The sequence below is a fragment of the Schistocerca nitens genome, chromosome 8 (assembly GCF_023898315.1).
Source record: "Schistocerca nitens isolate TAMUIC-IGC-003100 chromosome 8, iqSchNite1.1, whole genome shotgun sequence".
Lineage (NCBI taxonomy): Eukaryota > Metazoa > Arthropoda > Insecta > Orthoptera > Acrididae > Schistocerca > Schistocerca nitens.
The window spans coordinates 274,554,979-274,699,157 of NC_064621.1; the positions used below are offsets into that span (position 1 = coordinate 274,554,979).

At 39.9% G+C, this 144,179-nt stretch overlaps 2 protein-coding genes across 4 annotated transcripts; both read right to left on the reverse strand.

Annotated features, from left to right (window-relative positions):
• Positions 1-9,686: 9,686 nt before the first annotated feature.
• On the reverse strand, positions 9,687-96,901 carry LOC126198997 (ubiquitin carboxyl-terminal hydrolase 3-like). Of its 3 annotated transcripts, XM_049935671.1 has the most exons (11): positions 96,686-96,900; positions 96,277-96,424; positions 95,970-96,179; positions 83,326-83,493; positions 83,024-83,251; positions 61,652-61,826; positions 57,605-57,743; positions 40,406-40,524; positions 40,108-40,301; positions 20,258-20,298; positions 9,692-10,564 (listed from the first exon to the last, which is right to left on the reverse strand). In XM_049935671.1, the coding sequence occupies exons 1-11, from the start codon at positions 96,774-96,776 to the stop codon at positions 10,440-10,442; spliced, it is 1,638 nt and encodes a 545-aa protein (XP_049791628.1). In that variant the 5' UTR covers positions 96,777-96,900; the 3' UTR covers positions 9,692-10,439. The 3 variants fall into 3 exon arrangements, with proteins under 3 accessions (XP_049791629.1, XP_049791630.1, XP_049791628.1); XM_049935672.1 differs by lacking the exon at positions 83,024-83,251 and having other exon boundaries at positions 9,687-10,564; positions 96,686-96,901; XM_049935673.1 differs by lacking the exons at positions 95,970-96,179; positions 96,277-96,424 and adding an exon at positions 83,597-83,614 and having other exon boundaries at positions 9,690-10,564; positions 83,326-83,509.
• A 4,156-nt stretch (positions 96,902-101,057) lies between these two features.
• LOC126199047 (40S ribosomal protein S17) lies at positions 101,058-112,626 on the reverse strand. Its single transcript, XM_049935756.1, has 4 exons — positions 112,535-112,626; positions 112,202-112,353; positions 102,435-102,606; positions 101,058-101,179 (listed from the first exon to the last, which is right to left on the reverse strand). The coding sequence occupies exons 1-4, from the start codon at positions 112,535-112,537 to the stop codon at positions 101,111-101,113; spliced, it is 396 nt and encodes a 131-aa protein (XP_049791713.1). The 5' UTR covers positions 112,538-112,626; the 3' UTR covers positions 101,058-101,110.
• Positions 112,627-144,179: the final 31,553 nt, after the last annotated feature.

Sequence of the window (144,179 nt, forward strand, 5' to 3'; positions counted from 1 at the left end):
ACCATGATTCAATTTCTTTAAAACAATTTTTTACTCTCTCATTCTTGTTTATATTTCTCTCTCTGTCTCTCTCTCTCACACACACACACACACACACACACACACACACACACATTCTTTTTTTTGTTTTTATTTGTTTGTTGTGCTCGACTATCGGCAAGGCTCGAAAACGTCCGTGAATGAGTTTCTTAGTTTCGAGTACACTTACGAACGAAATATAAAAACTACTATGAGAGTTACTGATTTATGATGCTTAGTTTGCAGTCAGTTCTGAGTATTATTAGTAACTACGCTCCTGTCCATAAACCTAGTTACAGAAATGCGAATCAGACGCATTACGTATTCCAGGCCGTAGCAGCCGCGTCTTTGAGACGCCAGCTATGGTCACTTCCCAGCCTGCTACAGGATTACATCGGTTCGTCTTCCTCCTGCTGGTACTGTAACTGAGATTTGGCAACAAGGAAAGGTATGTTTGGCAATTCTGTGATCTATGAGTTACTTCCTAGTGTGCACTGAAATAAGCCTCAAAGTTTACTTGATTTTTCCTGTCATTTCCATAGAATAATCTGAGTTATTATCGCTTGAGATGTAACAAAAGCTTGTAAATTTACGGTTTTCACCCCAGGAAAGTTTTTGCACATGGAAATCGCAACTAATCTCGTCCTTGAAATAACAGGTTACGAGTTCTTGCCACTACTGGCCTCGTAAGAGGAAGCCAAGCAAAACATCTCTTTGCTATCTCTGTGGTAACGTGCCGACCTGTGAAAAAGCGTCTGTTACGGTTCGCAGTTCCAGACTTGCTGACTGTAAAGTTTTCAACCCTTCTGTGAAAGAGTTATAGGAAGTCAGATCAAACATCGATAAGGAAATCGCAAGAAAATACTTTCGGCTCATAGAGCAATGGTGAAAAACTCACAATACAGCACAACAGATAACGCCTCTTTCCGCTGCTGACAAGCAAATTTTGGGTTTCTAGGAACACATAACTTCATTTATGAAATGCCACATTTGCGTACCTCTTGAGTATGACACAGCATACCAATTAAACACATACCCAATCGAAATCTAACAAGTGAGTAAAATAGTGTAGATAGAGGCACGCTTGTGTACAGATACTCAGTTTTATTTACACAGACTTTCGCCATAAGGTTATCGTGGGTAATTTTTATTTCATTTCTTATAATACAGTGCACAATTTGCGTATGGTTTCTTTTAGAGTTGTTAAAACAATACTAAACATGAGAGAGAAATGAATCACCAACGATACATGCGAATTCTCTGATGTTATCTACAACAGTCTGACAATGCACATGCTGTTTATTGATTACATGCATGTAGAAAACTTGCTCTGATTTAAATCTGTCAAACAAGGTTTGAAGGAGAATAAAATACCACTACCACACAACAGCTAATGTAGAAAATAATTTTCTGGTGTATTTTGGCATGTTGCACTCTCCTCATACATAATACAAAAGTTTCGAGATGCATCTCCTGCCTGGCCGTCTATTAAACCTGAAAAAAAAAACAAAATGTCGCAGAAGTTAGCCCTTTTTCACCTGTGACTATTTTGGGTTGAGAAGTGAAGAGAATTATGTCCAAAGTTCCATTAGATTGATAACTTCAGCAGACAGCAGAATTGCGGTTTAAAAACTGTAGCAGTGAATGTACTCAAACTCGCGGCATCTTATCTATGGTGCACGACGCTTACCGTTACGCTACTAGGTGACACATACCTACAGCAGTTCCACAAGTCAATAACAATTCCTCCAAAACTTCCGCATTCCACAGTGCTGTGAGATAATGCATATGGCCAGATCTAGACTTCTGAGAGACATACAGTTACCGCTTTTCTTTTGCACTGCACGTTTTCAACAAACAGATAGCGCAACAGAGCAGCTCAAGTGGAAAGGAACACTTCCCATTTAAATATCTGCATCCTATACTGTTGGCAGTTCTGTGTAGGTGGTAGTTACGTGATTTTATTTTGGTGATTACAAAATAGTCGAATGTATGCACTGGGTAGCCGAGGCAGCTGGGTCATGGCAATTCGGTCAACCAAGTAAATGAATGTACTCAACATGCTGCAAACCACTACAGGTAGCCTGTGTGTCAGAATTCATATCCAATGTGGCGCAACGGCGTTACCAAATCTGGTGGTCTGTTGGATTGATGATAGGTTCATATACTTATGGTCTGGGTTCGATTCCAACTTCTGCCAATGATTTTTGATAGGGAGAGACAGATTCTATTCTCTTCTGGCTACCCCAAGTGAAGAAGGTATAATAGCCTTGTGGTCTGAAATTCACATAAAACATGTTACTCCTTCTATACCAAGTAGACGTTGTAATTGTATGGATATGGTGTCTGCTCTGACAGACATGTACGAAAGAATAGACACCATATCCATTTAAGTATAGTATATAGTTCTGGCGATACCGGCCATTACAATCTTCTTCTGTGCGGATGCACACATATTCCCTGAACTCTTATGGGACTTGGTAAGAATGATTTCCATGAGTAATGAGTGTGTTGGGGTGGGACACTACAAATGTAGTGTGTGGACATACAGGGTGAGAATGTGTTTCTCTCGGGAAGCGTGCGTAAGATAGTCCCTGCAGTTGCGCTACCTCCTGTGCCCTCAGTGGCTCAGATGGATAGAGTGGCTGCCATGTAAGCAGGAGATCCCGGTTTGAGTTCTGGTCAGGGCACACATTTTCGCCTGTCCCTGTTGGTATATATCGACGCCCTTCAGCAGCTGAAGGTAATAACTTAATTCTCATTTCAAGTAGATGTTAGGTTGAACTACAATAAAGTCAGGAGTGGCGACAAGTAGACACTATCACCAGTACATTTTCTTATACTAGTTATTTATTTCTTATGACGAAAAAAAAACGCTATGTAGGGTTACAGGACACTCATTCCATCTTTTATTTGAGCTTCTCTATGTCGATACAATTGGTTCTGAGCTGGTAATGCAACTCAGATCATCCTTAACGCGGAATTTGATCCCTTCGTGACAATACAGCTCAACTACAATTTGTTGTTTGTTCAAAACTGCAGATTTTTCAACATCTCCACATATTGCATGTCAATGGGTTCGGATCCTGGCCCGACACTAAAGTTTCATTATGTATTATCAAGCTCTAGCATGAGAACACCTATCTGCTGCCGGATAATAATTTTGATTTTTGATGTATTTTCATTTGTTGTCAACACTAACAATATCTGACTTTTCTGACTCACAGTGAGACAGAACTATTTGCTAGATCACTGTAAGTTCAAGGATGTTATTCTGAGCTGCTGGTACAGAAAAAATCTACAGCTGACATCTCATTGCGTGTAGTCATCAATGATGTGTGTGGGGTTCACAGTCAACACTGAACTCTTTGTCATATTATTTCTAGTTCAAACATGCTCACAGGTAGCTGCTGGTGTAACAAACCCATATTTAACGTTCGTTTTCTCTAAAATATAACAGAGATAGCGGCCACGCTGGCGTCCTGGGAAGGGTAAAATTAATGTTCCGTCTCGTCATTTCAGTTAAAACATCTAGCTACTGCTGAGAAAATCCGATATGTCACAGTTGATTGTGCTTCGATATCAATCCAATTAGGTTCTGGTTTCGAATCCCTGTCCAACACAAAGCTTTACCTCAAGGCATTTCAAGTAAGTTGCTTGAGAAGAAGCAATGTTTAACATCTCTCGTAGTTCGTTAACAGGGACAATAGATGCTGGTTAGGAATTCGCGTCCGTTAAAAACGTTTACATTATGTAATTTAAAGTTGATATTTGCTAACTGATACTGTCTAAAATTGAGGTACATCACTCTCTGTATGCCTAGTCAGAAATAACTGTTAGTTTCCATCAGTCACAAAGTCTTTGCTTAGTCTGCATGACCTGGGTTTGAATCCATATGCAGAACGAGACAGTTCGTCGTGTCATTTGAAGTTCATACATATTCTCAACTAGCTGGTTGTGAGTAACTTAAATTTTTACTGTCAATTTGTGTTAAATAATAAGTACGGTATGTCACTTTGATGAGGAAATCATGAATACGACAAACTTAACTACGTTCATTACCTATCTGACGTAAAAAAGAGAGTGGTAACATTTCAGGTATGTCATTTGTTGTAATAAATGTGAGCTTACAATCCTTAAGGACAGTCTTATCTGTGATAAGGTGTTCCGTGATATTTTTAGTATCATGGTATTACTTTACATCTTGAGTTATTGCGGTACAGAGCAGTGTTTTCTAGTGATGACTTGTTAGAACCATTTTCAATAGTCAAACGACTGTACCAATTACAGGACCTGCTAGACAGCTGCGTTATGCGGGTTGCATGCGAATCAGGCGAAATGCGATTCAGGTCATTCGGATACTTTTGAGCGTAACTACAATTGTTGCATATAGTACAACTCATTCTTTGGCACAGCTCAACAGAAATGACTGAAGTTTCCTTGTGTGTTTTGCAGGACTTTACGATTGCACACATGCTATTCCCTTTGAATACTGCACCTCTGTTTATGACTTGGCCAATTAGCCCATTCTGCAGAAGTCAGCGCATGCTGTCCCCCCAGACTCCCACACTGCAGCATGTTGATATCAGAAGCACTCTCAAGTCTGATTAGGCACACTTTGTAAAGACTGCCTTTAAGACTTCTTAAATATCTCAAAGAAATCTCATTTCCCAATCTCAGTTACTGCTGTCCAGTGACAAAATGATTTTATGACCCAACAGTTAAATTAGCAAACTCATGGATACCATTTTCCATGAAACTACCTGGCAGTTTAAAACTGTGCTGGATCGAGACACATACTCGGGTCCTTTACCTTGATATGCAAGTGCTTTACCAAGGAGCCACCCAAGCATAACTTACTACCCAGCCCCTCAGCTTTACTTCTGCCAGTCCCTCTTCTCCTACCTTCCAAACTTCCAGTTGCCTGTGAAGAGAAAGGGCTCGATATCAAGTCTCAGTCTGGTACATAGTTTTAATCTGCGAAGAAGTTTCATATGAGCGCACGATCCACTGCCGAGTGAAAATTTCATTCTGGATCAGTTTCCATGTCTGAAATACTGGTATTATTTTACATACACAACTGGCCATTAATATTGCTACACCAAGAAGAAATGCACATGATAAACGGGTATTCATTGGACAAATATATTATGCTAGAACTGACATCTGATTACATTTTCACGCAATTTGGGTGCATAGATCCTGAGAAATCAGTACCCAAGAACAACCACCTCTGGCCGTAATAACAGCCTTGATACGCCTGGGCTTAAACAGAGCTTGGATGGCGTGTACAGGTACAGCTGCCCATGCAGCTTCAACACGATACCACAGTTCAACAGTAGTGACTGGCATATTGTGACGAGACAGTTGCTCGGCCACCATTGACCAGACGTTTTCAATTGGTGAGAGATCTGGAGAATGTGCTGGACAGGGCAGCAGTTGAACATTTTTTGTATCCAGAATGGCCCGTACAGGACCTGCAACATGCGGTCGTGCATTATCCTGCTAATATGTAGGGTTTGGCAGGGATCGAATGAAAGGTAGGGTCACGAGTCTTAATACATCTGAATGTAACGTCCACTGTTCAAAGTGCCGTCAATGCGAACAAGAGGTGACAGAGACGTGTAACCAATGGCACCCCATACCATCATGCCGGGTGATACGCCAGAATGGCGATGACGAATACACGCTCCCAATGTGCGTTCACTGCAATGTCGCCAAACACGGATGCGACCATCATGACACTGTAAACAGAACCTGGATTCATCCGAGAAAATAATGTTTTGCCATTCGTGCACCCAGGTTCGTCATTGAGTACACCATCGCAGGTGCTCCTGTCTGTGATGCAGCGTCGAGGGTAACCGCAGCTATGGTCTCCGAGCTGATAGTCTATGCTGTTGCAAACATCGTCGAACTGTTCGTGCATATGATTGTCGTCTTGCAAACGTCTCCATCTATTGGGGCTACAATCCGACCTTTATCAAAGTCGGAAACATTATGGTACGCATTTCTCCTCCTTACACAAGGCATCACAACATTGTTTCACCAGGCAACGCCGTTTGTGTATGAGAAATCGGTTGGAAACTTTCCTCATGTTAGCACGTTGTAGGTGTCGCCACCAGCGCCAACCTTGTGTGAATGCTCTGAAAAGCTAATCATTTGCGTATCACAGCTTCTTCTTCCTGTCAGTTAAATTTCGCGTCTGTAGCACGTCATCTTTGTGATGTAGCAATTTTAATGGCCAGTAGTGTACATTATTCTGTGTATTTCTATGGTGGGTGGATAACAGTTTGGATGTACCTTCAGCTCGTATTTAACATTGGTTGGTTTTGAATTATGTCTGTGATTTGCGTTTCAAAACTGTCTCTCCTCTGCCCCATCTTGTACTAAATAAGTCTTTTCCATTTGTCAAATATTTAGCAATTCTAAGATGATTTAGAACAAATACAGAGATACAAGACATTGTCATCACCATCCTATGTGGCAGTTTTACACTGTGCAACAAGCATCGATGGAATCACTGGATAGGACATTACACACACCTGCTATCACTTTATCCTCAGGAGTCCACTCTGCAGTAGATGGGTATAGAGTAAGCTACACTACCTTTATTGAAGAGAAAAAGACTCCCTTTTTTCCAGTAGTAGTTTTGGAAAAACAATGGCAAATTTAAGCAAGGCTGCCCTTGGCTCCACCCCCACCCCCCACCCCACTGCATCCCCAAATCCAAGGCTATCATGTCACCTGGTAAATTTGTGTAAGCAATAAAAAGTGAACACAAACTAGAGTGACAGAAAATTTAAGCAAAACAAAACAAATAATTACTGAATTCTATCACAAAAAACTAATCAACTGCTTTTGCTTTTATTTTTCCCCATGTACAATTAGTTATGGGCACCTGTTTTCCATTCACCAGCCTGCTGTGATTATTTTCCAGTAATTTCATTCATTCATCTCTTCTGCCTTAACTTGTTCTTTTTATTTTGAAAGAAGTTTGTGGCCATAAAACTAGAGACTCCTAACTACCTACCTACAGTCTGATTTAAAGTAGTTGTCACTTGACGTTTGCGCTGCGAAGTTGCGGCGTTGTCACGTCAAGTACTGGCTGGAGGCAGCCGCCTCAGCGCATCGCTACCCCCGGCGATAGAAAATCGTTTTAAAGTCCGTATCTTCTACAAAAAGTAAGTAAAAAATTTCAAACCCACATATGATGTATATCTCTACAATGTCTCTCAATCTGTCAAATATCTATTCTTAATTTTAAATAGGACAAGAGTTACGTTAATTTGTTTTAAACCATTTAAATTCTCGATTTTGCAAACAGCTTCTAACTTATCACGTCATTACTGAAACTATTGGTGTCACAGCAAAGTATTTTTTTCCATTCATTAACAAAATAATGCACTCTGCAAAGAATCCTTAAAAGTTTTCGTAGTGCATCACGTTTCTTGTATATAAATTTCTGAAAACAGAATTTTTAAGCAACCCTATCAGTACTGAACTCGAAACAAGTATGACGTTTAAAAGCTCTATCTCCTATACATATTATGTAAATATTTTGAAATTTACGTACAGTATCGGTCTCAGTGGTATCTATAAGCAAATCAAATATCTTTTCTTAATTTTAATTAGGGCCGTTGTTACATTAACTATTGAAGTGTGAGAAATTTTCGCGTCCGGAAAAGTTTTCTTCTTTAGATTGCAAATCTCTAAAACTATTACACACATTGAATAACATCTTCGTGTATATACAAAATGAAATAGAATTAAAATTCAGTCTAACTTACCGTATGGAGATGTCGAGAGCTGGCCAAACAGTAAGAATTAATCGAAATAAATTCACAAACACACTATTTAATGGCAGTAAGTACACTACACACTAATCAGACAATGCGAAAACACCGCTTAATTCAGAGTCAGAGTTAGTGGAACTATCCGTGTCGCTGCTCGTATTGACAGATATAATCAAGTCTTCGACACTTTGTTGTAAGATACCTTCATTGTTCCATGCGTCCTGTATCACTCCTTTCACGTGATGCACTACCTTCTGCCAGTCTTCCGATGTCACAATTTCAACTGCCTCTTTCAAAAGGCATTCCACTTCGGTTAATGTGTATTTCTTATTTTCTTCAGCAATATGCCGCTTAACCTGAGCCCAAATCAGCTCTATTGCGTTGAAATGGCAATGGTAAGGAGGCAATCTGAGCACTTTATGCCCGTATTTTTTTGCTACTTCATCCACAATGTAAATCGGTTTCTTTGGCTTGTGTTGCGATACAAGTTCTAATAATTCTGCCCTTGTAAAATTACTGTCGAACTGCACCTTATGTTTCTGTAACCAGCTAACAATGTCGTTTTTCCTCGTTGCCTTTGTGGGTGCTTTGTCTTGTATTACTGAATGATAAGGAGCGTTATCCATAACAATGACAGAGTTTCTTGTTAAGTTCTGGAGCACACAGTCTTCAAACCATTTCACAAAAGTATTGTGGTTCATCTCTTCGTGGTAGTCGGTGGTCTTATTTGAACTGAATAGTAGCAGACAATTTGGAATGAAACCTTTTGAATTTGCGGCATGTGCTACAATTATCCTTTTTCCTCTGCCGATCGGAGCTGCCATACTTCCGCTGATGGTACCGTCTGTCCAGCCTTTTTTTTAAACTGTGTCCTGCATTCACCCACGTTTCATCAAGCCAAACGATATCATCAAAATTTGTCCCAACTATTTCTCTAAGAGAGCGGCATCGCCAGGCTGCAATATCTTGGCGTTCCATTAGTAACTTTCTGCCAGAGATGGATTTATAGCGGAATCCTAGCATTTTCACGATTCGTAACAAAGGCGATTTACTACCCTGAAACAGGTCAGCCGCTGTGAGGGTAGCATGTAGTTTTTTGAGTGTTGGATACTCCTTCCTCGAATAAAATGCGTATATTTGACGACGAATGTCATCTTCCTGAAAAGAGTCAAGTTTTGTGACCCTCTTCTCCAGTCGCCTCTTTTTCCCAGGTGTCTCCAATTTAGTTGATTCACTTGAGCCTTCTTTCGTGAATTTCTCCTTGCAGATTCTTACTACTGATCGTTCGCTAACTTGCAGAGCAGCTGCAGTTCGCTCCACAACCTTATCCAAAGGAACGAGAGGCCCTCCTGCCTCCCTCTCTCTCTCTCAAAATACTCCCTTAATGAACACACGTATTCACGCGCCTGACTGCGTATAACGACGCCATGTCCGCCACTTTTTGGAGGTTTCCGAGGAGTGTGCAGCCCTCTCTTGCGACTGCTTCCATCAGACATCGTAAACACGCGAAGCTACAAGAGTCACTCAAATCTCTCACCCGCGCGTCTACAACGGCTCGCTGAGGACTGGCTGGCACAATGCCTTAGTCAGCTCGGCAGAGCGAAGTGGCAACGCAGTGGCAGCCGACAGCGCCGGCTGCCATTGGTTTATTGGTGGCGGGAGCGCTGCAGCACGTTGCCTGTCAAGTGACAACTACTTTAAATCAGACTATAACTACCTACATATATACACACATATATGGTAAAAACTGAAACATTGTTTGGAATTTATCTTATGGTCAGTATGATGAACATTTAATATGATTAAAAACAGCCTCAGTTTTATGACTGATGATTTAATATCACATTTCTTTAAAATAGCTTTTTAAAACTAAAACAGTCAATTCCTTTTGTTGTGTTCAAAGGCCCAAATAAATAATGCTCTTTAACTTTTTACAAAGAAGGAATTGAAAATTTACAGGTACATACTGTATAGGTGTAAACAGGAGTGTGAAACTCCAGAAAAAAATTCAAATGGGCTAAATACCATAGTCACAGAACATACATCAAAAATACTTCACAACTACGTAAATCCCTCTTCAAATAAGTACATAATTACTTTTAGAAATTCAGTGTACACTTAAATATACGTATTTGATGGGATGACAATCAGGAGCATACAATGAAATCTGCAGAACAATAAAGACTGAACTTTTAAATAATGACACCTAAGATACAATCACAATGAGAAATAAGTAGTTTCAATTACGAATGTTTTCTGCAAGTGTATTTTCCTGCAACATCTGAAGAGTAATAGGCAGAGTATTCTAAAAATTCTGATCAGTCTTTAGTCATTTACAGCCTCAGATTCCACACACATTTATACATCATTAACAAATAAATACATTGAAGTTAGATACACAGGAATGTTTATACAGAATATCTGAGCCACAATAAAGCTCTCATAACTTAGGCACAATGAAGCTCTTTCTTAAAGAGCATCATTTTACAAAATAAAACAGAAAAAGCAACACTTCTTGTACTGTATGCCGATATGGTTTCCAGGATAATACTTTTCACAGACAATCCAAGATATTTAATGCAAAGGAGGAGGTTACTGACAGCCAAGCAGCTTCTGAATAGCATTTTGTCACGTGCTCACAGTGGGCAGCCTGAATTCCCGCCTAATATAAAATAATATATAAGGTTTGCACTTTGCGACAACACCACATTCTGTTGGCCTCACTGTACTATCATTGAAATGGAACCACTGTCCTGTGAACAAAAAAAAAATTCATGGTGATTCTCAACTCATTATATATCGAAGTAAAAGACACAAAAGGATCAAAACAGTAATTTTTTATACAATGCTGCTCTCCAACTAACACATTAGAATGATATAACCACAAAACTTTTTTATTTATCACTGTTAACCTTTCGGGCAAGGAGCCTGAGTGTATAGTAACGTGCCACACACTTGGTGACCAGTATTAAAGCAGGAGTCTGTTGACTAATATAAAAAGCATACTGGTCTATTATCAACTTGGGAGTGAATTTAGTTTTCTGACGAACTGATGTAAACATATCTTCACACACACAAATAGTGTATTTCATCTCTAAATGATCGTTCACCTCTGAGGAAATGCCTAAAAAGCATGAAGCAGTAATTTGCATAGCTTTGCTTCAGAGCAGTTTACTTGAATTTGGAATGAACCTCCAGACAAAAGTGTTCGTATGTGTAACAGTTTTGTCAGTCTGGATAATGACACTGGCAATTTGGCTGAATTGCGGCAGAAACAGTGGCAAGTAAGGATGAGGATAAACTATGTTCTGGAAGTGAAAAACCAATCAACTCAACTAACTGTAAGTAGTAAGAAGTACTTTTAGTGACATATACATCTCATCTCAAATCCAATGAAAGTCTAGTCTTAAAATTATGTTGAACTTCTGAAAATTCACTTGTGCACATAATCAAGGGTTAAGTCAATTATTATCCACAATTTAGTTATATTTTTTATTATTTTGGTAGTACTGATGTTTTACATTGATGACACATGCCTTGTTTATTTGTTGTTATATCTTTGCAATTTTCAAGCTGCTGGGTTAGTTTTGTTATCGCTGCCATGCTGTTAATCATGGCTGCTCCGCTGTCCATTTGCACCAAGGAAGAACGACGTTCAGTGATGCGTTTTTTTGTGGCTGGAAGGCTTATCAGGGGCAGAAATTCATCGAAGACTTTCGGTACAGTACGAGAACAGTGTTTTGCCACAATGGAGTATCTACGAATGGATTGAAAAATTCCGAAATGGTCGCACAAGTGTTATGCACGATGAAGGAGCCGGATGACCGAAACTGCCACAAATGAAGAAACCATTGAGTGTTCACGTGAACTGATTCTCTTAGACAGATGATTAACTATTGACGAAGTGGCACATCGTCTGCAAATTAGTCACGGTTCTGCCTATGAAATCATCCACAACAGAACTGGGTTTCATAAAGATTGTGCAAGATGGGTACCAAAACAACTGACACAACTACATAAACAAACACACTTAGACATCTGCAAAAAACATTTGGATCACTATGGTAATGAAGGGGACAACTACTTAGACAGAATCATTACTGGTGACGAAACATGGATCCATCATTATGACCTGGAGAGTAAACGGGAGAGTATGGAACGGATATGTCCAAATTCGCTGTGCAAAAAAAAGTTCAAGACCCAACTGTCTGCAGGAAAACTGATGCTTACGGTTTTTTAGGACACACAAGGTCCAGTACTGGAACATTATGGGGAGAGGGGCACAACCATAAACAATTTACATTACAGTGAGATGCTTACTGCCAAGCTAAAGCCTGCAATTCGAAGCAAACACCGAGGATTGCTGTCAAAAGGTGGTGTGTTTTTGCACGACGATGCCCGTCCGCATACTGCTGTCCACATTGCTGAAATGCTTCAAAAACTCATATTTGAAGTATTGGATCATCCTCCGTATAATCCCAATCTATCCCCTTCTGACTATCACTTGTTTGATCCACTCAAACAAGCATTAAGGGGGCGTCGATTTGCCTCAGATGAAGCAATGAAAGAAGCGATGCATTCCTGGCTCACAGCTCAAACAAGAACCTTCTTTTATGAGGGCATCAGGAAACTTGTACACCAATGGACCAAGTGCTTTGAAACACAAGGAGACTATGTTAAAAAATGATGTAAGTTTCCTATTTGATTACAATAACATTTTATAACTACTTTGTGGATAACAACTGACTTATCCTTGTACACCAACAGTTACCAGGACTGGTGGACTCAATTACTTACAAATCTGGTTTCTGTTGGTCACCAGGCTTAGACACCTAACTCTTAGAATTACTCATAGACAACCTGTAGTATTCAAATCCTCTTATCACAACAGTCGTAATAATGTTACTTTCATTTGCCTAGTACTGACTGTGAAAACTATGCACTTATTACACGTGAGTTGCCTCTCGCTACTAACCCACAACCTACACGGAAGAGATATTTTAATACTGCTGGGTCAGAAGTAACTAAATCAGAGACCACAATGCTGCTGAGCCATGGCAATGGCTCCTTATTGATTCTTGCCTGCCCTCCATAGTCGTATGTGTCTATGGTGGCACATTTCCCCTGCGTCTATCAATTCTCCTTGTTAAGCAACACCCCTGGCAGTGCAACAAGGAGGCAGTGGAACATGGTGAGAGCCAGTACGACAAGGGCAAGCAAACAGCTGGGTATGGTGAACCGGAACGACCAGTGGTCTGAACTACCAGCGGCAGCTGTGTGTCTCAGGCTCTTGTTTTGGTCATGGCCTTGGTGTTTCTCGCCTGTGGCAATTTTTGGGGAGAAAGCATCCTCCTGTAGGAATTCCATTTATCTTGATGTCATATGTGTCTATGGTGGCACATTTCCCCTGCTTGTATCAATTCTCCTTGTTAGGCAACACCTCTGGCAGTGCAACAAGGAGGCAGTAGAATATGGTGAGAGCCAAGTCGTATACTCCCAGCTTACTTATTTGTTACATAGTTTAATTCTTAATTTCTTTGCGTGTTTTTGGGTACTTGCACTGTTTAATTCAAAAATTTCTGGCATATTATAGTATTTGAGAGTTGTAGCATCGCGTTTTAGTACCTGAATAGTGTAAATTCACGTAGTCGTTTGTCTTCTGTTTTTGTTTTGAACGGCCAGTGTCGGTGGGTCACAGCCAGTGTGCTCCCTGCCGCCGTTGGATAAGCAGCTGCCAGCAGCAAGTCGTATACTCCTAGCTCACTTATCTGTTACATAGTTTCGTATAGGAGGTGTAATTTCGAGTTTTAGTTACTGTAATCGCAAATTCAGGCAGACTGTAGCGCAGTTGTTAGGCATTTGTACAGGTTAGTTCATACATTCTTTGCGTGTTTCCCTTGCGTTATGTAGGCACGGACTCGTGTTTCAGTAACTGTTGTTCAACATTGATTCGAATGGACAGGGACTGTGATTGCTGTGTTCGGATGAGGGCTGAGTTGGCATCCCTCCACTCACAGCTGCAGGCCGTGCTGACCTCGGTCGCGCAGCTTGAGGCTGTTGCCAATGGGCACCACTGTGGGGAGTCAGACTTGGGTATCACGGGGATGTCAACCTCGTCCTGTCTGTCCTCAGATTGGTCTGCCGCTGTGGTTGCCCCGGTTGCCGCCCGCAGTGGGGCTGAGCCCTCGCCTGTGGTTGATTGGGAGGTCGTTCCAAGGCGTGGCAGCCAGCGAAAGACGTACCCGGAGGCTGATCAGAAAGCCTCCCCGGTGCATCTGACAAACTGCCTGCCCTGTTCCAGAGGATGATTCTCAGCCTTCAAGGTCCAAGCAATCGCAGAGGGTGGGCTTATTGGTAGTTGGGAGCTCCAATGTTAGGCGCGTAATGGGGCCCCTTAGGGATATGGCGGCTAAGGAGGGGAAGAAATCCAGTGTGCATTCCGGGTGGAGTCATTCCTGATGTGGAAAGGGTCCTTCCGAATGCCATGAAGAGCACAGGGTGCAGCCAGCTACAGGTGATGGCACATGTCGGCACTAATGACGTGTGTCCCTTTGGATCTGAAGAAATTCTCTCTGGATTCCAGCGGCTATCTGATTTGGTGAAGGCTGCCGGTCTTGCTTACGAGATGAAGGCAGAGCTCACCATCTGCAGCATCGTTGACAGAACCGACTGCGGACCTTTGGTGCAGAGCCATGTTGGCTGCAGATTCCTTGACTTGCGCCATAGGGTGGTGGGGTTACGGGTTCCGCTGAATAGGTCAGGAGTTCACTACACTCAGCTGGCGGCTACACGGGTAGCGGAGGCCGTGTGGCGTGGACTAGGCGGTTTTTTAGGTTAGAAGGCCTCGGGAAAGTACAGGGTGGGCTGCAATCTCAAAGGGTGCATGGCAAATACAGGCCGTGCTTGGATCAACAAACAGTCGGAATTGTAGTTGTAAATTGTTGCAGTTGTGCTGGGAAAGTCCCTGAGCTTCAAGCGCTAATAGAAAGCACAGAAGCTGAAATCGTTATAGGTGCGGAAATCTGGCTAAAGCCTGAAATAAGTTCTGCAGAAATTTTTATGAAGTCTCAGACGGTGTTCAGGAAAGATAGATTAGGCAGATTTGGTGGTGGAGTGTTTGTGTCTGTCAGTAGTGGTTTATCTTGTAGTGAAGTCGAAGTAGATACTCCGTGCGAATTGCTATGGGTGGAGGTTATACTTAACAGCCGAACTAAGTTAATAATTGACTCCTTCTACCGACCACCAGACTACTATGATATAGTTGCGGAACAGTTCTGAGAAAATTTGAGTCTCGTAACAAATAAATACCCCACTCATACGGTTATAGTTGGTGGGGACTTCAACCTTCCCTCGATATGTTGGCAAAAATACTTGTTCAAAACCGGTGGTAGGCAGAAAACATCTTCCGAGATTGTCCTAAATGCTTTCTCCAAAATTATTTTGAGCAGTTAGTCCACGAGCCCACGCGAATTGTAAATGGTTGCGAAAACACACTTGACCTCTTAGCCACAAACAATCCAGAGCTAATAGAGAGCATCATGACTGATACAGGGATTAGTGATCACAAGGTCATTGTAGCTAGGCTCAATACCGTTTCTTCCAAATCCACCAGAAACAAACGCAAAATAATTTTATTTAAAAAAGCAGATAAAGTGTCACTAAAAGCCTTCCTAAGAGACAATCTCCATTCCTTCCGAACTGACTATGCAAATGTAGACGAGATGTGGCTCAAATTCAAAGATATAGTAGCTACAGCAATTGAGAGATTCATACCTCATGAATTGGTAAGAGATGGAACTGATCCCCCATGGTACATAAAACAGGTCCGAACGCTGTTGCAGAGGCAATGGAAAAAGCATGCAAAGTTCAGAAGAAAGCGATAACCCGAAGATTGGCTAAAATTTACAGACGCGCGAAATTTGGCACGGACTTCAATGCGAGATGCCTTTAATAGGTTCCACAACGAAACATTGTCTCAAAATTTGGTAGAAAATCCGAAGAAATTCTGGTCGTATGTAAAATACACAAGCGGCAAGACGCAGTCAATACCTTCGCTGCGCAGTGCCGATGGTACTGTTACTGTGCCGCTAAAGCGGAGTTATTGAACGCAGTTTTCCGAAATTCCTTCACCAGGGAAGACGAATGGAATATTCCAGAATTTGAAACACGACCTATTTAGCAATCATATACAACCGCTCGCTCACCGATAGATCTGTACCTACAGATTGGAAAATTGCGCAGATCGCACCAGTGTTTAAGAAGCGTAGTAGGAGTAATCCATCGAACTACAGACCTATATCATTGACATCGGTTTGCAGTAGGGTTTTGGAGCATATACTGTATTCAAACATTATGAATCACCTCGAAGGGAACGATCTATTGATACGTAATCAGCATGGTTTCAGAAAAAATTGTTCTTGTGCAACGCAGCTAGCTCTTTATTCGCACGAAGTAATGGCCGCTATCGACAGGGGATCTCAAGTTGATTCCGTATTTCTAGATTCCTGGAAAACTTTTGACACCGTTCCTCACAAGCAACTTCTAATCAAGCTGTGGGCCTACGGGGTATCATCTCAGTTGTGCAACTGGATTCGTGATTTCCTGTCAGGAAGGTCGCAGTTCGTAGTAATAGACGGCAAATCGTCAAGTAAAACTGAAGTGATATCAGGTGTTCCACAGGGAAGCGTCCTGGGACCTCTGCTCTTCCTGATCTATATAAATGACCTGGGTGACAATCTGAGCAGTTCTCTTAGATTGTTAGCAGATGATGCTGTAATTTACCGTCTAGTAAGGTCATCCGAAGACCAGTATCAGTTGCAAAGCGATTTAGAAAAGATCGCTGTATGGTGTGGCAGGTGGCAGTTGACGCTAAATAACGAAAAGTGTGAGGTGATCCACAAGAGTTCCAAAAGAAATCCGTTGGAATTCGATTACTCGATAAATAGTACAATTCTCAAGGCTGTCAATTCAACTATGTACCTGGGTGTAAGAATTACAAACAACTTCAGTTGGAAACACCACATAGATAATACTGTGGGGAAGGCAAGCCAAAGGTTGCGTTTCATTGGCAGGACACTTAGAAGATGCAACAAGTCCACTAAAGAGACAGCTTACACTGTATTATCACTGGATGACTACCATGGAATGAATGATCTGAACATTATTTCCTCTTGTGTTACTGAACGGATGCTCTCTGGACACATGAATGCAAGAAAATGTTCATAGCAAACAGAAACAAACAAATAACATTAGATTTTTGGTGAACTTCTGGAGCCAGTCACATCATTTAAGTATTTGTATGAAATACAACATGGTAATAAGAAAGGCAGCAAACATGCCAATGAGTACAAGCAAGGGCATATCTAAATGACACAGTATTGCTTCAGTATTTGGAATCCTCATCAAGTAGGCATGACAGCAGGCACTGAAAGAATTACTAGTGCACAACTAAGATCGTAATAGATAGTTATATACCATACAGAAGGTTAACATAAATACTGAGGAAATAAAAATAGAAATGGCCAGAAAAAAGTTAAGGCTGTTCTTGAGAAACCCTGATTTATACATCTGATATTCCAGATGCAACAATTCAGTTGGCTCCATCCTATCTCATACATATGAAGCTGGAACAGCTCCCATAATCTGATTTATTAATCACTCAATCATACCTAGTTTAATGACTATGAAGTCACATCTTTATTTGAAAAATGGATGAACCTTAAATTGTGATTAGATTTCCTTGATGGTAAATAATAGATGTCACCTATCTGACTGCTCGAAAGAGACGTATAAAAAAAAATACACCCACCAGCCATAAAATGATGAGCACGAGGCAAGATGTGTTGTGCTGATGTCCTGGACATTTCACCTGGGGTGTCCTCACTCCGCCTTGCTGGGTTTTGTCGTACCTCATGCCCTCTGTCATTTTATGGATGACAAGTGCATTTTTTTGTATGCTAATTTCAAGCAGGATGATAGGCAGTCTATTATTTACCCTCATGGAGATCTAATTACAATTCAGGTTCACCTGTTTTTCACCTGCAGATGTCATGATGGTCAGTGAACTAGTTGCGATTATGGGATTAGTAAATCCATTTCTGGCAGTTGTTGCATTTTTTTTATTAGTTGAAATACATTACTGCAGCTGTGGTTGTCCCACATACCACGTTATTTGCAACCAGGAAGTTATATATCTCAAACATTTAACTGAAGAAAATCAGCCGCTGTGCTGACTAAATCAGAAACCAGAACAGCTGATTTCTGGACACTGTATAGTTGGCACCTAAAAAACTCAAATTTTGTGATAAAGAGAATGTAGATGTGAATTCTGCCACAACATGTGGTTACCTAAAAACTGCTATTACATAGCAAATTGTATCCAGATGAACTATTTTACTGGATATAGTTTGAAACTGCTGTATTTTCCGCATGTAAATATAGAAAATGTAATGTATTTTTGGCTGTAGGTCTGTTGAACATCACCTGTTGAAGCTCAATGTTGGTGCAAGAACATGTCGGCGAAACAGAAAGTGAATGAACGTAAGTATGTACTGGCATGATTGGAGCCTTGTTGATTGTCAATGGCTTAATGGTCTCAATACACATGGTATAACTCAACGAAGGACTCAGCCATGGGATCTATTATCTTACAAGAAAGAAGGTATGTTTGCTGACTACCTAAAGCTCAAAGTTAGAACTATCACTATGTTCACATGCAACACAACTTCTGAAAGACAAAAACCGAATTTAAGAAACCGTTTCCTGCTGCCATGTTTATACAGGGTGACACAGAGAAACAGGAACATTTCCACAATCCAATAAAACTACAAGTGATGAAGGAAAGTAATTGCATTCATAGTAATTGAAACCTTACAACTTAGCCATTTATGAAGCATTGATGGCATTTATAATTTTTAAAAATTACATCTTTTACATGGTGTCGCCCTGTATGAATACATTCGTGAAATCTGCTGTTGAGATTCCTAATTGACCGCTGCAACATCTCAGCTGGGATATTGTGAATTGCATCCCGAATTCTCTGTTTTCACTCATCCAGGGTTCTTGGTCGAGTTATGTAGACTTTGCTCCTGAGGTAGCCCCACACGAAAAAAAATCACAAACAGATAAATGTGGCGATCTAGTGGGCCATGGAATGTTACCGAATCGTGAGATCACACAGTTGCCATCCAATTCTTGGACATATGCCACTGATTGCCGTGCAGTTTGCGATGTCACTTGGTCCTGCTGAAACCAGGCTTCTTGAACGTTTGGAAAGTTGTTCAATGCAGGTGTAACAAAAGTTTGTAACGTCTCCACATAACGACTGTCATTGACAGTTATTGAGTTTCCCTGTTCATTTGTGAAAAAATACAATCCGACAACCCCATGTAATGAAACATCACACCATACTGCCACTTTACTAGCGTGTGAAGGGCGCTCATTAATGTCATTAGGATTTGTGTTTGCCTCAGTAACGGTAGTTCCGTTTATTCACATAACCTGTGAGATGAAAATGTGCCCTCATCTGACATCCACAACTTGTTTAGAAATTCATAGTCATTGTTTATTTTTGTTATCATTTGTTGACAGAATCCTAATAGTAACCAGTAATTGTTCTCCTTCAATTGTTGCATCATCTGTAGTTTGTATGGAAGAAATTTTAAATCAAGATGATGAATTCTGTGAACACTCTCCTAGGACATTCCAACCACTGCTGCTTGCTTATGAATTGAACACCATGGACTCCGTAAGAAAAACTCGCATACAACATCAATGTTTGCTGGAGAACACACACTTCTTGGTCATCCTATTGGTTTCTTCTTGACGGCAGATCCAGTCTCTTCAAAGTTATTATAAAGTTATTAATTCAACATTTTATCGCGTGTTTCGTTGGAACGGCATCATGACAAACAGCACCATCCTGAATTATAAAAATGTCGAAACTCCCTCTGCGCCAACATTTTATAAAACATTTTTATGGCTAACACATACTGTTGTCCATTCCACTGATCCATAATTACTGAAACGGCGGACTGTTTACTCACTAACTGTCATGAATTCGCACTGGTGCCACCTGCCCATGGCTGCCACTACCCATTTCAACATTCCCGTTACTCTGTGTCACCTTGTATGTTAAGGGCTGAAGCAGTTTTGGTACACTGGTAAAATAGTGCATGTGGAAATCTTGAAAGGCTGACGTGGCAAGAAGCCACAATTTCTTCACATTAGTATGAAATGTATATTTAAGTTTATAGGCCACAATTTTATTAGCATACACAGGTAGACAAATAAATGTAACTAGTCTTGAAATTATAGTTGACTGACCGTACAGTCCAATTAATCTTTTTAATTTACTGCAAAAATCTTGCTAACCCATTAGCAATAATAAAATGTGAGACATAAGAAAAAAAAGGGTAATTCAGTATAGTAACAGTAAATGTGCTTACCGTCATTGACTGCAAATGCTGTGTAGTGACCAGAGCCAGCACTGAAATGAAAACACATTATGTAGGTGAAAAATTCTATTTACAATTAGCAGAAACTCTAATCAAATCTTCAACAGCAGAAATCTCAGAGATTATTACATAAATAGTCAGAAGTATCTGTAAAATTCAGCTCCTGTAATTACTCGATCTATGTAAAAATAGCTGCAACTTATTAGTAATCACCCTCATCTTTTTCTAAATTACAACACACAATAACTTTCATTTATGCTGGCTCTATTCCTTTATTTAATTCTTCTTTCTTTTGCTAACTGGTTCATGTTATTCTGCCTTTGCTTCCACATTCTCTTTCCTTATATGTGTTAGACACACATTCACACTCCAAATATTTGTAGTATTTCACACGTAAGAGCAGTCCTGTAACACTGCCCTCAGCTCTTAACAAGTTAACAAGAAACACACACGCAGGATGGTTTGCATGTTTTCACTCTCTCTAAAAAAAAGGTTATAGAAGTAAGAAATGTCAAGCATTTTCCAATATAACTCCTAACTCCTATTTTGCAAGTGAGTTCTTAATCAGCATCAACATATGCTACCTTCAGGCATTAATGCCAGTTCTGTAAGTATTGCACGTTTCTTTTGTCTATAAGTTTTTCCCTGCAATATACTGAACATTTCCCATTGTGTACATGTTTTGAACTGTACCAAATATTGAGATTCACTGTGACATGTCATTTCAGAACTGAAGACGCCAGTACCCAGGATTTTCACGTACAGGGTGATTATAATTACAGTTAAATTTTCAAAACGCTTGAGAAATAAACATCACTGGTCAGAATGATGTCAAATTGCAATGGAATATTATCGGAGAAGGGTGAAAACATATGGCAGAAGAAAAAAAAATAGTGTGAAAATTGATCAATAGACGGTGCTGTATGTGTCAGAATACGTAAATGAAAACACCTGCCATGTGTACAACCCACTGATGTTGGTATAAACACGTCGGGTATGCAACTTTACTTCCTTTCATGTCTGCGACATTCGCCATGACTGTCTCAATGCAGGACTGCACGCTGCTTGTAAAACTGTATTACAAGAATGATGACTGTGCACCTATCGCTCTGCAGAAGTTCCGGGCACTGAAGAGTTTGAAAAAAAAGGCTTTGGCCCAATGACTACTGTGGGTCTGAAGAAAATGATTCCGAAATTCAAAAACATGGGTTCTTTTGGTGTGCAAACTGGTAGATGGAGGAAACGAATTGATTTGACGTCAGTGGAAGCACTGGCCACAGCAAAGTAGGAGGAGACAAGTGGTTGTATGCAAACCTGTAGTACACGATGAATTGCCTGAACATTAGACATACCTGTGAACATGGTGTGTAAAACCCTACGAAACAACCTTCTTTGCTATCCATTCAGAATTACCCACGTGCAGAAGTTGCTTTCTGCTGACCTGCCAGCAAGAGAGACCTTTGCTTTAGAATTTCTTGCTCGCATGGAAGTGGACAATAATTGGCCTTGGAAGATTTTGTGGACAGACAAAGCCCACTTCTATCTGACAGGATATGTCAATACACAGAACTGTCGAATATGGGCAACGGAAAATCCACAACTGAATCAACCAGTATCAGTTCATCCTGAAAAGATCCCTGTGTGGAGCGGGTTTATGGCATAATTTATCATAGGGCGATATTTTTTCGAAGAGACAGATGCTTCCAGTCCTGTTACCTGTATCGTCACTGGTAAGCGCTATGAGTGTATTTTGCACAGCCACGTCATTCCAGCTCTCCAACAGTGTGGACAGTATCATTTTAATGCAGAATGGCGCACCTCCGCACATCGCACATCCAGTTAAGCAGCTGCTGAAGCAGCCTTTTGGAAATGCTTGAATTATCAGCCGCCGTTTCCCTATAGTCTCGCCGTCCTGATTACCTGATCTTGATCCATGTCACTTCTGGCTGTGGGCCTATCTGAAAGATGTTGTGTTCAGTGTTCCGATTGCAAACTTATCTGCATTTAAGGCACGCATTGCGCAACACATTCAGAACGTGACCCCGGAACACTTCGATTAGTTGTGAAGCATACTGTTTCTCAATTTCAACTTGTTGCAAAATATGGTGGACAGCATATTGAACATGTTTTGTGCCAGTCACATGGAAATTAATAATCCGATCTGATTTTGACTGATGCTTTTTATGCGGTTTTTGGACCCAGGACAATTAAAAGCCAATGTGAGTGATGTTTTTTATGCTGTTTTTGGCCTCAGGACAATTAAAAACTCATTTTCCCATCCGATGTAATATGACCTTGCCATGGTGGATGGGCTTATGTAACTAACAGTATCACACCAGTACATCCACGCACACTGAGTGGTACAGTTTGTTTAATGTCAAATGTACACCTTAGGCATTGTTGTACGATTCATCATCTGTAGTTGATCGCTATTAAATTATGATGCTTACAGCGCAATCTATTGCTGCATTTTGCAATTTTATTTTTCTTCTGCCATACATTTTCCCCCTTATCCAATAATATTCAGTTGCAATATGACGTCATTCTGACCAGTGGTGTTATTTCTACACTTGGCTTGAAAGTTTAACTTTAATTATAATCACCCTGTACATCAGAACACTCATTTGCATTTGTTCTGCATATACATTAACTGAAGCTGGCTGATCACTTAGTTTGTGTTATCTGTCTCAAGGTCTACTATTCAGCAGCTTTTTTTCCCTTCATGCTGTCACAGTGACCACTGAAGATACTTCACAATGTATCTAAATCCAATCCAATTGATCTAAATATACAAAATATCTAAACGTATCTAATACAGCAGCCAGAGACTTTATGTACCCTATGTAAAATTTCAACTGTGGAAGAGAGATCTAAAAACGAAGATTACAATTACCAAAAGTGTTAACCCTTTCTCTTAGTACTATTAATGCACGATGTTATAATCCGCAAGCAATACCTCTTTCCTCTCTGATGAAGAACACGTATGTTTCTGAAAACTAGGTTTAGTATTTCTTCAGGGTGTATACGCGGACAAGGAAAAAAAATTTCTGGATTTTTCCCAGTTAAAAATACACCTTCTCCCGGGTGTAAACACACCTTTTCCGAGTTAAGCAACAGTATATTTTCCCTCAGAACTGCAAAACTTATCAATCCTTTGAATGGTTATGGTTTTATACATGGGCGTAGAATTTCCCGGCACTTTAGAAAATGAAACTTAGGGAAAAAGACGTTTTGGAAATATCTTTGATGTGCAGCAACATGTACGCTGCTTGTTTTCGTATTACGAAACTATACATTGGAATTCCACTAAACACCGCATGTTACTTTCCAAATCATTGAAATCGAGATTGCGACGCACTTTTGTCAGCTAATCATAGCTCATGTCATGTGATCTCGCCAGCCAATGACAGCGGATTTTCAGAGCATAGGACAAATGATGTAGTCAGCTAACAGCAACATCACTGTTAAGTAGCACGAACATACAAACAGGGAAAGTTAATAATTTAAATTAATGTACATAGTGTTGCTACAAGAAAAGCACAGCTTTCACATATAAAATTGGTCTCCAAGCTTAATAAGCTGCAAGACAAGCTAAGCTTTCGCATATAATATTGATCTTTTTTGCGCCTGTTATATTTTAAGATACGTCACACAAATGTGCTAGTAAAATTTTTAATAATGACATAAATGTCTGATTTTCAGGGTTCGAAATTCTTCTAAATGGCTCGTCATCAAAGAGTTGATTTTTAAACGAGAGTCAAACGCCCTTTGATTTAACAAATTAATGGTACATTCTCGCACATAGTTCAACTTACATAAAAGGATATTTACTTTGCAAGTAACACTTTTCGAACAACCATTCACAATATTTTCCCGCGACCTGTTAGAAATAGGTTCGTTTCAGCAGCTGCCAGAGAGCACAGATAACATAACAGACGACACCGCGTTTGCGCAGCTACCAAAACATAGGAAGCCTGTATGTACGTATGTGTAAAACATTAAAAGATCATACATTATGTCATAAAAGAAACAAGACATAAGAGGATACTGCAAGAGCATCAGAATTTAGTGAACCATACTAAAATGTGCACATTTAAAGTGCATATTTGAAGTGCACATTTGTATGTCCAGATTTTCAATGAAGTAGACCTCGACCCAATATCAAGCTTTTCAGTGTGGTTTTCGGAATGTAAATTTTCTTGGAGCACCAATTCTGTATTATATCATGTCTGGTTCTTTATTGTGGCAAAATGTCATACGTGCTACAAGATGAAAATGTGCACTTGAAATGAAGCAAACAGTTGAAACTAGCCAGTACAGTGGAATTTAACAATTCATTTCAAATACATTGACTGCCTCTGTAGAAAAGGTTAACAAAGTCAAATTTCATTAGCAAACAGACAAAAATAACTTCACTGTTGTACAAGGCGATTAATGTTTGACTGTCAGAAAGGTGGAAATAAAATAAAATCTGAAACTAGTTACATATTTTAGCCCTCCGTAATTATGTGAATGTATTTTAATTCACTTGATAGCTCCCGGCCACAGATATATGTTTTGTTTTCATTTGATGTGAGAGTAAACGAAGGGGAAATGGCAAAATCACTAAATGTAAACACGGGTCACGTGGAGACTACCCACTATAACTCGGACTGCTCTGCGCATCAGCCCCAGATCTACGATATTTGCGAACCGGGTCAATACTAAAAAAAAATTTGAATTTTCAAAAATATGTTCATCTTGTAGCTCACATCTCTCTGAAAAGTCTGAAACATAAAACATATGTGTTCGTGGAATTGTAAGACATTTAATTTGGTCTTAAGGGTGCCAAAGAGCAGTGCCACGCCTCTTCACCCAACATTCTTCTATAGCACGTCACTGTATTTCGCTCTGTGGAACTGAAACGTGTACATTTTGTAATGGATGCCATCAAACCTACACAGGACAGTGGAAATTGAAATATCCTGTGGTGCCTCTCCTGCTCCTAGTCGGCCCGTTTGACAGCCTGCCCCCCCCCCCCTTTTTAACGCAATTAATAGCCAATGGGATTATTTGTAATCGGGAGAATAAGAACTCTTCAGAAAATTTGCAGTCTTAATTGTCTATTAGCTAATAACTTGCTGTTTTGTGTGACATAAAATAAATATAGGATACATAAAACCAATAATGACAAAAGACAAGCAAGAAAGTACACATTTCTTCAACCTTAGCTCCTAGCATTTTTTTCTCTCTAATCTTGCTACAACTTTACATGGCGTGCTTTCCTTTCTGCGAAACAATCATCAAAGTCCGTCAAACGTTTTGCCACATGAAACATTGAAATGTTATGTTGTTCTGGTCTTCAGTCCTAAGACTGGTTTGATGCAGCTCCAAATTGAAAAGCACGAGTAATTTGGCGATCGGAATACCCATTCTGCCTGAAAACAACCTTAAGGTGATCGAACTCCTGTTTAAAGTTATCGGAATCCGAAACAGCATAAGCCCTCTTGACCAGTGTGCATAAAACTCTTAAAGCGTTGATATTGTGGATGACAACTTGTGGCATGGAGGTAGCGGTCCGCATGCATAGGTTTTCGGTATACACTGTGTCCCAAAGTCCGATTTTCTTTCTTATGTACTAAGACATCCAAAAAAGGAAATTTGCCATATTTTTCAATTTCCATCGTAAATTTGATTCGTGGATGAAGGCAGTTAAAATGATCTAAAAATCTATGAAGAGATTCCATTCCATGTGGCCAAACGATGAAAATATCATCCACGTATCTCAAAAAACATGTTGGTTTAAGAGATGTCCTAAGTGCCATTGTTGTTGTTGTTATTGTTATTGTTGTCTTCAGTCCTGAGACTGATCTGATGCAGCTCTCCACGCTACTCTATCCTGTGCAAGCTTCTTCATCTCCCAGTACGTACTGCAGCCTACATCCTTCTGAATCTGCTTAGTGTATTCATCTCTTGGTCTCCCTCTACGATTTTTACCCTCCACGCTGCCCTCCAGTACCAAATTGGTGATCCCTTGATGCCTCAGAACATCTCCTACCAACCGATCCCTTCTTCTAGTCAAGTTGTACCACAAGCTCCTCCTCTCCCCAATTCTATTAAATACCTCATTAGTTATGTGATCAACCCATCTAATCTTCAGCATTCTTCTGTAGCACCACATTTCGAAAGCTTCTATTCTCTTCTTGTCTAAGCTATTTATCGTCCACGTTTCACTTCCATACATGGCTACACTCCATACATATACTTTCAGAAACGACTTCCTGACACTTAAATCTATACTCAATGTTAACAAATTTCTCTTCTTCAGAAACGCTTTCCTTGCCATTGCCAGTCTACATTTTATATCCTCTCTACTTCGACCATCATCAGTTATTTTGCTCCCCAAATAGCAAAACTCCTTTACTACTTTAAGTGCCTCATTTCCTAATCTAATTCCTCAGCATCTCCCGACTTAATCCTTCATCAAAGACACCAACCACTTTCTCGAACGCCTGGAATCCTTACCCTGTCTGTTACCCCCGGAAACCATCCTTGTAACCATTGATGCCACTTCCCTATACACAAATATCCCACACGTCCAGGGCCTCGCTGCAATGGAGCACTTCCTTTCACGCCGATCACCTGCCACCCTACCTAAAACCTCTTTCCTCATTACCTTAGCCAGCTTCATCCTGACTCACAACTTCTTCACTTTTGAAGGCCAGACATACCAACAATTAAAGGGAACAGCCATGGGTACCAGGATGGCCCCCTCGTATGCCAACCTATTTATGGGTCACTTAGAGGAAGCTTTCTTGGTTACCTAGGCCTGCCAACCCAAAGTTTGGTACAGATTTATTGATGACATCTTCATGATCTGGACTCACAGTGAAGAACTCCAGAATTTCCTCTCCAACCTCAACTCCTTTGGTTCCATCAGATTCACCTGGTCGTACTCCAAATCCCATGCCACTTTCCTTGACGTGGACCTCCATCTGTCCAATGGCCAGCTTCACACATCCGTCCACATCAAACCCACCAACAAGCAACAGTACCTCCATTATGACAGCTGCCACCCATTCCATATCAAACTGTCCCTTCCCTACAGCCTAGGCCTTCATGGCAAACGAATCTGCTCCAGTCCTGAATCCCTGAACCGTTACACCAACAACCTGAAAACAGCCTTCGCATCCCGCAACTACCCTCCCGACCTGGTACAGAAGCAAATAACCAGAGCCACTTCCTCATCCCCTCAAACCCAGAACCTCTCACAGAAGAACCCCAAAAGTGCCCCACTTGTGGCAGGATACTTCCCGGGACTGGATCAGACTCTGAATGTGGTTCTCCAGCAGGGATACAGCTTCCTCAAATCCTGCCCCTAAATTAGATCCATCCTTCATGAAATCCTCCCCACTCCACCAAGAGTGTCTTTCCGCTGTCCACCTAACCTTCGTAACCTCTTGGTTCATCCCTATGAAATCCCCAAACCACCTTCCCTACCCTCTGGCTCCTTCCCTTGTAACCGCCCCCGATGTAAAACCTGTCCCATGCACCCTTCCACCACCACCTACTCCAGTCCTGTAACCCGGAAGGTGTACACGATCAAAGGCAGAGCCACGTGTGAAAGCACCCACGTGATTTACCAACTGACCTGCCTACACTGTGACGCTTTCTATGTGGGAATGACCAGCAACAAACTGTCCATTCACATGAATGGACACAGGCAGGCAGTGTTTGTTGGTAATGAGGATCACCCTGTAGCTAAACGTGCCTTGGTGCACGGCCAGCACATCTTGGCACAATGTTACACCGTCCGGGTTATCTGGATCCTACCCACTAACACCAACCTATCAGAACTCCGGAGATGGGAACTCGCCCTTCAATATATCCTCTCTTCCCATTATCCACCAGGCCTCAACCTCCGCTAATTTCAAGTTGCCGCCCTTCATACCTCACCTGTCACTCAACATCATATTTGCCTCTGCACTTCCGCCTCGACTGACATCTCTGCCCAAATTCTTTGCCTTTAAATATGTCTGCTTGTGTCTGTATATGTGTGGATGGATATATATACACTCCTGGAAATGGAAAAAAGAACACATTGACACCGGTGTGTCAGACCCACCATACTTGCTCCGGACACTGCGAGAGGGCTGTACAAGCAATGATCACACGCACGGCACAGCGGACACACCAGGAACTGCGGTGTTGGCCGTCGAATGGCGCTAGCTGCGCAGCATTTGTGCACCGCCGCAGTCAGTGTCAGCCAGTTTGCCGTGGCATACGGAGCTCCATCGCAGTCTTTAACACTGGTAGCATGCCGCGACAGCGTGGACGTGAACCGTATGTGCAGTTGACGGACTTTGAGCGAGGGCGTATAGTGGGCATGCGGGAGGCCGGGTGGACGTACCGCCGAATTGCTCAACACGTGGGGCGTGAGGTCTCCACAGTACATCGATGTTGTCGCCAGTGGTCGGCGGAAGGTGCACGTGCCCGTCGACCTGGGACCGGACCGCAGCAACGCACGGATGCACGCCAAGACCGTAGGATCCTACGCAGTGCCGTAGGGGACCGCACCGCCACTTCCCAGCAAATTAGGGACACTGTTGCTCCTGGGGTATCGGCGAGGACCATTCGCAACCGTCTCCATGAAGCTGGGCTACGGTCCCGCACACCGTTAGGCCGTCTTCCGCTCACGCCCCAACATCGTGCAGCCCGCCTCCAGTGGTGTCGCGGCAGGCGTGAATGGAGGGACGAATGGAGACGTGTCGTCTTCAGCGATGAGAGTCGCTTCTGCCTTGGTGCCAATGATGGTCGTATGCGTGTTTGGCGCCGTGCAGGTGAGCGCCACAATCAGGACTGCATACGACCCAGGCACACAGGGCCAACACCCGGCATCATGGTGTGGGGAGCCATCTCCTACACTGGCCGTACACCACTGGTGATCATCGAGGGGACACTGAATAGTGCACGGTACATCCAAACCGTCATCGAACCCATCGTTCTACCATTCCTAGACCGGCAAGGGAACTTGCTGTTCCAACAGGACAATGCACGTCCGCATGTATCCCGTGCCACCCAACGTGCTCTAGAAGGTGTAAGTCAACTACCCTGGCCAGCAAGATCTCTGGATCTGTCCCCCATTGAGCATGTTTGGGACTGGATGAAGCGTCGTCTCACGCAGTCTGCACGTCCAGCACGAACGCTGGTCCAACTGAGGCGCCAGGCGGAAATGGCATGGCAAGCCGTTCCACAGGACTACATCCAGCATCTCTACGATCATCTCCATGGGAGAATAGCAGCCTGCATTGCTGCGAAAGGTGGATATACACTGTACTAGTGCCGACATTGTGCATGCTCTGTTGCCTGTGTCTATGTGCCTGTGGTTCTGTCAGTGTGATCATGTGATGTATCTGACCCCAGGAGTGTGTCAATAAAGTTTCCGCTTCCTGGGACAATGAATTCACGGTGTTCTTATTTCAATTTCCAGGAGTATATATATATATATATATATATATATATATATATATATATATATGTGTGTGTGTGTGTGTGTGTGTGTGTGTGTGTGTACCTGTCCTTTTTTCCCCCTAAGTTAAGTCTTTCCGCTCCCAGGATTGGAATGACTCCTTACCCTCTCCCTTAAAACGTACATCCTTTCGTCTTTCCCTCTCCTTCCCTCTTTCCTGACGAAGCAACCATTGGCTGCGAAAGCTTGAAATTTTGTGTGTGTGTTTTTTATTGTGTCTATATACCAGCGCTTTCCCGTATGGTAAGTCATGGAATCTTTGTTTTTAATACATTTTTCCAATGTGGAATGTTTCTTTCTATTTTATTCATATGAATAATAGATAGACCAATGTGCACTGGATGCTAGGCACTTTGTGAAACAAGGTTTTTTCCCCTCAAGAATATGAATTTGGCGCCCTCTTTTCCCAGTAGCATCTGGCTGCTTGCTGCGACCTCTTGCACAGCCAACAGCCACATTCCTGTAGCCAGAAGCGGGAGAATCTACTACTCAAACGCGACTCAACTGCGCATGCGCAAGAGCCACCTCTTAACTGCTAAAACAAATCTAATGTAAATAGTCGTGAAGTGACGCTCATCGGAGGCAATACGTTGGTATGAAGCATTGCATAGTCTTCCTAAAAGCCTTTGACACATTTTGCTGTTGGCAGAAGCTTGCATGAGCACTATGAGTCGTCATCGTCGTGTATGGCGCATTTCCTTTGCAATTTGAGTTATTTTCGTTTTTTTCTCTTGTTTATGTTTTATTGTTGAAGTATTATTCTGCAGTGATATCCTTTGGTAGAGTGTCGGTTCTTACCAGTCAAAATTACAAAAATTTAATTGAAAAATAAAACAATAAAAAATTTCCGGAATTCTCTAAAATTCCCGGGTTTTTCCCGGTTTTCTCCCGGATGGAAAAATTCCCAGGTTTTTCCCAGATCTTCCGGTTGTCTCGGATTGTATACAACCCGTTCTTACTTTTAAGTGTTTCTACTGGCAGCTTCAGTTATCTCGCTAATGAATTTCTCTTCTTTGCGGAGAAAACCTAAATTACAATACAGTAATTTTACCCCTTAAATGGTAAGTACTGGTAGGCCTAAACATTGTAAAAACATGTTAAATGCACTTTCAATGTACGCCATTATTCTGATGGATTGCAACTGGATGTTGTGCCTAATAATATGGAACAAAACAGGACGCAACAGTTGTCTTCCCTGTTTCGAGTCAGACAGCCATCTCACTTGAAAACGTTTTGTCTAACATCAAAAATTAAGGAAGTCAGTTGTGCAATGAGGAGGATGAGTCACCTAACGTTACCGCTGGATATATTTCGTAAACCACATCAAATACTGACGAACCGATTCCACGGACCGAACGTGAGGAGAGGGGCTAGTGTAATTGTTTAATACAAACCATAAAAAAATGCACGGAAGTATGTTTTTTAACACAAATCTATATTTTTTTTAAATGGAACCACGTTAGTTTTGTTAGCACATCTGAACATATAAACAAATACATAATCAGTGCCGTTTGTTGCATTGTAAAATGTTAATTACATCCGGAGATATTGTAACCTAAAGTTGACGCTTGAAACCTCCGACGTTCAGTTGCGTGTTGTAACAAACACGGGCCACGGTCGGCGAGCAGCATCTGCAGGGACATGTTTACGATGACGACGGTGTTTCTCCTCATCTTACACCTCTGGACTTCTTTCTGTGGGTTACGTTAAAGAAGAATGTGTACCGTGATGTGCCTACAACCCCAGAGGATATGAAACAATGTATTGTGGCAGCCTGCGGCGACATTACACCAGATGTACTGCAGCGTGTATGACATTCATTACGCCAGAGGCTGCAATTGTGTGCAGCAAATGATGGTCACCACATTGAACATCTATTGGCCTGACATGTCGGGACACACACTATTCCACTCTGTAATTGAAAACAGAAACCACGTTTGTACGTGTACCTCACCCCTCATGGTAATGTACATGTGCGTCAGTGAAAAAGACCAATAAAAAGGTGTTAGCATGTAGACGTAATGTGCTGTTCCAGTCTCTTCTGTACCTAAGGTCCATCACCATTCCCTTTGGATCCCTATGTAATTCGGTGCTCTCCGATACACACGATCGAACAGCGGAGGAGTGGTACTCAAGCATCAACTTTAGGTTACAATATCTCCGGGTGTAATTAACATTTTACAATGCAACAAATGGCACTGATTACGTATTTGTTTATATTTTCAGATGTGCAAACAAAACTAACGGGGTTCCATTTAAAAAAAACGTAGGTTTGTGTTAAAAAACATACTTCCGTGCATTTTTTTATGGTTTGTATTAACCAATTACACTAGCCCCTCTCCTCACATTCGGTCTGTGGAATCGATGTGGTTTACAAAATATATCCAGCGGTAATGTTAGGTGACTCACCCTGTATAACAAGTTCTTAACTATGAAGAATTGTGTGTGGTGTATTTTTCACTATTATAGTCACATAAATAATTTAAGTATAGTGATATGCCATAGTAAAGTGTACAAATACTCATCCTTCAAAAGACGGCAGCAAGGATTCTATGCCATCTCACAAGTAACGAATTATGCAAAGGGGTAGTCAAGAGTAACAAATTATGTATACTGCCACCACTAGTATGGTGCAACAAGCACACCGCTTTGTCCCCCAAAGGAATATGCATGGAAAAGTTACTTTCTCAAAGATGCACAGAAAAAAAAGTGAATGTGTCAATGAATTCAATGGCACTTAAGATGATGTAAACAAACTTCAAAAATATTCCATTCTCTCTTTGACAAAACATAAGGGATAATAGAACAAATTCGAACAAGAAAATGAAATCCCAAATATTCTGATTATGTTCAGGCACTATCAGTAGAGAGATACAGCAGAACTGTCTAATAAGGAGACCATATGTCAATCAGATTTTTGTAATTTTTTATATTTATAGCACACCGCCCTGTGGCTCTGTAGCACAACTGTTGCCTGCCATGTGGGTATCCTTTGTCCGCTTCCCAGCCAAGGCAAATTTTTAAACAAGGTGTATGCTCTACAAGCCTTTGCACAATGCATTAAAATACATAAGCAAGCAAAAAATAGTAATAAAAAATAAATAACACAATTTTAAAAACTCAATATCATCGGGGATGGGTAATTGCCGGTCTGAGTTTACTATGGGCCATTAGAATACCTAAGTTATTTAAATATAAAATTCCATCGAAGATGTGCTAACATGTATCGTAAGTGTAATATTTATGAAAATTGCTTGTGAGTTAAGAGGGAACACAATAAAAATGCAGTATTTGTTCAGTGTGCTCAATGCCATAAAATTATTGTTTCATGTGTTTTTATGTTGCTCATCATTGGACCACATGATACCACTTCTCTGCTACAAAACATCAACGCAGTCCAAATAAACAGCAATTGATTTTTCATTTTTGTCCTAATTTTTTTAGGATAGTTTGACTATTTAAACACTCTCCATTAACAGTCTTTTATAAAAGATTGGTAATCAGGAATGGGTATGTGCAATGAAACCTGAAATTTTGCATACAATATGTAACTAGAAATAAGATGATACGCATTTTTCATAGATGATGACAACTAGGTGTTAATTAGCATATATTTGATGAATTTTACATTTGAATCATGTAGGTATTATAACTGAATGAGGGAAAAGGGGGGGAGGGGGGGGGACCAAAACAAGACTTGAAATAGCAAGCACCAGTGTCAAGTGATATCTGTGGTTTTTTTAAATATATCTTGCATTTCACAGCAATGTTTAAAAATCCCCACTGGCAGGAACTGAACCCAGGCCATCCCAGGGACAAGCAAGCATTCTACCAAAAAGTCGCAAGGCCCTCCTACTATTTGTCTTAGCTTTAGTGAAATAAAGACAATTCAAAAACTTTAAAGTCAATTTTTTAGAGTTGCATGAACCTGCTTTGAATAACTAAATCAATATTATGAAAAGGGAAGTTGCTACTCACCATACAGAGGAGATGCCGAGTTGCAGATAGGCACAACAAAAAGACTGTCCCAAATAAAAATTTTGGCCATTAAGGCCTTTGTCAACAATACACACACACACACACACACACACACACACACACACAGCTGCAGTCTCAGGCAACTGAAACCACACACAGTCCCGCGTGCGAGTTGCGTTTGCATTTGCGCGCGCACGTGTGTGTGTGTGTGTGTGTGTATTTTTGACAAAGGCCTTAATGGCCGAAAGCTTTATTTGCGACAGTCTTTTCGTTGTGCCTATCTGCGACTCAGCACCTCCACTATATTGTAAGTAGTGACTTTCCTTTTCACAATAGTGTTATATTCCATCCTGAATTTCCCATTGCTTTGGGTAACTAAAATGTAAATGTAAATGCTGTGTGACTAGAGTCTCCCATCAGGTACACCGTTCGCCGGGGGCAAGTCTTTCTATTTGACACCACTTCGACGACTTGCGCGTCAATGGGGATGAAATGATGATTATTAGGACAACACAATACCCAGTCCCTGAGCGGAGAAAAATCTCCGACCCAGCCGGAAATCACACCTGGGCCCTTAGGATTGGCATTCCGTTGCACTGACCACACAGCTACCAGGGGCGGACTTTGGGTAACTGATAGTTCTGAACATCACGTACTGCAAATATAAAAAGTTACAGACATCCTTTTTCCAAGTGGTCCTGTAAGAAACATCTGGCAGATTCACATTCCCACCTAAACCTTAGGATTTAGCAGTACAGTAGTTCCTACCAATTTAATACTTTATTGAGAGTCCCTGAAATGGGACTATTTCGTAGCACTAAATACAGAACTTAAGCTGCAAAACATTAATATGGCAGCTGTTTATTTCAGCCACTAATACGAAAGCATTTTGCTCAAATTTGTAACACACTGCAAAAATCTTATGCGAGTTTCTATGTATTTCGTAATTAGTATGCTCCAAAATGTGGAATTCTATGTTATGATTCAAAGAACATGTCCCATACCTTGTTCATGTCCTATGTGAGGATGGCTTATGCCAATATTGCACATTAAAAGATCTGTTTTTCAAATCTAGGACGACACTCCAACTACTGACAGTAAAGCTGTTATGAATCCCAAGGTTGGTTTGAGCAACACACTGCTTTACTAAACTTTATCCTATTAGAGGTGCTATGCTGCTCTCTTATTTAAATAGTATTACCTTGTGAACCTGGGGCCTACAGTTTAACATGGACTCCAAACCACAGTGCAACTCTACATTTTTTCATATTAACAATCATTGCCAGAGGTGAAAAAAGTGATAGGTGACAGAAAAATCCTTCAGCCACTCATGCTGGAAAAAAAGGCAACAAATGTTAGCCAAAGAACCCTAGACAGAGGCCAACAGGCAATATAACCACAGCCTATTTAAGATACTGTCAAACTACTGCAGTTCACAAGCAAAGATTTTACCTAGTTAGTGTATAAACTCTTTTTTTTTCACGTTATATAGGTCTCAAAAAATATGCATACAATAACTTGAACAAAATTGTGCATATTTCTAACACCAGGAGAGATTTGGACTGCCATTTGGCTAAGTGTTTCTTTTAAGTTGTAGATAATAGCCTCATTAGTGGGGATCAAACTGTATAAAAAAATTGGCTTGTTATTTATGGGGAGCTACTTTGAGGTACGATTTAACTAAGTCCTTTCAAATAAGTATGTTATCTTATCAGTTTTTCCATATCAGAATAAATAGTTCATACCTAATTTATGATTGTTATTCCATGGAGCGTCCACTAGTTTTTTGTGACAAATTAAATATATGGCCATAGTCCAAAACACCTCTTATTAGTATTGTGTCCTCTAAGGACAAACCAAACATACAACATATACAGCAACCATAGCAAGAGGGTCACCTGAACAGACCCATACCTACATCTATACTCTGCAAACCACCATAAAGCGTATAGTAGACAGTACGTCCCGTTGTACCAGTGATTAGAGTTTCTACCCATTCCATTCACGTATGGAGCACTGGAAGAATAAATGACTGAATGCCTCTATGCATGCTACAATTATTCAAATCTTATCCTCACGATCCCTTTGTGAGTGATATGTAAGGGACTGTAGTATATTCCTAGAGTTATCATTTAAAGCCAGTTCTTGAAACTTTGTTACTAGACTTTCTTGGGATAGTTTATACCTAAATAGATAAGGAAGTAACTAGGACTCAAAAGTCAACCTTTGTGATGGACTAAAATACAAGGTGATTCAAAAAGAATACCACAACTTTAAAAATGTGTATTTATTTAAAGAAACATAATATAACCTTCTGTTATACATCATTACAAAGAGTATTTAAAAAGGTTTTTTTTCACTCAAAAACAAGTTCAGAGATGTTCAATATGGCCCCCTCCAGACACTCGAGCAATATCAACCCGATACTCCAACTCGTTCCACACTCTCTGTAGCATATCAGGCGTAACAGTTTGGATAGCTGCTGTTATTTCTCGTTTCAAATCATCAATGGTGGCTGGGAGAGGTGGCCGAAACACTATATCCTTAACATACCCCCATAAGAAAAAATCGCAGGGGGTAAGATCAGGGCTTCTTGGAGGCCAGTGATGAAGTGCTCTGTCACGGGCTGCCTGGCGGCCGATCCATCGCCTCGGGTAGTTGACGTTCAGGTAGTTACAAACAGATAAGTGCCAATGTGGTGGCGCTCCATCCTGCTGAAATATGAATTGTTGTGCTTCTTGTTCGAGCTGAGGGAACAGTCAGTTCTCTAACATCTCCAGATACTGTAGTCCAGTTACAGTAGCACCTTCGAAGAAAAAGGGACCAAAAACTTTATTGGCTGAAATGGCACAGAAAACGTTCACCTTAAGTAAGTCACGTTCATACTGAGTTGTTTCCCGCGGATTCTCAGTGCCCCATATACAGACATTGTGACGGTTGACTTTCCCGTTAGTGTGGAAAGTTGCTTCATCACTAAACACAATCTTTGAAACGAAAGATTCATCTGTTTCCATTTGAGCAAGGATAAAATCACAGAAATCGATTCTTTTTAATCTTATCAGCTGCAGACAGTGCTTGAACCAATTTCAGACGATAAGGTTTCGTAACTAACCTTTTTCATAGGACTCTCCATACAGTTGATTGTGGAATTTGCAGCTCTCTGCTAGCTCTGCGAGTCGATTTTCCTGGGCTGCGAACAAATGCTTGCTGGATGCGTGCTACATTTTCATCACTCGTTCTCGGCCGTCCAGAACTTTTCCCTTTGCACAAACACCCATTCTCTGTAAACTGTTTATACCAACGTTTAATACACCACCTATCAGGAGGTTTAACACCATACTTCGTTCGAAATGCACGCTGAACAACTGTCGTCGATTCACTTCTGCCGTACTCAATAACACAAAAAGCTTTCTGTTGAGCGGTCGCCATCTTAGCATCAACTGACGCTGACGCCTAGTCAACAGCGCCTCAAGCGAACAAATGTACAACTAAATGAAACTTTATAGCTCCCTTAATTCGCCGACAGATAGTGCTTAGCTCTGCCTTTTGTCGTTGCAGAGTTTTAAATTCCTAAAGTTGTGGTATTCTTTTTGAATCACCCTGTATAATGCGGATGTGTGTCACCGGAAGTTGTGGTTTAAAGTGATTAAGCACCGATCTTGAGAGCTCACAAACTCCTGTATACTTTATAACAGAGTAACAGACTGATCTCTTATGACTCCCATTTTATGGCAGCTTCCATCCAGGAGGAGGTGAGATCCTCCTTACTCGTCTTTGCATAGGCCACAGCCATATAACGCATGGCTTTATGCTCTGGCAAGAAGACCCTCCAATGTTTTGTGCTTGTGGTGTACAGGTCACCGTGCACCACATTTTACTAGACTGTTTTATTTTCAGACTGAATGGCAGCAGCTGAACTGCCGAAAAATTTGCCTTGTATTTTAAATGACAACTGAATGTGATATGGCTTTCAAGGCTTTGGAAATTGTCCTCACTGCTTCCTAAAACTTTAGGGCAATGTTTTTAATGTGGTATCTGGGTAGCTTGCTCATCCATGCCATTTTTGTAACTGATCAGCCAACCAGATACTCCTCTGCAAATCTGCCTTAGCTTTCCTCTCGTCTTACTTAGATTTAGTAAAGAGTTTTAAAACATCTGAACACCATCTTCCATGATGTGAGAAAGCGTGACTGTGGGTGATCATGGGAGATATTTTATCTCAAATTGCTTTTCATCTCTTTCCTCACATTTTCTCCATTTTAACTACATGTTTTTCTACTAATTTGTGTGTGTGTGTGTGTGTGTGTGTGTGTGTGTGGGCGTGTGCGCAAGCATGCATTTGTTGATAACCCCATCATTGAGCACACACACACACACACACACACACACACACACACACACACACACACACACACACACACACACACGATGATACTCGGTAGGTCAAATAAGGTTTGGGCTGAAAATTTGCAAAGTTTTCAGTTTTGTCTATATGAATTTTGACAACTTTTACTCCTTAAATTTTTTACTTCCACCAGCATTTTGCAATACTATATTTACATGGAAGTAACAAATGGTTGAATGTTTCATAATACTATCTTACTGGCATGTTTGTTCCTCAACAACAGTACTACTGCTACAAATACCAACAGCACACCGCAACACTGACTACATACTTTACTATAATATTACACTTTCCATATCATTACTGTTATACACTGTTTGCAATGGGCATATGCAATATAATAATGGCCCAAAACCTTCTGCATACTACATCCTACTAAAGATTCAAAATGTTAATTTTGAGTAAATAGATACCCCAAAGTTGATCGACAGTAATTTCAGATAATAAGCTTCCACCAATAGAGACATACAATGCACCAATGACGAATCTGCACAGGACGACATTTATGAGAGCTGCACCACGCACAGGTAGGAGGAAATCTGACGACACGACCCGCCAAGGAAGGTCCGACTTACACTCGCAAATTCCGGATGGAAATACTGACCAGTTGTACTGTACGTCACATATACCACCCTCTATGGACTCGTGGCTAAGCTGAGTAATAACAGTATCAGTTTAGAAGTGAGGGGATCTTGCATTTACTATATTTCTTAGCTTTTGTAGTACCACTTGATAACAGCGCTAAATATGGATCGAGCCATGATTTTCTTGATGCACAAGCAATCTATGACTTGAAAACTGGGTTTACTTCGTATGAAAATGATGTATGGATGTTTTGCTACCTGCCTGTGACTGGTGCTGCCTTCTGTTGTCAATTTATACAATTATTGCCAAAGGAACATTAGCAAACGTAACAGCTGTTGTCACCAATGGTTGAGCCGGTACGTGATAGCACTAACATAATTTCACGCATTTACTTATTCGGTTTCGGTTTCCCAGTGTGCTGTAATTCTGCTGCAACGTCACTTTTGTCATGCAATTTATCAAATGACCAAGAAATTTTGGATGCTCAAGAGAAAGAAATTGCTCAATAACTCACCTCACCCATTTTCTTGAAGAATAATTATACAATGCCACGATTTTAAAATACACGATCTATTAAATAACTAAAGTAAATATGAAAACTAAATCAATACTCCCAGTCTTTTATCAGTATGTATTACTCTTGAAGATATACCACTTACACATGTACCAGTGAAACTTTAAATAAAGGCTTAAATGGCCGTTTTATACATCTGCCATGCTTCTAAGTTGTCAGTTTTCAAAGTGTTAAAAAGATCTTCAACATGAAGTTCCAAACAACTCACTACAGTAACAAATAATTCACACAGAAAATCTGTACACCGAATCTACAACCAAGTAAGAATGGAACATTACATAGCACGTAACAGAAACAAAGTAGAGAATTATATGAAACATTCAAGAACAGTAAATAATTGATCACTATATAGTACTGTTAGAAATGGATCATACTTTGTCAACATGTGACAGAAAGAGAGAGGAAGGAAGATGTGAGGGCGGAAGACAGAAGCAAATAGGAGAGTTTGCTCAACAGTCGGGTATAAGCTGAAGTAAGGAATTACTTTTGTAACTTTAAAACTCTTGTTGTGTGTGTCATGTTCCCATCTACCAAGACACATGAAGATTCATACTTCCATCTTCTGCAAAATCATTATTCCAACGTTTCCCTTACTTCTTTGTTTTTTTTTCAACCTTTAAGATCCTAAACATGAATATTTGTCATTAGTCGATGTAGAAAATTGTCAAATCTGTTTCCTATTTCCTGTTTGAAACGTTCATAATTGTCAAAGAAATCCAATATAGAAGTCTTATGTCATGAAAGATAACCCAAAAAAATTACTACTGAGGATGTTTCATTGTAATACTCACCCAGATCCATGATGGACAATAACAGCAGCCAAATCATATAAGTTGCTACCACTTCCCGATCTACGGGTATCGTGCAGATTGCTCAGCACATACTGTGACATGTCTAACGCAGTAACAGGAAATGATATATTTGTATCTATTTTCGTTCTGAAAAAGTTATGCCATCTAAATCTCTTCAAATGAAGACACAACACCTGGAAAACATATATGCACTTTCTGTAAAATCAAACTGTTATTCATTTTAATGTAAATTTATTTTTTCAGCAAAGACAAATGAAGAAATTGCTCCTACACTTACATTTGGTAGCCGATGAATCCAGAAGCGTTTTGTTGACCGTTGTTTGCTCTTGCAAGTGCTACAGTAATACAGCTCAGTTTCAGCCAGTTCTTCAACTTCTATAAAACTTTTTAAACAATCTGAAATAAAAACAACCTCTTCAATATTAGAATCGTAAAATCAGAAAACAAAATGGACAAGTCCAATAAAAATTTTCGTTAAAATGATTGTTAACTTTTCATCCACTTAATAAAGCATGTAGAGACCTTAGCAAGTCTTGCAAATGATTGCTTACATCTCTTTTCATTTATTTAATGTGTGGGTTTACCATTTATGTGATATATTAGCAACAAGTGTAATGCAGCACACATTTCATTATGGGGATGTTGAAGATTATTACTCTGCAGTGTGGAATTATTGTGGCTGGATCTTAGCGAGGAGGGACCTAGGGACCTGTTTTAATAATGACATTCCAGAACTTACACTCAGTGAGTACAAAGTGTCACACAGAGGTTTTGCGGCACGGCACGCTCCTTTCTACCGCCCTGCCAGTGTCCAGCTATGTTCATTTGTCTAGCTAAAAGCTGTAGCAGAAAATACTAGAGCACTACTGTCTATTGCAGGTTGCAACATACATGGAATTGTCCGGTAAATGGGATGTGGCTAGCTATTGAAATAAAATTTTTAACTTGGCAATGTACATTTTCAGGTGTATTTTTACGATAAAGATCACAGTTAACACTGTCAAGTCCGTACTAAGTGGCAACACAATGTAAAGTTCACACGCACACCACAATCACACACGTAGCCAGTTTATGGTATTTACAACCGTTACTGAAGTTAATAGAGTTCACCGGATCGTTTAGTTATGAAAATGCTCGCTCAAATGTTGTGCACTCTGCTCTACACGTAATACCTGTTCCAGTCTTCGATTGTGCAACACGCCACGTGGTTTTAACTAACAGTCAAAAGCAATAATTTTGATATTCCGTCCGAAATTCCACATGACTTCCACTATACCGTTCACTTAAATACACTTTGTACTACTTCACGAACTAGTAATTAGCATTTTTCCGTGATTTTACAGTACTTTCGTCGAAGCTGCTTTCAATGAGATGTTACTAGTTCGAACCCTCAGCCCCGACCCCCCTAGATCACACACAATTTCCTGAAATTATCAATTCATTTGTGTTCTACTCACAATTTATTAGTACCATAAACTGACTGCACATTTAACTATAGTAAATCCCCTGTATAGTTTAACTGGTACTTCGTGAATAAACAAAAGAATTTTCATTTACTTCTGTTCTTCTTCACTCGTACAACACTCACACTGCTAATTACTACACATATAAAACAATTATAATTATGCAAATACATTACATATTAATCGAACATAACTTTACAACATTGTTTTGACTGCGACTGCTAGCACTGTCCGTCAACTGCTGACCTCTGCCGCCTACAACTACGTGCAGCTCTGTAACTCAGGTCCATGTCAGCTGGTGACATCTGTCGATGACTCATGCCTATAACGATATCGTCCTAACAAGTGACAGGAGCGATGCGAAGGCGCTACGCCTCAGTTTGTCTTCCGAAAGAGATCAATCACAATAAGAAAATTGATTTTCTGCACTTTTTCTAAGGCATACAGCAACCACAATGTTTCAGTGTATTTATCATCCTTCATCATTTGTCTTCACAATTACAGATAAAATAACCCATTCTGTAAACAGATACAAGCTACCTCCACCGAAAAATCTTATTGTGGATTTGTAACAATGTGCAGAATGTTGAAATGAATACTGTAGTTTCTCGTATCCCAGCCAAGTGCGTTGAAAGGCATGGACCTTGATAACAGCCACTACACAGTGCTGCTATAATTTGCGAGCACAGCTGTCGTCACTCCAGTGCTGTGTAGAGCTGTCCTACCAGACTATCAGCACTGCCCTTTAAAGCCAGCAGCACAGAGCTCAGTCAGTCAGTTGTGATTTCACAGTACTCTAATACTGATCTTGCTACAAATCGCTGTGTCTGGTTCTGGATTCACTATGTCTTAAGTTTCAATCTTGGTTTACTCGTTGGACTCCACTGTGTCACATGGTTATTTGTCCTTCTCTGTTGTTGTCTTTCAGTTTACTTTTAGCAAATTGCTGGTGATGCCCTCAGCCAGTCAACCAGTCCCTGCAGATTCCCAAGTCGTTCCTGGTCTTGACAGATTCTGGTCACTACAGCTGGCAACAAGATAAAAGGACAGCAGTGTCCCTTGAGTACCAAACTTGTGGAGCAGCAACAGCTGCTACTGCAGCAGCAACTGCAACAAGAACAGCATCAGCAGCTGCAGCAAGAGCAAACTGCATTTCTCCTTCTCCATCAGGAAACTCAGCTTTTGAAGCATCAACTGCAGGTTCCATAAAATGGTGGTTGCTCCTCAGGCAGAGCCACCCACCTGTGTTTCCATCTATTAACGAGACCTATGAGTATTAGGACGTGTATTTGCAACAACAGAAACAGCACTTTGCTATTTTTCAGAGTGCAGATGGTGCTCTCCAATGGTTGCTTGCTCTACCTTTCCTGGGCTACCCCAGAGAAGTTTTTCTCAGTAAAGAAGTTGGTTCAACTCTCTAATCCTGCTGCATCATTTTTTGAGGATATATGTTCCTTGCTTTCAAATTATTGTTTACAACAATTTCATGCGGTCACTCCGTGTCTCGAATTTTGCAAGGACTGAGTTGTCATTTTGATTTCACTTGTGTAAACCTGGCTTGCAAAACTTCATAGTTACTTCTTTGATTCATGATGCAGTGGTCCAAACGGCTCCTGATCTGGAAGTATCCACAGAAGCCTTCAAACTGGAAAACCATTCCTTGGACGATTTTTTGAAAACCGCGTATTCTTCTGAGATAATACAGGCAGTAAATTAACAAGTCATGACACGAACCCACATAGGAACAGTCTAGCTGTCGCCTCAGGGGCAGAACACCCTTAAGTCCTTTTCCCGATGGCAGCATCACAATTCATCAATTCCAGACCTGACAATAGCCTCTGAACAGCCACTCACACCCCATCAGCATAAGCAGTAGGGCCTCCCGTCATGACTGACAGCTTCACATCAATCCGTGTGCAAACTGTACAGATTGTTAGATGCACCCCACATGTTGTGGGGAAGATGGACATTTCTGGTCAGTCTGTCTAAAACAATTGGGACAGTCTGATCCTGTTCCCTATATGCATCAAAGAACAGTAAACCAACTTCAGGCAGTTGTTCCCCAGGGCAATTCTTCCACTACTAAGTTGTTTATCTACCTCACGACTGTGGATGACTATTTCCAGGTGAACACAAGAGCTAATGTTTCCTTGACAAACCTCCGTATGCTTTTCTGCGGTTCCCTGGCTTGACGCCACCCTACCATACATTGGTGACATATGGTGATAGTTCATGTCGCCTCCATAGTCGATTCACGATCACTGCTGCATACAAAAAGGTCACTCTACTGTCAATAGTCACTTGGCTGGTAATGTTTTCAGTCTGGATACCTTCTAGCTGTTTGGATTCTGCAAAACTTACGAGACCTCATCTCAGACATGGACCTCTGTGCCACCTTTGTGCATCTATTCGCGCCTGGCCTGGGATGCACTACAGACAGATTTCCAGGCTTGTACCTCCTGATGTCCAGACGAGGTAGCATGTTTCTGCCAGGCGCATCCTCTTCCTCTCTCCTTGCGGACAGCCATGAAGCACCAACTCAATTGCCTCCACAAGGCTGGAGTGATTGAAACTGTTAAAACCAGAGTTTGGGCCATACCACAGGTAAGACGATCAAAGCCCAGGCACAGGTGGAAAGCTACTCCAGTCCACGTCAAGAGGCTCCTCACGAATCTAGTTGGAAGTGAATATTTTTCTGAGATAGACCTTGCCAACAGGTATATACAGGCATTGCTGCATAAGGAATCGGCAACACATTATGGCCATTAACATCCCCTTTGGCTTATATTAATACAAGTGCTTGGCTTTTGGGATCTCTTCTGCTCCTGCAGTCTCCTAGAGGTATTTGGAACAGTTAACCATGTCCATCCCCACTTGTACAGGAGGACTACCTGTGCAAACTTTGTACCCTCTTTACTAAGATGAGTGATGTGGGGCTCAAGTGCCGCTTTCACAAATGGCAGATTTTTCAGGAGCAAGTTGAGTACTTTGGGCACTTGCTAACAAATACAGGATCCAGCCCTCTGACTGCAAATTTTCTGCTATTCAGTCTTGACACTGCTCCCAAAACTTAGAGGAACTGCAGCCTGATTTTGGGGATGGTTAATTATTATTCCATGTTTCTCTCACAAGTGCCTCACATATGTGTCATCTCAACCAGCTGCAGAAGAAGGGCATTTAAGTACAGGTGGTCAGTTGCCTATGAGCACATTTTCTCACAGCTGAAACGTGCACTGCACTCAGTGCCCCACTCTATGCCCTTTTCTCCATTACATCCCCTGGTTTTTCCCACTGATACTTCTTCCTGTGGCACTGGTGTATAGGAATATTGATGTTACTGAGCAAAGACACTGGTACCCACTCAAAAGAACTACTCGCATACATAAAAATAAGCATTGGGCATTACCTTTGCCATTAAGAAGTACCATGTTTACCTGTTTGGAACCAAGTTAACCCTCATTACTTATCACTAAGCACTGGTAGCACCCTTTGGGCTATACTCCAGAGGGGACGGCACAACAGTTCCAGCATTGTGGACTTTTCAACTCCTGCAATTATATCATTAGATACAAGCCCACAGAACCACACAAAAATGTGGATGCCCTCTCTCATCTGCCCTCAGGACCCAACCTGGGATTGGACCAACAGGACATCTGTTTCCACATCGACATGGAACAGCAGCATGTCTTTGACAGGTTTTCCATTACTCTAATGCTGTTGTACATGTTGTGACCCCATCTTACAGCATGTCATGTACTATGAGCTCCATAGGTGGCACACGTATTTTTTGAAGACCACCAATCCACAACAACCGACCTGAGCTAGCCTCTCCCTGACCATTTGTCAGTTTTCTCCTATATTCTGCTGCTTGACGTGGATGTTGATACTCACCATCTACCCTGTGCCCTTATGTTTTTAATTCCTTCATCGTGGACATCGGGATATGTCGCAGATGAAACCCCTTATGCAAGGCGACATGCCTAATGGCCAGGACTGAACACAAGATGTGGAGGCCATGGAGTGCAGCTGTTCTGCTTGCGTCTGGAACCAGTCTACGCCTCTCCAGTCTCTCAACCCTTGGCCCAGACCCCTGCCGCTCCTGGAACTGCGTTCACCACCTCAACTTTGCTGGCCCTCCTCCTCCTTCTGGGGGGGGGGGAGTTACCCCAGCCCATTAAGTTTGTAAGCCCGCCAAAAGGATGGACATTGACGACAACAACAGCCACTAGATGGCACTGCTATGTCCTGTGAGTGCTGCTGCCACTGCTGCGGCAAAAAATGTAGAGAAATGCCCGTCCTAGCAGCCTATCAGCACTCCCAAGTACCCTTTCAAGCCAGCAACACAGACACTCAGTCAACCAGTCGTGATTTCATTGTGGTTGAGTACTGATCTCATTACACATTGCTGTCTGTTTTTGGATTTCCTGTGTCTTAGGTTCTGATCTTGTCTCATTCTTTGAACTCGTTCTTCCACCATGTCATCAACGTTGTTTGTCCTTCACAGCTGTTGTCTTTCCGTTTACTCTCAGCAACTCAATTTTGACACCTTCGGGTTGCTGGCCAGTCCCAGCAGAGTCAAGAGTTGTTCCCAGTCTTAATAGATTCCAGTCACAATATAGCTGCCACTAGTTATAATAGAGAACGAATATACCCAAAAAACAAAGTTGCTGTGACTTACCAAACGAGAAAGCACTGGTAGATACACACAATAAAAAACACACAAACACATACACAAATTTCAAGCTTTCGCAACCCACAGTTGCTTCATCAGGAAAGAGGGAAGTAGAGGGAAAGACGAAAGGATGTGGGTTTTAAGGGAGAGGGTAAGGAGTCATTCCAACCCCGGGAGCAGAAAGACTTACCTTAGGGGGATAAAGGGACAGGTATACACTCGCGCACGCACACACACACACACACACACACACATATCCATCCGCACATATACAGACACAGGCAGACATATGTAAAGGCCAGCGCTTTCTTGTTTGCTAAGTCACAGCATCTTTGTTTTTTGAATATTTTTTTTTTTCCCCATGTGGAATGTTTCTCTTTATTTTATTCAGAACAAAAATACCGTTACATTATTGCTTCCTCTCTTGAATAAAATAAAGTTTGTGATGAAGTGAAGAATATTAGAGTTTAACATCCTGTCAATGTCAAGATTGGAGACTGAGCATACACCCAGATGGAGCAATGATGCGGAAGGAAATGTGACACCATCGCATCTTGTGGTTAATGGCAGGAACTCTAATTGCTCTGCATGACATTGAGGTATGGCATTGAAAAAACAATACATACTATCTGTGTACTCACATCTAGTACCCATTTGCCATTGAACAGTCATCAGAGTTTAATGTAATGAAACAAACTATGAAATTATCTGCTCAGAAACGCAACCCAAAAATAACTGAAAAGTGTGGAGTTTTTCTTAATTCTAATCTTACATTATACCACAAATAGTCATTCACAGCACATTATGGCAGTTTCCTGTCCCTCCTCACAAACTGTAACTAGATAGTTACAGTAAAACGTAACAGAACAGATCTAAACAATATGTTTGCATAGTCATGTGGGAGTGTGGTCACAGTTACAAAAAGGTAAAAGATAACACGAGGGAATGTGAGGAATTACCAATACCTTATTAATCAACTCTACGAACATGGAACAAGAAAGTGAAAGAGGATGATTCAACAGTAGTCATGTACTGTGACAAGGAGAACAACGGGAGCATAAAAACACATAGTAGAAAGTGAAATCAACTGAGTCACCATTTTATGGATGAAGTAGCACTGTATCTAGAATTAGTTCGATTCATTTGTTTATATCACTATGTTCTTCAGATCAAATAAGTAGATACAAGACACACACATTAACCATGAAGCAGTAGTTAGAAACAGAACTCTGTACACTATACTAGAGATAAACTATCACTACACTAAGTTAGGGATATATTTTAATAATAATATTCTAAATTTAGTACCAATTTTTTTTTTTCTCCTCGTTAACTGTTGAAGCATTTCGGGGCTACAACTCCACTTTCAAGGATTGTACACACATAATGCAGGTTAAATCTGATGCTGTTTTTCACTCAACAGCAGCAGGAGGACACAGTTGTTTGTTTTGCAAGGAAGATGTCTCAGGCAGGATTAAAGAAAGAAATAAAACACAGTCCCGTAACAAATTATCTGTATTTGACCTCCTAACATCTGTCTTCTGCACTGCTGAAGCACTTCCACATTTGCACTTCCATCTTGAAAGATTTAGCATGTTTATGACAGTACTATATGAAGCAAGCAATAAATGTTTAACTTATGTTACACAATTATTATTATTCCCTTTTCTACAGATGGACAAACTAAAATTTAGAGGAGTGACAGTTATTTTTTTGGTTCACATTCACATTCAGCATGGTGCCAAAGTATGATTGGCACATCACAACAAAACCACAGAAGAGTACAGTGACACCAGAACGGCACGCACGCGCGCGTGTTGAGATTTTTGTGCCTGAGGGTGCTATATATGGCAGAGTGAGAGACCTTTATTGATGTGTGGAATACTGGTTGCTGTAATGAAGATGAGTTGCCATTTTATATTTATGACGTAAATTTACAGACAAGGCTGACATATTTTCAGGTATGGTAAATCATGTGCCTATGAAAGAAACTTTGACAGTCTGGGCATATGATATTGTAAACACCTGGTTCCTTATGTTGTTAAAACTGCAAGGAAGGACATGGTTTATTTTAATTTTTGTGTAATAGCTGATTTTAATACCATATCTTTTTAACTGATTAGAAATTTTATGTTTTCCAATGAATGGAACAATAACAGTTTTCCTCTTCAGTTGGCCAGGAGTCGTTTACAAGCAGTCTTCATGTCTTTGCAAGTATCATTCTTCCCTCAAAGCTGTATCTCAACTGACTCCTGTTGTTACTACATACTTCACTTTGTCCAGACATCTCTTTCTTGATCCTCTTACCAGTCCTTCAACCAATCACATCTGGGTATAGTCTCTTTCTTTTCACCCCTTTGTTAGTCATGGCCAAACCATCTCAAATAGGCTCTTGTCAGTTTTTCTTTCAAGGATTGCACACTCCAGCTTCTTCTTTTATTTTTTCATTTTCTGAACAATCACTGATAAGAACATTTCTGCTGTTCACTGTTTGTACTCTACCTACTTGGTTGTTATGCTGGTTTCTTGGCAGGAATGGAATACTAAAATATTGTTTTAGTGTCAGTTGGTAACAAATGCATTGTTTTTATTTCTACTTGTTTCCTTTTCCACATTATTGAGGAGGCTATCAATTGTGTGTGGTAAATATTCATTATTTGTGACTATTTGTCGATTAATACAATTTCATTACGAAAATCATGTTGTGCCATTGGGATGTTCACAGCCTTATTAGCCACACTTCTGATCCCGCTAGTTTATTCTATCTATAACTGTATTCTTTCCTTATAGAATGAAAATAGGTGTGTGTGTGGGGGGCGGGGGTTTCCTACTATATCTGATAAAGGCAATGCAACTGTTGGAATGTTGAGGTGATTGACTATTTACAAAAAACAGATTTTTCCACAGTTTCCACACAGTGTTTCCTAATGCAGAACAAAGAAACAATGAAGAACAAAATTTTCCTCTTCACAGCTCAAGAAACTAAAGCACCTTTGTTTTGATAGACCAACCCAAACTGTATAAAGAAGGAGTCCATATTATACTTGTAGTAAATTCCTGAACAAGCTCAACATTCCCATAAAAACTGTTCTACAATGAAGAAGAGCTACACCTTTGGACACAGTAGATCCACCAAAAACAACAGAGAATTCACTCGTATAACATCCCGTCCGTTAAGTCTGCCTTGAGCTGGGGTTCGGGGTGACTTTCTGAACTCTACCCCTTTTCCTGAACCTCTCCAGTCCTTTTCCTTCACTTCCTCTTCCTTTCCCCTCAACCCTTTTGCCAGATGAAGGGGCACTGGCTCTGAAAACTTGTATAAGCAAAACCTTTTTTTACAAGTTCTCCTGCCACCACTTGGTGAGGAGATTTTTTTTAACTATCCAATTATGTAATATATTTTGACAGACGAAATAGATCAACAGGAGATTCTGATAACCAGACTTCACGAAATGAGAAACACTGATCACGAACCAATGCAATCGCAAGGATACAGAATTTACAAGGGAATACCAGGGAAAAGAGCAATTAATCAATGCCTGCAATTCGAAACAGGATTCGTGGTCAACCTCAAAATGATAGATTCCATAATATAATTCAATGCACTATCTCCTAGGCTCTCAACATTAACTATAAAAGCGGCAAATAGAACATACACAATAATAAATGCCCACGCCCCAACTAATGACAAAAATAATAGAAAAGACCGCAGAGAAGATGTGGATGGATTTTGTGAGCTTTTAAATCAGACAGCAACAAACGTCAACAAAAATCACACCAAAATTTTAATTGGAGACTTTAATGCCCAATTAGGAAGCAAAAAGAAATACAGATATGTAATTGGGAAACGGCCAGTACAACGAAGAACACACCAGAATGGCATGAGATTGGTGGATTCTGTAGAAACAAGTGACACGATCTCAAAATCAACATACTTCATGAGAAGACCAAATAAACTTAAAACCTGGAAACACCCAGACTGGGCAAAAGGAGAACGGCAGTTGGATCATGTCTGCATGGATAAGAACTAGCACAAGGAAATCTGCAATGTGAAAGTCCTGAATGGAACTGACACCGGATTAAATCATAACTTGATAAAAATAAAAATTAAATTCACCCCATGGAGAGAGAAAAAATCCCACCCACAAAAGAGGAGAACCTATGACCCTCATAAATTGATAAATAACAAGGCATATGAAGAACAAGCTAGGAATATAAAAATAACAGATGATCTGGATGAAATAATTCACGAATTGAAACAAATAGCTGAACAAGTAGCTCCAATAAATCCTAGGAAAAAACACCAGTGGTGGAAAGACAAATATGATAAAACAGATGAAGATAGACCCCATATCTGGTTAAGGTATCAGAGCCACAGACAGAAGAATCTTACTTGGAACTCACAAAACAAAGAAAGATGACTCAAAAAATATTAAGGAGGGTTAAACATCAAGAAAGCAGAAAGGTGGAAGGAGTATATAGAGGGTCTATACAAGGGCGATGTACTTGAGGACAATATTATGGAAATGGAAGAGGATGTAGATGAAGATGAAATGGGAGATACAATACTGCGTGAAGAGTTTGACAGAGCACTGAAAGACCTGAGTCGAAACAAGGCCCCCAGAGTAGACAACATTCCATTGGAACTACTGACGGCCTTGGGAGAGCCAGTCCTGACAAAACTCTACCATCTGGTGAGCAAGATGTATGAAACAGCCGAAATACCCTCAGACTTCAAGAAGAATATAATAATTCCAATCCCAAAGAAAGCAGGTGTTGACAGATGTGAGAATTACCGAACAATCAGTTTAATAAGCCACAGCTGCAAAATACTAACACGAATTCTTTACAGACGAATGGAAAAACTAGTAGAAGCCGACCTCGGGGAAGATCAGTTTGGATTCCATAGAAATACTGGAACACGTGAGGCAATACTGACCTTACGACTTATCTTAGAACAAAAATTAAGGAAAGGCAAACCTACGTTTCTAGCATTTGTAGACTTAGAGAAAGCTTTTGACAATGTTGACTGGAATACTCTCTTTCAAATTCTAAAGGTGGCAGGGGTAAAATACAGGGAGCGAAAGGCTATTTACAATTTGTACAGAAACCAGATGGCAGTTATAAGAGTCAAGGGGCATGAAAGGGAAGCAGTGGTTGGGAAGGGAGTAAGACAGGGTTGTAGCCTCTCCCCGATGTTATTCAATCTGTATATTGAGCAAGCAGTAAAGGAAACAAATGAAAAATTCGGAGTAGGTATTAAAATCCCTGGAGAAGAAATAAAAACTTTGAGTTTCGCCGATGACATTGTAATTCTGTCAGAGACAGCAAAGGACTTGGAAGAGCAGTTGAACGGAATGGATGGTGTCTTGAAGGGAGGATATAAGATGAACATCAACAAAAGCAAAACGAGGATAATGGAATGTAGTCGAATTAAGTCGGGTGATGTTGAGGGTATTACATTAGGAAATGAGACACTTAAAGTAGTAAAGGAGTTTTGCTATTTGGGGAGCAAAATATCTGATGATGGTCGAAGTAGAGAGGATATAAAATGTAGACTGGCAATGGCAAGGAAATCGTTTCTGAAGAAGAGAAATTTGTTAACATCGAGTATAGATTTAAGTGTCAGGAAGTCTTTTCTGAAAGTATTTGTATGGAGTGTAGCCATGTATGGAAGTGAAACATGGACGATAAATAGTTTGGACAGGAAGAGAATAGAAGCTTTCGAAATGTGGTGCTACAGAAGAATGCTGAAGATTAGATGGGTAGATCACATAACTAATGAGGAGGTACTGAATAGGATTGGGGAGAAGAGGCATTTGTGGCACAACTTGACCAGAAGAAGGGATCGGTTGGTAGGACATGTTCCGAGGCATCAAGGGATCACCAATTTAGTATTGGAGGGCAGCGTGGAGGGTAAAAATCGTAGGGGGAGACCAAGAGATGCATACACTAAGCAGATTCAGAAGGATGTAGGTTGCAGTAGGTACTGGGAGATGAAGAAGCTTGCATAGGATAGAGTAGCATGGAGAGCTGCATCAAACCAGTCTCAGGACTGAAGACAACAACAACAACAACAACAGCAACAAACATCAATATCAAAAAATATACTTTCTATGACAGAAACAAATAGTAAGAACGCATACTCATGAGATTACTACAAAACATTTAGCAAACAACTCCAAAGATATGATCCCCCAACACTAATGCTAAAAGATAAAAACAATACAATGGCCCATAGTGATAAAAGAAATACAGACATTTTAGCAGAAACATTTAACGAATTACTAAATTCAAAGGATCCTCCTGAGCTTCTCGAAATAAACACAAGAACTCCAACAAAAACACCCCACTGACAATTCAGGAAGTCGGCGAAGCTTTGAGTGAGCTCGAGAACTACGAAGCAAGTGGAGAAAATCAAACATTTGCAGAACTCTGGAAATACACAGCAGAACCCATGAAGATGATATTACATCAATGCATAGTTAAAATCTGGGTCGGAGATGAGCTACCAGAACAATGGACTACATCTGTCATACACTCATTACACAAAAAGGAGAAAAACCAAATCCGGACAACTACAGAGGAATTTTCTTATTGGATTGCACACATAAAATATTGTCAAGAATTCTCAACAATCACTGTGAAGATCAACTTGAAAAGAAGCTTGGAGAATATCAAGGAGCATTTAGACCCTGGAGAAGCTGCCCAGATCATCACATTAAAATAAATAATGGATGCCTACAAAAGGAGACAGAAGCACTTAGTCATAACCTTTGTAGACTTCAAAAAAGTTCATGATTGCATCCACAGATCTTCTATGCTGGACATATTAAAAAATTTTGGACGTCATCCCAAATTAATAAAATTGATAAAATTAATCCTTACAAACACCAAGTCCAAAGTAAAATTCGGAGAGAACTATCTGAGCCATTTATGATTAAAACAGGGTTAAGACAAGGACATGATCTTACACCACTGCTCTTCCACTGTGCTCTTGAATACTTGATGAGAGAATGGTACCAAGAGAATCCTAAAAACATAACAACTGGAACCAAGAAAGATGATATAAACCTAAATTATTTGGGAATCACAGATGACTTGGCATTACTAGCTAATAATGTACAAGACGCTAGAAATCAAACAGTGAGCCTGCAAAATATTGCACAAAAAGTAGGACTATAAATATCTTTCGAAAAGACTGAGATGATGGTAACAGGCCCGCTAGTAATAGACCACGAACAGTAGACAACAGAAAAATTAAAACAGTGAAGCAATTTAAATATCTTGGAGAGATTATAACACACAACTTGGATGAAAAACCTGCTCAAAAACTAATATTGTCTACATACAATAAGAAATGTCTATCAATTCAAACAAAATTAAAACACTACACGATGGTGGTTCAGCCAGAGGTAACATACGCAAGCGAGACTCTTCTTGAAGTCACTAAGAAAAACAGAGTCAACAAAACACTAAAAGTAGAGAGAAGAATAGCTAGAACATGCATAAATAAAAAATACCAAAAGGACGGACAATGGTGGATAGTGCCGAATGAAGCAGTGTACAGCGAACTGGAGCCCATCACAGATATTATACATAAAAAGAGGATTTCTTTCTTTGGCCACATAATAAAGACACCAGAAACCAGATTAGCAAGAAAAATTATGCAGAAACTGTGGAATCTGAAGCAACAAGTAGGATGGATCAAGGGAATTAAAGAGGATGTGGGAGAACTATATATAACCTTCGATGATCTGCAAAACAAGACAGAAAATCTCAAGAAACTGAAAGATAAGAAAATAAGATTTAAACCAAAAGTAGACAAACGACACACAATAAAAAGGGTATTTCCCGGTGAGGAAAGACAGGAAACAGCAGAACAAATGAAAAGATACTGGGCAGTTAAGAAAGAACGAAACATGGGCTTCCTGAAGAAGAGGACCAGGAAATGACTGACTAAAGTGGTCCAATGAGGCCGTAAAAGCAAATAATAATAATGTCAGAGAATTCATTCAGTTAGTCAAAGCCTGGTAGATATTCAATGAAGCTAGACTAGTGTCATTTGATATTTTAAATCTAAATGCTAATGCCCCAGTAAAAATTAGGCATCACCAACAAAAATTTAAATAAATTTAAGACAACTGCAGCAACACAAGTTACGGAAATCCAAGCACTTGTGTTGCAACGTCATAATTTTCAGTTTAATAACAAATTGTATGAACTGCCACTTCTTTTGGCCACGGGATTTTGCCTTTTTGGATTGTTAACTGACATTTATATTGATCATTTACAAAAACGCCTTGTTAAAGTCATGTATTTGTTAATGAAATAATTTACTTTTATAGGTATGTCGGTGACATCATAATACTTTTCCACGGCAATGGAACTGAAGCAGTTCCATTCCAACATCAAATTCACCATCGACCATGAGGTACACATGACATTAAATTTCCTACACCTTAACAGTTTGCATAAAAAACAATACGCACCTTCACTTTATACAAAAAGGAAACAGCTACAGCAGATGGCACTATTAACAACAGCTTTTTCCATTCCACTCCCAACAAACTAGAAGCATACGGAAGTATGATTAATAGTGGAGTGAACGTACCAATGGCACAATATGATCACGGTGATGAAATAGTATCGATCAAACAAATATGAACTAATAATGGATATTTAGCACCCACAACTGATCATGCTTGATACCATGACAAAGAATGCAAACAGAAATTAAACAAGACACTTATTAGCAACAGAAACTAAAAATGTTTCACTGGAGGAGCCTCTTAAAAACTGTTGATCACCTCACATAATATGACATTAAAATGAGATGTTACATGAAAAATAAAACAAAGCATGTCCTTCCTCAAAGTTCCGACAAACAGGACAAACACAAGAAACCAGATTTTACTATATTACATGTCCATGTATCACTTTTTATGTAGGTAGGAAGGTACATCATTTGCAAAACAATATAATGAACATTGGTCAGTCCTACATTTAAACATGTACACAAATCTAAAATGGCAACTACCTTGATGACAGCAAACACAACCTGCTATAGGTAACCCCCTCAGGCACAAAATTAAATATACTACAGACACTAGAAATATATACACAACAGATTTTTCAACTCACTGACATGCTGAATGATACGTCTCAAACACACCCCCTTATCCTATTCTCATACTCACTGTCACTTTGCAATAGGTTATTTCAATTCATTTTTGTAAATGAACTTAAATAATATGGGCTCCAGATACTTTTTAATTTTATTTCCTCAATCTATGTAATTGAAATAGTATTAAATTCAGTCCACCACGTCACTGTAATATGAGGTAGATATGTTTCATTTGAGTCATGTGGTCTGCCAAATGTGCTGAATCATTTTGAACTTAAGAGAAAATGTGGAAATTTGTCATAAATGCATGACAAATGTTATGTGGTCATACATAGTAATTTGTTACAACGCTTTACTATATTTTTCTCATTAACCCCACCTGAGACAGTGTTCCTGTAAAACTAACAACTGTGTCATTGTGTTACTGTTAGGTGAAAGGCAGTTGCAATGTTAGTACCCATTATGTATACACATTCTTGAAAGTAAAGTTATAGCTTTGAAATTTGTTGGACAGTAATAAGAAAATAAAAATATTGTCACTGAAGGCATTATATCAGAAGTAAAACAAATCCCTCGAGCAGTTACAGTCACAGACTACTTAATCTCTATCAATAGCATATCAAAACACTTTTATACACCATTTGTGCTTACACAAACTGAAATGAACACAATGGGACTAGGATGAAAAACAATGCACATTAAGAAGTCATCAGCTGTGACCTTTCTACTAAAAAGAAAGAAGAAAAAATAAGATACATACACCAATAATTATTGAAGAACAATAGTTGATTGCATGCTACAAAACTGAAGGTCTGTTTACAAGAAAATATTTTACTTGCACTGTCAATGGCAAATTTCAATTTTTAAATCTAGATCATTATGTAATGTGACAAAAAGTTAACAAGAAACTTTTTAATTTTCATTAACCCTTTCGTGGTTGATGGGTCATATATGTCCCACTAACTTTGAGCGCCAGTTCGAGTGTCGGGATATATGTTACCCAGCTCTGCACGGTGCTGCCATCTAGGGACGACTGTACTGAACCTAAGAAAAATATCGGGACTGCACTGCAAATGCAATAGAGAAGCGGTGACTACTTTTGTTGACTGGCGTGTATATACGGCCGCTGCAATGCCACTTATTTGTGTCATTCTTCAGTTTTCATCATTTCTAACTTTCCAGCGATGTCTGAAGTAAGTAATTCATCTTATTATTAACTTAATAATCATTTTTAGTACAAATACAGTGTGGAATGTACTTCTCAGCGACTGTACTATCTTACAATCGAAATAAAATTAGTGGGACATGTGTGTCCCAGCAGACATTATTTGTAAAGGTTAGCAAGACAATTGATTAATGGGTATTCATCCAGGAAAAAGAGGGAATCAATGCCCACTTTCTTCCTAGCAAAGAGAGGAGTCTCTAGTGTGCCAGATGACGTCTGGCTCGTTAACGTAGGCAAACATGTACCGAAAGACAGTGGCACTAGGAAGCGATGCAGATTCTGCAGCACAAACTCTAAAGAGAAGAGAACAAAAGTTGTTTGCACTGCTTGTGGTGTACCACTCTGTGCCACACCATGTTTTTCCAAGTTTCATGGCATGTAAAGTTTTGTAAGTATTGATCATGTATCATGAAAACTGAAATGTACTGAATATTTTTTACACTGGCTCTACACAAATAAAAAGATTACATGCATGTATAATTTGTAGTTATTTTATTCTCTGCAAAATCTTGTTTATGGCTAAAAAAATAAAATTACAAAATCGGTCAGTCAGCAGAAAAGGTATATTGCGTTGGTTCATGGGATACGTGTGTCCCACTTCCTGTTGTGAAAAAATGAAGAACTTAAAAAATATTTTGGTGGTGAAAATATAATAATGAGACGAAAAGAAACTGTTATCACCTTAATATTTTAAAAATCTGTAAAAAATGAATTTTATCCATGAAAGGGTTAATCCCTATGTCTTGTTGTGGGCATTTCCTAATGTAACTGAGGTAACACTAATGCACCAATGAATGGTTACCGTGAGTGCTTTAAGGACATTTTTGGGTATGGTCATCTTCCTGACAATACATTTGATTATGTGATTGTTCACCTCATGTGTTATAATTAGGTATTCATGTTGTCATTATGAAGGATTTATTTGGCACAAGTAAAGTTTTCCTCTCTTTACAATAATAAAACGAGAAGAATAAATATGATCCACCTGCCTGATATGTTACATGGAGGAATGCCACCCTCATGGTCTTTATACTTTCTGCTGAGCTGAAATTTATCTGGTATGTCAAGAGAAAGGTCCAGAAAAGGGTCATGTTTCTTTGATTCTGTACTGCAGTTAAGACACCGTACCTGAAACAATTACAGTAATTAATTTCTCTACATTGCACAGCACACATTAAAGATTGTATGTCAGAAAACCCTAATTAACACCACCCCCTCCCCCCCTACACACACACACACACACACACACACACACACACACATACACACAGAGAGAGAGAGAGAGAGAGAGAGAGAGAGAGAGCGGAGGGGGGCGGGGAGAAAGAGAGGGGGGGGGGGGTAATTACCCTGTTTGCCTTCTTTCTTCTATTTCTGTTGCACTTATTATCATGTATTCTTAAGTTTTTCTGTCATTGCCCATTGTCATATAATCACTTATTCATCGCACTTATGCTAAACATTCTCTGTTCCTTTCGACTTGTGCAGAACAGATTGTTTAAGTGGAAGCAATCGAATGTAGTGAAATTATGTTAAAAATCTCATTCAACATCTGAATACAATGTGTTGACTGAAAATTCACTATGATTGAGCAGACCACATGCATAACTTACAGGATCATAAATTCCCCCACTGGTGAATAGTTACCACTTGTATCCATGCATGCCAATTTAATTTTCCCAGTCCACCAATACATCGAAGTCAAAGCCTTCATAAATATTGGGCTTTGAGCCACTGCTGCACTTCCATCAACAATGGACAATAGTATAAACAACATTAACTCACCGCACAAAGTTTTGAAGAACATGGGTATTACACACAAATGGTGCACGTTTACTGCACATACATCATGTTCAATCAAGGAAATCAGCTGTGGCTGAACACCATGTTTCCAATAACCACACAACGACCTATGAATATCTTCCAGTTCTGTCCACAGTATAACCATTTGTTGATATGGTGGTAGAGCATACTGTAGACATGACAGGTGACAATATAAACAGCAAGAAAGAGGTATTACCTTTTAAACGTGTCATGGGTATCACTCTTTGCTCTCAGATGAATCTGTAAAACCATGTTTTCTCTTCTTAGCATTCGGATACCTGCCACCAGTTTGTGCATATTTGTACAAGGCACTATTGCAATTTAGTTTACACTACACAAATTTTCTTGTTACACTACACAAATTTTATCCTAGGGATTTGTCGCATCAACTATGTTATCAGTGACAAATGCGTCTCAGTCTTAACAGAGTAATTTATGTCATGTCTGTGTGCCATTATCAGTTATATGAAGCCAACACGACAATAACACTGATTTAATGGTTACTTTAGATTTGTAAGTTGTGTTACGTGGGTTTTTGCATAGAGAGAGAGGAAGTACAATATCATTCAGACAGTCACTTTTCGCTTGTGGATGAAAATTACGAGATAAAAGCAGAATTTCATGCGGTTTATGATAACCCTTTACTGTCAAACGAAAATGCTTGAAGCAGTAAAAGCCGTAGGCACATTGATGGGAATGGCGATGTATTTTACACTGGCGATGGAAATATCGTAAGTTTGATATGTACTGTCAGCCCTATGCATGCCACGATTGCTGACAGGGCACACCAAGTAGTTGCAGTACCCTACTGTGTTGTTTTTGGGTCAAATTAACAGAGATGCAAAGGAGTTTTTTGAATCAACACCTTCCCTGTGCTTCAGCTCCTATGGGACCTGATGCAATTCTTTCCACCCCCACGGCATGAATTATGGCAACTTCCCAAAACTGCAGAAACAATTATTATGTCAAATTCAAAGCGGTAAAAGGCTCAAAGGTATATACATTTACTCAAATTCAATTATGTTATTGCTTGTGTTAAGACCTGGTAACATTTTTTCGTCCTGTTTTCAATCATTTGGGTCGGATGCTGCCCTCGTTTAGTGCCAAACATTACAGAAAATAGGTCACTTATTATTAGTTAGCAGGGTAAAATGTCCCTCAAAAATAACAAAATCAAGAGACAACAAAAGCAAGAATGATTTTTCAAGACTCAAGTTGTTGAAGAGTGCAAAATTCATGTAAAAATGATTTTTTTAAATTGTTTCCAGCAGATGTGTGTTTACCAAATTAAAACTGTATGGTAAAAATGTCCAGGGGAGGGAGGGGGGACAAAAAGAAGTTGTTTAGGGGTCAATTCAGGGGCGTCTGGCTGGCCACTACTTCAGCAGTTTATGCAGAAATAAGTCACCTTTGCTATTTATAATCCAGCAAGCACCTTGGTGGTCAACTGACATCATACAGAAGTATAATTACACATGCACGGTTCGCAACAGTGGTGAACCCTAGGTGAATTTCAGCTAAGTTTTCGTCAGGTCACCTGTGACCCGACATGCACTGCACACACGACAACAAATCTTCCTCTGCAGGATACACGCTTTGTTGTTATTATCAATGAAATCTGTATTCTTCATCAGAACCAAGAAACCAAGCAACAATCAAAATAATAGCTTCCTCCTGTTGAGTCCATTCTGGGGAGAAGGCTATGATTGTTCCATAGGTCAGAGAAGTTATGGTAGCGGTTTTTTGGGAGGTGAAGGGCCTGACACTCCTAGACTTCTTTGTAAGAAGATAGTTGTTCCCAGGAGAATACCACAACAAATAATCAAAATGTGGAACTATGTTTGTAGAATTTAGCACTCTCTTTGATGGAAATAATAGCATTCTGCCTGTTGATTTTAACTAAATATAAGGAAACCAAAGCCTGATTCTGGGCAAATTTATACATTTGTTTACACAAATACAAAGTGTTTTACTTTTGTCATCTATTAAGAAGTGTTGACCATCTCGTCTTCAGCAAAAACAAACTGCATGTGAATTATCAAACAATGGAAAGTCCTATCTACTATACACAGAAATTTTATGCTTCTGAAATGTGCTTTCCAGACTTAATTAACATCATAATAGGAACGTGTGCAGCACAAGATGGATGAAAATTCCACTTATTAGAGCATTATGAAATGTAGACAACTGCCAAACATTATAAAGAAATACCAGTCCTGGCTAACAAAAGGATTGCTGAGTACACTGCAATTCACTGAAGACTATATAATGAATCTTAAGCTTACAAACATACAACAGAAGGCAGAGGAAAATTTGTAGAAACGTTTTATACCTTAACTGAAGTACCTACAGGATATCTGCAAAATAAATGTATTTTGTCAAACAAATGTGTGCACCCTATTTGTTTCTTTAATGGATAGGTCCAATGAACACTACCTCCATAGTTCAAATGGTTCAAATGGCTCTGAGCACTATGGGACTTAACATCTGAGGTCATCAGTCCCCTAGAACTTAGAACTACTTAAACCTAACTAACCTAAGGACATGCGGTCGCTCGGTTCCAGACTGAAGCACCTAGAATCGCTCGGCCACTCCAGCCAGCGCCTTCATAGTGGCTAGTGCCAGACTGTCAGATGGGCAACACAGAATGCATTCAATTTTTATCAGACATTATTCAAAAAAATTCTTTAAATTTGTATGTATACTCAACACTATCTTAAACTGCAGCCATAGAAATTAAACTCAAGGTGCAGAACAGATATGCATTTAATAAGCACAGAACAACAGAATATCTACATTAAGGCTTACAACATATTCTACTGAACATTTGGGGGCACCTTTCATAATTCTCTGTCCCCTTACTGTTGATTTAATTTAATCTCCAATTAGTGATTAATAAGAATGAACTGTACAGAGCTTTTTCAGCTCCACAAAATTACACAACCAGTCACGCCAACTGCCATTAACATTGGCAGCTGCTGCCAAATGAGGCTTAATTTCCACCAAAACAGTGTATCTCCACAACACATTTATCTGAGGTGTTTAACAAAAGAAAATTAAAGCATTACAAATACACAATGAAACATACAACCACACAACACTGTGTATGCAATACACCTGAAGAATAGGTAACCAATGTAAACCGAGGCAGAATAAACAACAGAATTTATTAGCATTTAATAACTATATATATTATATATATATCAGCAACTTACTTCACTCTGCAGTGTTCCCCCAAACACACTGGTGACGATTGATGTACGCCCTTTCTGTAGGGAGATATAAGGGCTCTCCTTCAGAGAAAAGTCGGGCAAAAGGTGAAGCAGTTCCGTGTGTAAGCGATCTAGCATGTATCTTAGAAACTCGTGTGCATCTTGTTGTTGGTAACCCCTAAAAATCAAAACATATTCATGAAGGATGCTACACAACTAGGTGAAAGAATATTACACATATAAATTTTAATGAACTAGGCTGTCACTAACATCTCAGCATTTGGTTTCCGCATATTGTTGATCGCTACATATCGTCTTCCCACTAAGTATACACAATGGCTATGGCAAAATTCCAAGTTTGGGTTTGAAAATACTGAATTATTTAACTATGTCAGTATCATTCCTGGCATATTAAAACCCTGTCTCAGACCAGAAGTCAAACCAGGAACCCTGCAATTTGCAGGCAACACCGTTACCAAATGAGCTATCCAAGCATGACCCGCAACATATCTTCACACTTTCAATTCTGTAAATACCTCCCCTTCCCCTTCTACTTTTCTTACTTCCTAGTTCTCCACCGTAACTTATGTTGACTAGCACTATTGGAACAAAGAAGTTTTTATCCCCTAAGGTATGCAGAAGACCTTTTGTGAAGTTTGGAAAGAAGGAAAGAGACCAGCAGAAGTGAAGCTTTGAGAATATGTCTTGAGCCATGGCTAAATATATCTGTCAATAAGGGCATTGACCATGAAAGGCAAGTTCTGGGTTCAAATCCCAGAAAGGCAAAGAGTTTATTATGCAAGGAAGTTTCAAAGTAGCGCATACCCCAGTGCAGAATGAAAACTTTTTTCTATTATCAGAGGCTATAGCTCGAACAATAAGGGGTGTATCAAAAAGAATCATCCAATTTAACGCATCTACATTTCTGAAACCAATACACACATACAATGAATTTTTTTATGAACAAACACTCAGTAAGTTTTTTTTCGTATCTTTTCATAGGTGTTCAATATGGCCCCCATTGAGATGCATGGAATATGTCAATGCAGTAATCAAATTTTGTGACACTGCAGCGAGCATGTCTTGAGTCACAGCTTCCACAGCTGCTGTTATGAGATGTCTCATTCATTCATTGCTGTTGGTAATGGACGCACACAAACAGTCTTTTATAAACCCCCACAAGTAATAATCACATACAGACAGGTCCGGTGACCTTGAAGGCCAGTTTTATAAGGCCGAATCATTTGGTCCAGTGTGACCAATCCACTGTTCAGTAATCCTTTGATTTAAAAATTCCCCCACTTCCATATGCCAGTGTGGCAATGCCCCAGCCTGTTTAAGTTCTCAAGTACATTGAGATATTGTACAGTGGATGTGTTCGACATCTGTGTCCAACAATGGGGGACATGGTCCGCCTGGCAATTTGCTTTTGCGCAAATATCTTGTTTCTCGGAATTCTTCATGCCATCGTCTAACGCTCTGTGCTGTACAAGGATCCAAGCTATACCTACGACGAAAGTAATGCTCAACAGTTATTACTGAGCCACAATGCACAAAATTTAGAACACAAAACGCTTTCTGTTGTCCCGACACCATTTTTACTAGAACTGAAATGGGCGCACACTGTTGCTACCTAGTGGGAACCAAGTAAAACTCGAGAGTTTGCTCTTTCCAACCATATGCTGTTCATGCACATATCTCAATTAACATAATAGTATGATTTTTGTAAAATCGGATGACTCTTTTTTTATATACCTCGTATAACTCTGTGACTGGCAGAATGCAGTGCAAGGGAATCAGTGTTGCTGGCATGCAGCCACTGGTGCTTCACAAGGCTCTGCACATACTCATTCAAGGAGAGTTCACAATAAACATGTGGCACTCGGAAAGAACTGCAAATGACTGGCAGAAGGCCCATCTAAAATATTAGAACATAAATTGAAGTACAGTATCATGTCCCAGCAACATGTTTGTGGCCTAATTTTAACACAGAGCTCCAGTTGAGAATCGAGATGGTTGGCAATGCAAGCTGTGTAACATTTTATTTGTGGTGATACTGAATTTTCGTCATTTTTTGGAACAAGAAGGAAGAGATTGTGATTGCAATGATACATTACAGTTCAGTTAATACTGCCAATGTCAAAGAGTGTTGCACTGTAGTTGCTACTTATTTTAAAATACGCTACACATGCGTTTGTCATGATTAGGTTGTAACCTGATGAGTTAGCTTAAACTGCAACCACCATAAATGACCATGGCTCCAATACTTTAGTAATACATAAGAGAATTTCTTCTTCTGCACTTCAAGGCTAAGGTACATGTGTCTGGTCCATCTTGACTGCCACCAAATTCTGAGACTTCCTACATCCCTTCTTCTTCTTACCTGGTACAGCATGGCCAGATGAGGGATTCTCTCTGCACTCAATCTTTGTAGGTGATGTTCCCATAACATTTCATTTCCTTCAATCTTTTCATTACTATTGTAAATATGTAGTTCACTCCTAGTACCTTCATTTCTTATACAGTCTTCCAATGCAAAACCTCTCACTTTGCTAAGAAATCTCGCCGCATATTGATTGATGTTTGTTGAGATTATTTTCTACATTATTGTCCATGTCATAGCTTATGTTCCATCCTAAAAAAAGTGGAGTTGGAGTGCTGCTGAAATGGTGTATTATCATTAATTTTAAGTGAGGGAGGGGGTATTCCCCATGGTGAGCCATGATTTTATTTTTCTTTGTTGACATTCGCTGATTGATGCAATTTATTCAATGCTTTTTGTAGCTCATCTTCGCCTTCTACCAAAATGGTAACATCATCTGCACAAATAAGGACATCAACATACTTATTTATATCACTCTCTATACCCAGATTTACTTCCTGTCTCTAGTTCTTAATCATCAAGTCAATTTTATATATTCTTCTTTTTGTTCACACTGTTGGAAGCTTTTTCTAAGTCAAAAGCTATATGTATGTCTGAATTGAATTCTCGTCCCCCCCTCCCCCCCCTCCTCCACCCACCCACTGCCTGAACGGCTTTTACAGAATCCACTTTGTTCTCCTAATACGAGTGTATCCGATAGGTCCTTAAACATTAATTACTTTTGTACATATTTTATAAGCAGAGTTTATGAGGCTATTTCTTCTGTAATTTTCACAATTGTTTCTTTGATATTTTTTGAAAATTTATATTACTTCTGATATTTTCCAAGTGTTTCGGATTTTACAATGGTGCCAATATTCATTAAATAAATGTAATAATCTAAAATCACAAAAGTGACCGGCTTATTTTAACAGTTCTATATTAATACAATCTGGTCCACAGGCTTTCCTCTTTTCCATACAAAAAACTACTTGCAGCATTATTTTGACTGAATCCACTGCACTATTATGTGATGTGATCCCCCTTCTCCCCCAATTCTGGATCTTCTATTTGCCACAATTTTTTGAAGAATTCTTTCCACTGACCTTCAGTACTTGTATTTAGCCCTGCAGTAGCTTTCTCTGTTTTACTGAAGTGTGTCATTAGTTCACAGGCAATCCCGTGTATATCTTGTTCTACTTTTGTCATAAAAATATCGCATGACTCTTGGTGGGCTAGCCTGGTTATTTGTTTGGCGTGGTTCCATTTTTGCTGACATCCAGTTTCTGGTGTTTTATTCTGGAGGAGTTTTTGTGGGCTCTATCTTCTCCTTCAATAGCCTTTGAGAAGCTTTCATTCTATTCTATCGCTTAAGCCTTGTCCCACAGTTACGCAGGGTCAGCCATCGTTAATCGGATTTGGCATGTTAATGCTGAAGGGGTGGCATCGATAATACTTCTCCAGTGGATAGCTAAAGATCTTGATTTGAGACGCAGTCCAGTACATAGTAGTTTTAACCTCACAGAAAGTTTTAACACAGCACACACTATAGGGGGGGATCTGTAATACTCAACACCATACATTTCACTAATTCCAGATGCTAATGTACTGGAAAGTTTCGAGCTGAAATGGCCAACGGCTGATTTCTCTCTCTAAGTGATCTTTCCGGCGGAAGTACGTTGCTACACACTTTTACCACGAAAGTGGGAAGAGGATTTATGCCGGAACCACAACCGATCTTTATCATCTTTCCAACCGCAGTTAGTTGACAGTGAATGTTACATGACATGGTCCACTCAGACGGCGAAGTGTTGAAGTTTTCTGGTAAAACCTGTAGCACATTTCATAGGAAGATCATATGAAACAACAACTGATAATAAAAAGTGAAATGGTGACTTTACTTCTGGGATATAGCTATTGCCATACTAACAGTAATATTTATATTAAGGTGGCACAATTAGCTATAAAAAACTAAGCTACGAAAAGCAAGTAAATATGAGCTGCAGTTTCACTAGCAGCAAACTGATTGAGATTCTGTTAGCTCCTGTCGCCACCCCATACCCCCCGGGACAGAATTAGTGTACCCCAACTGTCTGCGTAGAGTGTAATCCATGGAATAGTGTGAAAGTGTTCAGATGTCTGCGACCCGTGTAACTGAGGCAGAACATGGGGACCAGCCCGGTATTCACCTAACGAGATGTGGAAAGCTGCCTAAAAACCACATCCAGGCTGGCCGGCACATCAGCCCTCGTCATCAATCCGCTAGGCGGATTCGATCCGGGGCCAGCGCACCTACCCGAGTCCAGGAAGCAGCGCGTTAGCGCTCTCGGCTACCCTGGCGGTTCCTTTGAGAAGCTTTCATTCCGAACGCTTAATCCTTTCTTTTTCCAAATGCCTTATATGCCACTCCCTCTACACATTCTTTAATATTTTGCCATTCTTTCTATGTATCCTGAACAGCTGGAGTGCCTAGCAGATATTTCTATAGCCAACTTCGATGAAATTTCCTACCACTGTCTTGTTCCAGAAGGTACACTTAAAGACACCCTCAAAAGCTTTGTCTGTCTTCTTGGCCTAATTTTCTTTCACTTAGCAGTCATTGTAACTGTTGTGAAGATTAAATAGTGATCAGAACACTTATCACTTCCTCAGTGTACATGTTCATCTTCAACCTAATCATTGTCATTTGCGATTAAGTGTTCTATGAATCATCTTTAAGCCTCACGACTCCATGTAAACTTATGTTCCTCTATTTCTTCAAAATGTGTTAATGATGTTGAAAGCTGTAAAGTCCCTAAGTTCTTTACCATTTTCATTGATGTGTTGTTCTCTGAATGTATCCACAACTCCCAAGATAGCATTTAAGTCTCCACAGATGAGGATCTGGTATCTCCTATTTACTTTGTTTTAGGACCACTTGCAGGTCATCATTGAAGAGTTTTTTGTGTACACAAACCTAAAATGACGAAATATCCTCTATCAGTTTTACATTTACATGTGACTGTTCTTGCACTGATACAAGACTACACTACATTATAGTTCTTCTAATTTTTCTTTTCCACTTGTTATTCAGCAAGATTATCACCTCGCATCACATTCATGTTTTGAGATACTTTTGTATATCATCATGTAAAAAATTCTTTATTTCATTAGTTCGTGTATCTCGTAGAATGTCACATAGGGCCAATGGACGTGGGGAGGTTTTTCAGTTGAATACTTGTTGATACACACATCTTCATTTGTATGTCATAAGCCACCCTATTTTGTATCTGTGTGCGAGTGTGGTGGGGGGTCGACTTCTTCTTCTTCTTCTTCCTCTTCTTCATTTCTGAGACTGGTTTGATGCAGTTACCCACACCACTCTATCCTGCGTGAGCCTAAATAACTACTGCAACCTACGCTCATTTGAACCCACTTACTGTATCATTTGAACCCACTTACTGTATTTGCCTCATCATCTCCAATTTTTATTCCCACACTTCCCTCCAATGCTAAACTGATGATTCCTTGATGTTCCACAATGTGTCCCATCAACCGATCAAATTCTTTTAGACAAGTTATGCCAAAAAATTCTTTTCTTCCCAATATTATTCAGTACCACATCATTAGTTACAAGATCTACCCACATTATCTTCAGTTTTTTCCTGTAGTACCACCATATCAAAAACTTCGATTCTCTTCTTGTCTGAGATCCTTATCATCCACATTTCATTTCACTTCAGTACATGGTTTTACTCCTGACAAATAGCTTTAGCAATGATTCCCTAACACTTAAATCTGTATTCAATGTTAACAATTTTCTCTTTTTAAGAAATGTTTTTCTTGTCATTGCCAATCTTCCTTTCATATTCTATTTCAGCCAACATAAGTTATTTTATTGCCCAAATAGCAAAACTCACCAACTACTTTTAGTGGCGTATTTCCTCATCTAATTCCCCCCTTTATCATCATCTGATTTAATTCAACAACTCTCCATTACCCCTGTATTGCTTCTGTCAATGATAATCTGATATATTCCTTTCAAAACGCTGTCTATACCATTTAACAACTCTACTAAGTCCTTTGCTGCCTCTGACAGAAATACATCATTAGCAAACACTAAAATTTTTATTTTTCCCCCTGAACTTTAAATTCCTTCCCATTTTTTCTTTGCTTTCTTCTACTGATTGTTCAATATAAAGACTGAATGACATCATGGATATGCTATAAACCCGTCTGTCCTTTCTTAATCGCCACTTCCCTTTCATGCACTTTTAAGTCTTTTAACCGCTGTTTGGTTTCTGTACAAACTGTAGATAACATTTTGATCCTTGTGTTTTACTCCTGTTACCTTCAGAATTTCAAAGAGTGTATTCCGGTAAATATTGTTAAAACTTTCTCTAAGTCTACAAATGCTATAAACATAGGTTTGCCTTCTCTTAACCCACACTCTAAAACAAGTCGTAGGGTCAGTACTGTCTCACACATTCTTACATTTCTCCAGACCCAAACTGTTCTTCCCTAAGGTCTGCTTTTACCAGTTTTTCCATTCTTCTGCAAATATTTTTTGTCAATATTTTGCAACCATGACTTAGTAAACTGATGGTTTGGTAATATTCACACATCACCACTTGCCTTTTTTGAAATGTTAATTATTGTGCATTTCCTAAAGCCTAAGGTATTTCTCCTGTCTCTTACATCTTGCACCTTACGTGGAACAGTTTTGTCATGTCTGGCTCTCAGAAGGGTATCAGTAATTCGAAGGGATGTCATTTACTCTAGGAGCCTTGTTCTACTTAGCTCTTTCAGTGCTCTGTCATTCTTCCCCATCAAAGAAATTAAGAAAAAATTGAATAAATCCAAAAATAAAGAAAAATGTCTTGCAACTGTAATAATCTAATGTAGATCTCTTGTATAAAAGACCGTGACCAGCAGTTGACAGAAAGCACAGGTAAAACTAATCTACAAGGAGGGTTTGCAGAATTGATCCTCAAAACTACTACCCAATATCCTCGATATCCATTTGTAGTAGAATTCTAGAAAATATTCTGAGCTCATGCATAATGAGGTATCTCTAAAAGAATAACCTCTTCCATACCAACCAGCATGGGTTGCAAAAACACCATAATATGTGAAAACCCAAGTTGCACTTTTGGGTCATTCCATGCCAAGTGGTCTAGAGGCTCCCACATGACCCTCATGGATTTTGATGAAATTTTGTATGAACATTCACACATGTTCTCAATGAACACTGGTAAAGTTTCAGTTTCAGAAATTCAATACTTTCGGAGATATAGTCACTTGTTTAAGACCATAGCACAGCTTTCTATAGCGCATCCTTGAATTTTCAGTAACTTTGAGACGAAATATCTCTAAGTATTTGCATGAAAGAAACAAAACTTGGCCATCTTATACAACTTTTAGAGCTCTTAATATTAAGAAAAGGATTTGTGAGCAATTTTCATATAGATAACTTGAAGCAAAGTTGGGCAAAAAAATTGCTGTTTAAAAAAAAAGTGAACTTTAGTTTTTTATATCTCCAAAAGTAATTGTGAGCTGTACATGAAACTTTGCACACTATAACTCACCAACACAAGGTCTTAGAATATAAAATTTCATTCTCCTATTGCTTTTCATTATTTCACAAATCTAGAGTAAAGTTAAGAATTTTTCAAAAAGTGCTAAAAATGGCTATTTTTAGTCAAATTTTTCAAAAAAGTGTTTTCTCCAAACTCTTCTAAACTATGGTCATTAGAAAGAGCATATTCTAAACTATCTAGAAAAGTGGATTTGGTTTTGCAATGCAAGCATATAAGGCCCTAAAAAGTAGCATCATCAAAAAGGCGCACTGGAAGTTTGAACACATTTTTCTGGCACTCAAATTATACCTGAAATCTTTTATTTTGCCTTATACATGTTTATTGTAAATCGTAAAATTTATCTGCATAATCATCTAATTATTAGTTGCCTGTTTAATGAACAACACCAGCTTACTGATGGAAAAGAAGTGTTTAATGAGTTGCTATGGCCCATGGTGGCTTAACCACTGCTGTTTTCATTTCACCTGAGAAAACCAGCATTCCCATTGCCATAGGGGCCATGCCCGATAGCTTAGCAACAACAGCCACGGGTCGGTTTCTTGACCACAGGATCCCAAGCCTGATAAGGGTTTCTTTACACAGGTTCCCAAGCCTGATAGTAAAATTATTTAAGTGCCCTGTGTAAAATTGGAAGGCACTCTTGGGTTCCTTAGATTGTTTCCTCTAACCTATTTCAATTTTTGATATGCTACATTAATTTTCTGGTGAATATCAAGAGGAATGGTGTATCGCCGGCCAGACGAATTTACTGATGGAGCTGGAATAACTGCAATAATGTGGTGTTCCGGAACCCAGCACTTGTCACTTCTTGGTGGCCAATAAAATGAATTTGCTGGACCATGTGGGTGCATAAAGTTTATTAATGCATCCCTTTGCTCTGTGGAGGTGTCTCAGATATCCCCAATCCACCACATGTTTTCATAGATGCATGCAACACATTGTCCTGGTTGGAGAGCAGACATTAATATGCCTCCTTCATTACTGTGACCCATTTTAGCTAGAAAAGATGGACAATCATTTGAAACTCTGCTGACCTGAATTGTTGTTTCATCATTAGGTAAAAAGTGATGATTTTATCTAGTGCCTGCTACAGTTTGTCTAAGTTTAAACCTCTCTTCTTGTGACAATATTTTTTTCAATTTCATCTTTACTGATGAAAACAAATTTAATTCCATTAATGTTTTCAGAGCAGAAGTGAAACAGATCTAGCGGAGTAAGAATTTGTCCATTAAGTGGCCATTGCAAGCTTGCTCTTGCTGCTAACCACTTTGTTGTACCTCCAATCCCATCACAAGGTGATTTCCCATGACTAGTAGCAAAAAAGTTCCATTCGGCTGTCACTCCAAAATCACTCTTATGATAGCACAAATTTAGGAAATTCTTGAAATTTTTATATTGAGCACTGAAGCCATCACTGAAATAATGAATGTGGGATATTTGTGCAAACCGTGCTTTTATATATTTGATGAGCTCCCTGATAAAAACGTGAACTGTAATAGTGTCATTCCGCAAACAGTCACTGATAATGCAAAAAGTTAAAGATTCTACTTTCTCATTTTGACGAAAGTAGATAACAAATGGATGAATTGTTGCTTGACTATTGTCCTAGTGGAAGCCTTGCACAGCATCCTGAATGATAAAAGAATAATTTTCTGCAAAATCCGTTAGGACAACAAGCTCTTCGTCTTTCAGATGACATTTAAGGCCTTTAAGACGCAAGCTCCGATGCTTGGCAATGTAATGATGGCATGACAGACTCCATATTTTATTTTTTACATCTTCAATAAATTCATCCATTACCATTTGCTTCGTGTCCAGTGTGGCCCGATCGGTATGTATCCATTGCTTAAACACAATAACTTACTGTGGCTCATGATCTAGGAAATAGCAGGCAATTTCAGATGCTATAGCTTCGGGCCCAGGACACCTTTCACAGTGATGTAGCATGCACTGTTTAGAGTTCAAACTGCAAACTGCCTTGCTGAGAATCTCCTTATAATTTTCACGTATACCAGCGCCGCTAAGCATAAGCTTAACATTTTGGTGAATTGCACAGACGCAAACTACATGCATTCCAGCTGATCCTACTGTTACACACCATTTGGGTCTGAGTTCACAAAACTTTGAGAACCCTATTTCTGGACCATTTATATTCTTATAGATAACATACATTTCCCGTAAATTGCGAAGTAACAGTCTTTTCTGCATGTATGTCTTTCTATCTAAAAGTCTAACTGAAATACTATCTTTTTTTCCAGGGCACACCCTACTATACTCATCATCTTCAAAAAAATTTCACACTCTACTAGCAACTTCTGCTGGTAATTTCCTGCTTTGCCTATTTTCGGGAAGTGCCAGAATGCCCTTCCCTGCCTTAAGCTTCCGAGCATTCTTCACCATTCTTTTGGACACGCCGAACTGAGCTGCTGTTTGTCTGACTGTCCAACTTACAGGTGCCAAGGTTAAAATTTGCATCTGTTTTTTATGAATTGCATTCTGCATCTTGGCTTTCAGTTCAGTTAGCAAATGTGCATAGTCGGCACAGTTTCCACATTCATTAATTTCACTAGCATCTTCAATTTGTCGGTTTACTCCCATTGCATTTACAATTCTGTTTTTAATCACATTTTTAGCCTTTTGAATTTTCTTCTTCACATATTGGGGTGTATCTCTGTAGCTTACTGTTCTCTTCAGTGGTGAAATATCGATAGACAATAAGCTACTATTTAATTCTTCTTTTGGTGTAAAGTCCTCATCAGAATGTGATGATAAGGCTGATAAAGCTTCGTCCAAGTGTTTATTTAAGGTAGTCCTGCAAGCCGGACGAGTTTTCTGACCTGGCTTTATGTTATTAACAAGCTGCTTCTTCAATATATCAGAAGCCTTATTAGCTGTTTCAGTATCAAGAGTGCGAATTCCTGCCTTAACATTATGATTCACCTTCCCAAAGGAATTGAAGCATTTTGTTTTGTAACCTCTCATATTGTGTCAATAACAGGGCTTCATGGTGTAGGCGAACTTGAGAGGTATTGTCCAGCTTTGCTTCAGAACGTTGACCAACAACTCTTTTTCCTCATCACTAAAATCTGCAAACCATTTTAAAGCAGCTTTTTTGGCAAAGAAAGTGACATGACACCTTGTTCCACTTTTTCTTTGCCCAATTGAGCAGGAAGGTATGCTGTTCCCTTCTGCATCCATCTCTAATCAGTAACTAAATAATGTATTTGGCCTTTAAGTGCAAATTATAATCTGCTTAAATTTCAGACAAATTGCAACTGAATGAAATCATACACAATGTATAATACCAATGAAAAAATCTAATAAGAGATATATGGTATAAAAGACACAATCAGAACAATTTTTTGTAAATTAAATTACAAACTTTGATGGTCTTATGAATCACTCAGTCAAGAGAACCCACTCACTATGCTGCAAACACACTACTGAAATACCGATTGTTCAAACGAGGCTCACAATAATGAAACAATCTGATTGTTAAAGTAATTGTTGCCATTATATGTTGTATAAACAGTGAATCTTGTGAATTTTCTCTGTGAAACTAGTGGTTACGTATTTACCAAGGCAGTAGGCTACATTTAAGTGTGATTAAATACAAAATTAAAACTCTTAGATGCTTTACCAACCAATTTTCCCTAATAACTTTAAGACAAAAATTCACAGGTTACAACACCTAGGTATTAAAATCTCTGCAATATTGACTGGAAAATTTACATCAGTTGATGCATGATTCAAGCAAACCGATTCTTTTTTGGAAAAATGTTTTATACAATTGAATCCAAAAATTAGGTCTTCATTTTCCACTTGTAAATATTTACAATTTTGAGAAGTACAAAAAATATGAAGCTATTATTCATTGAATTCTTTATGATCTCTCTCTCTCTGTCTCTCTCTCTCTCCCTCTCTTTTTTATTTACAAATGAGAAGAGTTTTATGCACATGAACACTTATGATAAAAGCAGAAGGGTTACTTCTCATAGTTTTCAAGTTTTTCTGACAGTCTCATTGCCTATTTACCAGATCTTTTTATTTCAATTATTCAAGGCACTAATAAACATTTATTAGGCGTAATAAAAGGTTTAAACCAAATCCACTTTTCTAGATAGTTTAGAATATGCTCTTTTCTAATGACCATAGTTTAGAAGAGTTTGGAGAAAACACTTTTTTGAAAAATTTGACTAAAAATAGCCATTTTTAGCACTTTTTGAAAAATCGTCAACTTTACTCTAGATTTGTGAAATAATGGAAAGCAATAGGAGAATGAAATTTTGTATTCTAAGACCTTGTGTTGGTGAGTTATGGTGTGCAAAGTTTCATGTGCATCCTACAATTACTTTTGGAGATATATAAAACTAAAGTTCGCTTTTTTTTTAAAACAGCAATTTCTTTGCCCAACTTTGCTTCATATTATCTATATGAAAATTGCTCAGAAATCCTTTTCTTAATATTTTTCTTTAAAGAGCTCTAAAAGTTGTATAAGATGGCCAAGTTTTGTTTCTTTCATGCAAATACTTACAGAGATATCTCATCTCAAAGTTGCTGAAAATTCAAGGATGCACTATTGGAAGCTGTGCTATGGCTTCAAACAAGTGACTGTATCTCTGCAAGTATTGAATTTCTGAAACTGAAGCTTTACCAGTGTTCATTGAGAACATGTGTAAATGTTCATACAAAATTTCATCAAAATCCATTATGGTCATGTGGGAACATTTCTCAATATAAGACCACTTGGCATGGAATGGCCCTATTCTCACAACATCCTGCAAGCAACGGATCAAGGCAGTCATGTGGAAGAAGTATTTCCTGAAAGTAGGATTTCTTGACCCCCAGAAAGCTTTTGACTTAGTACCACACCCAAGCTTCTTATCAAAACTAAGATCATATGGGGGTATAAAGTGAAATTTTTGATTGGACTGAGGATTTCTTGGTAGAGAGAATACATCATGTTATCTTGGATGGAGATATTAATGACGTTGGTTGGTTGACTGTGGGTAAGGGAGTTAACAGTAATGTTAATAGTCCCTCGCCAAAAGATCCAGAAATGTAAAGTAAAAAAGGCTACAATGTAATGGACATCAGTTGCACCATCAATAATAAAACAACATGAGAGAAATACTTGAAGCCGCATACAGGCATGCCCGGGACTCTGCACACAGTTCCCCCACAGCCATCCCACCCCTGATCCACTATAGACAAAGTGCTAAAGATGAGGATAACATCCATCAGTCAACAGAGTGCTACTCCTAAAATGGAAAAGCAAGAAATATGATTACGCTCAATGGGAAGGTGAACAGCAAGTATCACAGGGTGATGATAGTAACATGACAATACCATGGAGATTGCTCACCGAGTCATTACATATTAAAACATGGTCAAGGGAGGTCTGTATAATAAAACAGGGGTTTTCTGCTTTGCAATAAAAACACACGTTCCCGGCAACGAATAATGTTCCTAACCAATGGGTGATATGAAAGCATAAACCGTCCTACCCACGCTTTTAGTCATCAACTGGTTGGTTGGTTGGTTTGTTTAAAGAGGGGGGATCAAACTACTAGGTCATCAGTCCAGAGTCATCAGTGTGAAACATAATAGCACCCTGATACTACTGAAAAACTGAAAGGAACACATATGCTGAAGCATAGGTCCTTGAAATTGATTAGTCCTAATTTGTGGCCTGGGTACCAACCAAAGAGGAAAGGGCGAGCGATGATGCAAGAAAGCAGGGGAGCACATTCTGAGGAGAATACACAGAGGTCATGGCAGAGGGCTGCAAAGCACATTCAATGTGGTAACCCCACCTGACGGCAAGCACCAGAGGTTCCAAGTCCCTCTTATGCAAAAAGAATGGGATACATTTCACGATTGGGCATTGTCGAATGGCAATTGCATAGAGAACAAAGAGTTGGTTCCATTCGAACTAAAGATGGAAGACTCCCACTTTGCGAAGAGGACTGTCTACCGGATTAGTCTGGAAAGCACCAGTCGCAAGTCACACAATATGAAGATTGACGGGGTCTAACAATTTCAAAACTGAAGGTGCTGCAGAGTCATAAACCTGGCAACCACAATCCACTCAAGACAAGATCAGGAACAGCAAATATGGCGAACAGTAGAACGATCCACACCCCAAGATGTGTGGGCAAGTAAGCAGAGAGCGTTAAGCTTCCGTGTGCAGCTAGTCTTTAGCCACGTCAGCTTCTTGTCAAAAAGAGTCCCAAAGCAGCATCTCAGTGATGCGTACCCAAGAAGTGTTCCGGATCAGAGTCAGCCATGGCATGTTGAAAAAAATGTACAACCCTGATTTTTGCAGCAGACAACTGGAAACACTGGGAAAGGGTGAAAGCAGAGGCTCATCAAATGGCACCTTGGAGCCGGCATTCAGCCAAGGCTACTGAGTGGGAGCTGTACCAAATGCAAAACTCACCAACACACAGTGCAGGGATTAACAGCTGCCCAACAGGGGTGAGCTGAGAGAAGTACTGAATCTAACCCAGAACAACTGGTGGGATAAATATTGACTAATATAAATTGGAAGGTGCCTTTGAAGCCCCAGTCACGGAGACCAAGTAAAAAGTGATGGCCTCATGCAGTGTCATATACCCTTTCTGGTTCAAAAAGGACTGCAGCGAAGTGATGACATTTAGAAAAAGCCCACTGGACTGCCATTTCCAACCTAACCAGATGAATGGTTATGGGTTTTCCCTCCCAGATAACACACTGATGGGAACAAAAGGCCCCGATATTCAAGAACCCAGCATTATCAGTAGGTGACAATCCTTTCAAGCACTTTTCTGAGCACATTAGTGATGCTAATTGGTCAGTAAATGTTGACAAATCTTGGGTTTTTTTCTCATTTGGGGACAGAAACGAGAATACCACCTTGCAATCACAAAGGGAAGACATCATAGTGCCAAATAAGGTTGAAGACCTTGAAGAGATGGAGCCGTTGAGTAACATTTAGATGCTGTACAACCAGACAGTGAATGGAATTAGGGTCCAGGACCATATTGTGAACGGACATGCATTCAAGTCATCACTTACACGTCTGGAAGGAAGCTACGGATGAAGAGGCTGCTGGCACTGACACAAGGTGTTCAGTAAGAACTGACATGTCAGTACAAAAACCACCCTGAAGGTAAATATCTGGTATAGCTGTGGCTCTTTGGCACTCCTAAATACTATGGAACTCGGCCGACACCTTTGATGAAGAGGCATACATTCAAAGGGAGGAGACATAGCAGTCCAAGCATTCCTTCAAACTTTGTTGCATTAGACACCGAGCATTAGCACAAAGTTGTTTAAAAGTGATAAGGTTGTTCTGTTACTTGAAACATTGCAGTGCTCTTTGATGATCATGAACAGCTATTGCAATGTCTTTGTTCCACCATGGCATGCTTGGCAATGGAGGGGACATGTAGAAAAGGGAATAGCGGTTCCAGCAGCTGGGGTGATCCGTGTCGTGGACATCTTGCACCAATGGTATCTGACTAAGGGTGTAAAGGAAACAACAAAGGCATACAACTGTCAGCTGGTTCTTCAAAGCGCCTAATGTAGTAGATGGTCCATCTAGTAGTGGCAAGGAAGTGATAGGATCACCACATCTTGGTCACTGTCACAAAGACTGTCATTTAGTGACCAACATAGCGGAGCCATCAGATTAGTGGAAAAACATCATTGGGTCGATAGCTAGAAAAAAACCCAAATGTTACACCGAAAAAAATGAGCAGGAACCATCACAGAGCAGACACAGTTCACAGTCAAAAAGAAGAGGTCGATTAAAAAGCCCCTACCAGAGGAAGTGGTCCTCCTCTACAAGAGGCAGTGTGCACTGAGGACTCCAAATAGAACAAATGAGGAGGAAAGTTTTTGGATTAAAGTGGTAAACTCAATGCATGTTTAACTGGCATACCAGGAGGTAAATAAATACTGCAAATGGTGATTGCTGAAGTAGTTCTCCCCCGCTCTGCTTTGCTTCCAATGTGGTAGGAAGAGAAATCCACTGACTGACGACATCTGTACAGAGCCTCCACCTGCCCTCTCAGGGGCAAGCACAGTTCCACCAGAATGCACTTTAAACAGACCATTGAGAAATGGTCATAAGCGAACCACGTTTCTTGTGGAGCGACTCAAATTCCAAAAGTGGTGGAAATAAAGTGGAGCAGTTCCAGCAGGTGACAGTAATATGAATTACAATTCCATTGACTGACCATCTCACTGGCGTCCAGGTTACAAGAGAAGGGGACAGGCAGATCAGCCATGCCCCAAGATGACTAATGTGGATGATACCCCCTCCTTCACATCTTTGGTGGCTAAGATTCTTGCGAAAGACCTATCCGTAATGTGCTTAACGATGGATGAAGACGTGCAGCGCTGGAACGCACAGGCCACAGTTCCGCCAGTCACTGGCTGGTGTCAGGTCAAGAAGAGAGATCTCGAGAGGGAGCCGTCACCATTTGACACCAGAGGAGGAAGCTGCTTCTCCAGCCTAGAGCAGGAAGTGTTTCTCAAAGATGGTGCTGCAGGAACCACAGAGAATAATACGGTGGAAGAACTGGTTTGGAAAAAATTGACACCGTGGGAATGAAGGCTGAGACTTCCACATAATTGGTCATTATATAGACAAGATGTAACTATTCACATTTTTTCGTGCCTCAGTATACACCTCACCTGTCCACCATAACTTTTTCTGGTGGGAAATTCATTTTAAGGGCTAATATAAAGGCGTCTGCATCTATTCATTACCCTTGGACCATTTTGGATGCACTGTGCAAAAAGTATGCCGCTCTGCTCAAGATTAGCCCACAGCTCCTCGCATAAAGCATCAGATCTCTGTGGAAAACGTTTCCCTAGACAATAAGCAAAGTTTTGTATCAAGCAGTGGTCAGTGATACGGCACCCAGACGACCACATAACTGAAGAGCTACAGTCTGTGATGCTGAGAAAGCTTTAATAATGATCCTTTAATAATGATCCACTGCATATTTTTCCCACTGACTCAAACTTCTCCAAATTGATCTTCAATATGGTTAACAAAAAATAATAGCTTTGTTACAATGAAAGGATCCCCATCAGTTCCAGAACATCCTCCATATTGGATAATTTTTTTCACTTTCATACACCTGGCTTGTCCCTCTTCCCATGGGGTAGCCAGAATACGCAAAGCAGTGGAGTTGTAAGTGGGCAAACTGAAATGACTAGGCCTGTCGATGAGATGGCTGGATCAGAACAGCCATTATGTTCATGTAATTTAAAATGCTTCATGTGCAAAACGTCCGCCATGATGCCAACCATGCCAATCAATGGTTCTCCCTCACAGGCACAATCCAGCCACAGAAAAGGCTATCTATTAAGACGGCCGTTACCATGTATCCTGATGCCGCAGGACGACGGGCATTTACTCATGGCATGCATGGGTAGCTAGGAGCTTAGGAATTAGCGGTGTAATACCTGTGTTGTCATGGGGCTCAACCAAAAAGGTACATAATTGCGCCAAAATGTTGGAAAGGCTACCGCATTGGCTTAGAAGTGCATGCAAGTCGATGTGGGTATCGCACACAGATGATCTCTAACAAAGAACACAGTAGATGCCATTTAAAGTGTCCTTCCTCAGATGGCCTACACAACAAGAAAATTTGAAAAATGAAGGTAAAACCCAGAAGGAAACCAAAAATTACTTCAGCCGAAAAGTGATGTAAAGTAATGAGATGCATCCTGAGAAAGGAAAGCAGAACCCAAGGAATATCTGGATTAATGTCAAAGGTTGCCATCTTGGGAGAGAGATTAAGAAAAGGAAGGATAGTCAAAGGTCAATGATTCCAGCACAGAAAAGGAAATAGTGCTGTAACAGCTTGGAGACCCGTGATTTCACACATGTCCTCACAGAAAAGCTGGGAGCCCTCTGACAGAAATTAGTGATGTTGCAGATGATACTAACAATAACCGCAGACTCTTTGCGAGTGATGAAGTTGTCGACAAAAAGGTACAGTCTGAAAAAAGGGTACAAATATTTAGCCCCATTTTGATGAGATTTCAAAGGGGTGTGAAGATGGCAACTTGCTTAAATGTTCTGAAACATAAAAATGTCCACTTTACAAAATCAATAAACATAGTATCCTGGGACTAAAATATCATAGTTGGAACTGGTCAACTTTTACTGATATAATCTGTCGGCATACTCACGAGTGAGCAGCGCTCTTGGAGAGGGAGTGGCCTTTCCACGAAGGACATTGCAACTGCAAACCCAAAATCAGTTCCTGTTTGCTGTCCTGAAGTGCTGTAAAATGTGCAGTGGTTTATGTTGATCCTGCTCATGCAATTTTAGTTACTAATATCAGCTAATTCACTCTGTGTATTTTGAAATGTACTTAGTTATTCAGAAGTGATGGATAAGTTTACGTCTCAAGAAAATGTGCACAATACAAAGAGTAATTATTTTCGAGAAAAAGTGTTCAATTGTCTCTAACATAATTTCAGCTTGTATTAAATAGTTGAAACAAAAGGAACTGTCAGTTACTGTTGTCAGTCCCATACTGCAATTCGTACAAAAGTCTGCACATCCGCAACAGGATGCATGAGAAAGAAGCATGAAAATAAACCACATGGTTTACTCGAACTGCTAAGACATATGAATTTTGGGAGGTAACTCATCCTTATAGACAGTTATACGAAATTTGAGAAAACGATGGAGGACTTCTTTGTCAAACAAAAACATGTTGTCGGCATTATGCAAATTTCCTATTGAAATACAACAACAACAACAAAATTATTTTCCTTGGCAGACAGTTGTTTTGCACAAGATAATGTGTAAAGAGAGTATTATCTGGAGAAGATCTGAAGAAGTGAGATTCTGGTAGAGAGAACTGATGTGGCTCACCGACAGTGCAGATACTTTGTTAGAAGTAAGGAAATTATGAGAGCAAGGCAAAAAGTTCTTTTATATTGACAAAATTGGGCACACAACATTTCTTGTCTGGGTCCTAGCATTCATGGCATCATGGACAATGTTCCTGGAGGCAACAGGCTTATTGTGGTGAATAGTGCATCTAATAATAGCTTTAATTATTAGTCTCCATCCGTGTTATTCTCTTCAAAACATTCCCTGTTACACACTACACACAGATGTCAGTGCAGTTTCCAAAGTCCAAAACATTTGTGGAACTATCTTTCAGGGAGCTTCTTATCCTCTCACTGACAAAGTTTTAATTTCATCTGTGCTTGTGAAAGACTGCCCTAAGTTTTCTTTATTTTGGGGAACAAACAGAAGTCACATGGAGCCACTATGGGAGCTACGGCATCATTAAAATACTGTTTTTCTACGAACATTCACCAACAATGCAACGAAATACCAGCTGTTGCATTATCATGATGCACAATTTCATCTCTATCTTGTGTTTCAGAAGAAGGCGATCATTTTTTGTATTCTGCGTGGTGTTTACACATTTATCTAAAAATAAATGCTCATCTGCACAATGCATAGCCACAGATTTTAAAATGTGCACCATGACAGGGCCATTACAACTTCATGAAATAGGCCTTAGAAATGCCTTGTGAAGTAGCTGAGTGGGCAGAGTGGGGATCGATTCTCTCATAAGTTTATACACGGACTATACCCGTTGTAACAATTTGTTGGGATATGAAATGTGATGATCACGAATGCTCTGTCATAGGTAAAGTAGGTGGCAGACTTCGGTTCACTGGTATAATATTAGGGAAACTCAACCAATTTACATATGGGATACTTATATACCACTTACGCATCACAACTTACATAACACTTATGCATCACACCCTAAAATATTTCTCGTGTGTGGGACCTGTATCAAAAGAACTGTAAATTCATCAAGGAAGGTGAAGGTGCAAGAAGAAATATTGGCACATTCAAAAAGCAAGAGTGAAGATCTTCCAGGCAATGTAATGAGTAGAACCTATCCAGCTAACTACGATTGTGATTCAGTTTGAGTAAATGGGAAACAAAGCTCGCATGGAGGAGAACATACTCCTGAGCAATTTGAAATAAATGTTTCTTGCTATCACAACAGAAATGGAAATTATCAAAATTTTGTGACTTGCATCCAAAATGATGTACAGTAGGTTCACTCAATTTGTGCACACAACACATTTTTATGTAATGCGATTGATGGTGGTAAAGACACTTTGGAAGCCAAAAGTTTGATCCTTACCTGAAATGATGCCAAAACAAAAATAGGTGTTTCTGGTCTACCCACATGTACCCTTTTAAGTCATATTAACAACTGCAAATCAGAGGTACAGATTTTTAAAAAAAATGTGTCAAAGAAGGGCACATTTGATACACTTCTAATTTTTGCTGACTGTAAATGCCGATAATGTAGTGAATACATTTGTAGCAAATATCAGAACTCAATTATTCTCTGACAGGCAAACAGACAATAAAATGACCAGCAATCATGTTTCTCGTGGCCTTCACCCACTACTTACTGCTTTTTACAGTACAAGGAACATTATTATGACAAAACTTTGAAGCTAGTTTAAAAAGAAACTGTGCCATAGGCACTGCCACTGCTTTGCAAACTTCATTTATGTTACCTCTACGTTCTGCATAAAAAGCTGTGCCAGGATGGCAAAAGCTGCAAAACTCTACCCAGACTAGGTCGAGAACAATGGCTTTCCATATTTGAGGATTTTGCAGAGAAAGTTATAACTTGGAACATATTCAAACTGGTCCTTTGTGGCTCATTCTGAACAAATTGCAACAAAATTGAAGACTGACAGGCTAGAGCACCTTCACGATTGTGTCAACTGGCACAGAATCACCTACAGATCAAAGTCCTGACACACTAATGTCCATATTTAAGCAAGCAATCTATAAAGTATCCACTGATTTTACTACAATAATGCAAAGGAACAATACAGTGTCATACTACAACAAACCTCAAGTTTTACTATTTTTATTCTAAAACTCTGTTCTGCAGATATGGCTGGGGAAGAGAGAGTAACACTCCCATATGCTTCTGCTTACTTTGTTTTCCATATCACTGAAAAGATTAGATTCACTCACTCACTGGCCTGTCCTGCCCATACATAGGTTCAGTGTAGCTTCAGCTGCCACTTCAGTTTTTTTGTGTGTGTGTGTGTGTGTGTGTGTGTGTGTGTGTGTGTGTGTGTGTGTGTGTGTGTGTGTGTGGGCGCACGCGTGCGCGCTTAGATAAAGGCCTTGGAAGCTTATATTGTGATCGTCTTTTTGTTGTGCCTATCTGCGGCTCAGCATCTCCACTATATGGTGAGTAACAACCTTCCTGTTCATAATACTGTTATTCACTCATTGATTTTTAAGGACTTGTTGGTTTTTATGCCAATCAGCAAATGTATGTCAACTAAATTTGAGATCTATCATGCATGCAAATATTCTTCAAAGGTCTAGGAACCACCCCATCTTACCTGAAACGAGGTACCACCTTCCATATCACAAGAAACAGGGACTCAGGTGAAATGGCACCCTTAGTGCCACCTTGTGTTAAACTTACAAGAACTTTTCTCAACTCCTCTGCCATTATTGCATCATTCATTTCTCTAAGTGTTCTAGACTGATAAACGCGTCTGCCATTTTGCTTAGTTTTTTCTAGTGATGGCAACTGCTTGAAGTAGCAACAAAATTCTTGAATGTTGCTGAAATGAAAAAGACAATAAAATACTACTCATGTCTCATTACTAAAATTATTAGCAGGAATTTAGAAACTCACCTTAAAGACTGTAGTACTGCATTCATGAAACAGGTATTACCTAAGTTTCTTATACCAACAACTTTCTTCTCCCTCCTTAATTTGGCATTATTATTTTTTGGTTTGTCAACTTTTTCTATATGCTGTTTTTTGTACTTCACTTCACCGTTAACATCTGATGTGGAATACCTATTTAAAATATTGTCTGTATTTCAATCATTAGTGGGTTCAAGTAATAACCTTCTTCTTACAATCTGTGTTGTACAAATGAAACTATTAAGTTATTGCTTACCCTCCAGCATTACAAATCCTGTAATAACAATATACATTAATTCAGAATCAACACCACACTGCAACGCCAACTTTAATCCAGTACACTAACCAAAAATTATACATTGTACATTAAGTTAATTTGAAACAATGGAGAAAATGAATGCACAACATGAATATAATATCATTTAAGGTCTGAAGACCAATTTCTTCTGTAGATTTGTAGATTCAATCCTCTTTTTTGTTCCAGTCATCCATTCTAAGAAGAAATTCAGTGAACTAGTCGGCTGGAGTAGCAATTTCGTAGAAATCTAAATATGTTGACTGGTTTTGAATGCATCAGGATTGCTACCAACTTAAGTCATCAGAACTCTGTGTTTAATGCATACAACATGTCAATAAATGATATTTTATACGTTCAACACAGGAAACAATCAAGTGTTCATTAACAGAGTTTTGTGGAAGTATATGCTATGCATACAGTGTTGTCTCCTTGTTAACAATGGTAGTGTCTACATAGGAATCAATACTGCCCCATGTCATTAGATTTCTCAAAATCAAATACTCCCACCTACCTTCCTCTGAGTGCACAAACAGTTCCTGAACAACAGAGTAAATACCATCACAGTTTCCAAGCAAAATTAGAAGTCTAAATACACTGAAAGTTATTTGACAGCGATCTTGTCAAAAGTCATCCTCTGGGTTGCCCCACACATCTTTCAACATACTCTCAACATATATTTTCACATAATGAATAAAACCTCAATAACACACAAAATCTCCTTGGAACATTGGTTTGTTTGAGCTGAAAAAATTTTCCACCTGGAAGTCAAACCCATGTTGACTGTAGTCCTTATTAACATCATAAGAACATAAATTTAAGGTGAAGTTTATAACTTGGACTAACAACTTATTAAAGAACCTCACTCTTAAATTTTGCAATTTGTAGATTTGTGTATTACAACAAAATAAAATACAAATTGCAGGTACAGCACAAGCATGAACAGTTTTTAACACATTGGTAAAATTAACTTGAAGGGGGCTTAGCAATGTTTCAACGCATTTAAATATGCCTTTGACAGTGCTTCAAGTTCCACGAAATATTTGTTACCAGGAAAACATAAATTATCATAATAGCAACAAAAAAAAAATCCTTTAATGTCCTGTGCCAATTATGAATTAAATTTCTGTTATCAAATGTCACCCAGCAATGGACTCTGAAGCTGAAAGGCAGTTTAGATAAAAATATCAGATGAACATTAAAACAAAATTGTAACTGTGGATATAATGGAAATACCTCTGCTGCACACTCAGAAGCACACCATTAACCAATCACACCTAGAAAACCTGAGATCACACGCTTCTATCGAAGTTTGTTACAGGCTTCTATCAAGCAAGTTCATCTTCAGTCTTACACCAGGTATTTACTTGCACGTCTGAATGGATAGACATTAGTAACGATTGACAGCCGTCTGAAATTCTAAATTATTTCGCTGAACACAATTGTCTTGGCATTAACATTAAAATTTGTGCCAGACCAGGACTCGAATCTTGATTTCCCGCTTATCGTAAGCAGTCACCTTAACCACTTCGGCTACCTGTGTATGTCTCTCTGACTGACCCAAACTTCCGTTTATTGCACTGACTACATCCCTTCACCACAGTCCCCTACTTTCATCATTTAATGCTCAAAGCATTACTCTGTACTCTGCCCTGGTGACAAGACTATGAGGAACCAAGACCCATGTTATTATAGTCTTGCGAATGCCCTGGAATTTAATATTTACTTGCATGTCTGGATCTATATATGTTCAATAACAGACAGTATGTCTATAAGTAACACAATTGATGCCAAGATATTTCCATTCAGCAAATTTATTTCAAATTAGAGCATGTAGAAGACATCAACAGAGAAAATTATGGTGTATTCATTACGAGCTCTTGGGCTTTGGGTGATCACTGGTTGGTTGGTCTGGGGTACGAGACCAAACAGCGAGGTCATCGGTCCCATTGGATTAGGGAAGGATAGGAAAGGAAGTTGGCCATGCCCTTTAAAAGGGACCATCCCAGCATTTTCTTGAAGTGATTTAGGGAAGTCACGGAAAACCTAAATCAGGATGGCCGATCGTGGGATTGAACCAACGTCCGTCCTCCTGAATGAGAGTCCAGCATGCTAACCACTGCGTCACCTCACTCAATGGGTTATCATTATTGTCAGAAGGTAAAGCTGAAGACATGCTAGGAGAAACCTACTAAAGGACGTCAATGAAAAATAAATTACACACTTTTTCCAAGGGATTGGCACATCACATATATATGGACTACAATGCAGATTTTAAGTTCTATAAATTTTGCACATGGTTTAAATTTTGAGGAGAAATTTCCAAAACATGCCATTCCAACAGCAGCAGCTAAAGAAAACAGATAAATAACTGTAGGTTCTAGACATTCCTCACAAACAACTGAATTTATCAGCTCTCAGGCCATTCCACATTCAGTGGACCAGGGGTCTCAGTTCGGCTAATTCCAAATATAATGAAATTTAATAGGAAGGTTCCACAATATCTTGGATGAGAAGAGAAAGTTTCAGCTCGGTATCTCCTTTGATTGCATCTTTACAGCCTCTTGCAGATAAGAGTCCCAAGTTTGCATGATCTACGTGCATGCTATAGTGCCAACTTCAGATTACTTCTATGAAAGGTACTTTCAATTTAGAAGGAACTACTTTTGTATACCAGTACCTAAACAACTTTCTCTGCTTAATAAGAATATATTACTGATTATTATTCTTAATACATCTGGCGACCCCTATAGCTTCAGAAATGTGAGGAAATTCATACAATGAGTTAGATCCCATTTTTAACCAGCCATAAGCCACCATTTTAGGTGGATTCAGCTAAGAATTTGTAATATGACACTCAGCCATGCTGTGTTCTTGCACTTCTTGTACAACAGCCTCTGTCCTCCTCGATCAAAATATGCGTACCTTTGAAATTCATGAGAATGTTTTTGGTGGAAAATTTTAGGTATTTTTGGGGAACCAAGACCTACAAAACTGTCTGTTCTTTAATCTTTTTTCCTTTCTGTATTTATGAAGTACATTCTTTAAGCTTCCGAAGCTACAGAGTTTACACCACACCAACTTACAGATGAAAAACATTGCTCAAAATTATGCTAGAATGCCCATGAATATACAGAAATTAAAATCTCTGAAAAATATTTTCTGTCAATAAAAATAAAAGTGTAGTTATGTACGAATCAATACCAGCAATAAGACAAACGAAAATGCAGAATGTTAGAACTTTCAACACACTACACAACTAGAATAACTCTTTCACATTTTAGACTGAATAAATTGCCCATGTTGTCTTGCTCTGATTTTGAGTAAATGTATTGCCTCCCTCCAGATGATATTGGTGGTGATTTTATGACTTTTAAATATATATGCTGCTCTGAAATCCAGCTCGATGGATGGTAGAAGCAATGTGCAGGACCATGGAGATGAATACAGTTGACAACGCATCATTTTATTGTAATGGAACTTCAGATACACTTCTCACCCAACAAGCACAGTCACACATATATTTACATCTATTCTCTGCAAACCATCTTGAAGTGCATGGTGGCAGGCAGTATCATTGTACCAGTTATAACTGTTTCTTTCCGTTCCATTCATGTATGGTGCACATGAAGAGTGGTTGTCCGAATGCTTCTGTGCGTGCTGTAATTACTCTAATCTCGTCCTCACAAACCCTATGTAAGTGATAAGTAGGGGGTTTCTGCACATTTCTGAGTTGTCATTTAAAGCCAGTTCTTGAAATTTTGTTGGTGGACTTCCTTGGAATAGTTTATATCTATATTCAAGAGTCTGCCAGTTCAGTTTCTTCAGCATCTGTGTGACACTCCCATGGGCCAAACAAACCTGTGACCATTTGTGCATTCATGACCATACCAGCTACATACTGCTTGCATTTTAATGTTTAAATTGAAACAATTGGAATTTCATCACCTACATTAACTGTAACTGCTGCAGTATTATTGCAAACTCTGCTTACTCTGACACTGCTTAAACAAATGGGCTTGAAACCAGTGATTCTCTCTTGTCCCAGCAATTGTGTGGCCTTTAGCAAACAATCTTTCCTGATCGAACTGAATTTGTTATCTTTCTTCCTGTGTAACAAAAGAAAGTTGGTGCCTAAAATATTGCACTTGTAGACTTTAAAGGCATTAAGAAGTGACAACATATGTTTATCTAAATGTTTCTGCAAACTAGTATGAGACGCAAGTACTTTACCTGTTTCTTCAATTCCATCACAAGGAGATTTTCTGTGACTGGTTGCAAAGACTGCAGGGATACCCAAGTCTTTTTCTTGCAGACATATAATGAAAAAAATTCTTATACTGACAGCATATCCACCACTAAAGTAGTAAATGTGCTCAATTTCTCCTATTGTTGACTTCATATATTTAATCAGTCTCATTATGACCACATTAACTGCATGGTATCATGATGAAAGCAATCACAATTAACAGAAATGCTGATGTCCTGTAGTTCTTTACCACCACAGTAAACTACAAAGGAATGCAATGTGGCTGGGCTTTTCTCCCAATGAAACCCTTGAACGACACCTTTAACAACAAATCAAAACATCACCTCACCATCTTCAATATTTTGTTTCAGGTGCATCAGATACGGAATTTGATGTTTTGAAATGAAATGTTAGGTTGTCAGGTCATGAATTTTTAGAACCAGTTCATCCATGAACTCTTCTGCAGTTGCATGTCAGGTATCTAGTGTACCCCTGTCACTATGCATCCATTGTTCATCTTTTATCACTTTTGGCACATATTCTTTGAACACATCTGCCACATAAGTTTCCAGTTCAGTTTTTCCATGGCGCTGTTTACAGCATTGCAGCATGAGCTTTCAATTCCAGTAACAGCACATTTTCTTGATTAGTTCCTTGTAATCATCAACTTTTGTAAGTGTTGCAGCCGATATCAGTTTGGCATGCCGACGTGTTAGAAATACACAAATAGTTTATTTACCAGCAGCACCAACTTTGATACACCAATTTGGCCTGAATTCATTAAATTTTGAGAAGCCTAAATCACTGTGATATTGGTTACATATAGGTTATGAACATTTCCTTGAAGTTACAAAGTAGGAGCCCTTCTACTCATGAATTTTTTCACCGCCCACTCTCACTTCTATACGTAATTATTTTTGCCTGTGCATAGCCAAGACAATTCACCACCTTCAAAGTACCTGATGACAGGATGCTAATCTTATTGATGTCTTTTTCCTTCCCCATCTGCTGGTATTGCCATGACGCCAGCCTCCGTTTTTAATTTCCTTGCCTGTTTCAGCTTTCTTGAAGAAACACTAAATTATTTTTCTGTTTGTTCTACACTCCAGCTGCTAGGAGCCATATCTGAAATTTCCACAACATGTAACCTATTTACTTCCTTCTGCCTACACATTTAACGGATACAGATATTACATGACAACATTAGAGGATTTCAACTAACCTATTTGTTACAATCAGTCAGTAAGGGGCTGCAAGATTCTTAAGAAAATGTGTATTGGTAAGTGACAATTGGTTCAATCTGTAAGTGCCAAAAATAAGATGTGATAAAGTTGGTGAATACACCAGCCATACGTTTAAGAATTAAGTGTTAAGAAAAAGAAACTGTCCTAGACTATAGTATTCCTTATAGTCCTCAACTAAATGGGAATGCAGAGAGACTATATATGACAATAATGAACAAGGCTACATGAGATCCAAAAAAGATTGCCAAACTGTAAAAACAACACCTGAGATACCTACAAGTACCAATAATTATGGCCTTTTCCTGAAGAAGAAGAAGAAGAAGAAGAAGAAGATGACACTATTCATCTAAATGTCTATTGTGATGCTGATCATGCACAAGATTTAAGAGACAGGAAGAGTAGATGTGCACACATTGTTCTTCATAATAGTTTTCACGTCAGCTGGTGTTCCAAGAAGCGAAGTGTAACAGCTACTTCATCAATGAAGCAGAATAAATTTCAGCAGCAGAATGCACCAAAGAAATAAAACACATCAAGATCCCATCACAAGAGTTGTCAAGAAGAAAAGTGAAGATCATACCTCATGCAGATAATGTGCTATCCGAACAGTCATATCAGGATAGTTAGATGAATCTAACATATAGACGTGAAATTTGACTATGTCAATGGATAGTACAGTGAAGACTGGTTTGGGATGAAGTGCAACAGTACAAAGGAACAATTAAGCATACTGACCAAAGCTCTGCAAGGATCAAAGTTTGAGAAATTCTGGAATGCTATTTCAAATCAATTACGATAACTTAATAGTTTTAGAATAATATTAAGTGAAGACTGTTTAGTGTTTGATTAACTGAAATTGTGAAACTCATGACTTAAATTTATTGAAAACAAACATTGTATTTTATTGGGAGGTTTAAAGTGTTAAAGAACAAATAAATACATTGTCTGCTGTGTTTTTAAGATTTAGCAATCATAAAAAAATAGTGTGGTATCTAAGAATTTATATATGAGAACAATATCTGTGTGGTCATTTGTTATAACAACATAGTAACTTCTACCATTTCTAATCATATTGTGTGTATTATTACATTTCCATTAAAGTGAACACATTGTTGCTGTTGTGGTCTTCAGTCCTGAGACTGGTTTGATGCAGCTCTCCATGCAACTCTATCCTGTGCAAGCTTCATCTCCCAATACGTACTGCAGCCTACATCCTTCTGAATCTGTTTAGTGTATTCATCTCTTGGTCTCCCTCTATGATTTTTACCCTCCACGTTGCCCTCCAATACTAAACTGGTGATCCCTTGATGCCTCAGAACAAGTCCCGCCAACCGATCCCTTCTTCTGGTCAAGTTGTGCCACAAACTCCTCTTCTCCCCAATCCTATTCAGTACTTCCTCATTAGTTACGTGATCTACCCATCTAATCTTCAGCATTCTTCTGTAGCACCACATTTCAAAGGCTTCTATTCCCTTCTTGTCCAAACTATTTATCGTCCATGTTTCACTTCCATACATGGCTACACTCCATACAAATACTTTCAGAAATGACTTCCTGACATTTGAATCTATACTCTATGTTAACAAATTTCTCTTCTTCAGAGACACTTTCCTTGCCATTCTACATTTTATATCCCCTCTACTTCGACCATCATCAGTTATTTTGCTCCCTAAATAGCAAAACTCCTTTACTACTTTAAGTGTCTCATTTCCTAATCTAATTCCCTCAGCATAGCCCAACTTAATTCGACTACATTCCATTATCCTCCTTTTGCTTTTGTTGATGTTCATCTTATATCCTCCCTTCAAGACGCTGTCCATTCCATTCAACTGCTCTTCCAAGTCCTTTGCTGTCTCTGACAGAATTACAATGTCATCGGCGAACCTCAAAGTTTTTATTTCTTCTCCATGGATTTTAATACCTACTCCGAATTTTTCTTTTGTTTCCTTTACTGCTTGCTCAATATACAGATTGAATAACATCAGGGAGAGGCTACAACCCTGTCTCACTCCTTTCCCAACCACTGCTTCCCTTTCATGCTCCTCGACTCTTATAACTGCCATCTGGTTTCTGTACAAATTGTAAATAGCCTTTCGCTCCCTGCATTTTACCCCTGCCACCTTCAGAATTTGAAAGAGATTATTCCAGACAACATTTTCAAAAGCTTTCTCCAAGTCTACAAATGCTATAAACGTAGGTTTGCCTTTCCTTAATCTTTCTTCTAAGGTAAGTCGTAGGGTCAGTATTGCCTTACGTGTTCCCATTTTTCTACAGAATGCAAACTGATCTTCCCCAAGGTCAGCTTCTACCAGTTTTTCCATTTGTCTGTACAGAATTCAAATTAGTATTTTGCAGCCGTGACTTATTAAACTGATAGTTCGGTAATTTTCACATCTGTCAACGCCTGCTTTCTTTGGGATTGGAATTATTATATTCTTCTTGAAGTCTGAGGCATTTCGCCTGTCTGATACATCTTGCTCACCAGAAGGTAGAGTTTTGTCAGGACTGGCTCTCCCAAGGCTGTCAGTAGTTCTAATGGAATGTTGTCTACTCCCGGGGCCTTGTTTCGACTTAGGTCTTTCAGTGCTCTATCAAATTCTTCACGCAGTATCATATCTCCCATTTCATCTTCATCTACATCCTCTTCCATTTCCATAATATTGTCCTCAAGAACATCGCCCTTGTATAGTCCCTCTACATACTCCTTCCACCTTTCTGCTTTCCCTTCTTTGCTTAGAACTGGGTTTCCATCTGAGCCCTTGATATTCATACAAGTGGTTCTCTTTTCTCCAAAGGTCACGTTAATTTTCCTGTAGGCAGTATCTATCTTACCCCTAGTGAGATAAGCCTCTACACCCTTACATTTGTCCTCTAGCCATGCCTGCTTAGCCATTTTGCACTTCCTGTCGATCTCATTTTTGAGACGTTTGTATTCCTTTTTGCCTGCTTCATTTACTGCATTTTTATATATTCTCCTTTCATCAATTAAATTCAATATTTCTTCTGTTACCCAAGGATTTCTACTAGCCCTTACCTTTTTACCTACTTGACCCTCTGCTGCCTTCACCACTTCATCCCTCAAAGCTATCCATTCTTCTTCTACTGGATTTCTTTCCCCCATTCTTGTCAATTGTTCCTTTATGCTCTTCCTGAAACTCTCTATAACCTCTGGTTCTTTCAGTTTATCCAGGTCCCATCTCCTTAAATTCCCACCTTTTTGCAGTTGCTTCAGTTTTAATCTACAGTTCGTAACCAATAGATTGTGGTCAGAGTCCCCATCTGCCCCTGGAAATGTCTTAAAATTTTAAACTTGATTCCTAAATCTCTGTCTTACTATTATATAATCTATCTGAAACCTGTCAGTATCTCCAGGCTTCTTACATGTATACAACCTCCTTTTATGATTCTTGAACCAAGTGTTAGCTATGATTAAGTTGTGCTCTGTGCAAAATTCTACCAGGCGGCTTCCTCTTTCATTTCTTAGCCCCAATCCATATTCACCTACTATGTTTCCTTCTCTCCCTTTTCCTACACTCGAATTCCAGTCACCCATGACTATTAAATTTTCGTCTCCCTTCACTATCTGAATAATTTCTTTTATCTCATCATACATTTCTTCAATTTCTTCGTCATCTGCAGAGCTAGTTGGCATATAGACTTGTACTACTGTTGTAGGTGTGGGCTTTGTGTCTATCTTGGCCACAATAATGCATTCACTATGTTGTTTGTAGTAGCTTACCCGAACTATTTTTTTATTCATTATTAAACCTACTCCTGCATTACCCCTATTTGATTTTGTATTTAGAGCCCTGTATTCACCTGACCAAAAGTCTTGTTCCTCCTGCAACCGAACTTCACTAATTCCTACTATATCTAACTTTAACCTATCCATTTCTCTTTTTAAATTTTCTAATCTACCTGCCCAATTAAGGGATCTGACATTCCACGCTCCGATCCGTAGAACACAAAATAATGGAAAAACTCAACATAGAAAAGAACCACAAGAATAAAACCTAAATGTAGTAGTCAGATTCACTGCAAAGGACTGTTTAAAAAAAATCTGTGTACCCTTACTGCACCAAGTGAGTACATCTACCCATCAGTTATGCATATCATGGAAAACATTACGAAGTACTTCATAAATACTCCTAAACATAATTATGTAACACGAGCCGGTTGGATTTCCACTGACCAAAGAAAAACAAATAAACTCAAAATTGCATTTTTTTAAAATCAGGAATAAAATTGTCTAACAAACTGCCCAAAGGAATGGTAAAGATTACTGAAACACCTCTGTCAAAATAGGCAGCTAATACATTCTTCAGAAGTTAAGATAATTTGGAGGACTCTGAGCAGTGGTTAATAATGAAATGGGACAACTGCAGCATCCTATCACATTAGAACACATGATCACAATGTAATGATTTTCAAGAGAATCATACGCCAAAACTTGAGCAGCTTATTCAACACGGGGGAGGGGGTGAGCTGACTCAGTTTGTAAGGGGAATGAGGGGAGGGCATTCAGATGTGCATGGGGCATAGTTGCATCGATCAGAGTAAGTGTAATGGGCATGAGAAGCACTGCCGCATGCTCTTAGACCTGTGTCTAGCAATGTGTGTGTAGCAATGAAAGGCAAAGCTATGTTTTGTATTACAAATTATATGCAGCAAATAGTGTATGAATCAAACAAATCTGTACAATAGGAAGCAATTGAATGAGGTAGTGGAGTTGTCAAAATGCTGACCTCATATTCAGGAGGATGAACTTTACTCTGTTCAGCCATCCTGATTTACATTTTCTATGGTTTCCCTAAAACATCTCACAAAAATGTCAGGATGGTCCCTTCATCAAGGCCATGGAGAACCACATGCCATATCCTCACGAAAACATACTTAGACATTCACTGTGTATGTATATTTTGAGCTATATATTTTCATTCTGTTTCCAAATCCTGTATCATTGTGAAATCATTTGTGGATGAATAAATAAACAACTAAATAAAAATAAAATTTCATCAGCTACAGACACCATTCAACAGTAACCTAGGTTTAAATGACCAACAGATATGCTATAAAGTTCCAGAACAAAATAACTGACAACAGGTTCTCCTCTGTAATTATATATAACTGAATTACAATTCAATGAATGTTGTTTTTTTTGTGTGAAAAGTAAAAGCTTACTTCTGTTTTTAATAGCACAATTTTGTTACTCAATGTAAGCTGAGGTAAATAACAAATTCACACAATTAACTTCGAGGTAGGGTAGCATTCAATACTGTTCAAATCATTGTCTAGCCCACTTAAGTAACTTATTTTGGCAATAATACACCACTACATGTGTTCTTTTAGACTTGGGTAAATGGTGTGAACTTGCAAAAAGAAGTGAGTGAGAAGAAAAAAATATCAATTTGAAAAGCACTGTTCTGCTTTATTTGACACATTAAGTAAAAGTAATACAGTGGACATTAAGCCAATTCAACAAATTTTCATAGCAGATGAAGAATATAAGCCTTATGATCACATCCATCCATGCATATCTCTCTCTCTCTCTCTCTCTCTCTCTCTCTCTCTCTCTAATATACAACTTGGCTGCTGTGTAGTTGGTTCTTTCCACACTGACGAGAACTACCCAACTCAACGGGAACCAAGCACAAACAAATAAGGTTCAGTTGTTTTGAGGTGGAGCCCTAGTATCACAACAGAGAAGAAACCTGTAAGCTGAAAACAAGCCCAAGTGAAGGACACCTGAACACACAGATGTCTCGTCTTTTGCGAGGACAGCAGCAAAAAGTGAAACTGGATGAGGAAAATAAGGGAAATCATCAATATCGACTAAAAAAAATTAATGTGAAAATGAAACCCTCAAAGATTGGAAGAAAGTGAAGAGTGGATTTACAGAAAATGAAATCTGAAATACAAACACAAAATTCAATGCCAGGCTGAAAGAAAAATTATACTGGACCAGTCTTGTGATAGCAAACCTCTTTCGTAACATAAATCTGATTGTGAAAATGTGGAGTTAAAGAATTATTTAATGACTACAGATGAACTATTTAGAAGATGCAAAGCTTACAGGAAAGAACAACAAAGTCTTATGTTAGGGCAAATAGAACAAAAGAAAAAACAAAAAGTACAAACCAATATTTTTGCAGCAAACTATATTTTGTTATCTAGGTGTTAAAAGCTACCCCCCCCCCCCCCCCCCCAGCCTTATTTGGAAAGTGCCCCATGGTATAAGTGGTCTCCAAAAAACATATGCTTCAGCTGAAATGTAAAACTGAACATTTTGTTTATTGTAGGAGCTATGATAAAAATTTACATACTGTTGTGGCGAATACTGTTCATTACAAATAAATAAATAAATAAAATAACAAACATGCCATTTTCTACAGGAAACATTAATAATTTTTTTTTGAAATGTGCCCCTATCTATCAGGTCAGGTCACCTTATTTGAGAACAAAAGTGCAACAGGAAAGTCAGGGCCTACCTTACATGCCACACTGTTCATTCTCAACAGAACAAATTAATATCAAAAAAATCAAAGTGAACAAACGGCGATAAAATAGTTTATCACCCACACATCAAAAAAAGATTATTCTGGCGATGAAATGAAAATATGTCTGGCCAATATAAACAACAGTCTCTTCAAATGAGACAAAACTGTCACTCTAACACCTTTTCACTATGCTCAACTTGGAAAATCGAGTTTTAGTACACATGCTATAAATGTATTTTCCCTCATTTAATGGAATCATTACGAACTTAAGTTTTCCCCCGTTTTTCAACTACTTCAACCTTGGACCGGGGTTCCTGATGAATTCTAATAGAGGCATAAAATACCTTTTGCGCGACCTAGGCCGCAAAATCCGGACGTTTTCTTGACTGTCTCTGGGCGTGAGGGACCGAGACTTCCAAGGCTTCCGTTCATTTTCTGCAGTACGACATTCATTTTCTTCATTCGTCTTTGCATCTAATTTGTGAAACAATCGACGAATTCCCTGTAGGACATCTGACTGCGTATCATTCGTTATAAATTCATCACATGTGTAGCTGAAAATTAGATGTACCGAATGACAGTAATGCTGTAGCTTCTAATTTCACCGTAACTCACTGACAACCGTCAAGAGGGTCACTGACCACTACTCACCAAAAAACTGCTAGTGTCTCACAGTCCATACTGAGTGTATGATCACTATGCTGTTCTGAATGATGCTTCGCATGCCCATTAATATAGCGACCGCAATTTATCGTTCCGCAATATAAGCACAGCCACGGACTTTCTGAAGATGAGCATACTGAAAAAAATGTATTGCAACATTACAGGATAGTTTGGTCTCATTATTAGCAAAAAAACATTGCGCACTATTTGTTTTTGTGAGAAAGGGCAAGTTTGCTATTCACACCAATTTTTCACTAATAGTTCCCAAAAATATGTGGCATTTTAATTTCAGCGAATATTTTGTTCGTATATGATATCAAAAAATTACAAAGCAGTGCGATAATCACACAATGCAGTCCAGGAGAATTTTATTTCAAAAATAGGAACCCAACCTCACCTGCACATTGCCAATCTCTTATTCCATCAGAGCTACTTTCATATGCAGATACATGAAATTTCACACTGGATAACAGATGTGGACACTCCATCCTGCGGTTCACAAGAGCCTACATCTGCAGTCAGTCCTTGCCTTTCGCAAATGACACTTCCTCATGAACCAAGTGCGACAACCGCTCCATCGTTAGAACCCAAAGTGCTACGCCAGAGATCTCAAGATTTTGTATCCTTGCGCGGCACCCAAATTACACGGTGGGAGCAATATTTTGTATCTCGCGATAATTTCATGAAATAAAGGAGTAGTTGAGCCTCTTATCAGCTCGAAATATTTTCTAGAGCTGCTTTACTTTCATTATGGAAGCTCTTAACGTAAAACAATGTCCGCCTGAGAACAAAGAATCAATAATTTTTAAACAGTTTTGAGCGCATTATTTAACACACACAGTCGATACTGACGTTGAAAATCGTTTTCATTTCTTAAATTCAACATAAATTCGACAAAATTTTCAAGTAAGGTGAAAATATAGTTTTCGAATGCTTAATTAAAGAAACCATATGGAACAACTTGTACAAGCACAAATGCTCAATAAAAGTTCTGTTCCTCACCTCCTTCGAAAATAATTTATTTATAAATAGATACAACGCAACAAATACGAACAGCTGCAAATACAGTTATCGTTTTCGTGAGCAACTCACTCAAATGCTGTTGTGCAATTACGACAATGTCTTCGATGCCTCCAAACAATGAAAGGTGTGTCATTTTACCGAAATCAACTATCCCACGCATGGCTCAAAGGGCGATACAACGTTTTAGAGTAATGCCACTGTTTGGTTTCTTTCATGTGAGATTACTATTTGCTTCACAGCATTCGGAAGAGAAAAATATGTCCTTGTGACTCTGCGGTTGTGTGTGTGGTAACCGCTTCATCGGCATTAAGGACTTTCGACGCTTCGCTACTAAAAGTTTCGCTTTTCGCCAAACCAGAAATCGGCTAACAGTACTACAGCAATAACAGTGACCGCACCAATTGTGAGACAGAAAGGCAGTTCCTTCTTAAATAAATATGCTGAAGATGAAAATAACTAACAAATCCCACACAACTCTCTCGTAACACTGGACACAACCATTACATTAGTGGACCACTACCTTCAGTCACTAAATATGCCGTTTGTTTCTTGCTACTGCCAGTATTTTATATCCTCTTAAGTCAGTTATATTGCTGCCCAAATAATACAGCACATGTTCTACTTTTAGTGTCATTTTCTAATCTCATTTCCTCACAGCCAGCTGATTTAACTCATACTTCCTCTAATACTATTTTTTATTTTGTTTATCTTATATTCTCTTTTCAAAACGCCAGTTCCACTCATTTGCATTTCTGACGTAATTAGTATCATACGGAAACTTTTTTTTGTTTTTTTTACTTCACCTAGAAGATCAACTCCCGTTTCCTTTGCTGCTTGGTCAGTGTGCAGTGAGCAACACAGGGAATATGCCACAATCCTGTCTCTCCTTTCTCAACCACTTGCTTATCTATCATATAATTTGGCACCTCTGGTTTCTCCACATATTTTAATTTACCTTCCACTGCTGGTGTTTTATCCCCTATCTTCAAAATTTTGAAAATTTAGTCCAGCTGTCACTCCCTGCCTCAATGTAGTCTTAGAGTTGTCATAATTTGACTTCTGTGCTCATAAGAGCAATTTCAAGTTTATTTACGCAACACACAATGGGAAAATTTAATATCAACTTTGTTGCTAATGCTGTACCAATATTTTTGGTAACTGAACAAACCTTACTTAAAATTCAAGAACATTAGTATGAATGCAAATGCTCCCTGGAGTTCACACACAATCAAATAAAACAGTATTACTTCCTCTATACTGACACAGCTGGACAGTCTAGAGTCCAAACTGGATAAGTCAATAAACAAGTATGAGGATGACAACTGGTATCTAACCTTGTGAATACTGAGCTATATAACAATTTAGGCACAGAAATAAGCAGGGAAAAAATATTTGACACAAAGTCACTGAAATAACATCTTGAAAAAAAATGGAGACACTCTCAGAAGTACTGCACAATAGCTCAACACACCCCCACAAAAAAAAAGTGTGCACGAGATATAGGAACAGATGCTTTTATCCCTTTTTGTTCAAACTCAAGTTGCTGATTTTCATATTCCTAGCAACCATATGAGCAGTAAAGGCATAAATTATTGTGCTGAAACCTGTAAATACAAGCATCTCAGTTCTCATAGAACTTCCCACAAATAACACTGACAAGATGAACATCAAGTAATGTTCCCCAATAGTCTTACAGGTCTTTAACCATATTGTTCATCACAAGACTACAACTACTTCAGTTACAAATCTATCATGAAACCACTGTCACCTACATGAAAACATTTAGATGCTGTGAAACAACAGTACTTGGTTGTAACTTGTTATACAAGGCCTTCACTTAATTTCTACAGACAAAATTATTATATTTCAGACAAATTATTACCACATTAAGATACACAGTGAGCAGTCACATTATGTTCTGGTTCAGCAGTTGCACTGCAATGCAAAAGCCGACATGTCACAGCCAAGTCTGGTAAACTTTTTAAACCTGTTGTCAAATGCATGATCAAAATCAGCTCTACCATGTGAAACTGATGGACTGTAATAGATCCCGAGTAATTCACAACCCATACCAAATTTGGTTAACTTTTACACAGTGGTTCTCTGTCAATCAGTGAAACTTACTTATGTTTATTACCCTTTAAGTAAATAGATAAAATAGCAAACTAAAAGAAACACCACTAAAGCCTTCAACCAGACTCTTCCTAAACTCAACATTTATATGCCAATCACATGCAGTTGCAACATCGCAATTAAAACTAATAGAAATATTCTTAGCATCCCCAACAACATGACTGACTAGTGGTGAGAGTAGTGTTGCCAACATGCAGCCAGCCACACTAGACAACACACAGCATGCACCTACAGAAGAACTGAGACTGCTTCCAGTAGTCAAAGAACTACCACTGGCTGCCTGGCTCCTACGAATCAATTCACTTAAATGTCGACTAACTTACGCATGTGTCTTCACTTATCTAAATGTATAAACAGAGACCATTGCAATTTACTCCTCTACATTACAGTTACTATCACAAATTACATCGGGTACTGCACTGGGGTTGCAAGGCCAAGCAGAAGAGTAACTGTAGTAATTCCTAGGACTGTAATCTGTCCTGGCTATTTCACTTTCTGCTAAGTTGTAATATAATATTCAACAATAAAAGCACTGAATAGTCAATACACACTCCACCACAATTAAGTGGACCTTAACTGACCACATTACTGCATACCCCATTACTACACTTCAGAGATTGTCCTAGTTTCTGATACTGTGCCTTCACAGTAACTGAAAACTCATACTTCTAATCAAACAAGTGCTACATATACTGGTTAATTAATATAAAATTTCACAATGTATTTTGACTTTTTCAATTGAATATCTAACAATAGCATTGCCACCTAAGTCAAAACACTGCAAAAAATAGTATCACCCATTACATTAAATGTGCATTTCTTCAGTTTTTATACTTTTATGTCATCACTATTCTGAATTCCACTGCTATTTATACTTTAACTTACCCTACTGAGTATTTCAAGCATGAATTGGACTTCGCAAAACCTTAAAATCACTATAATATTAATTATGTTCTACTCTTACAGAACAGCAAAAAGATTGAATATGTCAATACTCCTCCACTCGACCACTTGATAAATACAACAGCTTCTTCACCATTTGCATGTGCACATTAACTTTCAGCATTTTATTTTATTTGTTGTTTAGTTTCATTTATTTCAGGCCACCTGCTCGGTATTTGGTTACAGCAAGACTGCAGTTGGTACAATACATAGTAGTTTTAGATTAGTTGGGAAAAAAACGTAGCAACACGAGGAGGATTCACTTTACGAAAACGCGGTGGCAAAACAATTTATATTTAAACCCATTGCATTGTTGCTCTCGTGTATTTTACACATATTGGGTTTGTCAAGGCTAAGATGATAAGAACATGAAGTAAACTGAAATCGTAGGGACTTTGTGTCCTGTCACTCGTGTAGGAACACAGGACAACTATAGAAAAGGTCGAATAATCCCAACAAAAATATAGGCAGGGAGGAATCCTACTGAAGAATTGGTTTTAAGAATTCTGCAAAATGTTACCTACACACTAAAAATTTCCTGCCTTCATTTCCATGTGTAACTACTTATTTTCCTTGTGCCAGCATGTAGGTGGATAGACTTCTTTTCCCCTTAATGAATCACTGCAATTTAGGGAAATCAAAAGGTCAGCATTTTTATAAATCAATAAAAGTTTCATTATTTGTAAGCTTTATTGACACATAAGCAAAAGCAAGTAACAGAAGTTCACGGGCGTCTGCCAAATCCTTGTGTTGCTGGCTGAGTAAGTTGAAGTCCTGTGATGTTGTTGAAGTCCTGTAACAAAACAGATGTTTTAGCTTTTTCCAAGTATTTGCATTTATAACTGATCAATCCATATTCTACTAAAAACAGTATGAAGACTAATTCCACACATTAATTTTCTACAATACTAAATCAATCTGAATCCTAATAGGAGCCCACCTCAAGATACAATGACAACCAATACAGTAGCGTGTAAATTAATTGGGACAAGCTCATGTCTTACAAGAAATTGAAGTTGGTTAGCTGTAAATCTTATCCGCCAAACTGTTTTACTCTGAGAACTACTACTGTCTTGACTACGAACAATTTTAGGTCCCCTCCAGTTTAGTTAAGTACTCATATAAGTAGCAGCAGCGTGTCTTATTTCCATGTTCTCAACACGAATACTTAGTGTTAAAATGGACATATTGCCTAAGTAACGCAATTAGCAGTCGTCTATGGCAATAAGATAAATTGCCTCTATTGGTGTGGTAAAATCTGATGTTTGAAGACTCATTACGGCACATGGTGATACTGCCTCAATGTCTCCGAAGAGGAAAAGCAGATGTGAACGATAATGAAAAACCTCCCCCAACAACTGATAAAACATTACTTAGAATACATTTCATACTCTCAACACAAAAGACAAGCAGGGACCATCAGAGTGATATGTTAGCTACTCAGGTTGAAATTGATGCTTCAACAATATGGCGTAGTGTTCTTGATAGTGGACAGAACACACAAAATCAAATGAAAAGGTTCCAGTTTACAGCATGCTGAAATCCAATCAACTCCTTGGAATTCCCTTTACTCAAGAGTGAATCATTCCTACAGACTTCTGCAAATGGAGGAGGAATATTTCAACACGGTCTGGACCCATGTCGCACTTCTAAAGTGGTCAAGACCAACACATTCATGGAAGGAAACAACATTAATGTGTTTCAGTGGCCTGGTAATGCATTATACTTAAATTCCATAGAGAATTTGTGGAGCATTGTGGAAAGGCATCTCCGTAACATGGACTGTTCTACAAAAGAATGCATGTTAGTAAATGTGGTGAAAGTGTGGTTTCATGGTGAACTACGAAATAGTTGCTCTAGCCCGACCTAGTCTATGCCACACATTCAGCTCATTAAAACAAAAGGAGGAGAACACATTAGTTAGTAATATTAAGCAAAGCTACTAATTGTTGCATGTGTATAGTAATAAATGTGCACCATTAGAGTTTAGTCACCTTGTCCCAACTACACTCCACACAACTGTATGATGCGCAACAAATATTACTCACCAACATCTTCAACATGTCTTTCGTTTCTGGGTCAACTTCAATAATATCCTGCTCCAAAGCAGACACCTCTGGAACATAATTATCACGCCTTTCACGTTCTTCTTCCTGTAGTTTGATTGAAATACCTCTGACTTGGCTATGTCTCAATCGCTTCATGAGATGTGTCACAAATCTGTAACAAGTTAGTGCGCACATGAAATTCTGATGAAAAGCATTCTACCTTTCCAGTAAAGTGTATAAAAAGCATCAACACACCACAAAAGTATCAACACACCAAACTGGGATAGCATGTATTTCATATTACGATCCCGAATCTGAACAGGATAAACGAACACACATTACTAAGGACACAAAGTTTGAACTTTGCAACCTTTTTAAGCAACTGAAATGTTAGCGTTCTATGTACATGGAATAAGGTGACATGCTCATACAACATTTGTGTCACCTGTGGTGGCTGCTATGCAAGAGTGCACAAGACCATGTGAGTATCCTAATTTTCGTCACCTTGTGGACTGACTGGTTATTTTTTGTTTGAATGCTGTTAACCATAACACAGATGCTGCAATCTGAAAGATACGGCACTTAAATCTACCGTGCTACAGCTCCTCTACACTCCTTGAAACTTGGAATCAGGGTCACAAGCATACTTCAGTTGTGTATGTTTTAAGGAGCTCTTGCGCATGTACAACTCACGTGACTTAATTGCCTCAAAGGCCACACACATGGATTTGATAAATAACAAGCATTGATCATGATGTGCCCAGACAGCCCTTGCCAATCAACTCTTCAGAATACGTCAGTGTCACCAGGTGGTAGCACACTGTGGCAGACTTTTGTTCCCGTTGCTAGGCATAAATCATACTACATGACAGCACATTCCTAGATATGCTAATTCATTCACTATATACTGTAGTAAAATTGTACTGACAGTGAACTTATTTTGTGGTTTTCTGAGTGAGTTATGTTTAACAAGTTATGAGGTTTATCACACATCAATCCTTTTGAGGCACTGAGAAAAGCACATCACCGTCAATTGTGAGATTGTAGCACTTAGTCATGCTTCTGAAATCTGCTGATCGTATGGTGAGTCATGTTTATCAATGCTGTAGGCCCAAAGTGTATACATGAAAAGCTGTATCACTTGTTTTTCTGATATTCACTTAAATGTGGGATTAACAGTGTGTTTTAGACTCTTATAAACCTCAGTGCTTCATTTCTATGCTATTCTATTCAAGTGACCATGTTGGTAGACGTTACTACTCGAGTTTAAACATTTCCGCAAACGGCATTCTGTGTTTAGAGTCGGTTGTTTACTGTGTGGGATCAACTTTCGTGTGCAGAGTAAACATGAATTACGTTGAATATTTTTTTAAACGCTAACAGAAAAGTATAGCTGTAAGGCTGGATTGTAAGTCATGCTTGGGTAGCTCAGCCTGTAGAGTACTTGCTGGCGAAAGGCAAATATGCCAAGTTCAAGTCTTGGTCCGACACACAGCTTTAATCTCCCATGAAGTTTCATACCGGCACACACTATTCTGCAGAGTGAAAATCCCACTCTGGGAATAGAAAAGTAAATTACCAGGAAAAGTCAGCCACAAAGGAACTACGGCCTCTCTGAGCACACATCCTTCGGTTGAGTGACAAAACCAAATAAGCTTGACGACAAGCAAACATTTAACAAAGAAGTGTACAGTTAGCCTATGTTGGGTGGGTGCAGTGTAAGAATATCTGATTTTAAGCCCAGAATTAAATTCATGAGCTAAGTCTACATCTGTTAGGGATAGAAGCACGAAAACTCCCACTTCGACAAAAATGAGAAACAACAAAAATGAGAAACAGAGTTCTGAAAGCTTACACAATTTCATTATTGCCCTAAACTGTACTTAATTACGTACAAAACAAAAAAAATTTCACCAAGACAACTCTTTCTTTTGTCAGATCCACATTATTATTATTATTATTATTATTATTATTATATTACTCTTCAGGCTTTCCCGGCAATCTAATGACATCTTGGGTTGCTGGGTGTCCTCCTGGATGTAAGTGTCATACTCGCACGATATTTCAGTAAAGTAGTGTGTAACCTTTAGATGCAACTTGAGACTGCTCCTAATGTGGAACTGGTCCAATATATATGTTTGTAGCGTTCCACCAGCAGTTGCAGGCATTCCCTCTGCGGTCTACGCCCACTCACTGCGATCTTCTGGAATGTTGCTGTTCCATTTTCTGTCCGCTGCGGATTTGGATGCTCCTTCCGTAACCCGCATCAACCAGACCCACTCCTGGGTGTTCCATCTTCAGTCTGGTGCATTTGGAATTCTGTCTAAGAACAGGATTTCCCCCTGCGGTCCTCAGTGGGAACACCAAGAACCAAAGCGGATGGAAGAGAGAACAGCAACATACCAGATCACAGAGAGCGGACGCGAACTGCAGAGGGAACGCCTGCAACTGCTAGTGGACGGGCAAGGCCACAGGTCCACGCGAGGAGCAGTCTCAAGCTGCACCCGATGAAGGTTATGAGCTACATTACCGAAATATTGTACAAGTACAACGGTGATACCCGGGCCAAGATATTATTATTATTATTTCTTTCTTTTCTCAGACGTTATGTCTGGTCAAAAATGGAAAGTGACGCGGACCTTGATCAAGCGTGACTTTCTTTTAACTGTACGGTATATGTTATATTGCATTTAGGAACTTTCGGGTAATTGAACATGTATCAATAATTACGGATTTCTGTAGTTGTATATAAAAGTTTGGATGTAGCTGTATTGCATTGATGTACTGGTGGATATTGTGTGTAGTATGTAGCATGCCTGTCAGCATGTAACTCTGGAAGAGTGTTAAAAACCACCATTTAACCTTGTTTTCATTTGCGTGCTATGTTGAGTAAGTTACTGAAATATGATCCAATCCTAACACTCCACAGATAGTATTGAACAGCAGTTGAAAATACTGCACACATCTTCTGAAGGGTATCAAAAAACACCTATAAAGTATACTCTCAATCCGCCACTGTGCATCGCACAACTTAGTTGTTGAGCAGTGTGTGGTTACAGTCCACTTCTGAACGTCTCAGGACCAAAGATACTAAAATTTCAACTATGTAGCATGCCTGTCAGCATGTAACTCTGGAAGAGTGTTAAAAAACACCATTTAACCTTGTTTTCATTTGCGTGCTATGTTGAGTAAGTTACTGAAATATGATCCAATCCTAACACTCCACAGATAGTATTGAACAGCAGTTGAAAATACTGCACACATCTTCTGAAGGGTATCAAAAAATATTGTGGAGGCAATAAACCCTCAATAACAATAAACATAGCCCCTACAGTAGTAGAACTAACTACTTCAATTACAAGATATACTTTTGATAGACACATCTGTTGCATTTGCATGTATTAGATTCCTGCTACAGCCACCTTTTAGTCACTTTTTTAAAAAATATCCAATATTTTGATTTGCATACTAAAGATTTTATGAAAATGAAAAAGTTAAAGTACACATTTCATAAGAAATGTCTGGTTTGAACATTTTTTTAGTATTTTGTTTTCTGAAAACTATCAGGAATTTTAAACATCAGAGTTTAGAGATTATCTATTGTATATGAGAATTTCAAGCAGATGTGTCCTCCTTAACACTTTCAAAAATACCAAAATATAATGTAATGTTCGTTTATTAATGAAGTACAAATAACTATTGCATGTACATCACTGGTTAAGGTGAAACAGGATGTGAATAATTTAAGAGTAAAGGTAACAAATTCATCGACAGAGGCCTCTAGTCAGTAACAGGCACATAAGTAAGTATGAACTCATTTCTAGCTTTCAGACAAATTGTTTTTCATGATGGAACATGTACGCACGCGCACACACTCTTCTCTATGGATACACTGTGCCAGCTGACTACAAGTGTATTCAGAGTAGTTTCTGTTACTGAAATTATTTACTATGTATCCAATTTGTTTCTCTAAAACTGCTACATCATCTTTTCCTAATTACATACAAAACTAACAGGTTAGTTCTTGTATCATTTGCAAAAAATACATCAGATTTTTCTGTTTACAAGCCTGAAAAACTTTTGATCAGTTCCAGAAGTAATTTCTTTTCTTTCCTTTCAAATCCAGCAGTGATCTACAACTGCTTATTAAGCTGAATGTATTATTTTGGGCTTTTTAATATTCAAATACATGAACAACTATATTCAGTAACTTAGTTTCAGAGTCTTTAGTGCATTTCAGAGCACTGTACTATTGCCCCCCCCCCCCCCCCCCGGGTTAGGTCAGGCATGTGAACTGGTGAACGGCTGGTACTTACCACAAGCATTTCATTACTTGTTTTATGGATACTCAAGATGCTCTCATGCAACACACCCCTTACCCTCTGACAGTGACCTAATCTGTATCAGGTGGACGATCAATAATTTCTTTTACTTCCTCTGAGAAATTGTTTGGGTGAGACATGACCCCTGCCTTTCAGCAATAGTTGTGTCAGAACTGACGCCATGACAAGCAGTCAACATGGAGAGGTTGGCACTAGCTCTTGTGACAGCCCTGACAACCCACGACCAACTTTAAGATAGAGAGACTGCTGTATGTGTGAGTAGCAACACCACTGTGCTGACATAATACACAACACCAATGCCAGCCCAATCAGATATTGGGGTTCACTCTGTGCATTTGAAGCCTACTAGTCAGTCTAAACTCTTGTGTTATTATCTATGACAAACTTTGAGCTGCTGACTCACAATCAAATATGTATTCCGTGTGTTCTCATTATTTTGCTCTAATTCTCAAGAGCCACATATTTCTCAGCAACTGTTCCTAGATAAACCCAATAGTAGTCACATTCTCTTCATCACATTAGGCCGCATTACAAAAACATTAATGCTATACACAAATTTTAAAAATTTTCTACCCAGTGAGACAATGGCTAGCTCGCAAAAAACTGTAAACATTACCTGGAACAACCATTTGGAGATTATCACTCCAGAACATGACATCCACCAACATAATAAAAGTACCAATTCTAGAGGAGGAGGAGGAGGAGGAGGAGGAGATTAGTGTTTAACGTCCCGTCGACAACGAGGTCATTAGAGACGGAGCACAAGCTCGGGTTAGGGAAGGATGGGGAAGGAAATCGGCCGTGCCCTTTCAAAAGAACCATCCCGGCATTTGCCTGAAGTGATATAGGGAAATCACGGAAAACCTAAATCAGGATGGCCAGACGCGGGATTGAACCGTCGTCCTCCCGAATGCGAGTCCAGTGACCAATTCTAGAAATTAATGATTTGGGGATTAATGAGTGGAGGTGAAAACATTAGTATCCGGTCATAAAGGAAACTGAAGTGTAGTAGCACAAAACTGCAGGTTACCATCGTTGCTTGGCACAATTTCCCATCACACAATTTGATAAATTTTGGTAGAATTTCACATACAGCATCTAATTAAATGAAGTCTTAGGCAGAACTTTACATGAAGATTGCCCCCATTTAGTAATGAGAGTTATTTGATATACACATTGTAGTGTACTTCTCACAATGTCTAGTACAATTTGCATTCAAAAACATTTTAGGGGAAGAATACAATGTGCTAGTCACCACACTGTACACAGTCAACATACACAACATTAAGAACGGTGAGGCCGACACGAAAAGTGAAGACTTCAGATTCTATCTTGCAAAGAATGACACGAGTGCATCAACAACAAGAAGTGCGACGCAAGACATGGTTAAGTTCTTATCACAAACTCTTGGCAAACTGCAAAAGCAACAGAAATTTAAAGGAAACCTTTTACTTGAAATCCTAGGTATTTAATATCAGTTTAAAAAAAAAAAAAAAATATTCCTAATCACTAGTGACCACACTGGCAGGAAGGTGCTGACAGAGGAGTGAGCTGCTGTAGCTATAAATGGCTCTTAGTATCAAATCAGCGGAGGCACCGTGTAGGGCACTCTGGATAGTTGCAGGATTACACCATCTGAGAGCGAGAGGCTGAAAGTACTACCAAGGTCCTTGCCCTCAGATGGCAAGTTTTAGTTCACCAGGTAGTGATTGCCCAAGAGCTAGAAGCAAAATTTATTTTTGAGGTACTCCCTCTCAGACAGAACTGGTGGTGGCATTGAATATATCTGAACTCTTTCCTATCTTTGTAATACACACGAAGTTAATAATAGGAATTTCCACTTCCCAATCAGTTTTAAGTTTCAAAGTACTTGAAGATGCAAGGTAACTAAAATTATGAATGTAACACGCATGTGCCAAGCTGTTTTAGTTGATGCCACTCCAGTAATGAGGATGAAAAGGCAGAGAAAATCTCCAGCTAGCTAGGAATTGAGCCCAGGCCTTTCGCATGACATTCTTCTGCACTGACCACTCAGCTATGGAAGCTGGCCGTTTATAATATTAATAAAAGCAAATAAGCTTCATTTTATGTACACATACAGGCCTACAACACAACCTACCTGTCACTAGGTGGAAGGTCAAACTTAAAATAATCACCAATGTAAACTCAAGTAACACTTCTCATCTACATTTTATAAATGCTTGTATGTATGCAGTTCCACTTTTCCTACAAAACTCCACAGTTTATATTGCAAAGGGGAGTTCATCAAGAAACTATCATGTATATTATTAATCTGGTAATATGGCAGTATGAACTGGGTTTTAATGGAAAAAGATGAACAATGAACAGCAGGAAATGAACTGAGCTTGATACATCAAACCCGGTATAGATAACAGACACTAAAGCTGAGATTCTGAGGGTCACACTGCCAGACTAACAATCCATTACAGCATATATTAACTGATAAACCTGCGTGATATTACCCATCACCAATGATGTCTCATCAAGATGGCACACAATTTCTAAATGACAACCAATAACATTACAAAATTGCCATGGCATGAAAATATAGTCAAGTCAAAAAGGATTCTTACAAATTTTTCGCAATAAAACTTATGGAACAATCACAGAAAATTGGATAGGACAAATTAAAATCTATATGAACACATCATAATAATAGTATAAACTACTAAACAAAACAAGCAGAGGAACACTACAAAACAGTTTCAAAATTTTAAGAAATTAGTGCACACAAACTATAAGTGGTATCAAATACATCACTCGTGCTATGCAAATTTAGTTTAAAGACAACCTGAAGGCGATGGCAGAACAGAAAGCGAAAAGCTGGTAACAATACAATAGCAACAGATCATGTGAACTAACAAAAGATGGGATTACAGAAGCATCCAATTCCCAATTCCACCCATCTGCTTTGACCCACAACATCACCAATACGGAGGAAATGACCATTCCCAATGTCTCAAGTATGGTACCTGTGACATCATTACATAAACACAACAAACATGAAAATACCTATAAAACCAACAAACCAATGTCCCTCCATAAATATAATTGAACTAACGGGACCAGCACGGGAAATTGGTTTTTTTTTTTGGGTGGGGACGAACTAAATATAAAAACACACACAAGGACATAAAAACAACACAAAATCCCCAAATTCTGCTACACTTGCAATATCGACTTACCAAAACTACTAAACAAACCCCAAACTCGCATAATCTGCTTGCATACGCCGCACTGCACTATCTCCACCATAAGCCCAAAAACTTACAGAAACTTAATGACAGACAACATGTCGTCCTCCATGTCAGCCCACAGATGTGCACTATTAAACTTAGAAGTCACATCCATACCTAACAAAAGAAGCTACAAATTCAATTGAATGACTTACCACGCGACAAACAGCAAACCAGGAACATCAAACGACACCGCAATAACATACACAACGGAAACTTAATTCTTAACTCACTGAAACTAGTTTCCATTCTTGTGTAACAGTCACGACCGATAAAAGTACACTTCACGCACCGACACCCAAATAAACCCAATACACCACATAACATGCAGACCATACACACACTAGAGGACACCACCAACCGCAACTAGACCATACCACCAACTGCAACAAAACGACATCTACAAAAACAACACACTCACACTAAACTCTGCGCCATTATGACATCACACACAACACCCTTATGTCACAAGTCAAAGCCGACTGGTGGGATCGGACACCTCCGTTGACCCCAAAAGATGTATCAGAAAATACATGTAGAGCTATAAAGCTCTTAAAACACCAATATCAATACAGAAAGCCATAACATCACTTGCGTAGAAACAAAAATACACGAAATAATTACATTTGATATCACTTTGCCAGCAATTTAGGTATGAAACACAGACAAACAACATATTAAAAAATAAACAAATAAATAAACACTATCACCTTGAACTACAATGTTTGGATGCAAAATTTGTTTGTATGTAATTTGAATGTCATGTAAACTGTTTCTCTCATTACTAGCACAACCAAAGATAATCTCTAAACGCTTACAAGCTTCAGCTCGATAACAAATGAAGTCATCAATGTCTCGACTGAAAAGTGGTGGGTGGTAGTGAACACTCAAATTGATTCAGTACATCACACACTTTCCAATGTGAGTTGCTTTGTCTCTTGTTTAATCTTCCTCAGCTGATTTACTACATAATTTAGCAATTTACTCACGTGTTCAATTTGCTGTATGTTTTTTATTTATACCAAAAAATACATTAAATATGCAGCAAATAAAGACATCTGGTTACATTGCAGATCACTGTCACCATAACCGCGACATTGGGGGGGGGGGGGGGGGGGGCACACTAGCTCACACAATTTCAAGCATACTACACATACACTATATAAAATGCAAGTAGGGATTATAATGTGAGAATAGTTTAACACAGAAAAAGAGGGACAGAAGAAGAAAAGGCTAGGGTGAGAGAGTGCTGAACAGGAGAAACACACACACACACACACACACACACACACACACACACACAAATTAGTAATAAATATATACATTGGAAGTCACTGAATAGATACATCACACAATTAAAACAGAGGGAGACTGTGGGGACTCATTTGAGAAAATCAATATAATGTGGAAAACATCAGGAGAAATGAAACTATGATCACTGCGACAAATCACATTTATCTTCACTTTCTTATGAAATTGGGCATGGTAGGCGATTGGGGCTAGCTGAAATGATACAGATAGAAGGTACTCTAATGGCATGGACAGCTTTTCTCACAGCCAACCTAGACCAATTTCAACAAGCAACACCGAGTTTCAGCTTCTAAACATGAAACATCTAAAAAACGTGTAAATAAAAACTACAGTTACAAAAGTTAAGGTAACAGAATGGCAACAATTCCAGCACATACTGTATTGTACAATCAAGGCCTCACAGAAATTCGCTTCCCAATTGTACCCTATAAACTGTGACCACAGTAAGTGCTCTACAGATAATTCCATAAATACATACAGCCTGAAACTCACTTTGAAAAATTACAATATCAATTTGTTTGGCATACATATATGACGAAAACATACTGTACAGCACACACCTACACACGTCTGTTTACATCTTACTTCAGACTTGCTTCCTTGATACTGATTTTAAAGTTCAAAAGCACAAATGAATCACATCAATTATCAAGGAAATCCATTTAATCGGTGGTTTAATTTAACCAAAAATGTGAGATCTGATCCAAGGCGCTATGTCTACATTAATATCGTTTAACTTACAATTTACGCAAAAATTAAAATATAGTTTTAATTGAGAACACATGTTCTTTTATCACTGCAATGCGCAAATAAGAAACACCGCACTGAATGGTGTCAGTTGTCTCCATTAACTCACCCCGCAATTTTATTTCTTAGTGGCTTGCTGGGGATAATCGCAATTTCCTCGCATATCCGTTTGTTTGTGTGAAAGTCAAGCGTTAGCTTAGTGTAATATTTCTCAATTATAACACGAGCTGCTTTCTTCACAGTTTTCGTCCTCACACGACCCTAAAACAAAGCGTGTATAATGTTAATTCATTTCACTCTGCAGCAACATAACCACACAATACAGCAATAAAATAAATAAAAGTACTTGTTCTCATGGAACTATTATTAAATACATATCAACACAGACTTGATTTACAATTAGACATTAGATTATTTCACGCTACCAAACACAATAACTCACCATGTTGCGAAGCTTTCCGGAAAGACCGACTCGAAAGTATGGCTGACGTTACATCCGCTTCCAATGATACTCACACTTCAATGTGTTTCAGAGATAATGTAAAGAAAAACCAAGGATTGTAGACCATACATATATTTTATTTTCGTAGTAAAACCTTTTATTTTTAAAACTAATATATAAATTTCTAAAGCAAAAAAGAAAGATAACATTTACTTTTACGATCCCAAGGAATAATATTTAATGAATCTGTGACGTCACTTTATTTTTTAAAATCTACTTTTACAGAAGAAGAAGAATCAGTGTAGCAAACTAAATTTAATATGGCTGGTTTATTATTAGTTCTTCATGCATCCTTAACCCAGCTGACAGTCCAGCTGGTTTTTCGAAATGATATGAGTGAAGACAATGATTGTGGTTTCGTTGGTAGCCCTGCGTGTGAATGTCAGAAGCATTTGTCCATCAGCGTAGTGATGTGATGCAGTTGGGTTGTGGAGGTTGGTGTGTTCGGTGGTTAGAAATTGGAAGAGGAGAGTGGGTTGCGTGTGTACGTTTCGATATTTCTGAACAATGTCAACATGTTGTTGAGGACAAAAAGATAACGAAATCGGTGAAGCTGTCACTGCACAAGCCATACGGCATTAATGTAAATTTCGTCCGTCTAGAGACAGTGCTTTACAAAACAGTGGACAGCTGATTAACATTTTCGGCTTTCTGATTAAAATTTTCAGTATACAGAAGAGGAGGCAAGTATTATGAAACTTGATGCTGATAGTTGTTCAGTTTTAAACACAGCGCTGACGAGAGACAAGTTACATAATGTTTGTATACATAATTACAATGTCATTATTCTGCTTTTCAGATTTTAAAACATACTGTTTGAACTGTCAACGACACAACAGTTGAAATGAGGTTTCAGTGGTGCTTAGTGTGTTTGTGTTGTGTGGCAAGCTTTACGTTTGTACGAAGCCGTCAGCAGCCAGTATACATGAACCAGTTTGCTGTGCACGTACCAAGTGGATCTGAAGCTGCAGATGCGGTTGCCGAAAAGCACGGTTTCAGAAATTTGGGACAGGCAAGTATAATTAAATTTTGAGAGAATTACTTAAAATGAAAATGTTAAAAAGAGCCGCTGAAGAACGAACAATTAGTATTGTTCTTCATGTGCTTGTGAATTTCTGCAAGTATCTGTCCCATCATTGATGTCAAGTCACGAATTTCTTGTAGAACATTTTGCGTTGCTGTAGTCACTGTTTCGTGTAATAACACACTGATTTAATTCAGTATAATTCTTACTCGTAATCTCATTGTGTGATTGAAACATGCATTTTATCCCGTCACAAAACTAAGTAAACTTTGGCAGACAACAGCCCAGTGAGCAGCCATCTGTGCGACCAGCTGTTCCCTTTCAAGTCTCTTTAAAGCAGTTGGCATTATGCCAAGCCCGGAGTTCGTACCGAAGGCTTACAGAGGTCAGTTGAGGCAGCGCCCAAACGTGTTTTGCACGTCGTACAACGAAGTGTTAGCTTTTATAGCACAGCATTTAAAACATATGCGCTGACATCGAGCTAGTTCTTTTCATCTTCAACACAAGATGATCAAGTCTTATTGTTAAGAGTACGCAGTTTTCGTTGTTCATTATCAAGTCGACATGTATTTAGCTATAATCAAAGCAGTATTGCTACATCATTCGTTAACTATTCCTGGAAACGTTGTCCTAGAGTAGCGTAAGTCCTGATCAGCGCTGTCAATTTTCTATGCTGAAAAGATTCGCTGGCACTTACCGGTAGTTCGTATTAAAGTATCGAATGTTAAAAAAAAAACCATTTGCTTGTTTTTTCCTCCTTTGTCACTATTCACTTGTTTTGTCAGCTGCTGAACAAAGCTGTACTCCAGATTTTGTCTCCTGTGCAGTAGTTTCAGATGAAGACTTGCATGGAATATAATTAAATCAAACCAGCCTTCGGTCTGAAGATCGCCTTACCTAATTCAAGGTTTTGTGTTTTTTCAGTAGAATTAACCGGAATAATACGTGGGCATGTAAATAATGAATTAATGTTTCATGTAACTGTGCGTCATTTGACTCGTAATGATAAATTTCTGTACTGTATGTTGTCGATACCGAAAAATCTCCAGTTCGTTGTCTGGCATGTCATGTTAGGCTTTCTTCCGTATTGCCTTGTTTACATAGTTACTCTCTAAACTGAAAACTATTCAACGTGTAAAGCTGAGTTCCTTAGTTTACCAGCTGTCACAGGGATACAAGGCTCCGCATTACATTCAGAACAAACGTTTGTAATAAGTAACGTTGGTAGCATCATGCTGTATGTCCCAGAGGAAGATACAGGATATTTATTCAAATGCCCCGTCGCCATAGTATTGATTACTTTTGGGGGGGGGGGGGGCAATTTTAAGAAAGCATTTGTCATTTCAGGCTAATAATGTATGGAAATTATGGCCGATCACAGCATTGTGGCGAACTGGTACAAGGGTCCTACGTTCGGTTCCCGATGCGGCACATAGTTTTGATCCGCCAGGAAGTTTCGTATTGGAGCATTCTTCACTGCCGAGTGCGATTTCATTCTTGTGACAAATTATCACTTGTTTACGTATAATCAGTGTCAAAAACTAGTTAGGCTACTTCACTCGAACCTGTTTCGAAATCGTTTAAGTTACTCGTATTCATGGACGTCCACATAAATTTGTGAAATTTTACGCGGGGATGGGGCACAAGAATCTGAAATTGTCGTTTTTGCTGTAAATGAGTTCGTTTCGAGACGTGCCTTGCCACAATTACTAGATTTTAATGGTTACACAAAAGAACGTAGGTCCCAGAGAACAGCGTATACACTCATTTACGGAACTGCGTGAGAATAATGGAATGAATAAAAACTCTGTACTCCAGATTGCAGGAGGGAAAGGCGGGCAAATGCCCCCTCTTGCTGCCTCCCACCCCACCAGTACCACCACCTAGCAGTCGCCTATAATCGAACATGCAATAATTAGTTCGTTTAGTGAGCACTTGTGATCGTAATTAAATATGAACATTTTTGACGTGATAAGCGAAACCACAAAGATGGTGCAGATTTTTTGCAAATAAACATTAAGCATTTTTACGTAGGAGCACGATGTTTTTCTCCACCTTAATACGTGGATTAATGAAAATATTTTGCTTTTATGAAGTGAAATTTATTCATTAGATTTTTTTTCATTTTATTCATTAGAAATTTCCCGATCTGTATACTGCGGGATTAATTACAAACCCACATTAAGAAGTATGACAACAGTAATTCGGTGTATTATCACTGTAATAGCTTCCTCCATAATGCACTAGATCAAGAATGGAAGAGTTAGTTTCCTGGAATTAATAAGCCTATATATGGGTGATCACACTAATCGACAACGGAGGAAGATGATAGTGTTGTTTACACGCCCCTATATATTCTTCCTTGTTGACACAGTATTACACTAAATACAGTGTACACAGAGGCATTCAGGCAATCGTTCTTCGCGCAGTCTATACGGAAATACGTGGTGTACTTGGTATTACCATCTACCATGCGTTTCAGAACTTCGCAGAGTTTAGATGAAACTTCGATTTTGTACCCGAGAGCCTGCTCGAAAGCAATATAGTGTGATCCATACAAACAGATTATCAAGACTGCTGAATCTGAGTACAGGAGAGTAGTCAATCAACCAAAAATTGAGTGTTTTAGAAAACTGCTCAAAGATATGAACCGGAAAGATGTTTATAGTGCTCATGACATGAATGAAAAATATAACACATTCACGAACAATGTCAGTACCATGTTTGAAAACTGTTTTCCTCTAAAAGTTACTCAAATTAAACAGAATTCTATAATAAAACCATGGATTACACAAGGAATAAAGATTTCCTGTAAGACAAAAAGGAAAATGTATCTATTGACCAAGAATAGCTCCAATGCTGATGATTTAGCTAAATACAAGGAATACTGTAAAACATTACAAAAAGTAATTCAGACGTCTAAACAAATGCACTACGAGAAGAAGATAGCAATGTCAGGGAACAAAATAAAAACAATATGGGATATAGTGAAAGAGCAGACTGGTAGAACCAGAAAGGAACAGGAGCTAATAGCACTAAGGGTAGATGACACATTAGTAACTGATGGGTGTAGTGTGGCAAATCTATTTAACAAGTACTTTATATCCGTTACTGATAGAATGGGACTTTCAGGATCAGTAAATAATGCCCTTGAATATCTGAAACTAGCCTTCACAAATAGCTTCAAGTACATGAATATATCACTCACTTCACCAAAAGAAATAACGTCCATAATAAAATCTTTAAAAACAAAGCATTCTAGTGGGTACGATGAAATATCAACAAAGTTAATTAAGGCATGTTCTTGTGAGTTTAGTACAATTCTAAGTTACTTGTGTAACCAGTCAATTATAACTGGGACATTTCCTGACTGGCTAAAATATGCAGATGTTAAGCCTCTATTCAAGAAATGGGATAAAGAGATACCATCAAACTACAGACCGATTTCACTTTTGCCAGCATTCTCAAAAATTTTAGAAAAAGTAATGTACAGGCAGCTGCTCAACCATCTGACCACAAATAACATATTATCAAGAACACAGTTTGGATTTCTGAAGGGTTCTGATATCGAGAAGGCTATTTACACCTACAGTGAAAATGTACTTAATTCATTAAATAACAAATTACAAGCAGCAGGTATTTTCTGTGATTTGTCAAAGGCATTTGATTGTGTGAACCACAACATCCTTTTAAGTAAATTAGAATTCTACGGTGTCATGGGCAGGGCTGCAAAATGGTTCAAGTCCTACCTCACTAACAGGAAACAAAGGGTGTCTGTGCAAGGGACTAGTGATTTAAGTCATCAGTCATCATCAGAATGGGAAGAAATTACATGTGGTGTCCCACAAGGATCCATCTTAGGGCCATCGCTTTTTCTTGTGTACATTAATGATCTCTCATCAGTTACACTGCCAGAAGCAGAGTTCGTTTTGTTTGCAGATGACACAAGTATTGCAATAAATAGTATGTCAAGTGTAGTTCTAGAAAGAACTGCTAATGATATTCTCATGGATATTAATAAATGGTTTAAAGCCAACTCACTGACATTAAACTTCGAAAAGACTCACTATATGCAATTCAGAACCTGTAAGAGGTTTCCACCCAGCATATGCATAAAATACGAAGAAGAGCAGATAGAAGAGGTTGACAGTCTTAAATTCCTGGGATTACAACTTGATAATAAATTCAGTTGGGAAGAGCACACCACAGAACTGCAGAAACGCCTTAACAAATCTGTATTTGCAATTAGTGTTAGCAGACATAGGCGACATAAAAATGAAAAAGCTTGCATACTTTGCCTACTTTCATTCCATAATGTCATACGGTATAATATTTTGGGGTAACTCTTCAAGTCAAACAAAAGTTTTCACGGACGTCCTGTAGAAACCTCTTCAAAGAACTGGGTATACTCAGTATATTTACTCATTAATGAAATTTGTCCTAAATAATATATCTCCTTTTCCAACAAACAGCTCAGTTCATACATACAACACCAGGAACAAAAATGATCTGCACAAGGACTTAAAAGCACTTACTTTAGTTCAAAAAGGGGTCCACTACTCAGGAACACACATCTTGAATAATTTGCCAGTAAACATAAAAAATTTAGTTACAAGTAAAGATCAGTTTAAAAGGAGCCTGAAAGACTTACTAGTGGCCAACTCCTCCTACTCAATTGACGAATTTTTTAATAGAAACAAATTATGTATTGTATATATTCATACTATTAGTATTGTTATTTCAGCTTTAAAAAAAAAAAGACATGTTCCACATCCAAGAGGAGCTCCTCAGCACGGATCTATGGAACGAAAACTAATCTAATCACCGTTGCTAATAATTTTGGCTATAAAGCATTCTAGACCACCACCACCACCACCATCACCTTACTTCTGCACACAGGTAGCACCTTATGTAAGCCCACAACCAGTTCTGTAATAAGTCGTCAGTTGTGAAGTCATTCTTGAACAATATATAATAATGTTATTAGGAAAATAATTGTTGGACATATGTAATAAGACGAGAAATTTTGTGACATTGCTGGAAATAATCACGAACTGCTACTGCAACTGAAGTACTAATCCACGGGTGTCAGAATAGCTCAGTAATTTAAAAGCTATAGTTCATTAAAAGAACGCCCTGTTTTGTAAAAGGCGGAGCTAAAAACGTAACACGTATTCATACCAGAAGCACTTCTGTGAGACCAGTCTCGCATTACAACTGAAATTTACTGTCGTAATTTGTTTAAAGTAAGGACAGCAGCAGTACAGAACAGCGATAAATTAATGGGTGATTAATGGATCTTGTTGCAGGTGTCAGTAGTTACCATTAATTTATTCACATTGAGGGGGCAGAAGTTATTTTTCAGAACAGTCGGCAGACCGGTATGGAGCTGTTGTTTCTCCTGAAATGATACGCATTGTTCTTGCCCTGTAGTTAGACGCGTTTTTATAATGAAAGCGTGTCCATTCAGTTACTGAAGTTGCACTTCATGTTATTGGATCCTCCTCATTATTATTATTATTATTATTATTATTATTATTATTATTATTATTTAGAAACATGCAGCGCTCTTCGTCTCGACTAACATTGCGTACTGAGATGTGAAGGGATCAAATACGAGGAACTGGTTCAATTTGAATTTGTCGAGCACCTTGGGTTCCCGGCGCCTTTCAGTTCTGTTTTACGACTATCACCTCTGTGGTGGGCTGTCCATAAATCGCAATCATCAGTTGACTGTTTCACATTAATTGCAGAGCGAGCAGAATGGTAGTCGTAACGCTAGTATTAGTCAGGTAAATCGCTAGTGTTACACACATGCGGGCTGGAATTACAAGCCTTAGAATATGGGTATAAGGGACTAGTTAGTTCTGCAGGAGCTCAGTAGTAAACAGTAGTCACGCATCGTCGGGTTGATGGAGGAGACAGCATCGTCGTCGGCGGCGGTGTCCTGTTGCCTCGTTTGTTGATAAATTATTGCGTCACTCATCGTCGGGTTAGTCTACGGCGTCGGCCTCGTCACCTCATTTGTTAACGAAATTATTTTGTTCAGTAATATACTACATGCAGCGTTTTTTCTGTGGGTCGTTTGCTTAGTCACCGGACTCCAGTTACCTTATTTATTCCTGTTATCCTTAATGCTGTCAGCTTTGCTACGTAACCGTGGCTGAAGGAGGAAGTACCGTTCCCTCCGCCACTGTGCCTTTTATCCTTGTACCAAGACACAAGGACAACTGCGGAGTTGAACTGCTCAGCTGCACGTGCTGTTGGCGCTAACGGGACTCCGTCTGTCCAGCGGCCATTGCGAGTCCGGGGAAAGTAAGCGACTTGCAGCAATCCGGGTCGCGCCGGGTCCAACTTCGTGCTTGCAGACTCGGCTTGCTATGCTGCTCCAGCTCGCGTAACCGAATTTCTCTCCCCCAGAGCGAGATCAGTCAGATATTCGTACAGCCGGCGATCGTAGATCGTTCACATGAGCGATTTCCTGCATCCATTTGTTTCTTGCGTGGAGTTGTGTGGCGAAGGCAGTTCTCATACGTTGTGGTGTCAACATGTTCGAACAATTGCAAAGAATAAGTTTTATTTCTCTTACGTATTTTTCACTGGTAAGTACAGTTAACCTAAAATTTGAGCATAAATTGCATCTGTAGGCCTATAAGGCTCTGGATGAAATAAATGGTACAAATGGTTGTGAAGTCCAAACCGTATAGCTACAGAAATTGTCCGAAACGTTATTACTGAAGCAGTCAGTAATATAAAAGTACTGATACCAAGGAGTTAATATTTGCATTTATGTGTAATCCTGGTACGATGCACTACCGACTACGGAGGAAATAAGCATGTATATTAAAGGTCTTAGTGGGTGAATGCTAGCGTGTTACTCCTCTGTGTATGATTATGTAACTCGACCGACGGGTGTACTCTGCCCGGGGACTGGGTGTTTGTGTTGTCCTCTTCATTTCATCATTCGTGACAGTGGCTAGGTTGGCTTGTGTAAAAATTGGGACGTTTTACGGGCGCTGACGACCGCGCAGTTGAGCGCCCCACAAGTCGTCATCGACCAGTGTAGGGGTCAATGTCGGCTGGAGGTGATCCCTCTGCTGTGGGTGCTAACCATAAGATCACCAGCAGTGAAAGTTGGGAAGTTTCGTGAAGGATCAGTCCAACAGTATACTTTCAATTAGTTACATTTTCGTACACTTACTGAATTGTCAGCGAAGTACTCCAGCACGGTCAATTTCTTTTAACTTTCTTAGAATTTCAACTGCACTTAATTAGCCAAAAATCGATTTTTATCCCTTATAAACAAAGATTCTGGTTGAACAAAACATTGTGAATTGTTGCGTGTATGCGAATTTTTTCCTGCTGGAGGTGGCGCACCACCTTAGGAACACGGTAAGGTGGTTGCGGGAAGGAGCAAAACAACTACTAAGCAGACATCAATACAGTACGTACAGAGATCATTCATGAGATAGCCATATGCGCATAAACGGAATTAACAATTTTCGACATGGTATGTTGTTCTGAGCTAGAAGCATTGGACGTTACTTTTCGGAAATAATTAGGGAATTCAATATTCAGAGATCTACTGTGTCAAGTGTGAGCCGAGAATACCAAATTTCAGACATTACTTGTCGCCACGACCGACAGCAGCGTTTGCGCAGAGTTGTCAGTGCTAACAAACAAGCAATACTGCTTGAAATAACCGCAGAAATCAATGTGGGGCGTACGGCGAGCGTATCCGTCAGGACAGTGCGACGAAACTGGATGTTTCGGACTACGGTAGCAAACGACCGTTGAGAGTGCCTTTGCTAACAGCACGACATCGCCTGCAGCCTCACTCCTGGGATCGTGACCATTATCGGTTGGACCCTACACGGATACAAAACGGTGCCGAGGTCAGATGGGTCCCAATTTCAGCTAGTTACAGCTGATGGTAGTGTTCCTCTGTCATAGACCCCACGAATCCAAGGGCCTACGTGGTCAACAAGGCACTGTGCAATCTGGTCGTGGTTCCATAATGGTGTGGACTGTGTTTACATGGAATAGACTGGGTCCTCTGGTCCAACGAAACCGATAATTGAATTGCAATTTTTATGCTTTGCTACCTGGAGACCATTTGCAGCCATTCATGAATTTTATGTTGCCAAACAATGATGCGCAATGTTACCGGCCAATGTTACCGGGCCACAGTTGCCCGTGATTGGTTTGAAGAACATGCTGGACAGCTCGAGGGAATGGTTTGGCCACCCAGATCGCCCTAGATGAATCCCATCGAACATTTGTGGGGCATAACCGAGAGGTCAGTCAGTGCACAAAAAACTGTATCGGCGACACATCGTCAATTACAGACGGCTGTAGAGGCAGCGTGGCTCAATATTTCTGCACGAGACTTCCAAGGACTTCATGAGCCCATGGCATATCGAGATGTTGCGCTAGGCAAAAGGAGATCTTGAAGGGGGGGATTCGCTTAAAGTAAACGCAAGGATGGTTTCTTCGAAAACGACGTGGTTGATTTTCTTCCGCTTCTGTGTATTATCTGCGCTTGTGCTCCATTTCTAATGACTTTGGTGTCGCCAAGTCGTCGAAGCATAAACTTCATTACTTTCTATTACAGTTTCCCTATTGTGACAACAGTATCTCCGGTAGTGGGGAGAGTTACAGTCAATGAACCATTTCATCTTCAACTCCCTTTAAAGTATCGCAATGACGTAGAGCGGCGGTCTCTATTCAAGCACTGAAGACTTGAATAGGAAAAATTTCTAAGCAACATACTGACATTATATTGCGCCCGGTCATTTCTAAAACTGAAGTATACCGATGAGAAGCGGATTCGAATCTATTTCGTTGTATATACAATATTTTGTATTAGTAATTCTATTATGTTTATCTCCATTTCCTGCGGTGTACCTACTGTACTTCAATTCAAAGAGTTCAAAGTCATACGACCTCTTACGGAGTAAATTTTCGACTCACTGGCTTGTAGCTGTAAATTATTTTCTTTGCTGGCCTCGCTTCCATCCTATCTGTGTGGTCTTCCCCCTTCCTTCTGTCATGTTTTACTTTTTCACTGATGCCGAAAACTAAAATCTCTTGCCTAAAGGAAGTTCATTGTTTCTTATTGCGCATTGTGTATCATCTGATCTAAAGAACCCAACATACGAGCGACGCCTACAATAAGTCGCTCGCTTAGACACCGCCACACACGACAGATTCACCTTGCAGTATTTCAACTAGTAAATCGAACGCCAGTGCGTCGTACGGTTCCGCTGTGGGAAATTAACAACGGCGTGCTAAAGTAACGCTTCCGATTTTTTACGTGAATATCTGAGCTGTTCAGATAAAACAAACGTAATTAAAATACATCTTTACTCTTCATGTCTAGATATGTATTTCTCAAGTCACCCTGGCGACGAACGCGTTTCTCCCAACGAGAGATCTGTTTGTTGATACAGTCACTGTAGAATGTTAGACTTCGTGGACGGAGCAACCACCTCACCTCTACTTGTACCACTTCATCATTATGAAAGAAGTCCTCGAAGGTATTCATGAAGTTTCGGAAAAGACGAAAATCGGAGGGGCCAAGTCCAGACTGTAGAGGATGATCGATGACAGTAAACCCAAGGCTTCGGATTGTTGCAAATGTTGCAGCGCTCATGAGTAGTCTGACATTTTCATGTTGGAGAGGCTGCTCCATGTGTGGAGACGAACTCTGTCCTGCTTTCGGTTTTCTGTGGGTGTCGTAATACCTTGCAGAGTTCACGGCGGTGCCTTTTGGTATGAATTGCACATGCGTCACATCCCGAACATCCCAGAACACAGTGAGTACGATTTTTCCTGATGATGGGATAGTCTTGAACATTGCTCTGGTCATCCTTTGTGGCGAAACACCATTGATGGTGAACCCAGCTTTCGTTATGTCACAATGTTGCTAAGAGGAGCCCATCACACACACGCTCAAAAAGCGGAAGAAAGTTGACATGTGCGATCCCCACTGTCAGGTGTGAACATACGGGGCACCCATCAGGCATAGTTTCCTGTACCGCCGTTCTGCAGTGGCGGCATGTACACGCTCTCATGATAGGTCATATTTACCCGAAAGATGTTTGAGTTACCCGGCGATTTCTCTGTCATCAGCCCGATTCCGACGAGTCTTGTGGGTTGCCGTACGCGATCGTCCACTCAGAGCTCCGTCACACACGTAGTGGTTAGCACAACCGTTTATTTCAGTACAAGCAGGAGATCCAACGTTGCATATTACTGATATCGATGCAATAAAGTACATACAACCATACGTCCATACAACCATCAGATTTTTCATTCTGCTATGGATTTCTATTGGAGACATGTTTCATGGGCTTAGAAACTTGATTACAGCTCGCTGTTCCGCGCGCACCGGCTATACACCGCGACAATTTTGGGCCCCCTAGGCGTCAGGGAAGCGGGAAAGCCTATAGAGTAATGTGCATGCCATACAATATTCCAGCCAATATTGAGAACAGAATAAAAAATTCGGAGGCGACATTCAACCACCTTCTTCCGTAATCCAGTATATTTCATACTTCGTATTTCACAAAGGACTTCGGAGTGTGCTTGAACGGAGTGGACATAATCTTGAAAGGAGGGTACAAAAACTTAACAAAAGTAATTGGATGTAAACGAATTAAATCAGGCTGTGCTGAGGAATTCAGAATAGGAAGAGAGATATTAAAAGTAATAGACTTCCGTTATTTGACTAGTAAAATAACTTATGCTCGAAGTAGAGAGGATATGAAATGTATAATAGGCAATGCCAAGAAAAGTGTTTCTAAAGAGACATTTATTAACATAGAGTATAGATTTGTCAGGAAGCCCTTTCTACAAGTATTTGTATGGAGTGTAGCCCTGTATGGAAGTGAAACATAGACGATAAACAGTTTAGACAAGAAGAGAATAGAACCTTTAGAGATGTGGTGCTACAGAAGAATGCTGAAGATTTTAATCAAGCTGCGGGCCTATGGGGTATCGTCTCAGTTGTGCGACTGGATTCGTGACTTCCCCGTCAGGAAGGTCGCAGTTCGTAGTAATAGACGGCGAATCATCGAGTAAAATTGAAGTGATATCAGGTGTTCCCCAGGGAAGCGTCCTGGGACCTCTGCTGTTACTAATCTACATAAATGACCTGGGTGACAATCTGAGCAGTTCTCTTAGGTTGTTAGCAAATGATGCTGTAATTTACCGTCTAGTAAGGTCATCCGAAGACCAGTATCAGTTGCAAAGCGATTTAGAAAAGATTGCTTTATGGTGTGGCAGGTGGCAGTTGACGCTAAATAACGAAAAGTGTGAGGTGATCGACATGAGTTCCAAAAGAAATCCTTAGGAATTCGATTACTCGATAAATAGTAAAATTCTCAAGGCTGTCAATTCAAGTAAGTACCTGGGTGTTAAAATTACGAACAACTTCAGTTGGAAAGACCACATAGATAATATTGTGGGGAAGGCGAGCCAATGGTTGCGTTTCATTGGCAGGACACTTAGAAGATGCAACAAGTCCACTAAAGAGACAGTTTACACTAAACTCGTTTGTCCTCTGTTAGAATATTGCTGCGCGGTGTGTGATCCTTACCAGGTGGGATTGACGGAGGACATCGAAAGGGTGCAAAAAAGGGCAGCTCGTTTTGTATTATCACGTGATAGGGGGGAGAGTGCGGCAGATATGATACGCGAGTTGGGATAGAAGTCATTAAAGCAAAGACGGTTTCAGTCACTAACTTTCTCTTCCGAATGCTAAAATATTTTGTTGAGCCCAACCTACATAGGTAGGAATGATCATCAAAATAAAATAAGAGAAGTCAGAGCTCGAGCAGAAAGGTTTAGGTGTTCGTTTTTCCCGCGCGCTGTTCGGGAGTGGAATGGTAGAGAGATAGTATGATCGTGGTTCGATGAACCCTCTGCCAAGCACTTAAATGTGAATTGCAGGGTAATCATGTAGATTACGTGGGTGGATCACGTAACTAACGAGGAAGCACGGATGAGAAACCAACCTGACGAGAAGGAATCTGTTGATAGGAACCATTCTAGACATCAAGGAATCGTCAATTGAGTGTGGGAGAGGCGTGTGTGCGGTAAGATATGCAGCGGGAGACGGGGGCGAGTACTGTAAACAGGTTCAAATGAATGTGGGTTGCAGTTGTTATCGGAGATAAAGCGGCTTCCACAGGATGGAGTGGCGTGGAGAGCTGCACCAAATAAGTTTTCGGACTGAAAACAGCAGCATTCGTAATTCAGTCATTTCCCTCTCCGTTGTCAGTATTCCAATTTTCTTTGGCCACATACGAATTCACTTAGTTTCAGTAGAGTATGAACAGCCATGGTTATTAATTTATTTTTATTTTATGTCGTCCCTAGTGCTAGTGAAATAAAGGAATCGTATTGTATTTCTAGCGTCCATTTCTTGGAAACATAAAATGTTTGTTAAGAAATGATTATCTTCTAAACTGAGAGATTCTGGTTCGTTAATTGCTATGAATGCAGTATTGTTAGTCGTAATACTGTCATTACTAGAAAGAAGTGGGGTTTATTTTCCAGAGCATATTTAGGGAAGAATTTGTGTGGCGTACCCAACAAGACGAATACTTAAACCCTTAAATAACGCACTGATTTGTGATGTGTGCTAGAATCAGAGCTGCGGTAATAGAGTACTGGAGAATTTAGGTGAGCAGAGGGAACTGCCCGGGTTTTTTCGCTTCCCTGTCCCTTGGCGTGGCGGGTCACAAAATACTATGGCGAAAGGCGGCCAAGGCGGGCCATCTGAAAGCCGCCGTTGTCGCCGCTCGGTGGAGCCGCTGCCGCTGTCCGCTTTCATGCCTCGCCTGTTCGCTTTCGAATGTACGAAAATCAGGAAATGTGCGCTGACCTTGATATCATCAATGTATAGTGTGGTTATAATTTGTTGCACGATTTCACCTGGAACGGAACTCAACTGTTCACCCTCATCTCAAGGGGGAATGTTGGGAGTTTCCACTTCGGCCTTACATTGTCTGATCAAAAGTATTCCGAATCCCCTGTGAGATGAAGAATTGGCCACTAGATGTCTGCGGCGGACCCGCAATTATACAAGGAAGTGGGGAATGTTTGTGTTGTCAGCGGAGAAGCAGTAACAACAGACTGGATAGGAGAGCTCAGTGACTTAGAACGTGGACTAATCATCATTGGATTTCGCCGGAGTGAGGGGCATACCTACTCGTCTAAAGCTGCCAAATCGACTGTTGAAGATGAGATTGCGAAGGAGAAACGCGGAGGAACAATCACAGATAAACGAAGACCAGACTGAGATCATGTATTGACGGACGTGGACCGTGGATCATTGCGGAGGGTGTTCGCAAAAAATAGCATGAACTAACGCATAGAATCGCTCTGGCGTTCTTAAGAGCTACCAGCAGTCAAAGAGCGAGAGTCCACATATGCATACCTACCCAACAAGCAACCGTACGGTGCGTGGCGGAGGATACCCCCGTACCACTACTAGTCATTTCCTGAATTCGCGAACACAGCTAGGGAAAAGACTATCTCTGTATGAGCCCAAATTCCTCATACTGTATCTTCGTTGTCCTTAGGCGAAATGTATGTTGACAGCAGTAGAATCGGTCAGCAGTGGCTTCAAATGCCAGTTCTCCAAATTTTCTTACAAGGGAACCTCCCCATCGCACCCCCCTCAGATTTAGTTGTAATTTGGCACAGTGGATAGGCCTTGAAAAACTGAACACAGATAAATTGAGAAAACAGGAAGAAGCTGTGTGGAACTGTGAAAAAATAAGCAAAATATACAAACTGAGTAGTTCATGGGAAGATAGGCAACATTAAGGACGATGGGAACGCAGGAGCGCCGTGGTCTCGTGGTAACGTGAGCAGCTGCGGAACTATAGGTCCTTTTTTCAAATCTTCCATCGAGTGAAAAGTTTAATTTTTTATTTTCAGTTTGTGACAAACTCTTATGTTTTCATCACTTTTGGGAATGATTATCACATCCACAAGAAAACCTAAATCGGGCAAGGTAGAAGAATCTTTTTACCCATTCGCCAAGTGTACAAGTTAGGTGGGTCGACAACATATTCCTGTCATGTGACGCACATGCCGTCACCAGTGTCGTATAGAATATATCAGATGTGTTTTCCTGTGGAGGAATCGGTTGACTTATGACCTTGCGATCAAATGTTTTCTGTTCCCATTGGAGAGGCACGTCCTTTCGTCTACTAATCGTACAGTTTTGCGATGCGGTCGCGAAACACACACTAAACTTATTACAGTGAACAGAGATGTCAATGAACGAACGGACAGATAATAACTATGCAAAAATAAAGTAAAATATTCAGTCGAGGGAAGACTTGAACCAAGGACCTCTCGTTCTGCAGCTGCTCACGCTACCACGGGACCACGGCGCTCCTAAGCTCACATTGTCAAATATGTTGCTTATGTGACCCATGGACTACTTAGTTTGTATATTTTGCTTATTTTTTCACAGTTCCACACAACTTGTTCCTGTTTTCTCAATTGATCTGTGTTCAGTACATCAAGGCCTATCCACTGTGCCAACTTATAACTAAATCTGAGGGGGGTGCTATGGGGAGGTTCCCTTGTTAGTAGTGTTACTCGAAAATACTTCGTTCCCTCCAGGGGTTCCCATTTGAGTCCCCGAAGCGTCTCTAACAGACTTGTCTGTTGTTCGAACTTACCGGTAACAAAGGTAGCAGCTCGCCTCTGAATTGCTTCAATGTCTTCGTTTAATTCGACCTGGTACAGATGTCAATTACACGAGCAGTACTAAAGAACAGGTCGCACGAAGTCCTACTTGCGGTATTCTTTACATTCGAACTAAACTTTCCCAAAATTCTCCCAATAAACCTCGTTCTCCTTTCCTACCACAATCTTCACAATATCGTTCTATTTCATTCCGCTTTGCCAAGTTTCACCCACATATATATAAACGATGGGATTGTCAAACAGGACACTACTAATGCTGTACCCGAGCATCACGGATCTGTTTTTCCTACTCATCCGCTTTAACGGAAATTTTTCTGCATTAGAAGCCAGCTGATACTTAACACACCTATTAGAAGTTGTGACTAAGTCATCTTTTATCACCCTACAGTCGCTTATCTTCGACACATTGCCGTACACATCATCATCATCATCAACGAACAACTGCAGAATGCTACCTAAACTGTCGAGCAGGTCGTTTATGCATATAGTAAATAATAGTGGTCCTATCAGGTCACGAGAGCATTCCTGAACATACCCTTTTCTCTGCTGAACACTCGGCGCCGAGGACAACATATTGGGTTCTATTACTTCAGTAGTCTTCGAGCCACTCACGTATCTGGGAACCTATGCCGGACACACTCACCCTCGTTAACGGTCTGGGGTGGCCACCGTGTGAAATGCTTTCCGTAAATCTAGAAATACGAAATATGCCTGTTGCCCTTCGTGCATAGTTCGCAGTATACCAAGTGAGAAAAGGGCGACAGAGTTCCGCGCGAGCAATGCTTTATAAAACCGTGCTGATTCTTGGGCATAAACTCATAAATTTTAAGAAAACTTATTTTATTCGAACTGAGAACATGGTAAAGGATTTGATGCAAACCGATGCTAGGGATATTGGTTTGTAATTTTTCTGGTCCGTTCTTTTGCCCTTCTCATATGCCGCAGTTAGTTGCGTTCTTTCCAGTCGCTTGGGACTTCGCGCAGGGCGAGAAGTTAGCGATCAACGCAAGCTAGGTTAATTATAATCGAATTGGGATTCCATCCGGACCCGGCGACTTATTTGGGTCACGAGCGACAGTTGAGGACTGGAAACAAGTGATATCACGCTATTCCCTGTGGCAATCCGATGAAAGGTTTTGGGATTGACGAATGCGAGCAGAATGTTACTTGCCATCATGTGCAATGCCAGCAGTTAAAAACGGAGGAGATCGTGTTAAGATATTGGCGTGTTTTTCGTTGTCGGGATATGGACCCGTTTTTACGTTTAAGAAAACGTTAAATGTGGAAGGGTATTGACACATCTCACGGTATTGTGTACTCCGTACAGTAGAAGAACAGCTCGGAGCCGATGATCGAACCAGTGCGACAGTGTGTTCTGTCATAAAATAGCATATCTGAGGCAATGGTTTATGGGCAGTAACATTGCTGATATGGACAGACAAGGAAAATTAGTGATCTGAAACGAATGGAACGCCTTTTGGATGAATTAGAACGTAAACTTCGCTCTACATCCTAGCGGCCAACATTACTACCTTCTACGGTTTCCGCTCATGTCGAATAGACTGCATTTTCCTCCAGACACGCAGACACGTTGTTGAAAGTGTCCCCAGCAGATTTCAAGCCGCCGTAAAAACGAAAAGTGGACACACCGTACATATTAACGTCCAATAATAGCTGTCACTGCAGCAACAAACAAATAACCAAAAGTAAAAAATACACGCAGCTGGAACCTTGTCGACGGCTGGTCGCACATACTGTCCCAAGCAGCTGCATACAATTTTAGCCGGAGTGACTAACCAGAGGCTGTTTGCATGAAAAAATGCTTGTGGAGTCTGAACTCCATTTCCGCTTCTGCGTCTAGAGGGGTCTGCAGCATGCGCGGCTTACATAAATTATACAAAGCTGATAAATATAAAATAGAGATTTGCAAATAAAATAACAATAGAACTCATTGTCTAAAAGTCACGTACTATTCATAATCTAAAATCCAAAAGGAGAAAATTTACAGCAAGTAAAAATCGTCACAAAAATGAATAACATCCTAATCATAGTGCAGTTTAGGAATCCAAGGGATTATTTAGGTACCATGTACGTTCAATAAGTAATGCAACACATTTTTTCTCGGTCTCTTTTGGTTGCTAAAACGCGGAATTTTTTTATGGGACATCTTTGAATATTCTCGCTTTAGGCCCCTATAGTTTCAGAAATGCCGACAGGTGGCGGCGCTATACGTAGCTTTCAAAATTGCGCCAGTAAAGGTGGTGGGTTCCAAGTAGAAGAGCTGCAAGTTCCTTCTGGCCAAACACTAGAACATTAGAGATTCATAGTCGCTTGCAAAATCACCTCCCAGTGATCAAAACCACGGTGAGTCGTTGGGCTAAGCGTCTGTCATCGCAACAAGGTTGCACAAACAGGTATTATATTCCGCGTGCCTGCAGACCGCACACAGATAACTCCTTTCAAACACCTATCTGTTCAGCTGTACGACTCTGGTGGTATTGCTGACATACTGGTACGCGAGTTAGGGTACTCAAAGGTGTGTGCCCGCTGGTTTCCTCTCAGCCTGACAGAAGACCATAAAGAGCAACGAAGGACCCTCTGTGCGGAATTGCTTGCACGTTAAGAGACTGATGGTGACAGTTTCTGTCGAACATCGTCACAGGCGTTCAAACGTGGGTCCGTCGCTTCGAACCGGAAACAAAACCGCAGTCCATGGAGTTGCTCCACGCCATTTCTCCGGAGAAAAATTCAAAGCCACTCTCTGAGCCGGTAAAGTCATGGCAACCGTCTTCTGGGATTCTGAAGGGATTATTATGTTTGACGTCCTCCCTCACTGTGCAGCGATTCTCTGAAGTGTACCGTGCTACTCTCACAAGGGAACCTCCCCATCGCACCCCCCTCAGATTTAGTTAGAAGTTGGCACAGTGGATAGGCCTTGAAAAACGGAACCCAGATCAATCGAGAAAATAGGAAGAAGTTGTGTGGAACTACGAAAAAAATAAGCAAAATATACAAACTGAGTAGTCCATGCGCAAGATAGGAAACATCAGGGATAGTGTGAGCTCAGGAGCGCCGTGGTCCCGTGGTTAGCGTGAGCAGCTGCGGAGCGAGAGGTCCTTGGTTAAAGTCTTCACTCCAGTGAAAAGTTTAATTTTTTATTTTCAGACAATTATCCGTCCGTCCGATGCGAGGTAACTGCGCTGTAGTATGGGGACGCTACACCTAAACAAACATGGAAACACACGTCAGTTGACTACAGCGCACGGAAGAGAGTATTCTTGCTAACTGGATCCCTGGCTGGTAGTTGACTATTTGCTACTTCGGACGAGAGTGCATTAAATACGTGAGATGTATTCCTTGGGCAATATGAATCCAGCAAATATAGCTCGCGACTACAATAACTAGGTCAATGAATATTTTTCGAATTGTAAGGAATCGGAAAGTTCCTTAAGGGATCGAACGACTGTCGAAAATTTGTATGATTATTTCCTACATTTGTTGATAAACAGTACGTGTGGTGATGACGATACCTTGCTGATTGCTGCGGGGCTGTATGTACCAGATAATGAGACTGCTGACGATCCGTACGAAGAACACGAAGCGGAAATACTGCGACTTCAATCTGATGGTATTTCTTTGGGTTACGTGAAGGAAATTCTCCAATACAGGTTACTGTCCAAACCATTTAAAAGAAGCAAATATAGATTATGGAGTGAATTAACAAATAAATTTAAGAAATTTAAAGGGATGGAGGAAAAAGCACATATTGCAAAGAAGTCGTGGAAAGAGGTGGAACCCGAAGACACAAGTTCAGTGAACTAGAAAACCATGCATACCGACGATTTATTAAAGCCAGAAATGAATTAAGTGCAGTGCATGATACAGACTTACAAATTTGGGGATTGTATTACGCTAAACAAATCGGCATGGACTTCAAGGCTTCATCTCATTGGCTTATCACGTTCGAAAGAAAATACAAAATTACGAGCAGGAAGATTACGAAATATGTAAGCAAGAACTACGCGAATAAACTGGATGAACTTTGAGTGTTCCAAGACGTTTGTTACAGAAACTAACGTCAGATTCCAACAGTTGAAGACGCATATATTAACACAGATCAGTCCGGTTTTAACTATGAAATGAAATCGACCCGCACGTTATCTTTAGTTGAAGGCGACACGGAATGTACTGTAGACCAGCTGCATGCCACTTCATAGTTTTTCCATACAATATGTTCTGAACAAAGCAAGATTCCTTTTACCTACAATTTATTTATGTTTGCAGGAAAAAGTGTATTTGGACCGCAATTTCAGCAACAGGTGAATAGGGTACTTGCGCAAACGCCGAATGTCATTGTGAATTGCAGTGCGTCAGGAAAAATGGAGAAAAGACTAATGAAAGACTTTAATGAACGTTTGATTGCTCCTTACGCGGACAAAGATTTTGCCTTACTACTTGACAGCTATACAGGACAGAAGGATCAGGCATTGTACAATTTTAGTGTGGGAGTAGACGTGATTACCATTCCTCCAGGTTGTAAACCTCTTGTGCAACCGTTAGATGTGTTTGGTTTTCGGCAAGTGAAATACTTTCTGAAAAGATTCTATGATTTTGCGAAGCTGCACAGGTACAAAGAGCAGTATTGTTTACGTGATCGTGTGTCAATTATCAAAGTTCAGGCACACACACATAATCAACTTCGCTCTCCAAAATTCCAGGACATGTTCAAATTTGCTTGGACATATGCAGGATTTGACGGTTTACACACGGAAAAATTTGAAAACGTTAAAAACATATGTTTTGACAGAGCACAGGGAAAACTGTGCGACTGTGAAACTGTTTCATTCATTTGTTGCAATTTATGTGACACTCATGTTTTCATCACTTTTTTTTGGAGTGATCATCACATCCACAAGAAAACCTAAATCAGGCAAGGTACAAGAATTTTTTTACCCATTCGCCAAGTGTACAAGTTAGGTGGGTCGACAACATATTCCTGTCACGTGACGCACTTGCCGTCACCAGGGTCGTATAGAATATATCAGACATGTTTTCCTGTGTAGGAATCGGTTGACCTATGACCTTGCGATCAAATGTTTTCGGTTCCCATTGGAGAGGCACGTCCTGTTGTCTACTAATCGCACGGTTTTGCGGTGCGGTCGCAAAACACACACTAAACCTGTTACAGTGAACAGAGACGTCAATGAACGAACGCACAGATCATAGCTTAGCGAAAATAAAGTAAACTTTTCACTCGAAGGAAGACTTGAACCAAGGACCTCTCGTTCCGTAGCTGCTCACTCTAACCACGGAACCACGGCGTTCCTGACCTCACACTATCCTTGATAGTGCCTTTCTTGCGCATGGACTACTGTTCGTATATTTTGCTTATTTTTTTCATAGTTCCACACAACTTCTTCCTGTTTCATCGATTGATCTGTGTTCAGTTTTTCAAGGCCTATCCACTGTGCCAACTTACAACTAAATCTGTGGGGTGTGCGATGGGGGAGGTTGTCAGGAAACTGGAGAAACGACTTGAGCGTCTCCGTTGCCATAAAAATTGAAACGAACTTCTTATCTGAGAACGCAAGAGGGCTCACAAGCTTGCGCACCCGTGAAGAACACAGGAAACTTCAGTGGATTGTTCTTCCTCATCCACCGTACAGCGCGGAACTCGTACCTTCCGATGCCGTCTATGGGACCCAGTGGAGGATACAGTCCGTGGGAAACAGCACGTGAATGATGCGAGGTTACTGGTGTAGCAAGACGTTGGCACCGACGTCTACGATTGTAGTGATATCACGCGGTCATATAGTCCCTCCCAGTAAAACGGTGTAAGGCCGTCGCATTGAACGCAGATAGTGTTGAAAAGTAGGATTGTGTAGCCATTGCGTCGCAGAAATTTGAAATTTTGCTCAAAGGTGCCTAAAACGATCCTTTGCGATAGTGAAAAGCATGGCGCTCTGCAGCGCTTCAAACAGCAAGGTGTCGAAACGTGCGAAAAAGCCATTGCTCAATTTATGTGAGGTGTAAGACTGATTAACGATGTCACATTGGCACTAGATTCCACCACAATTCTGTTCAACGCCATCGTGGACATGTCACTCAGTGGGGAGGTCGTCATACCCACATTTCACATCTTCTTTTGATGCTTCTGTGATAGTGGTCAGAACCACGACGCCCAGCGTTGAAACCACGCTGTTCACTTACGTGTGACAGACGGAAACGTTTGACACCCAACTGCCCAGAATCGACACGAAAAGTACTCATGAGGTGGCATAAAGGGCGTCAGCGGAACCATTCCTTCGCTTGGGGCGTTGATTCTCGTACTTTTGACCGTTGAAAACGACTGTCTTGACATTCTTGGCAACGTGCGCGATACTGCTGGCACCCCCCCCCCCCTCTCCCCGTCGGATGATTCAACTCTTCCCAGCTGCTAATCTGTGAACCTGTGGCTTTTCATTCGAATGTGTCGACACCTTGCTGTGGAAGCATCTCCGACATGAGGGTGACGTCGCAGGGCTTATGCACCATTACAAGGGAAGGTTATAGGCACCTTTGACCAAAATTTCAAACTTATGTTTCGTAGTGGGAGGCAATTACGGGTCTTAGAAAAAGTGATGTGATTTTTCTTGCAGTGTAGATCAAATTTTGATGTAGGCTCTTGTTAACTGTACTTGAGCAAAGTCAGATTGTTGCCGTGACAGCACACAGACGAAACACGAGGAAGTCGCCCGCCATGTCCTCCATATCAGACCAACAGGACAGGAGGAAACAGCTAACACGTGTCTTCCGCGTTCCACATTGTTTGTGTTTGCGGTCAAGACAAAAATGGTTCTAATGGCTCTGAGCACTATGGGACTTAACATCTGAGGTAATCAGTCGCCTAGAACTTCGAACTACTTCAACCTAACTAACCTAAGGACATCACACACATCCATGCCCCAGGCAAGATTCGAACCTGCGACCGTAGCGGTCACGCGGTTCCAGACTGAAGCGCCTAGAACCGCACGGCCACACCGGACGGCTCGGTCAAGACAAGTCAGTAAAAATATTTTTGAATATTACACCGTATGCTTCGCAGACAACGTATAGTTTCTTGACTTCTGACATTTGTCTGGCGTGGCATTTCTCAGCACTGACTTTTTCGCTGGAAGTTCGTGAGGGGAGGGGGAGAGATTGTAAACTTCGGATGCAAGAAGAAACTACACATTGCGATAACTGGTAAGGTGTTTGAACTTGGGCAGAGTCAGCCACCCATCCATCTTCAGGTGTCACTTTAGATACCGCGAGCACAGTTCTTCTGTCATCGGAAACCTTGACTTTTCAATATAGCTAAGGCTTTACACAGCTAGTGTTACTTGTACAGACGCTGCCAACCTTGCTATCGTGTGACGATGTAATGCAGAACTTCAGTAATCGGTAGGTATTGTTCATTTTGCTGAGTTGCATTTGAATTATTGGAGGCTAGTGGAGTGGCTTCCCTTACATTGCAAGCGCTAACTCCTTGTCGTTTCTGCTTTCTTACTTATACTAAGATCAGGATAGCAAATTGATTGACAGGTAGGCATTTACAAGACAGCTACTTTAGCAGCAACCAGAGAATGAGATGCGTCACACCGAAAACGTAATAGCTCTGTGATTTCTGCCTGGATTGTTCATTTTACGCTACAGAATTTCCTAAAGTACTTGCGAAAGTACGCAGAAAAGTTATGCTAAACAAACTTAGTAATGCACGTTAACTGTTAGGGTGTGAATGTATCCAGAACGGAAACGGTCACTCGTTACTGACACAGCAGTATTGTGTGCTCAAACAAACCGGGACCGGAAACATATTCCGCGTCATGCTCGACTCCAAATCATTTTTTTTTATCGAGGTGTAGTGCTAAGCATAAAACGTGAGCTCAGTGGAGGCGCTGCGTAAGACAGGCGGAGTTCGCGATCTTTGCACCGCTCTTTTACATGCAGCAATCTACGTGAGGTTATTTCCTTGGTTCCCTCTCTCCCCCGAGCCTCATCCCATACATCAACAATCCGTTCTTACGGTGAAACGGCAAATGGCCTGAACAATGACCGCTGTATAAAAAAAGCTATACCACGACGAGAAATGTTAATTCGGCCGATAAATAAGGTGTTTGTGAAACTATCTTGGAAATAAATAGTCCTTACCCTCTGAGGCTTTCCAGAAAATTACATCCTTAATCTCAAGTCCTTCAGAGCGAGCGAAATGTGCTTATGAAACATCAAAGTAGAATTCAGTCTCTCTGTGTGTGTGGGGGGGGGCAGGAGGAAGATGGAGGGGGGGGGGAGAGAGAGAGAGAGAGAGAGAGAGAGAGAGAGAGAGAGAGAGAGAGAGAAGGGGGGTCAGCGCGTGCAGATCATTGGTGCACATTGCTTGCCACTCCCACTTCTCGTGTTAAGGATACAGTGTTCCCACAATTGGGGAAAATCATCGCCGGTCAAATGCTGTGAACAATAATGGGTTGATCTGTGTCGCCGATGACTATTACTGATCCTAACAACTTACATATGGATTAAAATGCTGTAAAACACCACCGAACGAGGTGGCGCAGTGATAAGACAAGACTCAGTATTGGGACGAAGGCAATCTAGATGGAGGTTTTCCGATGTTAAGCTAAACACTTCAGACTAATGGTTGGACTGCTTCTTTGAAAAGGACACGGTTTACTTCCTCCTGTATCATTCACCCAATGAAACGCGCAGTCTCTTAATGACCTCGTGATCGATAGGACGTGAAACTCTAGTCTTCGTTTCTTCCTTGAACAACTGATCAACTGCCATACCGCAAGAACAAACGCTAAGCGGATTTCTTTACAGATGCACGTCGCCCTCCCAGTGTTCCAGAAGCCTTCCACCAATCACAGTCGAGGTACTAGTAATGGGTTCCTTAGAATTCAAGTCCTTTAGTAACTTAACGTGGAGTTCTTGCTCTTTGCCATACGCATTGGAGATACAAATACAGGGTAACCCGAAAGTTCGTTAGTATTCGAAAATTCAATACTTCAGGAAGTCATATAGTTAGAGACGTAAAAATGACACAACTGGTTGAAATGACATGCAGTTGTATTGAAACCAAGAAAGGAGCACACAATGACCAACAAATGTCGCTTCATATGATAAAAACAGTAATTAGCATAACAATAGATTTTTAGCAAAGACGGTGTTCTTTACAACAAATGCTCAATGCGTCGGCCGTCATTCAACAATACTGGGAGTCGAGAGCAAAGTTTTTAACATCATATCAGTAGGTATGATGAGAAATTGTCGTCGGATGTTCTTTCAGCATCCCTAATACGGTCGGACGATCGCTGTAGATTTGTCTTCAGGTAATCACACGGACTGCGGTTTTGGAGACCTGGGAAGCCAAGCATGACTGAAATAACGGCTCAGCACTCGATCTTCACCCAGCGCAGATCTTTCACACGTGTAGCAATATGTGATGGAGTGCCATCTTGCACAAGGACGATGCGACTCTGTAACATACCGGCGTATCTCGCAACCCTCTCGCCGACAATTTGAAAAGCAGCGCTCTGCATTTCCTCCAAGAGAAAAGGTATGATCACAACTGACGTGGCAAATCCATACCATACCGTGATTCTTTCGTCATGCAATGAGGTTACACGACCGTTCTATGATTTCCAGCAGCCCAAATTCTGACCGTGTTGACAGACAGTCGGAGTGTGAAATATACCTGGGTAATACCAAAAGTAAGGTCTCCTATTTTTTATAAGTAAATAGACCTGTTTATTTCTACAATGGTTCACATCAGTTTACAGCTTGAACATTTAGATGTTGTTTGACATAATCACCATTTCTGTCGATGCATTTTTGTAGACGCTGTGGCAGTTTTTGTACGCCCATATCAGCTCGCCGCCATGCTGTTCAGAAAGTTATGAACCTCTTCTTTCACCTCGTTGTCGGAGCTGAATCGCTTTCCGGCCAAATGTTCTTTTAACCTAGGGAACGGGTAATAGTCACTGGGCGCCAAGTCAGCACTATAGGGTGGGTGACTGTTCCACTGAAACTGTTGCAGGAGAGCAACGGTTTGCCGAGCGATGTGTGGGCGAGCGTCGTCATGGAAATGTGTACGCCCTTGCTCAACATTCTTCTTCTCCGGTTCTGAATTGCCCGTTCGAGTTTTTTCAGAATCTCACAGTACCTGTCAGCGTTAATTGAGGTCCCAGCGATTCAGCTCAGAAGACGAGGTGCAGGAAGAGGTTCATAACTTTCTGAACAGCATGGCGGCGAGCTGATACGACATGGGCATACAAAAACTGCCACAGCGTCTACAAAAATGCATCGGTAGAAATGATTAGTTCAAAAAATAAGTAAATGTTCGAGCTGTAAACTGATGTAAACCATTGTAGAAATAAACGTCTATGCACTTATAAAAAAAAATGAGACCTTAATTTCGGGATAACCCTAGTGCTCCGTCGGTCCGCCACAGGTTGGACAACCAATCGTCATGTCTCCCTATTCTTTCATATGCTCACGGCGTTACAAAATCGGTAGCGAACAGTTTATGGTGACATTGGATTTTGAACGGATAGCGATTGAGGGCACGCCTCAGTGCTCTGCAAAGCGGCTGGCCGCCCACTGCAGAGCCAATCATCTAAACAACGCGTGGCCGCGACGTGACGATAATTTCCTTCACAGCGGCACTTACCACAGGACCTTTACTCCTTCGAATATCCTTTTTATGGTGATAGGGTAGTAAAGTTGCAGTAGCAGATTATCCATTCTGGTAGTAAATCTTCACTAATAGTGCCATTTCTGGTAAAGTCAACATCCCACGATCGCTGACGCGTATGACTCTCACTACAGCACATTTCATACACGATTGTCATGCGGCTACTGACTTCGCTGTCCAGTACAATTAGTTGGCCGGTTTTTGCATTTGTTTTTGTTTTTGGTTTCAATCAAACCCCATCTCATTTCAGGCATGTGTTTCAGCTCTACCTATCTACCTACATGATTCCGTGAATTAGCGCATTTTCAAATGTTCACGGACTTGGGATCACCCTGTATAATTGTAGCAACAAATCTGAAAAACTGGACACAGTGTGGCAAAAGAAAGTATGAGGGAAGCCTTGGAACGATTCTACATCTACACTGGCACTCCGCACGGCACCTTGGTGTGTGGCGGAGGATACTTCGTGTACCACTTTCACACCGGGACCCCTTTCTTTTTCAGTCGCGAATAGTTCCCAGAAACTAAAATTATTGGCAAGCCTCCATGTAAGCTCGAATTTCTGTGCTCTTACCTTCGTAGTCTTTTCGCGAGATACGCGCAGAAGGAAGCAACATTCTGGCTGACACTTTCAGAAACGTGTCCTCTCGGAATTTAAATAGTAAAAACAGGGATGTAGAACGCAGCTGCTGCAGCATCTATAATCCGTTCATCATAAGAATAAACCTGATCTAAGCAAAAACAAACGCGATGACTGGTCAGAAGCCGTAGTACATGTACGCTGGTCTTGTTACGCTCTTGGAAGTAGGTCCTACTTATGTATTAGATATCGTATTAAAAGTTACGTTAAATGAAAATTTAATATTCAAATGTATTACCAACCATCAATGTTTCTCTTAATCACGCTTCAGCTACGTAGTTTTATTGCAAAAATCGTATAGTCACAGCCTCTGCACCGTTGTGCTCAGATTGTCGCGCTGTTAATGCGCATTAAGAGTATGGCTGAGCCTGCTTTCTGTTCCGTAGGGAAACACGCGGGGAACACGGTTAAAAAATGCCGATAAATAGGCTGTTCTTAATGTTTCTCATAAATTTACGGAGATTATCGGCTTTGAAGTTTTCCCAGCGTTGTATATTATGCACTTTGTTGATAAGCTAACCTGCATTGAACGTGAAGCGCAGTGGGTAGCGTTGTGATAAATGAACCAAGTGCGGTCATTCGTCCATCGTTTTTAATCTCCCCAGTATGATTTTTTCTCGTTCAATTTGAAATACCTACATCTTGTAATTATAAAACCCATCATTTTTTTATGAATAATGTAAGTCTTGCTTCTAATTACATATTGGGCGCGAAATTCCTGTTTCCATTTCAAATACAAATTCTTAAACATCGAAGTTTTATGAAAGACATTCCATAAGTTGTTTAAATTAAGAAAACATAATTCAGTTTTTAAGTTAAAAATAAAAACCAAATCTTTATTTGGATTATGCCGACCGTTTTATACTACAGCGGTAGGTAAGTATCGTAGAAATAAGAAAAATAATAATTTTCATAGCATCGAGCACGTTACACAAATGCTGCATTTTTACATTTGCTATTTTACCATTACAATATGAACCCAACAGAACTGATATGGAGCCAACCTGCGGGATTTGGCCCGAGGAGTAAGAAGACTGTTAAGCTGCCAAACGTACTGGAACTAACACGTCACTGCCGAACGCTGGCGGGATATAGAATGGCTCTTCATAAAAGGACAGAAAATTCTTGTTGGCTTCGTGGATTCTGTTGACATGATCGTTATCAACGTAGCAGGTGACATTTAAAGAACTGAAATGCATTTCTCGGATTCGGATAAGGAAGGAGCTGAGATTACCAGAAGACTAAGTAATACCTCCAGTGGCTTAAATATTTAGCTGTACGGTGAAATCCTTCAATACTCTAACGTTACATACAGGTTGTGCAGAAAAATTACCCTGTTGTTAAGTCAGGAATTTTCATCATTCTTGTTATTAATTACAATAGTACGTTAGCTGAAAACGATAACATGTTCCGGTTTTCGTCCAAGGAGCGTATTGCGGAAGATTTGCAGTGTACTATTTCATTCTCCTTACAAATTAAATGACATTCGAAGCTGTATTGCTCCTCCGCTCGTTTCTTATTACATGTGAACTGCAGCTGGCCAAGTCATTGCATGCTAGCTGTACCAGCTGACCGGCCAGTGCTGTCAAGGTTAAATGCGCCGGTAAAGCTGTTGTCTGCTATTATTGCAAAGTCGATATGCGCGTAATGCACAGCACAAAACGTACTCTTACTATCGTACTTGACAGTACTGCAGACAGCTTGGCTGCAGTCTCACGTGAAACTGATATCCAATAAGGTTCCAACAAACACGGAAGAATACATAGTGCAATGTTTACATCAGGTTTATTCCTATGATGAAAGGATTATTCCACTGTAATTGGCAGAGCATTTCCGTACGCTTACGTGCATACCAAATGAACCTACAACTGGATGCGCTGTTACTCTTTGGAACTTACCTGTTTCCTCTATCCATCCTACCTGTTACGGATCACAAACTGGCGAGCATTATTAAAATAATTGTCGTACGACAATTTTGTACCCTACCTCTTAGGTATGTGGGCTACACAACCTGGGATCACTACAGTGAATCTGTCTTACCTCCAAATCGTTTCATGTTGTCGTGCCACTTTAACTTGGTCTGTACGCAGGCCTTGATATGTGATGGATTTGACTGCTTGCAGTGTTGTGCACTCCCATAATCAGCAAAAATGTTTCTTTTTGCCCATTCATGTGGAAAACAAACAGGTTTATCGAACGGCTTATGTTTGACATCGGAGTCATTGCTGATAAGTTTGAAAATCAGTGCCTATATGCTAAACATATCTGCAGAAGAGGAAAGAAGGGAAAGCAGAACTTGCAGCAGGAGAAAAAGTATGAGAACTAATGTGAAAATGTTCTCCGTTTGAAATGTATGTGGCCTTCTCTTCCGGCCCCTTATCGTCTGGCTGGCAGTGTAGGCTTCCGCTTTCCTTTACAACTGCGATCGGAGCGAAGATGGACAGCAAAACATTTTACACTCCATTCAAATTAAAGTGTAACTCTTAAATCTGTTGTGGTACCGTGACATTTGCCAATGCATAGGGGCGGAAGCCAAAGTACAGTGAACATTCCTGCTACTGAGTGCGCTGCTACAGTACCACTTTGCCGTAGTCGAGAATTTCATCAATTAAGTTACTCCACTATTCATGACAATATGAACATATACCTAGAAATTTGGTCTAAGAGCGGTAAGCAGTATTAACCCAGTTGTTCATGAGGGTACCATGTGCTGAGCTTTAAGTATCGCCAGTATTGGTGCTTCAGGACTGGCTTCATTTCGTCAGGTGACTAAATAAATGCAAATAATTTTCTGGCTCGCAGATTTCGTCATTTCTCCGTTGGCACATGGTCAGCACAGATTGAGAAAATACCATTACTGACAAACACATCATGCCCCCATATTCTCACAAAGAATAACTGCTATCCATAGGAATCTCAGGCGGATAAGTTATTTCTCTGTTTGAAAAGGGCTTTGCCGCCGTTCCTCACAATCCGATTCTAATCGATCTACGTGCCAATGGAGTACCGTCAAGGTTGTCTGCGACTGAATTCGTGTCAGAAAGGACACAGTTCATAGTGAGGAGATGCCACTGAGTGAGACACGAGAGACAACTAGCTTTCCGCAAGGATTTGTTAAGTTGCCAAAAGATTTGGGAGACAATGTGAAAAGTTCTCTTCGACTTTTTGTAGACGATGCAGTCGTAAACACTCTTGGAGAGTCATCAGATAACAAAAACCAGTAGCAAAATAATATAGAGAAAATATCGGTATCGTGCAAAAAGTGCCAACTGACCTTGAAAAAACTGTCTGGTCTTCCACATGAGCACTAAAAAGGATCGGTTAAATTTCGGTTGCGTAATAATGTAAATTTCAACGTCGTCCAGTCATCGAAATTACAATTAACAACTCCAACTGGACCACATTAAAAATCCTGTGGGGACGATCAACAAAGACAGCATTTTTAGGAAAACACTTACAAGAAGCACCAAATCTACTAAAGAGACTTCCTACAATACCGTCTTCTATCTCTGCTGTAGTATTGCTGCGCGGAATCCTTAGCAGTTAGGACTGCTGGAGGATATCGAAACTTCAAGGAAGGGCAACTTGTTTTGTATTATCAGCAAGTAGGGGGACTGTCAAATGATACGCGCACTTGGTTGGCAATATCGAAAACTAAATTGTATTTCGTTGAGTGAGATTTCGACAAAATTTTAATCACTTTCTGCTCAGACTGCGAAAATGTTTTGTTGACTTCCACCTACATAGGAAGAAAAATCGTCGTAATTAAAAAAGATAGCGTGTTCATTTTTCTCAGGTGCTACTGAAGAGTGGGACGGTCGAGAAACAGCCCGAAAGGGGTTCTGTGACCCATCTACCAAGCATTTAGACGTGAATTGCAGAGTAGTAGATGTAGAATGAAATATCGATGGTCTCAGCACTGACGAAAACTGACGGTGGGTTAGCGAATCCGGGTGGGGGTTGGGGTGGCGTTAAATTTGCTGTACTTTCGCATACGCTGTAATAGCATAAAAGATAAACTGTAAACCGGTAGGAGGTAAGACAAATTTACTGTTGATTTATGGGGCCTTACTGTCAATAGATTGGGCGAGTCAGGTTGTATGGTTGTCAGTAATTGAGCTGCTTTAGCTTTCCTTTGGGTTTGTTTTTGGCGACCATCTTTGGTTAGTTGATTCTAGAGCACTTACTTTGCGATGCGATAATCTGGATTAGACTGCTTGTAAGATCGACTGAGGCTGATTTTGAACTAATATAGCCTCTGTACTTCGAAGATTGGTTTTCTCCAGAACGCTCCCGAAGTAAGGGGCGCTGAAAGTGGCATACCCTATCCGTCGCCAGTGTGCGAGGCCTGCTTTGGCGCATCCAGCTGATGCCGAAGTTCATTAGCAGAGCCTGCCTTTAGTATTTGAAAATTTATTCGGATGTTAATTATTTCTTAGAGCTTACTCATTAACTACTTTGTAGAATCTTACGT

Excerpts from the sequence above, each read along its gene's own strand:
- LOC126198997 (XM_049935671.1), bottom strand. The coding sequence starts at position 96,776 with ATGGAGTGTCCACATCTGTTATCCAGTGTGAAATTTCATGTATCTGCA. Across the intron at positions 61,827-83,023 it reads AAGGTGGTACCTCGTTTCAG|GGGTTACCAACAACAAGATG; the intron begins GTAAGATGGGGT and ends TTTGATTTTTAG. Across the intron at positions 10,565-20,257 it reads AGCATTTGCAGTCAATGACG|GACAGTGGTTCCATTTCAAT; the intron begins GTAAGCACATTT and ends TTTTGTTCACAG.
- LOC126199047 (XM_049935756.1), bottom strand. Across the intron at positions 102,607-112,201 it reads CTAAGAAATAAAATTGCGGG|ATTTGTGACACATCTCATGA; the intron begins GTGAGTTAATGG and ends AACTTGTTACAG. Across the intron at positions 101,180-102,434 it reads AAGACATGTTGAAGATGTTG|GACTTCAACAACATCACAGG; the intron begins GTGAGTAATATT and ends GTTTTGTTACAG.